This window comes from Phycodurus eques, chromosome 13, assembly GCF_024500275.1.
Source record: "Phycodurus eques isolate BA_2022a chromosome 13, UOR_Pequ_1.1, whole genome shotgun sequence".
Classification (NCBI taxonomy): Eukaryota; Metazoa; Chordata; class Actinopteri; order Syngnathiformes; family Syngnathidae; genus Phycodurus; species Phycodurus eques.
This window is the reverse complement of record NC_084537.1, coordinates 10,551,806-10,695,984: the sequence shown is the minus strand read 5'-3', so window position 1 is coordinate 10,695,984 and position 144,179 is coordinate 10,551,806. Positions and strand designations below refer to the sequence as shown.

Here is a 144,179-nt window from a genome sequence, read left to right as displayed (position 1 = left end):
CAACACCTTTTCAAGACGATAGTATCCCTGAACATATTAACATGTAAATACACTTCACTGAAATGGATATAATCTACATGATAACTAGTCCTTTAAAGAGTTCTCACCGCTGAATGTGGCTGAGGAACACTTTCATGTCTGGGTTTTTAAAAATTAAATGCCAGATCTCTCTTTGACTCTGTAAAAAAAAAAACGTTTTTCAATTTGATGAGGGACAAGGAGATGACTAGGATCTGTTTTCAAAGAGTTCAATCAGACTCATTGCCACTACCTCCGAGTTGATGTAAATACTGGCCAGTTAGTTGACAGATGGCAGCTTGTTGTGCTGCAATGAGCAAAGAAATACAGTTGACTATTTTCTTCTCTTTCCTTGCCTCCCATTCCCTGTGAGTGGGGTGTACTGACTTGGAATAAGCTGACTTGAAATTGCTCAGGTTGATGTTGACAAACAGGAGCACAGATGAGTCTCCTAATCCTCGCCCTTCCTTTATGCTCTCTTTATTGCCGTATAAACAGGCCCGAATAACCCCCCCCCCCCCCCAAAAAAAAATAAACCTCATTCGTCTCTTATCTCACACATGGTTTACTCTAATGCCATCTATCCTTTATTTGTTTATTTATTTATTTATTTTTACATCGCTGCCCACCGCTAAATTCAACCATATTTTGGATTCAACCCGTTGCCATGACAGTCAGTTATTTCCCATTCCCTGAGCCCCCACTGACGGCTCCTCTTCTCTATTGATACGACTAACCTCCCCTACTCCATTTTTTTTGTCCGAATAAAACAAAGCGCAGAGTGAATGTGCTCTGAGGTAGGTAAATGTATTCAGTGACATCAGCCAGGATGATTCCATTCTGCCGGATTCCTGTACCACTTGTTTCCAGTCTTGTCTGGGGGCTGGACACTCTGTTGGGCCCATTGTCCCCTGTGTATTCCATACAGAACCGCAATTAATGGAAGCCTTGTCTAAGGCTTCTGGAGCAGAAACTGCTGTTGGGAGGGGGACAAAAGGCGGGTAGAGCCAGCTCTGGGAGCTGGTATGGGTGGGCCCCCCTTGTCTATTTAAAGGGAATTCAAAGGGAGAAGAAGCGAGTGGAGCGCTGGGTAAGATGTTTAAGTGAGCCCCCTGTCCGTTCTCTCTCCTCCTGACCAGCGATGTTTCCATGCCAGTAGTTGAAAGGCGTCCCTCGCTGTATTTGATGATGAGGATGGTCATTTGCCTGCCAACATGCTTGTGACCGGGCAGAGGTGATAGTGGAGGCTGCAGTTTACAGCCCAGGTGAACAGGGATCGGACATACATAACGGCCAAGAGACGCGTCCGTGTGGACAATTTCGTTGACTTTACCTGTCGATGACACTGTGCAATTAAAGGATATTTGATCAAGTCCATTTGGACTGGAAAGCCTCTGATGGCGCGTGAATAGGTTGAAACCATCTAATGTCTGGGTAAACAAAACAAGATTTCATGTAATACCTCAAATTTTTAATTTATTTATTTATTTATTTTGTTAAGAATTTAATATACTGAAACGTGTCCCTCAAGGGGAAATTCAACTCCCTCCCTGATGTATACACACACACACACATAGTGAAAGAAGTGCACAAAGAGTGCAACACTACTTGAGCTGGGGTGATGGGAAAGATGCCTTGCTCAGGGGCACCTTGACAGTAGCCAGCAGGCAGACTCGCATCTCTCCAACAACTAGTTACCATTTTTACATTTCTGTAGTGGGACTCGAACCCATGTCCTCCAATTGCAAACAGACTGAGCTACTGCCGTCCCTAACTAACTTTTATTTTGAAGTTGAAGCATTGGCGGCGTATTACCGTGACGCGTAGTCTGAACACTCGTTATGGCGGCTGGTGTAACTTCAACAGGAGGCGGGCCTGAGCCCAGTTTATATTGCCATTATATACTGTTGCCACCGACATCAACACAACGCCATCCCAAAATCATTGTTCATTCGCTCATTCAAGAGGCTAAAAAAAAATTGCCCATTGTTTAAAATTGTATATATTACGGTGCCAGTCGCCGGCTAGCGCCACTGTGGTTCTGACGTCACTTTATCCTGTCGCCAAAAATGACACCCCCCTGAGATTGACGAATATCAGCTATTATTATTTTTTATTTCTTATTCCACTAACACAGTATTAATCAGAGTAAGCCTACCGAGTTGACAAGTGCTGACACATACAGCTCACCCCCCCCCCCCCAAAAAAAAAATAAATAAATAAAGGGTTTAATTCTCCTTTCAGCCCAGGTATGACTTGATTTCATGTGACTTGAAAAGAGATGTGGAGAAGCTGATGGTGCTTGACGGTGTCTTTATCTCACTGAGTCAATGCAAACACTGGCCTGGCTTTTGGGGTCAATTCACCTCTGAGGGCTTCACTGAGTGTTTCAAGTCTAGGACAGAAGGCACAACTAAACAAACAGAATGACTATCGATGAAAAGTGCATTGATTCCAAGATTTGAATAGAACTGGCACTAGGTAGGAGAGAACTAGATGGGTCATCACGTTAATCACGTGGACTTTATTTTTGCAGGGGAAGTCGGGATAGATCAAGCAAAAGCAGGAAATAATTAGGACTTGGCCTACTATTTGAGGAATATTCTCTATGCCAAAATCATTGTATTTCCACTGCTGTTTCGGGCTCACTTGGAAATGTCCTTCTTTTTAAAAGAAACGTTCCGTTCATTTATTTTCAAAGAAAATAACATTAAACTAATCAAAAATACAGTCTAGATCACAGGTGTCAAACTCAAGGTCCGGGGGCCAGATCCGGCCCGCCACATCATTTTATGTGGCCCGCAAAAGCAAACCATGTGCGTCAACTTCCATGATACTTGCTCAAATCTGTACCAAAATTTCAATTGTCTAACATAAAAAATAAATAAATTGTATCGACATATTTTAAGTATTTTTTGTAACCAAAACCCTCTTTACAGTAACGTGAACAATAGCTGAACAAACTACTATTCTTGACATCTGATTTCAAAACGAGTTTTTCATCAATTTGTTGTCTATATTTAATACTATGATCGGGCGATGAAACATTTATATGGTTTCATAACGGCCCTCGGAGGGAAACCGAAACTACAATGTGGCCCGTGACAAAAATGAGTTTGACACCCCTGGTCTAGATGCTCGATCCATAGAAACTTCTAAGGACGTCCACTTTTATGCCTTTCTGTGACTCTTATAGTCTCTGTATCTCTGATCATGCCCGAGGCTTCAGACAGCGTGTTGTAAGAGGCAAGTGGCCACTGAGCTTATTGAAACACTGAAAAGTTGGATATGTTCATTCAAAAGTTTAGAGAAGGTCAAATTGAGTTCATCTTTAAAGGTCGTAGTGCATTTTAGGGTCATCCTGAAATGTACAACATCCCTAACTTTGGCCGATATTCAGCATTTTGATGCATGTCGGTATCAGCCTTCTTTCTTTTTCTTTTTTTATTATCATCATTTGTTATTGTATCCGACAGCCGATAAGTGATCATTTTAAAACTGTTTCAACTTTTCTTTTAACTTTATTACATTATCAGTTAACTTTATAAGAGATGTTGCTGCTGAGCCTGGCAACTCCGCGCACCAGCAGTTTTTTGTTTTGGTTTGAACTTACAACAAAGTTAAGTGAACAAATTATTTGGGAAAACTTTATTTACTGTAGAAAACTTGAGAGCTATTTATTTGTTTTCATTTAACTTTATGAAACATGGTGCTGAACCTGAGAGCTCCTTGCACTTTTGTTAGAATTTTAAAACCAAGGTATATATTGTCTAAGATTAGGAAAAACTTTAACATGTTACTGAAGAGCTGTTTAATAATAATGCTGAAAGACATTTAAATTAAGTAAAGCGGAGTTTGTATTATTCAACATTTTGACACCAATATTTTCGCTTTGACAGCAAATGAATATCGGCTGCAGATATCAGTTATTGGCCTCCTTGATTACTAATAATCGGTATTGGCCCTGGAAAAAAAAATCATAGCGCTCTATCTCAACTTCGTTATTTCTCATTCTAGCAACTTTCACTTTTACTACACGTCATTTGCTAAATAAAATGTGTATCCTCAGCCTACTTTTATGCCAATAAATTTCTCCTAACTATCATCGTTACACTAAATCACACTAAATTGTTCATTCATGCACTGGAGTAAGCCAAATAAATCAAAGTAACATTTGATGTCGTAAAAAAATATAGTACTATAGTACTACTACTAATTAGTTTTATACACGGCAGAGCTTTTCTAGAAACCCAAAGATTCCAATGAACAATTTACAACTGAAACAGAAACGAAATTCTGCAATTCATTTTTAAGAAGCAAGAATGTTTTCCTCCATTTTCTGCTCACCGTTGAGTTCCGATTTGGGAACATATCAAATTAATGACCGTCAAGTAACTGCTTTAAAATATGGTTGGCTTGCTAAATATTGTGTGTGGATGCAAGTCAAAGAATTTCAAAGTGACCCTTGCACCCTTCCATTTTGTCTATATGTTGCCTTCAAAGACAAAAGTTTGGACACCTTTGCTTTACAAGTACGACTTTTACTCGAGTACCGCACAATAAAAGCCATCCATTATTTACCAAAGTTATTTTCTGTCAAGGTACTTGTACTATTACTGAAGTAGCGCTTTTAGGTACATTGTACGAGACTGTTAGTGTAGAGTGAATTAGAACTAAATCGAGTGCTAAATGAAGAGTTCTCATTGGTCCTCTTGAGTGAGCCGGCGCACGAGCCACTCGCGTGCGGCCCCTCCGCTTCTATAAATAGACCCGGAGGCTGTTGTTGACGTTGTGTCACTTTGGCCAGCGACGGACGTTTGTCATCGTCAAACCGCTCGGAGTTTTGCCAAGGGGAAGGCGGGACCCGATTTTCGCTTCTTTTTTTCCCCCTTCCTCCCTCGAGTGGAAGGAAGGAAGTACATGTGAAAATGCCGGCTGGTACTTTGGAACGAACAACTTCATCCGCGCCGAGTGGCAACTCCACTGTGGGAAATACCAGCAGAAAGGTAAGATATGCTCGCTTATTGTGTTGCTATGACTTTCAAAGACGAAACAAATTGATTTAATAATATTTTTTTTTAAAATAATAATAATAATAACGTGTTATGTGTTACTTCCAAGTCTTCCAAACCAATTATGGAAAAGCGGAGACGTGCGCGAATCAACGAGAGTTTGGGCCACCTGAAGACACTCATCTTGGATGCGCTCAAGAAAGATGTAAGAAAACACACTTATTGTATCATATTTGCGTTGTGTTCAGGTTGCATTTAGAAAATAATGACTCCGAGAAACGTGTTTAGAGCTCCAGACACTCCAAACTGGAGAAGGCAGATATCCTTGAGATGACTGTGAAGCACCTCAGGAACCTGCAACGACTTCAGATGGCAGGTAATGGATTTCATGCAAACATATTCAATATGTCTGCATGCACAGCCATCCATCCATCCATCCATCCATCCATCCATCCATGTCGGGCAGAATCCTCCTACATCCAAAATCAATATTTTTCAGGGAAAAAAACATCTTTGTATTATACTTAATATTGATATCATACAATGTTTTGCACTAACATCACTACCCCGGAATCATATTCAATCGCTCATTTAATTATGCTGTCATTGGTTCTAAATTAGGGCAGCTGTGACTCATTTGGTAGAGCGGGTCATCACTGACCAAAGAGTCACCAGTTCGATTCCCGACTCGGACTGTCCGCTGTCGAAGTGTCCTTGCGCAAGACACTGAACCCTAAATTGCTTCCGGGTTTGCGTCCTAAATGAGAAACTGTTCTCAATTGCCTTACCTGGTTAAACAAAAGAAATTCAATTACAAATTAAAACGGTACGAACACTGCGCCGGTGCCAGCTGTCCACATCAAAGTAAGCGCTCACGCCATCGCCTCGCTATTTTCATTCGTTATGAGCTAAGAAAAAGAAAAAGTCTTGAGGCAACAGAATGCCACACGGCTCCCGTGTTATAAGGAAGAGGTGGAGTTTTACAACAGTCAGTTACAGTGTCCAAAAGAGTTAATAGATTTAAATGTTCTCAAGCTATTTTCAACACTTCAAATGCTTTACTAATGCATCAAATAACAGATGAAGTGGGGACAGACAAATAGTATTGATTTGTGGAAAAATAAATTTGATATTGGACATACAGGTTTCCACCCAACAGCGATGATGCAGTACATACTTTTTTGTGCCCTGAGGTTTTTCTTAAGTCCAATTTGAGGTCGGAAAACGCCGATCTATCTAATCCACATGTTTTTCTCCACAGCTGCCGTGAGCACAGGTCCGTCCGTCCTGGGTAAATACCGGGCCGGTTTCAGTGAGTGCGTCGGCGAGGTCAACCGTTACCTGTCCACGTGTGACGAGGTCAACGCCGAGGCGAGGACCCGCCTGCTCAGCCACCTGGCGACGCGCGTCTCCCAGATGAACGCCGTCAATTTCTACACGCCTCACTCCGGCCCGTTCAGACAAACCGGCATTCCCGCTGCTCAGGTTCCTTGCAAAAGCGCCTCGCAGGTGCAACCCCCCGCAGACGCCATGAAGCTCCGCAGCAGCTACCAGGTGGTGCCAACCCCTGATGGACATTTTGCCTTTCTTGTTCCCAGTGCAGCTCTCACACCTCTGGGTGCACAGAGCAGCCATTACATGTCTCCCGGTGCACCGCCACTCACCTCAGACTCTGTGTGGAGACCCTGGTAGGGTCGGAACAGAAACCTGGACTATCACACAATTTCACTTGATTTTTATACTTTTTGTAAAGAGAATAATGTTTACATGTTTTTGGCTTCGTGAAGGAAAGTTTACAGACTTGATGTGATATGATCTATTTTAGTGTTTCCCAACATTTATTGAGCCAATTTTATTAGAAAAATCGATCAGCACCAATGAAAAATGTCACAAAAAGTATCCATATGCTTAAATGATGTTCTTGTCTCAATTTACAAACAAATGTACGTGTGAAATCGGAGCCTGTTTAATCGAACGCAAAGCTATTATTCTGTTGGTTGAATGGCAAGTGGTTGATTTTACAGGTTAGTTCCACCTTCTGCCATCTAGTGGAAGAGCATATAATGGTTCTGTCTGTCACTATACATTGCTGGCATTGATGCTATGGATGAGCAAAGATACATTATTTGTTGTAAATAATAATTTTCTGAGCAATTAAGTGCAACGTGCACAGTGGTTGGGAATCACCAATCTATATTGTATACGACACGATTTGTAAGCCTCGTGAGGTGAACCCATTTGTTGAAGCACTGTATTGTGTTAAGCTAAATAAAAATTTTCTATGTTGTTTATGCTACCGTGCTTGTCATACTGTTTGGTCGTCTGCCCTTTGGTGGTTGGTTACTAAGTTTAGTAATTGACGTGACGAAACGGCTGACCTTCTTCCTTATGTGTGCCTCAGCCAACATTCATATTTCAAAACAATGTTTCCCCGTAAAGAATAATGTCAATTGAAGGAACTGACTTACTGTGCAAGCAATGTTTTAAGTAAAAAGTTATCGTTCGTCACTGTCATGATCTTAAGAATGGTAAAAGGGAAGTTATTGCTGTATAATTAAACTTTATAATTGTGTAATCACCATTAATTGAAGGACACTAGGAGTCACAGCTGACTTCGTGGTATTCATTTAGCCGCTCATCTTTGATTATTGATGTCGACTTTAGAATCTGAATAGTTTTTAATGGCTAAGTAAGTACTGTACAGAAGGAAGCCGGTAGTTGGAGTCATTCTGTCTATAGCGAGAACACATAAAAAAGCCAAATACAATGTGGTGTATGTCTTCAACCTTCAACGTTGTCTGAATTTCAAGTTTCCTACTGAATTTTAACTAATCGATAACTGAAGTCCCAGCATGGATCCTGAGTGCGATGCTTCAGAACTCGGAGACTCGAGTGAGACTGAAATTGCCAATTTTAGGACTTGGGACTTACCGTACCAGGTTAAAGTTTATGAAAGACTCAACTGGACTTTGACTTGCCCTTTTACAATTGAAAGTCAGTGGGTTTTTTTTTAAGATAGTTTGCCAATTGATATTGTTGTATGTGCTACTGTGCTATGACGCGCAGTTCCAAGGCCACTTCATGAAGCACGTATCACGGCGGGAGATCTGAACCATTATTACATTTGGATTCAAGGATAATGCTTTTGATAAAAAGGGGAATGGCAACATGCAAGCTTTGAGACACATTTTGTCACTAACAAACCCACAAAGACTGCTAAGCTACGTTAACGTCACTGTTTAACTCGCCGATAGCTGGTCAAACTTGAATTAAGCATCATGTCAGTTATGCTGGCTAAGTTAGCCGTACCTAACCTATAGCTAGTCAAACATTAACTTAGCTTCATGTTTGTTAGGCGGTTAATTGAGAAGATAAAGTAATGGGCAATAGGGGACTGATTTGGGACAATTTAAAAGAGGAATGTGTCAGTGCGGCTAACGAACACGTAGAGATACTGAGTGCAAAGTGGCTAACGTGCGAATATATGTTGTGACTTGGCTCAACTTGCTTGATTTTTGTCACAGTAACTTAGGACTTGTCTGAAACTTGCTTAATGCTTGAGACTTACTTATGACTTGCACATATTGCTAGCCGAGTAGCATAATGACCTAAGTCATTTTTGACTTACTGTCACAGTATCGCTAAACAAATACTAATGTGCTTGCTTTTCCCCCCCTTCTTTATATATATTATCAGGTATCAATGTCATCGTAATTCCCAAAGGTTGAATCGAGGCAGCTGGACTCAAGTTTGTTGAATTTGTTGTGTTGTTTTTTTTTCTCTTGACTTTGCCAATTATGCTATTAGGCTAACAATGTGTGACTTACTCCGTCCTCTGTGATGCTCACACCGCAAGCTACTCGAAGAGTTCCTGCTTACTCGGCAACTCAAGAAGGTGCAGCTCCACCAGCATGTTGCCTAAAATTGGACAACCCGTCAACCAGGACACAAGACACCCGCACCGTCGCAATTACCCGTGTGTTTCTCATTTAATATTCATGGAATTTAAGGGTCTATGTCAGAAGATGTCATTCACAACCAACAAATGCACCTTCTTTTTCACATGATATTTCTACATTTGTGAATCATCACTGTCATTAGAACTTACATCTCTGGTTTGCCTGATAATAAAGCGCACTAAGTGACAAAATAAGCTCCCCCCAACATCCTTTGAGAAGACCCCCAAAGTACAAAAACAAAGATGGGCCCCTCAGAGGCTGAATGGCTCCTCCTTCTGTGACCCTCTCCATCTTCATAATGGGCCTTCCCCTTGTTTATCCAGGAAGAGATTCAATAGCTAGAAAGAAGAGGGGGTGAGCATGCTGTCACTTTCACCAAGGGGGGATATTGTCGGCAGCTCCCTAAGGTCCTGCTTTTAAATATTTTGTAGAACCCTACACGCAGGCGACGCTCTTCAGATAAGAGAAGCTGTGAGGTCGAGACAGGTTGCCTCCATCATTGGGGAGCCCGCAGTGGCGTTGCATGGGGTAGCATCAACAGATGATGGCTACTCTTGGGAATGTTCGCAGGGGTTGGACCCCTCCTTCCATCTTTTGTCTTATTGTGTCTTACCCTCTCCCCCACTCTTTGGGTGCACCGTTTTCCTGAAACATTGCAAAGAGAAAAGGAGTAAACATTTGCAGCCGGGCTGGTCTTGCCCCCTTTTGCCGTGCACAGTGATCGATGGCTCACAAACAAAGTGACAACGGTGACATACACCGGAAACTCCTCTGCCTTTGCCTCTGCGGATGAATTGGCGCAGTATTGTCTGAAGGGTTGTTATGGCGCTCGATGGGGGTCGACGTAGTGAGTCGTGCCTGAGGCTAATGAATGAATCGGGCTCCCGATATCAATGGTGAATGCTCTTTGTCCCGTTTTGATTTAGCAAGTTGTTTTGGAAAACACAACATTCCAGTGGAAGTGACGCTTCCACGTGCATGAATCATGGATCAGCATGACACCAGAGCATTGGGAGACACACATTTATCACTTTGGACCCACACGGAGGGCATAATGGCAAGGGCATTAAAAGTGAGTAACACTGGTGATACATCACAAGTCACCCATCACCCATCTTCAAAGGGGATGTCGGATGGCAGGAAACTCTTGCTTTCGCTGACGCCATGCGCTTCTTGGCCATATGCCCACGAACGCTTATAAAGATGTGTAAAGAGACTTCCCATGCAAATGGATACTCCAGTTTCAGTGTTGTTAACAACTTTGCCAAATTTAAATGATAAAAAAAAAAAATGGCCAAGTAATAAAATGAGGATATAGAGTATCAAAACCACGTTGCCACGCTGCAACAACGGGGCGCTCTAAAGCGGTCATGTGAGCCCAAAGCCCCGGTCCACATTATTATTTTTTTATTCCTCCCTCATCGCACTTAAGCCTTCTCTCCATGACGTGCGCACACTCACAGCCAACAAAAAGGCATTCTAAAGCGGCCACGGCAGCAGACTATACGAAGGAAAGATGGATTTGTGTGTTGTTAAGTGTAGTTAGCTAGCTAAATGCACGTCAAAATTGTGCCAGAAAAGCGGTCAAGTTCTTACATAGTTGAAGAGTTTAAGTTTAACGCTATACAGATAGTATATCAATTGAGCACTACGTACATAGTTCTCAGTCTTTGCATGTTTTCAGCAATTATCTTCAAACATATAATGCATTTAGAAACAAATCTGTACTAGAATGTAATGTACTTTAGAGGCTCTTTAAAATCAGTGTATTGTAATAGATTGTGAAAATCAACAATCACTGACATGATGGCGAGGCTTGTGAGTTCACCCCGTTAGGAGGGCATTTGAGTGTCATCGAGCCAATTGAGCACATCTTCCTTTTCTGTGACAAAGGCCTCTTGAGAAATCACTCCTAATTGGAGAACGACCACTAAAACGCAACGAAGGACTTGCATGAATAATAAAATCCATCTGGGAAGCTGGAAAACAACACAAGGACGGCCATGTAAGTGCGGTTCTTGGGAGGGGCGGTGGGGCATCGTCGTTCCTGATTCATCCTTGATAATCGTAAAGTGGAGATAAGGAGCTTATAGCCTCTTGTCATCCTCAAGACAAAGGCCGGTGCACCAGAATCCCATTGTGATGACATCTCTGCATCCACTTAACACCCGCATCAGGTCAGCTGTTGTTAATTTGGTCAGTAACACCAATACGGCCAAGACCCGGGGTCTGCATGAATTGAGGGGTTAATGTTGACCCTCGTTTGTAAGCAAGGCCCACATTTGGAGTACACAAAATGGCCCGTTTGTGTTCTTGACAAGTTCGGGTCACGGTATCATGGAGGCGGTGTGTTGCCTTCCAGACGATCTAATTGCCACCTGTCCACATAATAGCAAGTGCTGTTGGTTGTCTTTTTACGACTGGCTGGATTCATTTCAGCAAAAACAATGATTGTGATAGTTGGCGTAGTTGTTTATTGCCCTCAAGAATATGCCGATCGCCAAAGGTGGGAAGTAAGTACATATACTTTAGTCCTGTATGTCAGTGCTCTACTTGAGTTTAGTTCATACATTTGATATCCGTACTTTCCACTCCTTGCTTTGTCAAAATAGGCTCCTTAGTTTTTTTCAACATCCTCGAATGATGATTAATGTTTGACGGCATCAACAGATTTGGAGAAGCAAGATATTCACCATCCATTGCGTGATTTGAGTTCATTGATGTGCGCTACTAAAATTATTTGTAATGAATGCGTTGTGTCTTGTGCTATCTTAAAAAAAACACCAGCTTCCGGTGTTAAAAAATTCTCTGTCTAATCGGAAAAAGCACATACAAGAAAGGTGTTCAGCTGTTATGATTAGCTAATTTAGCATTTTTTTCTGAGTCATTTCATAACGTTAGCAAAGCTGTTGTCGTTTTGATAACATTAAAGTTGAGCTAGCGCTAGCTAGGCCTTAAACAACAACATGGGAAGTAACTTAATAGAAGTGAATAAAAAAAGACTAACAATAAAAATTCATTTTCATTTTTGAACTCAAGTACATTTCGGAGTCTGTACTTTTTTACTTTTACATATCATCGCTGTCGGGCAAAATCCTTGCGTCTCCAAAACCACAACTTTTTGTTGGAAAAAAAAAAAAAAAAGTGATCTTGCTTAAGTTACCAAACACAGCATCGTTAAAGTTGGTATTACACCTTACAGGTATGTTGCTATGATATACTGTTGTGCACAAACATCAACACAACACATCCCCCAAAATCATGTTTCATCACTTATTTAATTGACTAAATAAAGCTCACTGGTAAGAATGTTACAGACACGTCCGTTGCCACTGCCAGTCGTGCCCATGACCATCAAAGTCCACACTCAGAAAAGGCCTTCATACTTAATAAAACGCTAACGACTCTGGTTATGCCATCTTCCCTAACTATATTTCAAAGGTCTAAGGCTACATTCACACTAGAGGTCAATTACAATTTCTTTGCCCATTTTTGACATGTGTCTGATTCTTTCAGTTCAATGTGAAAAGTACAAGTCAGATCTTTCAGTCCGACGCAGGCATCTTTCGTATGTGGATTTAAATTGGATTGTTTCTGTGTTGTATACACTGTAAAGCATCTGACTGTAAAGCACAATTTAAATGCAATTTAAATGATGATTATTATGATTATTATTATTATTATGTATCCAGTGCGACTGCTGTCTGGATGCTCCGGTCGCGCTCATCTGACCGCTACATCATCAAAAGGCGACAAACATCACAATTGTTTGACAAAATAGGCGGGCGTGAAAAGCAATGGCGGACGAAGGAGCAGAAAACAGTCAGTGGCGAAAGGAAGATGCTCTAGAACTGATAAATACTGTTTAGGGTGGGCATCGGTCAGTTCACGCATAAAATCCCTGAAATGGCCACAAATGCATCAGAACGAGATTCCTTGTTTACTTCCGTAAACACACTGTGCGTTGTGCTTTGCGCACTTGCGGTTCATCTCACGGACACATTCCGTTCACGTCAGAAGTGGAATTTGTTTTTGTAATGTGAATGAATGGATAGGATTGAACAAAAAAATCCAAATTGGGCTTAATGGCCTGCAGCGTGAACGCTTTATTTATTGATTTTATGTCTTCTTTGTTTAACCAGATTAGGCAATTGAGAAAACTTTCTCAATTACAAAGCCAACCTGAAGGCAATCAAGGGTTCAACGTCTTGCCCAAGGATACTTCAAAAGCGGACAGTCACAGCCGAACCACCGACCTTTTGGTCAGTGGCTGACCTGTTCGAGCAACTGAGCCACTGACGCCCCAACGTAGCCAACATAGCCGTATCTTAATTCCGTATGAGCGATGCAATTTTAAAAAATCACGGGCTGACTAGACTGTAATTGGCAGAAATGAACCAGCACACAAACCTATCTTCATGGCTGACGGGTTCTTTCTGTGACAAAGCAGTACAGCTGTCGATTTTTAATAAAAAAAGGCTTACTCAAGTGCATCTAACCTATTTTCACTCGTTTTTGTCAAGAAAAAGATAGACTTTCAATCTTGAGGGGACATAATGCCGTGAGGCTCTTGCAGAGTTGAGAAGTTATACAACACTTCTTAGTCCGTTGAAATGTACAAGAGTTAATAGATTTGGTCTCAAGCTATTTTCAACACTTTAGATAATAATTTCATATCCATCCCTTTTCTGAGCCGCTTATCCTCACAAGGGTCGCGGGAGTGCTGGAGCCTACCCCAGCTATCTTTGGGCAGGAGGCGGGCTACACTCTGAACTGGTTGCCAGCCAATCGCAGGGCACACATAAACAAACAACCATTCGCACTCACATTCACGCCTCCGGGCAATTTAGAGTCTTCAATCAACCTACCATGCATGTTTTTGGGATGTGGGAGGAAACAGGAGTCCCCGGAGAAAACCCACACAGGCACGGGGAAAACGTGCAAACCCCACACAGGTGGGGCCGGGATTTGAACCCCAGTCCTCAGAATTGTGAGGCAGACGCTCTAACCATTCGTCCACCGTGCCACCCATAATTTAGTAATTTATTTAAAAAATAATAATAATAATAATAATGACAGACCAAGCTGGGGACTGACCACAAGTATCGATTTGTGGAAAAAAGATCTAATTGACCATACTGTATTTGGAGATACAAGGTTTCTGCTCGACGGCAACGTTAAGTACAAGAGTTGAATCAGTACTTTTACTTTTACCAGTCTTTTTCAGACAAGTATCTGTACTTATACTTACTATAAATACAGGCTGTGAGCACTTTTTCCACTTCTGCCATTACATTGCTTCATGACTTTTTTTTCCAGAATGCAATTTCATTCATCATTACGTTTGATATATAAAAAAAATGCAATATTGTTGTTAAAGTTACTCGTTATGGTTCCTTAACAGACAAAGTGCTTAGTTGTAAAGTTCGAACTCAACTAAGTTTCAGCTAACAACTATGATTATTATTAATATTATTGCCTCAGGCACTGGGGGCTCGTATGACCTCTTTGTGGCCATGTCACCTCACTCCACGCCGGACGCTCTAAACTCTGTGGGAACGTCCTCCTTCTACTCCTTCAGTGCTTTGTGTCCCTTTGGACATTGTTTGTCTCACCAGATAAAGTGTCCTCCCCTCTTTTGTACCCCGTCCCTTCTGAAGAGCGGTTGCGTCGAGCACTAACTGCCCACTGAGCAGGTTCTGACCAGGGGGTTAACGCTTGCTTTTCATCCGGCATCACAGGACACCTCTCGGAACCTGCTGCTGCAGGTCAACCCGTGACAACCGCTGGCACTGATGGGTGCTGACAGGTCATTTGGTGTTGACGATAACTCTATTGACCTCTGAAATCATCCACGGTTCTTCCGTAAATTCATATATTGTATTGAACAGGATTATTTTCAAATAAATGTACATGTTTAAGATACAATGCTCCTTACTGACATAAGCAAGTTGAGAAAACCATCATTTGTATTTAAATAGTCCAAACCTGGGGCACATTTGATTTTTCGATTGGACAGATGGGCCAAGTCATTTGTACATGAGGTTAACATTTTTTGAAGAAAACCAAAACAAAACAAATATTGTATATTTATACAAATATCTACTTTTCAATTTAATTTTCAATTCATTTAAATGTGGTTATAAAAACAATTATAGTTGAATATATTCTTGTATTTTAAATTTAAAAAAATATATTTTTCCTACAATGTGTATGTAAAATATTTTAATTAAAAATGTCATAAATCAATATGAATAAAAACAGAAATTTAAAATTAATTGAATTATCTTATTTTAACCAATTATATTATATTTTCTATACATATTTAACTTGAATATATTTTTATTTTATTTTAATAATATGTTTTATTTTATTTACAAAAATCAATTGTCCAATTATTTAATGATATGAGTGAATTAAAAAATGAATAAATACATTTAAATGAATCACTTTTTGGAAGAAACTGCTAAATGAATGCAACTAACATTCTTTGAATGTTGATAATATAAATGCTTGGTGGGCCAGATTAAAAACCATCATATATATTTGTCCCAAAGCCCAAACCTTTTACTAATATTAGTGTAAATACTCATGTAAAAAATATACTTTTATATATATATATATATATATATATATATATATATATATAAAACAAAACAAGAATAATAAAAATGGAGAAAGTAGTATTTTGAATGATGAGTGTCCTCTTCAGCTCCACAGATCCGGTCAAGTGAGGATTACCTCCTCTTGAGGTCAAGCCTTCACACTTTGGAAGTAAGACAGCCAAGCGCTTTTTGTCATGTGATGTCATTCCGCTGGACAGAGGACCCAATCAAGTCTCTGACCTTTGCCCCTTATTAACCGTGAGTTAGCATACCCTATTCGATCTGTAGCCATCTGGGTGCCTTGTTGCGTCCAGGCTTGTCTCCTCCCCGCGCCCATCTCGCGCCTTTATATCCCTCTTTGCATTCAGGACCACTGGGCTCATCCCGGGAGTCTCATGGGATGATAAGTTGCCCGTCGGATCATCTTTTCAAAGACGCTTCAATGACTTGACTAAAGTTAGTTTTTTTCCCTCCTCTACAGTAGACAAAACCACTCATTTTGGAACATAACTACTCATCGGAATTTTCTTTTCTGTCAGTTAAAGTTGTGTTCTCATTGCTTTTTAAATGTAATGCCCTTGACTCAGATTCCAAATCAGTTTGGCAGAATTTTGCTGAGAATTGCAGATTATGAGTGCATACTGGATATGCTTTATCCTCTGTCCTAAAACGAAGACATTAAAGAGTTTGAGCAATTCACCCACCGAAGCTACTTCTTTAGTATTGATTAATGCAAAGGGCTACCATTTTGATACACACTTTTGAAATAACACATTTGCTCAAATTACCTTTAATTTGATGTTGCTCTGAATAATTAATGATATTTATCTATGTGAAGACATGGATCACGTTAATTATCTCTCACAATGATTATCAAAAAGCTAGGAAAAATAAATGTGCAACGGTTTATTTCTATAATTCGGTAGAAATAAAGTGTTGACATTTTCCAAATGATCACTTCTACGTCATCCCTAGGAAATCACAATGTCCCATCGCTGGTGAGCTATTTTTAAACAGGCTCATGAGCTACTTGTGGTCCTTGGGGGCTACCTAGTGCCCACACGCATCATGTTGTTGACCCACAGTAAATAAGAGATATTTGTTTGGCAAGGACAGAAAATGTTAGATTTTCACAAAAAGAAAAGTTTCTTTGATTCAAACTTAAGAAGGTACTACCTTTCTTTTTCTTTTACATGTATGTAATTTGTTTTATTATGGAACTCCACACAGGACAAAGGTGTCAAACTTGGAGGAGACGGTGGTCTAGTGTTGTGATTCCCAACCATTGTGTTATTGGAAATTATCCAATTTCACTTGATTGGTCTGAAAATAATTTAGTGCATCTTTGTTCTTCTTCTCTTTTAAGTATCTTCATCTATCTATGGCAGTGACATAGATTGACAGGCAAACAATTAAATTCAATTATTTAAAATGGGTATTCACTTTTTGTGAGATTTTTGTTTGGTGGTGAGCAGAGAGATTTGTTTTTTCCTAATGTAAACAAATGTGCCTTGGCTCAATAAAGGTTGGGAAACACTGGTGATGGATGATTAACATGTTCCTTTTGGTGATGACAGCATCACAACAAGACAGGGACTGAACCTTTGAACCTTGCAAAAAACAAAAAAAAAGGTTCATCCACCCTCACATGCTGGTAATCAGCGGCTGCGTTTGTTTGCAGAATTGACTGACGGGCCGGACAAACACATCTGGCAACTGTTGACAAAGGCTTGTCTGAGACCAAATTGTAAAGAAATCAATACAAATCTATGGCATGGGCACCTTAGATATCGTCACATTGCTGCACTCAGAATCGTTATTTGTCCAAATGTGCTCCTGAATACTGCCACTGCGCTCCAGAAACTGGACTTTTACAGTGAGTGGAGAACATTTATCCACGTTGCACTTGATGACCAGTGAGTCGCTAGACTTGTGAAGGCTACAGCCGTTCAGGTCAGTAATATCATCTCTGGGAAAATGACACAGAAGCTCGTCCCTGTCGATGGATGCTACCGGTCGCCTCCTCAGGAAGTCGGGAGTCTCGCACAGCATCCTGTCCGGCATCTCGATGTCCTGGTTGTTATTCAGCACTAAATCATGCAAATACCACATGTGGCAGTCACATTTCCAAGGGTTTCCGTATAGTCGCAATATGTGCGGGAACGCAAAGTGGTCCAGAAGGCCCAGAGGGAGATTTTGCAGCTGGTTGTCAGACAGGTAGAGCTGCTGAATGAAATCCTGGTCCTTAAACAATGTGGCATCCACGCTGCTCAGCTGGTTTTTATGGAGGTGGATCATTTTGATGCTTTTGAGATCATTAAAGGTCGTGTCTGATAATGACGTGAGCTTGTTTTCAGAGAGATCCAGATTTTCTAGTGTGGTGACATTTCTAAATATGTCATCAGGAAGGCTTGAAAGCTGATTGGAGGACAAGAGAAGGTCAGTCATTGATGTCAGCAGGCTTAAAGAGGACACTTCTGTCAGTCTGTTCCCCCTCAGGTCCAATTGGGTTAAATTTGAACCCTGACGTCCAAACACTTTATCGCTGAAAGTTATGAGACGGTTTCTGCGGAGGTTCAGCACCTTCAGTTTGGTGAGCACAGCGAAGACCTCATCATCGAGTTCTGATATTCTATTCCCCTCCAAGTGAAGCTCCATCAGCTGACCAACATGATGGAAGGTGTCTGATGAAATATTGCTAATATGGTTATTGCTCATTTGAAGAATCTCCAGCCCAGTCAAGCCAGAAAAAGTCTCTCTTTCTATGTTCTGGATTCTGTTAAGAGAGAAATCCAACACATGTAGATTTTGAAGGTTCTGAAACAAAAATGTAGGTAAATCTGATATGATGTTGGCCTTCACCTGCAGGGTCTCTAAATGTTTAAGAGAGTTAAACATACCAGGAAGAACAGTCTGGAACCTGTTATAGTTGAGCTGCAGCTTGGTAAGGTTTTCTTGCTTGGAAAAAGTCCCCAGAAACAAATGCTCCAGCCAAGGGTTCCCACTGATCTCCAGTTCTTCAAGCTCAGATAGGTTTTGAAAGGCCTGCGAATGAATACTCCGCAGTGGATTGTTGAAGAAGATAAGCTTGTGGAGTTGGGGACTCTCCTCAAAGCCGGTGGGGAACAGGTAATGCAAAGCCGATGTCATTATGATGACCTCCTTGGCTTCTCGGGATATGTTTTTGGGCACAGATGTCATATGTTCATCAGCACACAGGACTTGGATTGGTGTAAAACACTGGCATCTGTATGGACAGTTGATGTGGGACAACATGGTGCCTTGGGGACACAGAAGCAACAGCAGGAACAAAGTCGGCCGCAATCCTCTGTCCATTTTTTCCTATGGCGACATAGAGAAGGTTCGTACAGAGGTGGCAGAAGTACTCAACAGTCTGTATTTACAGAAGGTAGCGCTAGATATACTAAAAAAATAAATTAAAAAAACTACTTTGGTTAATGTAGAAAGACTAATTTAAATCAGTTACTCAAGTAAACTTGAATACCCTCAAATGTGAATTCTGAGATTTGTTTCTATATATACATTAGACATGGTTCAAGACAATTATTGAAAACATGTGCCAAGACTGAGAACTATGTGCTACTTCATTGTGGAGATATAGCGTTGAACTCTTTTTCATCATTTCAGTTTTCCTGCTTTTTGGGCCACGGCTAAAACGGCATGTGACCCACTTTGGCTGTGGGAATGAATCTCCCTCCCCTACAATACAAGAAATTGCATGCCTTCGTTTGCATCAGCTGTTATCTGGCGCAAGTTTCTTGGGGTCATGTTCTATGGTTCGTGCGTAAGTTTTTTTTTTTTACGCGGCCGGCTTGCGCACATTTCAGCTTCACGCACGTGTGAAACCTAGAAATACGTGCACGGCCACCAAAGAGGCATGACTCATTGAAGTCTGAGGCTGGCTGTAAATCACGGTGCATAGAGTTTTCCTGAGACTTGTGAATGATATAAGATAGATAAACATAGATTTTAAAAAAATTATTCAAAATCTAATGCACAGTTGCATCATTACGATGACAATAGTTGTTGTAATAGTGGGAAACTTTTTAAAAGAAACTCCAAGCAGCCAGCAGAATGTTGGAAGCTGAAAGCTCTGCAATCTGGCGCCAATATTTTTGGCTATTAATATAATATAATTTGTTGGTGTTTGGCCGTCGGCATAATGTGGTAGGGACACATTATATCCGTTGGGAAGTCGATGGCCGTTTTGGACCAGGTTTGTCCTGCAACGTCAGCATGAGTCGGCTGTCACCGTGCAATCTGCGAAAATTAACTGAATGAAAATGTACAATATGATGTTTCACCTAGAATTCTCCACGGGAGAATGTGCGCGTGTCGCGTGCAGGGCCAGATTTGACAGGGAACGCACACAGAAGATAATGCTGTCAAGTACAAAACAGTGATCTATTACAGTGATTCTCAAAGTGTGGCAAAACTATCAAAAGTGATATGCAAGCTGCCTCTAGTGGTATGTGAAAGAATCACTAAATTAAATGTTCAAACTGTGCATAATAAAGTGACTTCAATTTTTTTTTTTTTTAATCCAGTTTAGTTGTTGAGTACAGTTCAATTGAATTAAACTTTTAAGTACAATGTTTAATCATTAAAAAAAACTTAGCTTGTTTTCATAGAGTAAGGAGTAGAAAGTACAGATGGAGTAACAGTAAAAAGTCGTCAGAAAAGCAGATAGCTGAAAAATCTACTTAAGTACAGTGACAAAGTATTTGTACTTCGTTACTTCTCACCACTGGGCTTGTAACACGTAAAAATGATGGCGGAGTTCAACTCACCTTAGCTGCAATTATCTTAGAGCAGAGAAATGAAACTCCCTCTGGATTTAGCAGCCAGATGAATGACAGGCAAATAGCACAACAAGCCGGAATTAGGCAAGAGCAAACCTTTGGTCGGTGGAACAGTTGGTCTGTCAGTTACATTTGCTCTCAACAAGGTATCACAAAGAATTATCCCCCCCCCCCCCCCCCCCTCCAATATATAAAACAAATGTCAAAACAAAAACTAATTCAACAAGTTGAGTTGTATGTTGTTTGTAGAAATAACAAGTACTCCTACTGTACAAGCATGTAACATCTGCTATGATGGAGCTGATGAATTGACTCATTTTAAATACATAACAAGGAAGTCTCTTGACAGTGTTGAGAAGGTTTATTTTCTACGCGAACTCGTTCAAAGTTCAGTTCACCGTTCCAAAAATGAACTACTTCAGTTAATAGATCATCATTCAAAATTTTGAACTAAGTTTACTTTCCAAAAATGAGGCAGTTTATAGTTGTTGTTGGTTTTTTTTCCCCCCCAATATGTTTCTGACAGGCCATTACCCTCAAAATACTGACATTTCATTTCCTTATTGTTGCTATCCATTCAGTCCACACTAGTAGCCAGCTGCAGCTTTCACCCTACAACCTAAAAACATGAGAACAAACTCGTTGCTTGAATAGTCTTCTTTTAAAAAAGGAATTAAAACAAAAACAGCACTTTTGTCCTTAATGTGCAAACAAAAACACGCAACACAGTATGACAGGAAGGATGGTCAAAGGACATTATAACTTTGCATTCCTTGCAGCGTCCTTGACTATATTGACAAAATATTTGATCTCATCTATTCTTATATTACAAAACAAAATCAATTCCATGTTATGACGGTGCGATCGCACCGTGTTTTAACTAAAGCATTCTGATACAAATAACAAGTTTCCTAGTTATCCATTTTTACAATGATGTACTGCATGACAAAACATCCAAAGAACACTCCCATTTACGCAGTGTCCCTGAACGCACCTCACGCACACGTTGCTGCTACTTGCCTGCGGAATGTAAACATGAATGGCGATTGCCAAATACGGCGTTCTTCCTCGACATATGACGGCTCGTATGTCGTGTGTCCGGACGGGTTTCGTCCCGGAAGTCCCAAGCAAAGCCTGCCACTCTTGAATGAAAATGAACCGTAGTTCGAAAACCGTCCTTTGACGCCAGAATGAACGCGTTCTCAATAACGTTCATCAGGCACAAATGGACTAAGTTCAGTTCAACCCAAATATGTGAACTTTCGTTGACTGAACTCGTTCAGGTACAACGCTGTCTCTCGACATACATAAAACTAAATGTAAAATTGTCATAAAGTCGCCAGCGGAGGAGGGCCGACATCATCTTGTGCAGAAATTGGCAGAGTAGCCAAAATTGTACCCGAGTGAGTGCACAGTTAGTTACATTAGAATAATATGACTCAAGTCAAGAGTATTCGTCCAAATAAAGTCATTACTTGAGTAAGTAAGCATTCAGCGAAAAACAAACAAGCAAACTACTCAACAACAGAGTAACTGGCGAGTAACCTCTGATTTATTATTTTAATCATGAATGTCAACTAGACAAAAATATAAAATAGGAATGTGCAAATTCAGATATTGCCAAGCAATATCATTTCAACCAAAACAATAACACATAAAGCTTGGAAAATGACACAACACAAATTCGGCCACTAGAAATGGCCTTAAATGAACTTTTTGGGTTATGTAAGAGCGAAAATACATGCGTATGTTTGGAGTTTGTCTGAAGGCTTCAAAATAAAATTCCTTATTGTGATTTGTCCATTTAGTGATGAAGCACTCTTGTGCATCATTGAAAAGGAAGCTTTTAATGTCAATACACAAATAATGGTGTTAGCAGAGGATGGTTTCGATCCATCGACCTCTGGGTTATGGGCCCAGCACGCTTCCGCTGCGCCACTCTGCTCTCCCGAAACCACATCCATGGTAATTCCATCTATTGTTTCGACAATGCCCACTAGGGGGCGCACAAGTAACCTGTACTTTTAGGTATTTGTAAGTCGATCCTCCCTTTTCTCCAGGTTACTCCTCAAGGATGCGCAGCTAGAAGAATTAATGTGTGGGTGACAGAGAAAGAATCACCAAAAATATCTGGCTCATCGGTTTAGTTTCTGTTGTCTTTGTTTTTTGTAATAACTGGATTTTTCATTATTATTATTAGATTCCCCCCCCCCCCCCCCCAACATACACCCCTTTATTGTTACTATTTTTGTTCTTGAAACATGGCCAATGCTGGAATACAACTTCTTGGCTTCTCGCTGGGCTTCCTGGGCTTCATTGGCTCCATCGCCTCCACGGTCATGGTGGAGTGGAAGGCTTCATCCTATGCAGGAGACAACATCATCACAGCTCAGGCACTTTACGAAGGGCTGTGGAAGTCGTGCGCGTCGCAGAGCACGGGCCAAGTTCAGTGTAAAGTGTATGATTCACTGCTCCAACTACCAGGTAACATACTGTTGGATTTTTATTTGTATTTTTATTACATTTTCCCATCACAAATATGATCCAATTACACCATCTCTAAAAGAATGCCAATATACCAAAATAAGTGCTACAAAAGGGTTAGAACAGTATTAGAAATTGTGTAATGGTGAATGTATTAAAATGAAATTGGTTTTCAATGACCCTTTCTGTTTGGGGGTTAATTCATGTTCTATGTTCTAAGGCTCTATGCTCATTCAAACCTTCCTTGAGGCGTTAAAAAAAAAAAAAAACTCATGCATGCAAGGACATGTCAGTCAAATACCAAGAGATGCCTCATCAAGCAACATGTGAGGTGGGTGGAGAAGAGGAACACAGTGAATAATAGGGGCTTGAAGATGGAATAAACCTCCCTATGACATCATATTCCAGACCCACCCAAGAAAATCTGCAATAGAGACTGCATTTAAAATATATATATATATATATATATATAGTTTTACCACTCCCACACGCTTGAAACACTTCATAAAACACTTTGTAAAGTATTCTGTCATGCCTATTCTCACTCTCAAGAAATGGGAGACCATCGTATGACATCACTTTGAGGAAATAAAAAGAAGACACTCTCGCGCTCCAATAAGGGACAAAGCATGCCTGCTTTCAAGCTTTCTCACTCCCAGGTGAAGTTTACTGTAGAAGTGACAAATAATAATAAAAAAAAAACAATTAAGAGACATATGACAATATAAATATAATTTCATTCTGATAAGAACCCACTAGTTTAATGCTAAAATCAAATGTGTAAAGCCATTGACGGGCTACAAGAAATTAGCATACATGTTGTGGTAATCATCAACCTGCAAACAACTGCTACCTTAACACATATAAACACGGCATACGACAAAAGATCATTACACACTGTACTAATATTTTAAACACTTAAATGTTCACCTGAACCATATCATTTCATCTGAAGAAAGTCCACTAGCTGAATAATAACATATACTGTAATGCGAAATGCCATAGACAGGCTAATGGAAATTACTGTTGATATTCAAACAACTGCTACTTTCACACACTGAGCAGCAACGTATACAAAGTGCATGCAACAAAAGAGAATTCAACTTTGATTGTATTGGATATTTAAACACCAAAATGTTCAGCCAAACCAAGTCATTTAATCTAACAAACGTCGGCTATCTTAATGTTAACATATAATGTGGAATACCACAGACGGGCTGACCGAAACTAGCATATATGTTGCGCTTATCATAAACTTTCAAATAGCTGCTACTTTAGCAGGCATGGAGCAGCAACACATACAAACAGAGCATACGACAGTACTCAGAGGCATATATTCTTAATCCTTGATGCCCCGCGATATAACTGTAACACGTAATAACCGAATGAAATTTTTTGAATGGATTTCATCCCTCTTACTGTGTCTAGCATAAATGGGAACTTTACTCTAAACTGCTTTATAATGTTGAAAAAAAAAAACATTCAGTGTAACATGAATGTACGTGAAAATTCATGTGTGGGTATTTAATATATTGGTTTCACTGGAAGTTAAAGTTAACCATAAAAAAAGGATTATTAGCAATACAATAGTGACAGTATTTAGGCGAACAAAGAGTAAATACTGTAAGTGTGAATGAGTCATCCCGCTGGTTCTCCAGGAAATAAAGCACAAGTCCCAAACGATCCATGGTGTCGCAGAAACATGCTAATTCGTACTTGTACTGTACGTTTGTCTCCCCAGCCATCGTCTTGGGCACACGAGGACTGATGTTGTCGGCCATCTTGCTCTCCTTGATTGCCATCTTGTTGGCAACGGTGGGCATGAAGTGCACCACGTGTTTGGCAGACCAGCCGGAGCAGAAAGACAAAGTGGCTTTAACTGGCGGAATCATCTTGATTATAGCTGGTGATTTGCTTTAAACACATACCCGTGCTGTGTTTTCTTACACTTAAGGGTGACTTTTTATTAATTACATTGTATTTTAGTTGTGAGTGGGTTTTTTTTCCAAGTTTTGATGACATGGTTTTAGTGTTACCTAAATGTGTAAATACATGACATGGATATGATACCCTAGACATGAATATACTGTAAATCAGTGGTTCTTCAACTCTTCATACCAAGTACCACCTAAAAAATTCTTAGCCCTCCCAGTACCCCCATAATGACCAACACTAAAAAACTAGAGTCGTAGGCCAAAGTGTTTGTCAAAAATTAGGCAGAGGTTATATTCCTAAAAGTAAGCCCCAACATTGGAACCTCTGGTTCCGAATTTAATTGGTTCCGTGACCCCGTTTGGAACCCAAAACGTTCTTCCCATTGAAATGAACGGAAATGCAATTAATCCGCTCCAGCCCCAAAATTAAATTATATTTACTTTTTTTTAATAACCTAAATAAATGTGATAACGTAGGTTAATTGAAGATTCTAAATTGCCCTTAGGTGTGAATGGTTGTTTGTTTCTATGTGCCCTGCAATTGGCCGGTAACCAGTTCAGGGTGTACCTCGCCTTTCGCCCGAAGATAACTGGGATAGGCTCCAGCATGCCCGCGACCCTAATGAGGAGAAGCAGAAGAGAAGATGAATGAATGAATGATTAAATGTGATAACAGTTTATTGCTCATTAACTTTACTAAGGAGGAGGATTATAGCTCCTCATTGAAGAAGAGCCTTCTTCCATAACACAGGGAAATTCTGATTCAGGTGTTTTTTTTTCTTTTGTAATTCATTGGTTGATTGTAGCAGATTGTTCAGAAGAAGACAAAAAATCACAAAGTGGGACATCACATTGTCATTTTAAAACATGAACTGCTCTCGTGACCAATTGGCTGCACGTTTCTCTTGATTATCTTTTTATTGCCTCGCTCATGCTATCACAAGCGAGCTCTTTCACATTTTGGTCAATGTAATAAAGAGGGGGGAAAAAAATACCGAAGTTGCATTGCGTGATGCGCAGTCAATGACGGTTGTACAACGCACTGATCTTTCTGCTTATCGCTGAAAAGTGCTTCCAAACATTATCTTTAGCAGTTTCCTTTTCATCTTGGGTGCCAATTCTGACAGTTTAGCCCTTTGATTACTGTTTTTCGAAAAAGTTCCACACGACGATAGTCCACCTCTTTCAGTCTTCATTCATAATGTGGCGGCTGCTGGTCGCTTCCGATTGGCTGAATGTGTGTTTTGGTGAAACTTCCGCCTCGCGAACCCCTCCGTAGAAACCTACTTTAACATGATTACGCTAACATTAACCGTTGGTTGTTTTCATTAAATAGATGCTACAATTCAATAAACAGCATATATACTGTGCATACTGTACATACATACTTAAATAATGATTCATTAAAATTGAATAAATGTTTGAAAACAAAAAAGTTCTAAAATGTTTTTAAAAAAAAGTTAAATACAACTGAACTGTACTTAACAAATGTACTTCCGTGATTAAAAACAAACAAAAAAAGGTTTATGCCACTGTAATATTACGGAGAGTTAAACAAATGTATTCAGATTTTTTTTTTTTTTTACGTACCACTACAGAGAGTAGGAAAGTATCACTGCTGTAAGTCCAAAGCTAGACTGTTTTGGAGCATACTGACAGTGGTGGGATGTCATGAAGTGCAAATACTTCATTATTGTACTTAATTAGATTACTCAGATAGCTGTACTTTACTTGAGAATTTATTTTTCTGAGAACTTTTTACTTGTACATTTTGAAACGAATATCTGTACTTTCTACTCTTTACTTTATCAAAGTAGGCTCATTGCTTTTTTTTTTCAACCTCCGCAGTTGACGCCACAATGTAAATAAAGACATGGTTAAGAGTTAGATTGTTTTAAATTGAAATGTTTGGGGGTTTATTAGGCAAAAAAACAAAAACCAGAGCATTCATGATTTTTCCGTGGAAACTCAGCTTCGTCTTCTTGACTTGGCGAAGCTCGTTTTCCTGCTTCCTCCACTTGCGAACCATGGATTCGTTGATCTTGAATTCTCTCGCGGCTGCTCGATTCCCATGTTCCTCCGCGTAACTGATAGCTTGCAGTTTAAACTGTGCTTCGTAAGCGTGTCTCTTCGTAGGTGCAGTTTTCGACTGCGATCAAGCCAGCCTCCACTCATAAAGTAGCAGTCAAGCTAGCCGGTCCTAATTTTGTTCGTACTGGGCATTACGGTAGTAGGTCGCCAACTCGCGGCGAAAGCCACCTTCAAAATAAAAGCTTCCCAATAATGCGGACGTCAGTGCTCTTCGGTTAAGGAATGCAACAAAGAAAGTTAATTTGAATCTTGAGAGACATTAAAAAATGTAGTTTATTTGATATCTCAGGAAAAATAAGTGGTAAATGGACTGGACTTATGTAGCACTTTAACTACATCATCACAGTGTCCAAAGCGCTTTACAAAGCCTCTCATTCATAACCCAATGGGTGACTGCTACCATGCGAGGCGCTGCCAGGCCCACTGGGAGCAAATTAGGGTTCAGTGTCTTGCCCAAGGACACTTCGACATACAAACAGTCGTAGCAGGGATTCAAACTTGTTCTACCTACTGAGCCAAAGTCACCCCAACATGATCCCATTGGTATCGCAAGACAAGTCCAGATCTGTGTGACAGACCACCAAGGACTCCACTAAACGAGGTTTGATGAAGATCTGATATTGTATTTCAAAATAAAAGTCTCTGAAAACTAATAAACTACATTTTTTAATGCATCTCAAGATTCAAATTAACCTTGGTGGTTGCATTCCTTAACCGAAGAGCATTGACGTCCGTATTATTGGGAAGCTTTTATTTTGAAGGTGGCTTTCGTCGCGAGTTGGCGACTTATTACCGTAATGCCTAGTATGAACAAAATTAGGGGTGGCTGGCTTGATTGCTACTTAACGAGTGGAGGCTGGCTTGACCGGCGCTATATACCTACTGGGGGTGTGCCTTTAGCGTCCTCCTTCACGCGCACCCTTCCCCCTTTACGTCCGCATGCTGTCCTCAGTCACGTCTGCTTTTCCTCTGTATAAGCAGCGTGTCGTCAGGAAATGTTCCCAGACAGTCAAGCGGAGCGCTCGTCACACGACGTCATTTATAGATTTTGGAGCTCGGAGCACACATAAAGCGCGCCGCATTATAAGGCGCCCCGTCCATTTTGGAGAAAATTTACGACTTTTAAGTGCGCCTTATGTTTGGGAAAATACGGTACTTTTGGCACTCCTCATGGAGAAACATGTATGGTATAAATTGTTTTCACTTAACGTTTTGATTGAGCATGTTATTTTATTTTCCCCCCCTTCCTCTTCCAGGCCTGTTTGGTCTGGTGGGAACATCTTGGTACGCTCACAGAATAGCACAAGACTTCTACAACCCGTTCACACCAACCAATTCAAAGTGAGGCCACTGGAATTTACAGTGCTGCGTACTTTATGCTAATCTGAACTCTTTTTATCGACGACATTTGTGATGCTGCTATGAGTGAATATGACATCATGTGCAGATATGAATTTGGGAGCGCCCTCTTCGTGGGATGGGGAGCTGCGATACTCATCATGATCGGAGGAGGCTTCATGTGCTGTAACTGCCCCAAGAAGGGTTCGGGGAAAGCGCCACGCTACCCACGATCCAACCCGGCGAGCAACTCGGGAAAAGACTACGTGTAGACCAACTTAACAACGACACAAAACACGCCTTTGTAGCTTGTTATGTATGATTTGCTGTGCAGGATGTACATGATTTTGGCTTTGCAATATGTTGTCCGATGACCCAACTCCCAGTCCCCTGTGCACAGTCCCTTGTACCAATTAATGCCACAATTGTTTATATACTGAAGTGTTTTTTTTTGTTTTGTGTGTGTGTGTGTATATATATATATATATATATACATATATATATAGGGGATCCCGAACATTAGAATCATTTTTATATTATCATACACTGACTATAACTAACTGAATGTGTTCAAATCAATAAAGCCAGACACTGTTTCACATTTGGATTATTATTATTTTGTATTTTTTTTACTTGCTATCGACCAGTGGCTACAAATCATATATCTTTGCTCCTCGGTCTATGCCAGCGACCTATAATGACAGGCAGAACAATTGAATGCTCTTCCACTCGATGGCAGAGGTTACAATTCAACTGTAACCACCCGTTGCCGAGATTTGCGCCCTGAACCTGAATCAGAAGTGTGAAACAAACATACTAACTACTTGGTCAGCATGACGCCTTTTGGTTAATTTTGAAGGAAAAAAAAAAAAAAAAGAAGAGGGGCAGGATATTACAAAATTGTATTGGATGTATGGGACTGCAAAATAATACTACCGTAATTAACAGGCATCAAAAATAGACATGACTATTATTCATATTTATATAATTATATTGTTGTTTTTCATTGGATTCATGTATTATACCTCCCCCCCCCCCCCCCCCCCCCCCAACCATCCATGCATTTTCTAGACCACTTATCCTCACTGGGGTTGCAAGTGAGCTGGAGCCAATATGCTACTGGTATTGAGGTACTTTATGCAGGTATACTATCGAAATCAGAATGTTGATATCGTAACAATAAGAATTATACAGATTTCTCCATTATTTACTTTCTTTAAGATGTTTTCCCCCTTTATTTTTCTTCATTTATTTTGACCACCACGATCACCAATCATCACCCCAATGGATTTCTAACACAGGGGTGCTGTCGAAAATAAAGTACATGAAAGAAAACGAGCATGACGACAAACTGACCTCTGTTGTCAAAGTGTGCTTTAGTGTAGAAACTCGTCGAGAGGAATTGTGTCCATTTTTAGAAGCCATCAATTTGAGCACACGAGATGGTCATAGCTATGTTATTCTAATTGTGACTTAATAAATCGGTTGTTGTTCTCATAATAAAAAATGTAAAACCACTTCTGACCCCCCCCTCCTGTATACTGTATAGTGGTGCCTCTGGGGGAGGAAAAGTCATGTGAGAGGGGAGGGGCGCCTGACAGGCATACCTCAGTCCACTCATTCCTGTCCAAGCACGCCTGCACTTCTCAGCAAGACCGAACTATCTGCGACAGAGGGCATAAACACCTGACCCCACCCCTAAAACCACACCACATGTTGCTGAAAAAAAAAAAAAAAAAAAAATACAAATTAAAAAAAATAAAACTGCTTCTTCATTTTCCGTCACGGAAAAGACAACACGAGCACAAAACCTTGAACAGCTGAGTGGGGTAAAGTCCAAAATGTTGCATTTCCAGGCGTTTCGATGATTGATTGCAGAGAGCGCCCCCATCTGTTTAGACTTCGACGGACTGAATACTGCTAGCAGCATATATTTTTTTGACATCCCCTCATAAAATGTTGGCTCACGTCCCATCCCATCAATATTTTCTCCTTTTTGTAAGATGTAGTATCAAACTGTTGTTCATGGATATTTGAAACTATCCATGCATTTGTTATTCACGATTTATAAATGCAGGTGATAGTATTTTCTAATGTGTTTAATGACTCTGTATTATATATGACATTTACTTTTGGATTGAAGCACTGAAATAACTCAAGACATTAGAATATGACACAAGAAAAACGTCAAAAATGATTTTTTAATACACACACCGGTCAGAAAAAGTATTTTCCAATGTGTTTAATGGATCTTATAATATAGCACAGAAGTTTCACTTTTGTAATTTAACTGCTGAAATAAATGAACCTTCGCAATAAATTACAATATTGTGGAAAACTCGTTTTATTTCAGTAGTTCAATCCCAAAAGTGAAACATATATTGCATAGATTCACTACACACGATGATGTATTCAATTATTTTTTCTGTAAAAAAAAAATTACTGTAAGAAACCATCTTAAATTAGTTTTCATATAGAAATTGTGAAAATATTTTTAAATGTGTTTCATGAAAAATATGAGTTTCACTTTTTAAATTGAATTCACTTTTCTACAATGTTTATATTTATTGAGATGCACCTATAATATGTATAATATACATCAATAATAATATAATATAATAATAATAATATGACTTTTTGCACATTTTGATACTCGACAGAATCAGTTGGGATTTAACCAACAAGGCGGACAGAACACAGTTGAATATTTCAACAATTACCCCATTTTGAACATAAATAAATGTTAGTCAATTTATAGTGCAACCCCCTAACTTGTAATGACACAGGACTACCACGAGAGGGTAATATAGAACACATTTGGAAAGATTGGAGATCAGGGACCCCTTTCAGGGGAGAAATTTCCGGGGACCCCCTCATAATCCTAATGCCAATTAACATAACTACCCTGTGTACCCCTAAATTTATAATATCATCGTTTTATGAGAATAAAGTCGTATTTTTCCAACTAAGTCGTAATATTATGATATTAAAGCCAAGTTTAACGAGGGAAGAATGTAAGTATTATCTTAACCAGTGAATTTCCAAAGCATAAATTTATTCTCGTAATATTGCATTTATTTTTTGGGGTGGGTGGGGTGGGGGGTTATAGTCTAAATACACCTATTTAAAAAAGGGGCTTTATTCTTGCAATAATACCCTTTTGTTATGTAAAAAATAAAAGAATAGAAGGGGGAAAAAAACTTCATGCCTTGATGTCAGATTTATGTGATGATGCTTCACAATCATATTACAGCTTTCAATAAGACTAAAGCTGAGGTAGGAATTAGTCATTGGTTTATTGTTTGCTTTATTGGTGCACCAGTCCTATATGTTGTTATGCACTTTTTAAAAATGCTATGACGTAATCATTTATTGCAAATTATTATGTCATTATTCTGGAAGAAAATATTCTTTACATCAGAGTGTAGCTATAGCTACACATCAGAGTGTAGCTAGTGAGATATTTCCATCTAGAGTCTTTCGTACACGTACCCTAAATTTCAGGAAAACAGACAGCACATGACACAGTACAATGAACAATACATAATTATATGCATATCTATGTCATGTAAAAAAAAAAAAAAAAAAACGAAGCTGCCACACCCCAGCACCCCTTCCCATTACAAACAGTCCTATGACCCAACTCCCAGTCCCCTGTGCACAGTCCCTTGTGCCAATTAATGCCACAATTGTTTATATACTGAAGTGTTTTTGGTTTTTGTTTTGTTTTTTTGTTTTTTGCAAACTGTTCAGCCATAGACCTCAGAGGAACCGATGAGCATGTAAAGAGGTCAACTCTCCATTGGAGATGGGTGTGAACTGTGAACACTGAAATTCACACTTTAGCAGAATGTTTATGACGCATTCACTAAAAATGTCTCTTTAAGCTATAGTATATATAGAGATTGTACTGTAGCTATAAACAAGTTGTCTAACTGGATTATTCCTCAAGCGAAAGGTCACATAACATTTTTAGAGGGAGAAGCAATTAAGGTCTTTGACTGGATTATTGAGACACATCTCTACACTGCGACATAACAGTCTATGTCACAGTGGATATACTACTGGAGCATCTCGATGAATTAGAATATCATCGCAAGGTACATTTATTCCAGTACTTACATTCAAAAAGTAGCGTAGTAGGCCCAAATATTCATCAAAAACCAGGCAAGGGTTTAATTCCTAAAAAATAAATTCAATATTACTCGAAGTCGCTACATTATGCAGTTTGGACATTAGCAGTGCGCCTAAATATAGGAAAATATATATATTTTAAACTGTACTTAAATAATGATTCAACTGAAAGGCATTTCACATAGTAGTTAAATTAAACAAATACATTGATAAATGTGTAAAAACAAACCATTTGCACATTAAATGCAAATGTATTTAACATAAACGTTAAATACAACTGAATTGAAATCACGCAGTGATTCTTTCGTGTACCACTGCAGGGAGCCCACGCACCACCCTTTGAGAATCACAGTGGGTTGGTTCAATTTGGAATCCCGGCCCCGCCTGTGTGGAGTTTGCATGTTCTCCCCCGCGCCTGCATGGTTTTCTCCGGCCACTCCGGTTTCCTTCCACATCCCAAAAACATGCATGGTAGATTGATTGAGGACTCTAAATTGCCCTTAGGTGTGAATGTGTGCGCGAATGGTTGTTTTGTTTCTATGTGCCCTGCGATTGGCTGGCGAGCAGTTCAGGGTGGAGCCCGCCCGCCTCTTGCCCATAGAGAGCTGGGATGGGCTCCAGCACGCCCACGACCCTTGTGAGGATAAAGCGGGACAGAAAATGGATGGACGGATGCTTTCTTATGCAATATTTCAATTAATTGAAATGGTGAATGATGAGCTTTTGTTCGCTTTAAGCTATAAGCACTTAAAACACCATTTAACAAAATTCAGAAATATTTCCCTCTGTGTGTAGAGAATTTATATAATACGAGGTGCACTTTTTTAACTGAACTACTGACAAGTAAGTTTTCCACAATATTCCACAATTTTTTTTTTTAGATGCACCTGTTGCAGTGTTTCTAGATCTTTTTTTATCTTTTTAAGCACTTTCATTTGACTTCATTATTCCCCTTGAAATCAGCTATTTTTATTGATTCATGGCAAAAGGAAGTTACATAACATTTTCTAAAGGATGACCCTTTGATTAAAATACCTAGTCTACATCGAGTAATTGACTCAGTTTCCTCCCTAATTCAATTGGGATCCTTGCATAACCAGGTCCACATGCCACAAAAATATCTGCAGCCTCACACTGCTACTGAGGCGATTGGCCTGTGTCAGTTCCGACACGGATCCAAACAAAGGATAATCTCTGAGGTCAAATTCACCTGATCTGTTAATCCCTTCTGATGGAACTGTATGACCACACACTCAGAAGTGCATTGCTGGTCATAAAAATTCTTATTTCTTTACTATAAATATATATATTTTTTCATCAATCTATGCCAGAGAAGTCGAGTGACAAGTCGAACAGTTAACTGCTCTTCCACGAGAGAGCACAAGGTACTATTAACCTGTATTAACCCTTTGCCATTTCATAAACAGAGTAATAGCTTTGTGTTCAACTAAACAGACACAGATTTCACTCTAAGTACATTTGTGAGTACATTAAAACAATACGACAGGAGGCGGGGTACACCCTGAACTGGTTGCCAGCCAATCGCAGGGCACATACAAACAGACAACCATTCGCACTCACAGTCATGCCTACGGGCAATTTAGAGTCTTCAATTAACCTACCACGCATGTTTTTGGGATGTGGGAGGAAACCGGAGTGCCCGGAGAAAACCCACGCAGGCACGGGGAGAACATGCAAACTCCACACAGTCGGGGACGGGGATTGAACGCCAAGTCCTCAGAACTGTGAGGCTGACGCTCTAACCAGTCGGCCACCGTGCAGCCCCTTCTGCAACATAAAAACTTAAAATCACACATGTAAGATCACAAGGCCGGACCGTTTTTTAAAATTATTTTGGGATGGGTGAAGACACAAAAACAGCAAAAATAAATAAATATGGCCAAAGTGAAGAAGTGCCATACTATATTATGTTTTTTTTCTTTCTTTCCCAAATGTTACTTAGCAGGCTACTGTCTAATTCATGAAGAAAAAACGTTTTGATGTTTGGGATTCAGTTGTACGGAGCCCCAGACATGACATGAGGGGGGAAAAAACTATTTAGTGCGGACGAACTGTTACATTGTGCGCATGAACAACTACTTTGTGTGCACAAGGTGACAATAAAGAACCCTCGCATACTCGCTTCGGCATTCATAAATCCGCAATATTCACAGATTTCTGGGGGAACCTACCCTACATGATCATATGATTTAACGATGTCACGATGGTTTATTGTGTGGCATTTGGTTGTACAAATGGTTCAGGCAGTGGAAAGAGTTTTTTTTTTTTTTTTTTTGGCTTTCCAAGTGAAAAAGGAATACGTGACCAGTGGATAGGGACAGTCAGTTGACAGGGGAAGAAACGTGGTCAGCTATGGGTGCCTAGCAAGCAATCCAAACTCTGTGCTGATCACTTCGAACCAGCGTGTTTTGAGAAAGACTTAGCAGAAAGCATTGAATACAGAGGTAGAGGCTGAAATCAGCTGCACTTCCAACTATTTTTCCGACGGCCATCGGGACCTCAACCGGCAGCAAGAGAACTAAATCTCGCAGCCGCCAACACGTTGCTCGCCATTGCGTATGGAGTGTAGCGCGCTGTGTTTGACAATTGCAACGTCACGTCTGGTAGCCCTTGCGGTGGATAGAGTAACCACACCCCGGTGTCTTGAGCTTTGGGTATCTTAAAAAAGATACCCAAAGCTCAGAAATAAAAACCTAATTTTTAGCCACACTATAGTTGAAAACGTGCTGGAAGTTATGTGCATGTATTACAAATTGCAAATATGAATTTTAACTGAACCATAACATCTTTGTTCACTGACCTTTAAGTATTCATATTTTTTTTCTCATAGGAAATCGGACATCTGGCAAGACAAATGTCTCGTTTCCATTTTTGTTAAGTGCATAATCTGACACTGATTCTGTCACATTGTCACCAAGTGACAGGCACAAGACTCCTTGAGATATATGATTTACCAACAAGTTATTTTCTGCTTCATGGTTATTTTGCATATCTGTGACAAACTGAGTTTTGTACTTTGCAAGGATGAAAGTGTCTCTTTGTGTTTTCTTGTGTGCATCTTCTCCATGTGAAAAGAAACAGCCTTGTATGATAATTAACTAAGTAGTTTAACATCACAGGTGTGCCACATGACTTGACCTCGATGATGACTCTAGACTCGAATTGGATTTGAACAGCAAAGATTCGTGACTTCACTTGGACTTAAACCCATTGACTTGAAAAGACTTGACCAAAGCACTGAGGAACCAAAATTGATAGCTTCTCTTTCTACAACTATATGGGCCACTTATTGTTATACTATAGAAAAACATGAAAAGTGACAAACTATTGATTCGGTCAAAATATACCACACTATTATTAGAATAGTAGAATACTTGATTACTAATTGCAGCAATACCGGATGCAAATTCTTATTTGTGACAAATTCTTATTTTTTAATGTCACTTCAGAAATAAAGTGGAAAGAAAGTAAGTCATAGCATTGCATTTTCATAGAATAACTGAAATGCACTATTGATCGTTTGTGAGGGGGCAATAAACTCAGCACCCCCCCTTGTTGATTGGCTTTGAAGGTGCAAAAATTTTGATCAGCCTTCAAGTTTTCTTACTAAGGTTCAATGCACTTGTTTATCAAACTTGGTTTGATAAATAAATGTGGATTTTAAAATATATTAAATATATAAATGCAATTTATGTGTAATATATACATGTTAATATATAAATATTAGATCTATTTAAATATATTTTTATTTGGTTGTTAAAATGACTCGAAAGCACTCGAAATTCAAAGACTTGACTCGGGACTTGAGCGCAAAGACTTGAGACGTACTTGTGACTTGGTCCCACCTCTGTTCAATATCAAGAAAAAACATGGATGAATATGAACTTTTAACAGGGCTGTGATTGGCTGGTGACCAGACTTGGGTGTCGTCAGCCTTCTGCCCAAAGTCAGATGGCTCCAAACTCGAAACAGGATATGCAATATTGAAAATTGATGGATGAATGGATGATTTTTATAACTGTCCCTTGGCTTGAATGACCAAGCACAGATGTTTTCAGATGAGAGTGTTTACATACTGTATATCTTACATTTTCAATGCGCTTGACCAAAAGGACAAAATGGTGAGCTATAAACACAGAATTGGCAATTGAACATTCGCTGACTACGTACTGAGATCTTTAGCCAGATGGTTTCAAATTGCAGTCTTTCAGTAAGAATTCACACGCTTAACACAGCTTCTTCATTCTTTTCAGATTTCTCGCTGGAAAAAAAAGCATTCTCTATTGTGTTAAGGTCAGTTTACCAGCTTGGCCATCTAAGAACACTTCATCAATTTGCCTGAGACAATGTTTATTAAGAAGAGGGCTAAATCTGAGGTAGGGTAACAGACAGCGGGGGTCTTGTTTTGTTCCAACAGAGCGAGTGTGAGGGAGCTGTTTCGGCAATCGTTGGTTGAGTATAGGCTTGTGCGCTATGAAAATAAAAGTAATTCCCCTGAGGAAACCACTGTGAAAGTATTAGCTCATATTGTTTCAGCATTTAAGGGAAGTGGGCATGAACCCACAGGCCAAAGCCTTTTGTTTATCCAGAGATTCAGACAGTTTTTTAGACAGAGCTCCTGCGCTTCCGTCTGGAGCATGAATCCATCCATCCATCCATCCATCCATTTTCTGAGCCGCTTATCCTCACAAGGGTTGCGGGAGTGCAGGAGCTCAGACAGCCCCCCATATTAACAGAAAAAAAACAGAAATAGACATTTTTGCAGATTTATTAAAAAAGAAAAACTGAAATATCACACAGCCATAAGTATTCAGACACTTTGCTCAGTATTTAGTAGAAGCGGCCTTATGACCTAATACAGCCATGAGTCTTTTTGGGAATGAGGGAACAAGTTTTTCACACCTGAATTTGGGGATCATCTGCCATTCGTCCTTGCAGATCCTCTCTAGTTCTGTCAGGACGGATGGTGAACGTTGGTGGGCAGCCATTTTCAGGTCTCTCCAGAGATGCTCAATTGGGTTTAAGTCATGGCTCTGGCTGGGCCATTCAAGAACAGGGACAGAGTTGTTCTGAAGCCACTCCTTCATTATTTTACCTGTGTGCTTAAGGTCATTGTCTTGTTGAAAGGTGAACCTTCGGCCCAGTCTGATGTCCTGAGCACTCTGGGGAAGGTTTTCGTTCAGGATATCCCTGTACTTGGCCGCATTTATCTTTCCTTCGATTGGACCCAGTCGTCCTGTCCCTCCAGCTGAAAAACACCCCCACAGCATGATGCTGCCACCAACATGCTTCACTGTTGGGACTGTATTGGACAGGTGATGAGCAGTGCCTGGTTTTCACCACACATGCCACTTAGAATTAAGGCCAACAATTTCTATCTTGGTCTCATCAGAACAGAAAATTGTATTTCTCACCATCTTGAGTCCTTCAGGTGTTTTTTTTTTTTTTTTAGCAAACTCCATTGGGGGCTTCCATGTGTCTTGCACTGAGGAGTGGCTTCTGTCGAGCTACTCTACCATAAAGCCCCACCTGGTGGAGGGCCGCAGTGATGGTTGACTTTCTAGAAATTTCTCCCATCTCCTAACTGCATCTCTGGAGCTCCGCCACAGTGATCTTTGGGTTCTTCTTTTCCTCTCTCACCAAGGCTCTTTCTGCCGATTGGTCAGTTTGGCTGGACGGCCAGCTCTAGGAAGGGCTCTGGTCGTCCCAAATGTCTTCCATTTAAGTATTATGGAGGCCACTGTGCTGTTAGGAACCTTAAGTGCAACAGAATTTTACTACAATGAATGAAGGTGTGGAACTATCTCAAGGATGATCAGAAGAAATGGACAGCACCTGAGTTAAATATAAGTGTCACAGCAAAGGGTCTGAATACTTATGGATGTGTGATATTTCAGTTTTTCTTTTTTAATAAATCTGCAAAAATTTCAACAATTCTGTTTTTTTCTATCAATATGGGGTGCTGTCTGTACATTATCCATTTCATCCATCCATTTTCTACCGCTTATCCGAGGTCGGGTCGCGGGGGCAGTAGCTTTGGCAGGGATGCCCCAGACTTCCCTCTCCCCAGCCACTTCATCCAGCTCTTCCGGGGGGATCCCGAGGCGTTCCCAAGCCAGCTGAAGGACGTAGTCTCTCCAGCGTGACCTGGAGAGACCCGGGAGGACGGTCTCCTCCCAGTGGGACGTGCCCGGAACACCTCACCATGGAGGCGTCCGGGAGGCATCCGAATCAGATGCCCCAGCCACCTCATCTGGCTCCTCTCGATGTGAAGGAGCAGCGGCTCTACTCTGAGATCCTCCCGGATGACCGAGCTTCTCACCCTATCTCTAAGGGAGAGCCCGGACACCCTGCGGAGGAAACTCATTTCGGCCGCTTGTATCCGGGATCTTGTTCTTTCGGTCACGACCCACAGCTTGTAACCATAGGTGCATTAATGACGGGAAAAAAATTACTTAAATGATTTTAGCAAATGGCTGGAATATTACAAAGAGTGAAACATTTAAGGGGGTGTGAATACTTTCTGTACCCACTGTAACACACTTGACACCTTCCTCCACCCGTTCCAACCTGTTTGGACCCGTTTCTTCACTTCCTGACCACACTCACCATTGCTCTGGACTGACGACTCCAACTATTTAAAGTCCTCCACCTTCGCTATCTCTTCTCGCGGGAGCCTCATTGTTCCCCCTGCGCCCCTCTCATTCATGCACATATATTCTGTCTTACTTCGAATAATGTTCATTCCTATCCTTTCCAGTGAATGCCTCCACCTTTCTAACTGTTCCTCCACCTGCTCCCTGCTTTCACTGCAGATCACAATGTCTTCCGCAAACATCAAGGTCCCCGGGTATTCCAGTCTAACCTCATCTATCAGCCTATCCATCACCACTGCAAACAGGAAGGGGCTCAGGGCTGATCCCTGATGCAGTCCCACCTTCACCTTAAATTCATCTGTCACACCTACAGCACACCTCACCGCTGTTCTGCTGCTCTCGTACATGTCCTGTATTATTCTAACATACTTCTCTGCCACTCCAGACTTACGCATACAGTGCCACAGTTCCTCTCTGGGTACTCTGTCATAGGCTTTCTCTAAATCTACAAAGATCTAGAGAATCTTCTGACCTTCTCTTTACTTCTACGTCAACACCCTCAAGGCAAATAATGCATTTCTGTGCTACTCTTTGTAGGCATTAAATCATACTGTTGCTCCTAAATACTCACTTCTGTCCTGAGTCTAGCCTCCACTACTCTTTCCCATAACTTTATTGTGTGGCTCATCAACTTTATTCCTCTATAGTTCCCACAGCTCTGCACATCACCCTTGTTCTTAAAAATGGGCACCCGCACACTTTTTCTCCATTCCTCAGGCATCTTCACCCGCTAGAATTCTGTTGTACAAGCTGGTCAAAAACTCCACAGCCACCTCTTCTATATGCTTCCATACCAGGAATGTCATCAGGACCAACTGCCTTTCCATTTTTCATCCTCTTTAATGCCTTTCTAACTTCCCCCTTACTAATCATTGCCATTTCCTGGTACACCACACTTACCTCTTCTACTCTCCCTTCTCTCTCATTTTCCTCATTCATCAACTCCTCGAAGTATTCTTTCCATCTAACTAGCACACTACTGGCACCAGTCAACATGTTTCCATCTCTATCCTTAATCACCCTAACCTGCTGCACACCCTTCCCATCTATATCCCTCTGTCTGGCCAACCTGTATAGATCCTTTTCTCCTTCTTTAGTGTTCAACCTGGCATACATGTCATCATATGCCTCTTGTTTGGCCTTTGCCACCTCTACTTTTGCCCTCTGTCGCATCTCAATGCATTCCTTTCTCTTTTCTTCTGTCCTCTTAGTGTCCCACTTCTTCTTAGCTGACCTCTTTCCTTGTATGATTTCCTGAACTTTGAGGTTCCACCAACAAGTCGCCTTCTCCCCTTTCCTACCAGAAGATACTCCAAGTATTCTCCTGCTTGCCTCTCTGATCACCTTGGCTGTAGTGGTCCAGTATTCTGGAAGCTCCTCCTGTCCACTGAAAGTCTGTCTCACCTCTTCCCGAAAAGCTGCACAACACTCGTCCTGTCTCAGCTTCCACCACATGGTTCTCTTCTCTGCTTTTGTCCTCCTAATCTTCCTCCCCACCACCAGAGTCATCTTACACACCAACATCCTATGCTGTCTAGCCATACTCTCCCCTACCACTACCTTACAGTTGGTAACCTCCTTCAGATTACATCGCATGCACAAGATGTAATCCATCTGCGTGCTTCTACCTCCGCTCTTGTAGGTCACCCTATGTTCCTGCCTCTTCTGGAAAAAAGTGTTCACTACAGCCATTTCCATCCTTTTGGTAAAGTCCACCACCATCTGTCCTTCCAAGTTCCTTTCCTGGATGCCAAACTTACCCATCACTTCTTCATCACCCCTGTTTCCTTTACCAACATGTCCATTACTAAAATGTACTTTCACTGGCTGTGGATGTGTTATGGTTGTTTTGCTTAGTCCCAGTTTGTTGTGGTTGTGTGGTTATTCTTGGTTCACTGCAAAAAAATATGTCAACTGTTGAATGTTGTTATTAGAGTATCTTTTACCCACTGTGTCTTGAAAGAAACATGAAAATGTTACACCTCAAGCAGTGAACAAGTACAGCAAAACCGCCACGTGGCTGACACATGGTTGTCATCATGAGACGCACAGGCCGCCAGAAATAATTTTAGGATCCAAGGACGTGCTGTCTTCACTGCTCTCACTGTTGTGTTTCATCCATGAAGCTGTCGACTGAAGTGATGGAGTAATTTAATTCTGTCTTACTGTTTTAAAAGAAAGGCGGTTTTATGGTTAGGGTTAGGGTAACCCCCAAAAAAAACATTACAAAGTAGACTGACTTGTGGCTTTACATGGTTCGTAATCTCAGGAATACATCTTTCCAAGTTTATGTTTGTGGATGGGCAGGAAGTATTTACCATCACTGGCTGGAGGGTTGTAAAAGAAATGACAACCCATGGGTCATACGGCACACACAATTATAGGAACTATCAAAACGATACAAAAATGTAGTATTATGGCATGCGATTGTGTCACTTACCTCATCTGTAGCAGTTGAGAATCAATATTTATCTCATAGCTAAGAAACAAACTATTACTGAAACTACAAAATAAATATTACAAAATTAATAAAACACATCATACTCACCAGAAATGCTGATTATTAAAACGTCTTAGGGTGTGGAGACTGGTACAGATGTGTTTTGCTAGGTCAAAGTAGCCCTTTTAAAATAAATGGACTTGTTGAACAAACATTTTTTTTTTTGCTGGCTTCTGATTTCAAAATTAGTTACTTATCCATTAATGTGTTGTACATGTAATAATATGAGGCGATCATACATTTATATGGCCTTACAGTCATTAATGGCCTGCCGAGTGAAACAATAACTACAATGTGGCTCACCACAAAAATGAGTTTGACACCCCTCCAATAGAGGCTGAAATCTGACTGGACGAAAAAAATCTAACATCCACATGCACATACTGAAAGGAGTCTTAATAGACTAATAAATCAAGAACAGATTAAACTGTTTTATCAGAACTGGATAGCCTGTCTGCATTAAAAGAAGCAAAAATAAATAAAAAATAAAAATGAACACGGGCGTTTTTCTTAACTGAAAAAAAATGTGTCACTCGTCTTTACTTTTGTCCGTGTTCTGATTGGATCGCAATGATGAGTCAGAGAATGTATTTTGAGTCCATATAGTTAAGTGCTTTGCCCTTTTCCATCGAGCCATACGGTAATTTCACGCGTGATTTCTCAAATGTGGCGATACCGTTGGTAGTTGCAGGAGTCTGAGGCTTCTGAAATGACAACGTTAATAATCTAATTCATATAATCTGTTTAGATGAAAAAATCAAAACTTGATTTTTTTTTTTCTCAAATTGAAAACCGATATATATTTTATTGGTGCACAAAATGAACTACCCATCAGTAGCCCACAAAATCACTGTGTTCAAAGAACAAAACAAGCAAAACATGTATTTTAAACAAAAATATCAACAAGTCCTTAATGAAAATTAAGTTCAGATATATGACTTGCTGTTGCCTTTCCCCTTGGCAAGTGCCACTCTGATATTATTTTCACAACAGTCTCTGTTCCTTTTCTTTGTTTTGATGTCTACCACCCTCGAAAAGGATTGTTCGCTAAAATACATCCAGTGCAAGCTTGCCCATATTTGTAAGTAGTCGCTTAGCGGCCGACCAGAAAGTAGCATGGATGCTTTTCCTGCTTGTTGGCTTATTAATGTTAGCACTATATGAACTGCACTATATGAACAATAGGTACGCAGATACGACACACCCCTTTGAATTGCATGTCTACGGCGACACTGAGCCAGTAACGGCAAAGTGTCAGCGCATTCTGTGTTTGTGGACAGCACGAAAACCGAAATAACAAGGATGCCTGCACATTGTGCTGCATACGGTTGCACACAATGCCATACAATCACGACAAGGAAACTAGAAATAACCTTCTAAAGACAAGAATATTTTTGGGGATCTGTTTTCAAACGTTCTGCATTGATAGCACAAGCTTCGACGGTGACAACAACAAAAAAGTAAAGCCCTGAAAATTGGTTGAGAAATGAGCAAGTTATGATTTATTTTCAATGTCTATGCATTGCATTTGTTGGGAAGGTTGCCTACGACAAAGTTAAACCTCTGATTCATAACATCTGTTTAGATGAACTACTTAACCAATGATGCCACACGCCGTCATACCTGATATGTAGGAATAAGATGAAAAGTGAAAACTGTGGTGCAATCTACTCTGCACTTTTACTTCAATGCACATTTCAAGGGCAGCATCAATAGGCTGTTGCTGGAAATTGCTACTGGGTTCCCATTCCCTGCAATTTATTAAATGTTAATGCGTGCTTTTGTTGCCATGGTGACTTCAGTGGTCTGTAATGGCGGCGGACCACCTTGAAAACCTCTGACGTCGTCTGAGTTTTGTGGAGTGGTTACGCAAACTTTCTGCACACTGAAATAAACAGACAAATGAATCGGTTTCTTTAACTTCGGACAAATTGAAATTTAATGCTGTGCAAAAATAAAAAAAAAAACAGAAAAACTTGCTTTGTGTGAAGAACAATGAGATCATAGTGTCCTATGTGCACACTGTCCTCCCATCTGATTCACTTTAGAAGAATCATGTGGGCTTCACTCCTGGGACACACAGTAACTACAGGAAGGTTTTATCAATCCTTAAAGATTGCATTTGGGGCCTGTGAACACACTGCTGCTTTTTTTCTGCCCTTATCTGAAATTGGCGTTAATGAGGAGCAGCTGACATTACTTTACACTTAATTCCACTGCCCTTTGGCAGCTCATGTGCCGATGCCTGGAGGACACCACAACAAAATAATACAAAGAAGGAAATATTTGAAGCCTTGGAAGACATCTTGATTTGTATTTTTTATTTATTTATTTTGCCCAAAGCAAGATGAGAGATGCATAAAACTCACTAGAGCAAATATGGAGGCAGCTGCCAACTGACTCTGTCACAATTTTGTGGTGATGATTTAAAAAAAAAAATAAAAAAAAAAAATGAGGACCCCAGGGCAGGGAAGCAAGGCAGGATGAACCCCAACAAAATTATTATTTTTTTAAAATCAATCATGAAGGTGGAAAAATCAAAATGACTAAATTAACAAACTCCCCAAATTCTCAATACAACGAAACACAAAGAAACAAAACACGATGGGGAACATGGCAAAACGAGAAACATGACTTGCAGAAACAACAACAATCCAACACTGACTCAACAACCCCAGGGAACTCAATAAAAACAAATTGATGAGACAACGAGGCACACCTGGACAAGACACGGGAGGGAGCTGATTGGTTGACACAAGGTAAAGGGCTGACGAGAACAGGTGCAGGCGAAAACTAAATGAGCAGACAAGACATGAACATGTGACAGGAAAACTTGACAAAACATGAAACAAACTAAATTCAATCAAAACCAAGTCAACAAAAACAGATCATGACAGATTCATCTTTGAAAACAAGAAAAAAAAAGATTGTGTGGTTAACGCAAGTACAGGAGAATACTATTGCTGATTGTTACGTGCCTGATTGTGTATAAAATGAGCTAAAATAAGTATGTAATGTGGCCACCAGTCTGGAGTGAGAGGCACTTAATTTGTGAAGCCATTTATTGTTGACTTGAGGCCAGAATAAGCTAGCGCCTCTGGACTTTTTATACACCTGGCCTAGAGTCTTCTGTCATGATAATGTGATACTGTTAACTGGCAAAAATGTCACAAAAAGTATGGCATCACCCTAATTATGATCGTGTCGCCACTGACTCACAAATGTACTTACTCAGTGTGAAATCTGCGCCAGTTTAATTGAACACAAAGCTTCTATACTCGCAGGAAGCCATGACTTATTCTGTGGTATGAATGGCAACATGTGGATACGCAGGTTATTTGTACCTTTTGCAATTGAGTGGAGGAGCATTTAATTGTTCTGCCTGTCCCTATACATCGCTGGCATAGATAGAGGAACAAAAAAGATTTGTAATCAATAAATAATAATTTTCTGAGAAATTAAATTAAATTGGATCATTTCCGGCGGCGCCCCGATGATGTCTTACGCCACACTCGTGTGCCACGCCACCCTGGTTGGGAAGCACGGTTGTAAAGGATGCTGCGCACTTCTAGCAGTCTGTTAATCAACGATAAATTTAGGATGTGTCTACTTTGAGAGAGAGTAACATCTTGGACATGGAAATATTCTGAAGATTAAAGAAAAAAGTAACTTTTCAATGTTTTGTCGTTTCCAAGTAAAAGATTCACCAAATAAAAAATCAGATTCGAACTGAAAATTTGCCCAAGCTATGAATTCTTCTCGGCTTTACGGTACAAGTATGTTCCAAAACTGTAAAAGTCAAATTCCAACAGGGGAACAAGAAGGTTAGCTACTCTGCGATTGACAAACCACTTTTCTTTTGAATTTACCATCTTGGTTTGAGCACAATTCTGTGACATTTGAGAAAACACAACAACAACAAATGAATCAGATTGGCTCACCCTGTTGTAAATGGCCCATGTTGAAATAGTGCAAAAATGTCACTGGACCGATAATTACTTGCAGAAACACGTTTTGGAATCAAACAAGAAGACAGGAAGTGAAACATCACCAAAGTGATTAATGGCCAGCCTGTTCTCCAACTGCTTCTCACATGTACCAAGGTCTTTTTTTTTTTTTTTTTTTTTTTTTTTAAATTACTGTCACAGTTTTAACAAAGGTTTGTGTTATAAAGATGGAAATGATTGATTCATGTCATGTTATCATTTGCAGACAAAAAGGGTGGCAAGAATGGGAGATGAGGAGACGGTTGTGGCTGTCCTTACTGTTGGTCTAATAAAGGACCCTGTTTTAGTTAAAGTAGTTAGTTAGTTTAGTTAACAACAAACACAAAATGATCTACTGTACATGGTTTTGAACCAAAACATCAATGCCATTGGTTAAAGTAAATAAAGTAAAAAGGACAAATTCTGACGTGCATTCAACCCAAAGGTCACACAAACCACAGGAACCTCAGGGCAAGACTAAGTTCAATTAAGAAAAATGTGGCCTTGGCTTTAAGAAGATTGGCAAAATCAGTATCAAACATGAGAAAGAAGAAGCCTATGATGAAAGCTGCATTGAGAAGGTCCGCAAGACACTTCTTTCTAGTTATACAACTATCGTTGGGACGGGATGGGCATAATCACATTGTTCAGAGCTACTTTGGGACAAGGAATGTAGTGTTGCACATACAAAAGGGAGGAGCAGTTGGTGGGAAAAAAAACCTCATGATTGCACTTCACAGATCATAATTTGTGAAGTGTGAAATTCCAGATGTGATGACCTCAGACAATCGTCACGTGTTTATTTTAGCTGTGCTTTAGGAATCCTCCAAAGAACGGAGATTTGGATGCATTACATCAAGCCCACTAACAGCCAGATGCATCCATCCATCCAGCCATTGTCTACGGTGCTTGTCATCATTTGGGTTGCGGGTGTGCTGGAGCCTTTCTCAGCTGCCCCAAGATAAACCAATAGTGAGAATTTAAAAGACAGCAAGAAAAAAAAATGCACTCAATCTTAGCCTTCTGCACCTCAGGAAGAAGAAGTAGCGTCTAAAGCAGTCCACATTTTGCATGCAGTGAAGCAAAAATATATACTCTACTCACAAAACGATAGTGATTTTGGGCTTTCAGGTGAAATTTATTTCAACTTTTGAATGTCAAACTGTTCAATGTTTCAGTACATTTGTTGCACAACCTGCTGTTCTCGAACCAGGAGCTGAAAAAAAAAAAAAAAATCAAAAATGATGTTTGATCCATGTAAATTTCCAAGGATACCCACTGTGTGTTTTTCTTTGACTCTTCCTGTCTCTCTGTTACAACCTGCTGATGATATTGTTTGCCACTCTAAGGTCAGTGGCCACTTCCGTCTGAGAACATCTAGTCTGAAGCCTCGCAGTGGCGAGATGTTCTCAGACGTAAGTGGCCACTGAGCTCAAGTGTCATCAGCAGGCTGCAACAGAGAGACTGGAAGAGTCACAGAAAGGCATAGAAGTGGACGTCCCTAGATTTTCATGGATCAAACCTCTTTTGTTCAGTTTGTCATTCAGCTCCGTGTGTTTGAGAACAGCAATTTACGCAAAAAGTACTGAAACATTGAACAGTTGGACATGTGCAGGCCAAATTTGGTTTACCTGTAAAGCATTTAAGGTTTCATCCTGGAATTTCATCTGAAAGCTCAAATATCCCTAACTTTTTTGTGATTAGTGTACCTCTATAGAAACTAGTCCAGTAAAGAAATAAAAATACAGCAACAATGAAGTGCTGGATCAAAAATATTCATTATTCTGCAGGGTTACACAGAGCACAACAGCTCGAAAGACAAACTTTCGGATTAAAAAGACATTCCCATTGATGTCAGATCTGTCCAATTTAGATCATTTTTGCAGCTCGCTTCATCTGTTTTTGTTAATTCCTCTTCATGGCCCTCATGGTTCCACCAGTGTGAACCTATGCGCAGGACTCTCTGGTTTATATCCTGGTGTGCTCTAGGAGAGGAATGTGATCTTTCTAACCCACCCTGATCTCCTGTGTGCAAACTGTGAACTATTTGTGAGCTCTCTGACCGCGATGAGGATCGCCAGCCTCAACAGGTCAGATAGATGGACAAGCAGACGCAAGGAAAAATATAACGGTTCATTTTGCTGTCAAAAGTTGAGAGATACCACAAGCCATCACCGCTGCCAAAGACATTTTTGTTGCCGTTTGTTTGTTTGTGAGTCGGGTTTCACAAAAAACAGTGGTGGGCGCTCTGACCTACATTTAGCCCCTAAATTCTAATATTTGTTCCATGAAATTGCATCGATTTATTCCCAACAGTCTTTTCTCTTAATTTCGTCGTGTTTCTTTTGGCTGCACTGCTCCCAGAATGTGTATGTGCGTGTTAGATGTTTTTGTCCCATCAGATTTCAGCCTCTCTGCGTTTCCCTGTCAATTTAATCTGCAGAGGGCCTTCAGAATCAGTAGTGCTGGCTCCATGTTACTTAAACTACATTAGCTGGACTGTTTCTTTAAGAGTCACTGCAGGCAGTGTGGGTTCAATTCCCACTCAGTGACAGTGTGAATGTGAGTGCGAATGGTTGTGCGGGTCTGTATGTGCCCTGCGTCTGGTGAGTGAGTGGTGATGTCCAGTGACGCCTAGAGATACGATTGACCCAACCTACACGTTTTTCGAGACACGAGCCATTCGGACATCTTTTTGCTTCGACTTGTGGGCAAAAATTTAAGATAGGAGCACTGTATGGTGGCAGTGAACTCAACTCACTTCACAATAAGCAACAGTTTGGCAGATAGTGAACATTTACTCAAAAAATGGGCTTCAAGCTGCTTATTGCCACTCCCAGCTGACGTTTACGGTCAAACTGAACATAGAACAAAGAGAGTTACATCTTGCGCATTTAAAACAACCACATGCTTTGCCTTAGGAAAGTCTGTTTACCTTACTGCTAACACATAATGGGAAACGGCACAGACGGGCTAACGAAGAGCATCTATGTGGCGGCGTTATAGAATATAGTGACTGGATAGTTGAACGCAAACGATGCAGCAACACCTGTAGACAGGCAATATAACAATACTCACAGCCGTATATTATTTATTCTTTGCAAAAAACGACCATTATTTCTGCAGATTGCTAAGGTACTTACAGTAGTTGAGTGAAACTTAATGGCAAGATTATAGAGTGGTATTTTCATTATTTTAAAACAATATATATATCTTTTTTTGTTCCATGAAATTTCCACAAAGATTTGAGATACAAGAGTTTTGTGTTATGACTGTGGCCACGGAACGAATTAAACTCGTCTTCAGGCACCATTGTATTTGATTTTATTTTGGTCATGTTTTTCGATAAATATTGCTATTTTTAGATTTCACACATGCATTTATCAGATCAATTAAGGACAAGTGATGACTAAAGTCTTATATTACAAATAGGAAAGTCTGTCTTTAGTCTGTGTTTCCGCCGCTCAGGGACAACTGATCCACTTGCTAGCCCTGGAAGTCTGTCACCTGCAGGTGTCAAATGCAAGGCCAGGCAGTGGCCCTGCCAGCTTGTGACCAAAGAACTGATGATCACACCTCCCCACCGCTACTGTGTAAGGGATTTATTTACCACATGCTCAGATTTCACATGTGGGCCTTGACAAGTCTTGTGAAACCAAAGAGATGGCCTGGATTTCTATCCCAGACATGAATGGTATTCCGCGGCAGGGTGTTTGGTGCGCTTTTTAAAATTCTGATTTCTTTTCTAGCAGGTGTTGTTTAACATAACACATGTAACTGGCAGTGTCTGACTATGCGTTGTGTAAGGGGACATACGGCAGGATATCTTTGGAGCTGGACTCTGTTTAATCTCAACAGCATCATCTGACGTAGTCGGCATAAAAACAGAAATCCTCTGGTCAAATGAGGTCATATAATGTTCCTCTAGTCTACGCTGATTAAATGACTCACCTGTAACCCTAATGAAGACAAAGAGTGTAGAAAATACATGCTAGTATTTGTAAAGATCCAGAACAAATTCTGACACACATTCAATCCAAAGTGCCCCCTAAACCACAGGAATCTGGGGCAAAAACACCAAACTGGAAAAATATTGTGTTTGTTTCTTAAGCATCACGAGGAAAACAACAATAAAATCAACATGAAAAGTAAAAAAAACAAAACTTGTTACCAGGCAGAGTTCACAAGGTTTATTCATAGCTGCCCTATGGGCCAATGAAAAAAAGCGAAACATGTCAGCGAGAAAAGAAGTCAGACACACTGAGTAAATTAAAAAAACAAAAGAATAAAAAGTTACATTAAGGAGAAAGAAGTTTGCATGTGCACATTCATTAATTGAATCACTCACTATGTTCCTGTAGCTACAGTATCCTTTTGCACCATAATAAATTAACTAGCGTAATGAGGCGTAACACCACACATGGTATCTTATTTCAAATCCCAATTTCCCGACTAGATTTGCCGCAATTTATAGCCTGACCTTGAAAAGTCTCGAATGTGATCAGGCAATTGACCCAGGACAAAGTGACAGAGTGCGCAAATATCGATTGGCCACCCAGGAAAGCTTGGCGGCAGCTACTTCTGAAGCTTGTCTACGAGAGTGTAATAAACAGCTTGTTGCACAGAACAGTCGGATTGTGACTTTCATAACATCTTCCAGTTATTTCATGCTCACATACCATACTCTGTTTATGTGTTTCGCTAAGCTGGATCCTTTGAACAAAGAGAATGAGGAATGAAGTGATATAACAAAGTTCAAATGCCTACAAATCGAGCACTTGGTTATTTAACATACAGTACGTGTGCTTGTGTCAATTCTCTCAAACGCAACAGTTTGACTCAAATGGATGCAATTTTTTAAAATTATGCTTAGCCAGGCAATATCTTTATGAGATGCCCGTATTGGGTCAATGTGCTCACTGAGGTTTTCCCCTTCTGGAATCCTTTTCCGCAAAGCGTTTTGTTTCTAACCGTAGCTGCACTCTGTCCTCACATTTTCCTGGCTCGTCAGGGCCTTTCGAGGTAAAATATAAAAACGCCAAGCTTTCAGAAAAAAAAAATGCAACTCAAAGGGTAGTGTGGAAATACTTGCCAAACTGGAAGAACGGGAAATCTTTTCCACCTGGTACTCCGGCATCCTCTCACATTCTAAAAACATACATTTCAGGTTAATTGAACACTGAAATGTTCCTAGGTGTGAACGTGAGTATGTATTGTTGTTTGCCTATACAAGGTGTGTCAGAAAGTTCCCAAGACTAGTGTCACAATAGATATATTTCAAACCCAAACTACGAGTTTTCCTCTTCAATGTGGGTCAGATGATTAACCAGCATATCTACAAAAAGATCCTTCAAGGCAGGACAAATCATGGCTGCTTCACCATGACAACGCAGCGGCTCATAATGCCCTAAACTCTTAACACTTCCTGTCCGATGTGAATGTCGCCGTACTGGAGCAACCATTCTAACGTCCCATGATTTTTTTTTCCTCTTTCCAGTGCTCATGAGGGGCATCAAGGGGACCTGTTTTGAAGACTTAACCCTAACCTAACACGTCGTATGTGCGAAGCAATTGGCAGGTGACCAGTCAAGGGTGTAAGGCTCCAGCTCACCAAGGGCAAGCGGTAAAGAAAATGGATGGCGGTAGTATTTTTACTGAGCCAGAGCAAATTATGACAGCCGGTTGCAAAGCTCCACATAAGTAAGGACAGGGAGAACACGCAAAAACACATACAAGACAGCTACAGGCAAAAGCCAATCCTCGAACCTCAATAACGTGCCTTCTATTTCCATTTTAGTTCTGTATCTGAGGTTCGATTTTTAGATTTGCAGCACTTGACGTGTGCAGTTATCTTGGAGAGCTGCTAAAAGGTTTGCTGAGAGAGTTGCTAAACTGCATTTCACTGATGAATGTTGTTTGACGACATTTACACAGTGATAAGAAACAATTTTAACTTTTGTCTATTATTATGTAAGCACAAGGTCACTGTGGTGCCCGGTTTTAGCTTCAGTTATACAATCGTCCAACCAACGTTCTTAAAAACTGGATTCGAGGATATGAACTTTAGTTTGGATGTTTCTGACCGAATCCAAATAGTATAATTCTTTCATTTACAGTAAATTGAAAAGGGTGAAACTAGTTTTAAACCGCAGCATATTTCTTCAGAGAACAGAATCATGAAAAGCAAAATTAATGTAATTAATCAGATTGTACTGTCAGACTCTTATGATTTTCTTACAATTGACACATTTTAAGATAGACCCTTGAATAAAACCTTCATTAAGTGACCAACAGTATAATTTGTTATGCACAAATGACTATGCTGACCATGTTAGTGTGACAGTTAAAATACTAATTGTATTAACAATTACCACCCACCATTTCATCTGACACCAATCATTTCAATTGTAAAGACTGTTTTATAAGGCAAGTCATGGTCCCTTCCAATTATAATCACCCCTGCTAATAACTCACTCACTTATTACAGGTTCAACCTCACACAATGGAGCACTTCTGCAAACACTTGTAGAACAGGCTCATGGGCTATTCATATGGTCTTTGCGGGCTACCTGGTGCCACTATACACTTCCATCCATCCATCCATTTTCTGAGCCCCTTCTCCTCACTAGGGTCGCTGGAGTGCTGGAGCCTATCCCAGCTATCATCGGGCAGGAGGCGGGGTACACCCTAAACTGGTCGCCAGCCAATCGCAGGGCACATAGAAACAAACAACCATTTGCACTCACATTCACACCTACGGGGAATTTAGAGTAGTCAATTAACCTGCAATGCATGTTTTGGGATGTGGGAGGAAACCGGAGTTCCCGGAGAAAACCCACGCAGGCACAGGGAGAACATGCAAACGCCACACAGGCAGGGCCGGGGATTGAACCCTGGTCCTCAGAACTGTGAGGCAGACACTCTAACCAGTCGTTCACCGTGCCACCCACTATACACTTTATTTTCTCCATTTCATCCCTCAATCCATCTATCCATTTTCTGAGCCGCTTCTCCTAACTAGGGTCGCGGGCGTGCTGGAGCCTATCCCAGCTATCATCGGGCAGGAGGCGGGGTACACCCTGAACTGGGTGCCAGCCAATCGCAGGGCACATATAAACAAATAACCATTCACACTCACATTCACACCTACGGGCAATTTAGAGTCTCCAATTCGGGCATGTTTTTGGGATGTGGGAGGAAACCGGAGTCCCCGGAGAAAACCCACGCAGGCACAGGGAGAACATGCAAACTCCACACAGGCAGGGCCGGGGATTGAACCCCGGTCCTCAGAACTGTGAGGCTGACGCTCTAACCAGTCGCCCACCGTGCCGCCTCTCTATTTCATTTCAGGTATCATTCAGAGAGACATGAGGCCCTCAGCATTTGGCAGCTTAGGCAGTTTCCGTAAGCATATCATTGCCTTGCCCATGGCTCGACAATTGACATTGGAAAATAATTTCCCCCTCTGAAGATGTTTTTTTTGTTGTTTTTTTGTCCCCAAGTGTAGTTCAGCACCAATTTGGCAAGTTTCTTGAAACAGGATCCGCTGCTGATGAAAACACAGAACCTCTTTAGCAGGCGTTTGCTAGTCTATCTGGAGGACAGCATTGGAACTCAGCGTCGACAAATGCTCAATTCAGAGGATGCTTAGGAGAGTGGGAAAGCTTTACCCATACCGACTTTAGGTTGTTCAAAGGTTTCAAGTTGAAGATTATGATGCTTACCAACCTGAAGTCAAACTAAAACATCATTCTTACGTGAATGATTAAGGGCAAACCCATGTGCTTGGCGGTCTACGCTCCCGCTTTTCCATTTTTCATGTTGTGCCAGCATACCTGGGACTAGTGGTGAGTATATTTTAGCTGTCAAGAAAGCAACGTGAATCTTCCACACCATCTTGCAGAGGGTGGCACACATCCAGTAGTGGAGGACGCCACATTTGATGAGCAACACACATTCACACACACACACACACGTAAATCTACATGGATTACACATTAACCTGATTTTCTGATACTCTTGCGTTATAAGCACACTGTTCACGCAATGATGTTTCTTCTTCGCAGTGTGAGGACAAGCAGATTAAAACTTGTTTTGTTGAAATAACTGAAAACTCATAATTATTTATAATGAAAAATCATGTTTCTCAACTCACAATGAATGATGACCTACAGAAAACAGAGGGAAGTTGCTGGAGTTGACCACTCTTTTCAAATACCAAGCTCAGGCTGCATGGTGATATATAATATTTGGCAGAAGTACGAGGTAGCTCGCACCCTGGTAGTACACTGTTATATTTACCTCACGCTGGCCTGCCTATGTTGTACCCCTTGCTCAACGTCAAGGGTGAAACTGTAGTATGAACGTGCGAGGAATGTTCCACAGAAGGCAGCTGAACCTGACTGTGATTTACGCACACAAAACAAGACTAGAATACATTTCAATATTATCAGGTCAACTAAATGCACCCTTCTTAATCAAGGCCTGCTATAATTTTAGGTTACAGTATATTTTGACTCTGATGAATGAAGGCAACTAAACTTTGCATCAGCATCTGATAGCTGCTATATACACAGCCGTTAAATTTTTATAAATAAGTTTACACAACAGTTAGCAATTTGAATGGACAAGAGTCCCTGAGTGATGATATACAGTACAACAGCACAGGGACTTTTAACTTTACATTTCACACAGCCACACAGGTGTCAGAGGTCAACCGTCAGAGGTTATTTAACATTACTCTGCATTCTTAAAAAGACATACATATTTCCAGTATTAACATTTTATTGGGCATGTCACTTTTCATGTGATGGAATGGCACATACAAACAGGAACAATTGGCCAACATGCTAACGCGGCTAACAAGTGGATAGTCGTCCCGTCAGTTGGCTATTTTATATTTCTGTACTACTTTTGTAATATTTTCTTGTCGTGATTCCAATTAAATGAAAGCGGGACGCGACTTGACATGAAGTGGACTAATGGTCAAACTCACTTTGTGGTTATTTTTTGTCATACTTAACACTGATGCTTTGCTAGTTAGCATGTTGCGCTAACAGCTAACACCATTGTTTGCTGCTCTTTGTGTTGGCGGTGCCAAATGACTGATTAACAAAACACATCATTATTTGTTCTCGCTTATTACTGTCAACCAACAAATGGCGCTTGTAGAATTGTTGTATAAGAGCAATATTCCACTCAAAGTCGTGATATTGTATTGTATATCATTACAGCTGTGATTTAGAGGCTTACACAGGAGTGGATGTTGACTCCCGCGCCCTCCCACTTTCACAGAAATTGGTCCCAATCCTGAGTTTTTGAAAAAAATCCCACCCAATCCCGATTAAAAAAAAATAATTCCACTCCCACAGAAAATGATCCTAATCTTTGGTCAATATTTTACCAAATCCCACTCCCATTCCTTCCCTCCCACACCTCCACTTTTTTTTTTTTTTTTTTTTTTACACCCAGTCAATCCGATTTCCTCCCTCTGTATAAAATATGTCTGCCTGAGTCACCGTAATAAATCCATTAAATTACTGGAATGCTCAAGAAACAAAACAAGTTTATTAACAAAGGTCGTATTAGTCCCTTAGTTTAGCAATGTTTATCCTTTTCCTGGGTGTAAATATTCAAATATTGATTTGATTAAACATAAAATAAAGTGTAATTTACCATGGTTTCACTCCCCTCATGGTTTCCACTCCTTTCCATTCCCAGTAACTTTGATTTCTTAGTTCCCGCTCCTGCCCACTCCTGATGACCTCTTCTCTCACTCCTGCCCAATCCCGTGATCGATGGTGAAATTGAATCCCATCCCGTGGGAATCCTGCGGGACCTATGGGACCTGGTGGGAATCCTGAAAAATGTCAGCCTCTATTGTGATTATCTTCAGATGGTATAGGGTGCAGTACACTCACTCTTATGTGATATTGTTTACTTACAGTATCTTTTCATGGAACAACACAGAAGAAATGACACTTTGCTAGAATGTAAAGTAGTCCATGTAGCTTGAATAACAGTGTACATTTACTGTCCCTTCAAAATAACACAACACACACAAGGGAAAATGTCTATGAAAATTGTGCCCAACTAGCCGTTTTCCGTCCCCAGTGTCATGTCACTCCTTAGTGTTACAGGGTCTTAGGTGTGAATGGGGAGCAGGTGTGTTTAATTTAATGCTCTTACACTCTCTCACACTGGTAACTGGAAGTTGGCACATCACGGCAAAGAACTCTCTGAGGATTTGAAAAAAAATAATTATTGCTCTACCTAAAGTTTGCCCGGGCTAAAGACGCAGACTGGCCGAGCATGTCTCCAGACCTAAACCCTATTGCACATCCCGTGGGGCATTCTTAATTGGATGGTGGAGGAGCAAAAGCTCTCTAACATCCACCAGCTCTGTGATGTCACCATGGAGGAGTGGAAGAGGATGCTAGTGGCAACCTGTGAAGCTCTGGTGAATGTGATGCCGAGTGGTGAAAAATAATGATGGCTTCACAAAATACTGACACTTAGGGCACAATGTGGACATTTGCACTTAGGGTTGTACTCACTGTAGTGGTACACTCGCCTAACTTTGGTGCGGGCAGCGTGGGTTCAGTTCCCACTCAGTGACGGTGTGAATGTGGGTGCGAATGGTTGTCCGTGTCTATATGTGCCCTGCAACTGACTGGCGACCAGTTCAGGGTGTAGTCCGCCTTTCGCCCGAAGTCTGCTGGGATAAGCTCCAGCGCCCCGCGACCCTAACCAGGATAAAATGGATGGATGGATGGGTTGTACTCACTTTTGTTGCCAGCGGTTTAGACTAGAATTACGGTGTTTCTTATTTTAAACCAGGGTTGTATTTATGGTTTCCCTCAGAGGGCCGCTACGACTGTGAATGAAACCATATAGTCGCCTCATTTTATTACATACTGTGTATACACAACAAATTGATGGATACCTAGATTTGAAATCAGAAGTCAATGAAAATAACAACTGCTTTACAATATATTTTTAAAAGAAATTCTTGCAAAATCTCAATGTTATTAAAAGTGAAGACAAATTGCAATTTTGGTACAGATTTAAGCAAGAAACAGGAAGTAGACGTACGTGATTTGTTTTTGCGGGCCATTTAAAAATTATCTATTTTCTGTACCACTTATCCTCACTAGGGTCGCGGGCGTGCTGGAGCCTATCCAAGCCATCTTCGGCGAGAGGCGGTGTACACCCTGAACTGGTCGCCAGCCAATCGCCGGGCACACATAAAAAAACAATCATTCACACTCACATTCACACCTACGAACAATTTTTGAGTCTTCAATCAACCGACCACGCGTGTTTTTGGGATGTGGGAGGAAACCGGAGTACCCAGAGAAAACCCACGCTGGCACGGGGAGAACATGCAAACGCCACACAGGCGAGGCCGGGATTTGAACCCCAGTCCTCAGAACTGTGAGGCAGATGTGCTAACCAGCCACCATTTATTTAAAGTACTACATCAAAAGACACGGTGACAAGGATAAAAATAAACTAGCTTTGGGATTCAAATATACTGTGCACGATGGCGACACAGAGTAAATGTCTTTTGCGGAGCCGATCGGCGAATTATGACATTGAAGCCAATCAGCATAAAATGCTAATTATCGGCCGATACCAATCAGGCCGATAAAATCGGTGTAAAGTCTCGTTAAAAAAAACACTCTTGGCAGACAAAGAAGATTAGGCATATTTTTGCTTTGATTTTAAATATTGCTTAGATTCTATTTTTTTCCCCTTTGAGTTATTTGTGCTCATATCCAACGTGCAAGCGTCTTCATGCGCCCTCGTGCTGTCAATTAAATTTAGATTCTTTGCTATCGATTAAATCACCAGCGTGGAATGGAATGAACGTGGCTTCTTCGGAAATCAAACATCGCATGCTGCTCATATGACAAGGGCATTGATGGCAGAAGCAGGCAGTAGTACTGCAAGGCAACAGTGTCACTCCTGTTCTTGTTGATCTTGAGCGGCAAAGTGGCAATATAAAATCTACATCTTAGCTGACCTTGATCTGGAATGAGAGCCCTAGTTTTTACTAGCAATTAAACCTAGGCACGTACACGGATAGACCCCAAGTGGTGCTCAAGCAACAGCCCTGTTGTCCTGGACAAAAAAATGTGCCCTTTTTGGTGCAGCAACTACCCTTTTGGCCAGGATGAAGAAAGTTCCCTTCTTTGCTGCAGCCCATTTATTCTCGCAAGCTGAAGGAAAAATCCGTTGACAGTCTTCAAAGAACCTAAGATGCATATTTTTGAAAAGTGGGAGCAAGCCAGAGTACCCAGAAAAAAAAACATGCAAACACAGGGAGAACATGCAAACTCTAAACATCTCTGAAATGTGAGGCAGACATGCTCACCACAATTTCACCATGCTGCCTATAATCAATTCTTCCAATAGTAAATCATGAAAATTTCATCAAATTGTTCCAAAATCAAACTGTCACATTTTAATATGCATGTAATACAAGTGGAAAAAACAATTCATCCACTAATTTCCTGTATTTATCCTCACAAGCATCACGGGTGAGCTGGACCCTCATCGCAGTAGCTGACTTCAGAGAGGTCGAATCAGACAAACAACCATTTATTTACACTCACATTCACACCTATGGGCAATTTCAGAGCCTTCAATGAACCTATCACGTATGTTTTTGGAATGTGGGAGCATGCCGCAGTACCAAGAGAAAACCCACGCAAACTCCACACGGGAAGGCCAGAGGCTGAATTTGAAACCCTAATCTCAGAACTGCGAGGCGTGTGTTACTCACTTGTTCACTGTGCCACACTTAATAACAATCCAAAATGTAAAACAACAACAACACAGTATGATCCATGTGTACCCAATTAGCGGAATTATTACTTTGAAGGCACGTCAGCTCACATTACGATTTAAGACTATTTGCGCTACTTTTAAAGGGTATGGAATAACCCGCTTTGGAGAGTATTAAAGCCGGCACTAGTGACGCCTAAACCAGCGCAGACGTCCCGTTTTAAATGCGCTGGGGGTACGTTCATCTAAAGAATTCCATATCGGATCGCTATGCCCCACAGGTAGGATGCGACCTAGAGGTGAAAGAGAAATTCTGGAAGGAGCTAGGCGAAGTAGTTCTGAGCATCCCCGACAGAGAGGGAGTCATGGTTGGTGCAGATTGTAATGGACATGTTGGTGAAGGAAACAAGGGTGATGAAGAAGTAATGGGTAAGTACGGCATCCAGGAAAGGAACTTGGAGGCACAGATGGTGGTAGACTTTGCAAAAAGGATGGAAATGGCTGTAGTGACAACTTTTTTCCAGAAGAGGCAGGAACATAGGGTGACCTACAAGAGCGGAGGTAGAAGCACACATTACATCTTGTGCAGACGATGTAATCTGAAGGAGGTTACTGACTGTTAGGTAGTGGTAGGGGAGAGTGTGGCTAGACAGCACAGGATGATGGTGTGTAAGATGACTCTGGTGGTGGGGAGAAAGATTAAGAAGACATAGGCAAAGCAGAGTACCATGCGGTGGAAGCTGAGACAGGGAGAGTGTTGTGCAGCTTTTTGGGAAGAGCTGAGACAGGCTCTCTGTGGACAGAAGGAGCTACCAGAAGACTGGACCACTACAGCCAAGGTGATCGGAGAGACAGGCAGGAGAGTACTTGGTGTATCTTCTGGTCAGTAAGGGGAGAAGGAGACTTGGTGGTGGAACCTCAAATTACAGGAAATCATACAAGGAAAGAGGTTAGCTAAGAAGTGGGACACTGAGAGGACCGAGGAGAGGAGAAAGAAATACATTGAGATGCGACGTAGGGCAAAGGTAGAGGTGGCAAAGGCCAAACGAGGCATACGATGACATGTATGCCAGGTTGGACACTAATGAAGGAGACAATTATCTATTCAGGTTGGCCAGACAGAGGGATAGAGATGGGAAGGATGTGCAGCAGGTTAGGGTGATTAAGGATAGAGATGGAAATGTGTTGACTGGTGCCAGTACTGTGCTGGATAGAAGGAAAGAATACTTTGAGGAGTTGATGAATGAGAAAAATGAGAGAGAAGGAAGAGTAGAAGAGGCAAGTGTGGTGGACCAGGAAGTGGCAATGATTAGTAAGGGGGAAGTTAGAAAGGCATTAAAGAGGATGAAAAATGGAAAGGCAGTTGGTCGTGATGACATTCCTGTGGAGGTATGGAAATATCTAGGAGAGGTGGCTGTGAAGTTTTTGACCAGCTTCTTCAACATAATTCTAGCGGGTGAGAAGATGTCTGAGGAAAGGAGGAAAAGTGTGCTGGTGCATATTTTTAAGAACAAGGGTGATGTGCAGAGCTGTGGGAACTATAGAGGAATAAAGTTGATGAGCCACACAATGAAGTTATGGGAAAGAGTAGTGGAGGCTAGACTCAGGACAGAAGTGAGTATTAGCGAGCAACAGTATGGTTTCATGCCTCGAAAGAGTAACACAGATGCATTATTTGCCTTGAGGATGTTGATGGAAAAGTACAGAGAAGGTCAGAAGGAGCTCCATTGTGTTTTTGTGGATCTAGAGAAAGCGTATGACAGCGTACCCAGAGATGAACTGTTGTTCTGCATGACGAACTGTTGTTCTGCATGCGGAAGTCTGGAATGACAGAGAAGTATGTTAGAATAGTACATGACATGTATGAGGGCAGCAGAACAGTGGTGAGGTGTGCTGTAGGTATGACAGAGGAGTTTAAGGTGGAGGTAGGACTGCATCAGGGATCAGCACTGAGCCCCTTCCTGTTTGCAGTGGTGATGGATAGGCTGACAGATGAGGTTAGACTGGAATCCCCATGGACCATGATGTTTGCAGATGACATTGTGATATGCAGTGAAAGCAGGGACCAGGTGGAGGAACAGTTAGAACGATGGAGGTGTGCACTGGAAATGAGGAGGAGTAGAGGAATGAAGATTAGCCGAAGTAAAACAGAATATATGCGCATGAATGAGAGGGGTGGAGGGGGGAGAGTGAGGCTACAGGGAGAAGAGATAGCGAGGGTGGAGGACTTTAAATACTTGGGGTCAACGGTCCAGAGCAATGGGGAGTGTGGTAAGGAAGTGAAGAAATGGGTCCAAGCAGGTTGGGATGGGTGGAGGACGATGTCAGGTGTGTTATGTGACAGAAGAGTCTCTGCGAGGATGAAGGGCAAAGTTTATAAGACAGTGATGAGGCCAGCCATGATGTACGGATTAGAGACAGTGGCACTGAAGAGACAACAGGAAGCAGAGGAGGTGGCAGAAATGAAGATGATGAGGTTCGCTCTATGAGTGACCAGGTTGGATAAATAAGAAATGAGCTCATCAGAGGGACAGCCAAGGTTAGATGTTTTGGAGACAACGTTAGAGAGAGCAGACTTCAATGGTTTGGACACATCCAGAGGAGAAATAGTGAGTATATTGGTAGATGGATAATGAGGTTGGAGCTGCCAGGCAATAGAGCGAGAGGAAGACCAAAGAGAAGGTTGATGAATGTCGTGAGGGAAGACACGAGGGCAGGTGGTGTTAGTGAGGAGGATGCAGGAGATAGGCTTCCTTGGAAAAGGAAGACACACTGTGGCGACCCCTAACGGGACAAGCCGAAAGGAAAAGAAGAAGATTCATAAATATGTGAACAGAGGACATCGAACCCTCTGAATCATTGTAGAAAGCAGTTCATTGAACACGTCATCATTATTATCATCATTATTAGCACATATAATCTTTAAATCACCGCAGTGGCCAGCATGCCGCTATTGGAAACCAGTTCTTTTTGAGAGTCGGTTCCCTGTAATTTAATTCTTTTGGAATCGCTTGTTTGCTTGCCTGAAGATTCTGCTTATCAATCCTGTTTAGACGTAATTGAGCAATGACATCACATGCAACAAGTATATTGTATGGGGTAGGCTATTGGGTTAGCTTGTGTTAGTCTTCAGGTTCAAGGTTGGATTTGTGAATAAATCACATCAATGATCCTCAAGTAAACACAGCTTTAAAAGTTGTCATCTTAGCTTCTGAATGTGGAGATCTTCTCAGAATAGGCGGATCTATTCTAGTGGGATGCAGGGCTGCAGGCCATCCTAAAATCCTGAAGAAAAATCTCAAGTATTTGCCGTATCACCTTTAACGGAAAGCTGTGACACAGCACTTTTTCAAAATAACTATAATATTTGAACAATATATCATTTATGGATTGGTTTTTACGTTAAAAGTCGCTGGAGAGTGAAAATACATTTCTTATGAATTTGACTCATCACAGTGTTGTCAGCAAACCTGTCTTATTTGAATGATAAAAAAAAGTCATCACATATAAAGAATTAATCTTCAAAATTGTGAAAAATCAACCGTTCTCTCTGCTTTCAACCACTGTGAGCATGTCCTCTGAAACCTCCCCGTGCTCAACTGTCAGTTGTCAGTGAAATACCACCACCAGTCCCAGAAAAATGGATGCTACTTCGTCGAGCAGCTTACTTATGCCTACACATTGCTACGTTTGAGCTGCAACATTTCCCACTTTGTAGATCAAATATGTCCCAACCGAGTCGTCAAGGGTTTTTTTCCACGCCGCGACAACTAGGCGCTCTCAAACGGCCATGCACCTGCACAAAGCCCCAAGCCACACGCTGACTGTCAAGTCGGACTTTTATAAAAAATTTAAAAAAAATTCAAATTTAAAAACTTCTTTCTCGCTCTTCTGCCTTGTGCACACTAACAGCCAACAACAAGGTGCTCTAAAGTGCAAACGCCAGCTTGATGCCCCGGTCCACACGCTGGCTGTCAAGTTGGACTTTTGGAAAAAAAATGTCCCTCTCCATGATCTTCTATCTTTCTCTGCAAGATGTTCATGTACTCATGGCGCGACAATGAGGCGCTCTAAAGCGGCCATGCTAGCGGACTATCTGAGGGAAAGATGTATTTTCAGTGTGTAGGCATAGCTAGCTAGCTAACTGCATGCTGCAATTGCGCCGGATAACCGCTGATGCGAGGCAGACATGATAACCACTAGGCTGCCCTTAACACTCAGGCATGTCTATTTTCATATACAAACCATGTTAATATTGAAACGATAATGGTTTCATTTTCAAGAACTTCACTTCCAAATGTTTGTTTTATCTCTGAAACGGAGATAAATGGCCACAGCATTTCTTCCTCCACCCGCAGTCCCACGATGGCATTTCTCCTGCATCAGTGAATAAGCATGCAACAAACAACAGCCAGCTACCTTCTATCACCTTCAAGAGCCACTGTTTACATTTCAGTGACATTAAACAAGAGCCCATCTCACTTTGTGTGGAGTTTCTACACAGTGTGTGGGACCAGAGGGGCAAACCAAACAGCTTTGCTCCGTGGCAATGACTGAAGAAACCTCAGCAAAAATGACAGAGGTGGGTCAATATGACCATGAAGTGACTTTGGTGTCTTCATCAGAATCACTCAGCCATCATGAACATGAAGCAGAATAATTAACCTCTGAGGTCTTATTATAAGTGGCCAAACATCTGCACACATACCAGTGTGATGATCCATCCATCCATCCATTTTCTTTACCGGTAATCCTCACGCGGGTCGCAGGCGCGCTGGAACCTATCCCAGCTATCTTCGGGCGGGAGGCGGTGTACATCCTGAACCAGTCACCAGCCAATCGCAGGGCACATAGAAACAAACAACCATTCGCACTCACATTCACACCTACGGGCAATTTAGAGTCTTCAATCAACCTACCACGCATGTTTTTGGGATGTGGGAGGAAACCGGCGTGCCCGGAGAAAACCCACCCTGGCACGGGGAGAACATGCAAACGCCACACAGGCGGGGCCGGGATTTGAACCCCAGTCCCCAGAACTGTGAGGCAGATCTGCTAACCAGTCGTCCACCAAAATGTGTTCCCTCCATTTTATTTGATTATATTTCATTGGATGTATGTGATTTTGGCAATATCACACACATTCTCTGCTAACTACAGTGTGCGCAATAAATGGTTAAATTATACTAAATAAAACCAGTATTGTACAGAAGTTATTTCACAAAATGAGTCATTTTGATCATGTACATTCCATTTTCATAATCATATTGAACATTTGGCTGTCCACCTTGTCATTATGAGGTTACCACCCCTTAACAAACTCGCTGATGTTTCCAGTGACATTACAACCAGGATTTTGTCTTTCTTCAATGGAGGCTGAAATGGTGGCTGATTGCAGAAAAACTACACTTATGTTTCCCATTTCCATCATACTGTGAGTGTAGTTGGATGTTGTCAAACTTAACATGTCCACTCCGTCATAGAGAAATTTGAATTATATTTATCAAACAGTACACAGTCAGTTTGCTAGATGCATCCTTTTGCTAAGTGAAGGTCCACTATGTGCTCATAAAATGTTAACATTAACCAAAAATGTCCACCCTTTCAGCAAGCTCACATATTTTGCTGTTTGCATGTACATTATCTGTTTGAAGTTAATATATATATATATTTTTTTTTTTAAAGTATGGGAGCTTGACCAGTACGCTTTTTTAAGAGCATAACATTTAATTATCCATCCATCCATTTTCTGTATCGCTTATCCTCACTAGGGTCACGGGCGTGCTGGACCCTATCTCAGCTATCTTCAGGCGAGAGGCGGGGTACGCCCTGAACTGGTCACCAGCCAATCGCAGGGCACATACAACCATTCACACTCACATTCAGACCTACGGGCAATTTCGAGTCTTCAATCAACCTACCGCGCATGTTTTTGGGATGTAGGAGGAAACCGGAGTACCCGGAAAAAACCCACACAATCACGGGGAGAACATGCAAACTCCACACAGGTGGGGCCGGGATTTAAATCGCGGTCCTCAGAACTGTGAGGCAGATGTGCTAACCAGTCGTCCATTGTGCTGCCAACATTTAATGAATACAATAAATATAAGGTTTAATGGAAAGTTTAAGCTTTTTCAGGGGTGAAATGTAAAGGTCTCAACTGCACCTTATAATACTGACTGGCAAAAGTACTCATACGCTGTACTCAAGTAGAAGTACAGATAATTTTATAAAAAGATTGTTGAAAATAAAAGTACTGATTCAACTCTAAAAAAGTACACTGTAGTATAAAAGTAAAACTTTTTGAATTGTTAATTATACACAATACCTATTTTGAAAACAGTGTGATAGAGGGAAAAAAAACACTTCTCTGGACATAAAATAGTTTCTCGTTTTTATTAACATACAGATTGCTCGTAATGAGAAGGGGAAAAAAGTCACTCAACATGTCGCATGTCGTTTAAAAGCTAGCTAGCGTTTCCTCGACTTTTGCGCAACTATTATGTAGACTATGTGTTTCCATAGATTCGCTAATGTGAAATGACCAATAAAAATTGCTAAATTAGCTACTCCAAATAACTGAAAAAATACACCTTACTTGTATGTGGTTTTTGAGATTAGACGGAGAATGTTCGAATGCCAGAGACTGGTCTTGCTTCTACGAATTTGTTGCCCTCGTTCTTAATGTTCCCTGGTTCAATTTCCTCCATGTCGCTGCTGTCCCTGTCTTTTTCCACCATATAAAACCCCAACATCTCAATCAATGAATGAAGAACCTAAAAGTGGTTGACTTTACCATTCTTCAGTTTTGTCTTTTTTTTATGCCATGTCATCTTCATCTGCGGAGGTTGAAAAAAGTGACCATCCTAATTTGGCAAAGTAAGGAGTACAAAGTACACATATCAATTGACAAATTTAGTGAATAAAAGTAAAAAAGGACAGATACCTGAAAAATCTACATAAGTACAGGAACAAAATATTTGTACTTTGTTACTTCCCACCACTGAAAAACGAAGACAATTCAAAAGACGAATTCAGAATTTTTCCTCATGTGGCCGAAAGAGCTTGTTGAGGCAAAATAAGCCCCACCAATTATTTAACCTCCCTCCAAAAATGTTCCCAGCTCTTCTATTACGGCGCTACACGTCCAAACCTCAGCTAACTGGAGAGGTGCCCAGAAAAACATCAATAACATTCCTCTGCCTCTCACATGCATGAACACATACACATGCGCACACAAATGCATATACACACCACGCCCCCTGTTTATGCACAAGCCCACCCCCTGACAATTCACTGGCTTTGCTGTAAAACAACAGGGGAATCTGCCATGTTGACATGGTGTACCCTGGTACTTTTCCACAGTGAAACGAGGAGGTGGGGTGGGGGTGTCGTAATGTGTTTGTGTTTGTTTTGTGCATTTATTGCTTAACATTCCATATAGTCAAGGTTCACTGTGATCAATTCCTCGCAGTGAAAATGCTCTTTTATCAAGCGTGCACTGGCTGGGGCTCAATATCCGATATGTTTTACACTTTAACAGCTGCACTGCAAATAATAAAAGGATTGCATATGCATAATATGCATTATAAAATGCCAAAGAAATAAAACATTTCAGATGAAGGTTAGCTAAGATAAAGTTTGAACTTCTTACTGTTGTTACTAATTGTGTGGATGAGATGCAGCCTATGGCTAAATCTTTTCCACTTCAAACTTAATCCATTTAGACTGCAAAGATTGATCATGCATTCTTTGGTTTAGGACAACAAGGCCACCATTATTGTGAGTACCCTGTGGACACTAATATACTTAGGACATGGCTGACTTTAAACAGATGATCAAAAGTGACACATGTTCAATCACAGTTTTGTAAGGGGAGCATGTTACACACATGATGATTTCTTGACAATTAATATGCTATTAAAACAGTCAATACTTGACCGATAGTAATTTGAAATCAGGAGAAGAGAATAGTCACGGTCAACTACTTTGGTCTGGAATACTGGTGGACCAGCCAGGGCACCTCTCCAGTTGTGTGAGCAAGTATGAAAAGCCGTGGCCCAATGGCTAAGATCATGCATGTTCATGAGAATAAAAGGTGATTCTTCTTCTTCTTCTTAAAAAGTGATGAGAATATGTGTAATACAATAGATTGATTGATATATAATCGTTTTATGACTAGCTTGTGACTGGAGGAACAGCAACATTAACATACAAAACACACAATTGTTCCATAACTTAGCCTTGAGGCAAGGTTTCCCCAAATTATTGCTCTAATGAGATTTAAATTAAATTTTAAATTAAAATGTTGATTTAATTTGTGTGTCCCAATGATCCTAGGAGCTAAGTTGTCTGGGGCTTTATGACCCTGGCAGGGTCACCCATGTCAAACAGGTCCTAGGTGAGGGACCAGACAAAGCACGGCTCAAAGACCCCTTATGATGACGACAAACAATGGACTCAGTTTTCCCTTGCCGGGACGCGGGTCACCGGGGTCCACCTCTGGAGCCAGGCATGGAGGTGGGGCTCGAAAGCGAGTGCCTGGTGGCTGGGCCTGCACCCATGGGGCCCTGCCGGGCACAGCCTGAAAGGGTAACGTGGGTCCGCCTTCCCATGGGCTCAACACCTATGGGCGGGACTATAGGGGTCGGGTGCAGTGCGAGCTGGGCGGTGGCCGAAGGTGGGGACCTTGGTGATCCGATCCCTGGCTACAGAAGCTGGCTATAGGGACGTGGTATGTCACCTCTCTGGCAGGGAAGGAGCTCGAGCTGGTGTGCGAGGTCGAGAATTTCCGACTAGAAAAAGTCGGACTCGCCATTTTGGTACCAGTCCTCTTGAGAGGGGTTGGACTCTCTTCCACTCTGGAGTTGTTCACGGTGAGAGGCGCCGAGCAGGTGTGGGTATACTTATTGCCCCCTGGCTTGGGGCCTGTATGTTGAGGACCTTGCAGGCCCAAACGTATTGTGAGGGTCTGCTGGGAACGTTTTGCAGAATCCCCTCTCAGAAGGAGTTTCAACTCCCACCTCCCACAGAACTTTGCTCACGTTCAGGGGAGGCGGGGGACATCGAGTCAGAGTGGACCATGTTCAGGAGGAGCAGTGTGGTTTTCGTCCTGGCCATGGAACAATGGACCAGCTCTCGGCAAGGTCCTCGAGGGTGCATGGGAGTTCGCCCAACCAGTCTACATGTGTTTTGTGGACTTGGAGAAGGCGTTCCACCGTGTCCCTCGTGGAGACCTGTGGGGGGTGCTTCGGGAGTATGGGAGTATGGGGAACCTGATATGGGCTGTTCGGTCCCTGTACGACCGGAGTAAGAGTTTGGTCCGTATATCCGGCAGTAAGTCGGACTCGTTCCCGGTGAGGGTTGGACTCCGCCAAGGCTGCCCTTTGTCACCGATTCTGTTCATAACTTTTATGGAGAGAATTTCTAGGCGCAGCCGAGGCATAAAGGGGGTCCGGTTTGGTGTCCTCAGAATTGCATCTCTGCTTTTTGCAGATGATGTGGTTCTGTTGGCTTCATCAAGCCGTGATCTCCAACTTTCACAGGAGCGGTTCGCAGCCGACTGTGAAGCGGCTGGGATGAAAATCAGCACCTCCAAATCTTAGACCGTGGTCCTCAGTCGGATAAGGGTGGAGTGCCCTCTCCGTGTCGGGGATGAGATCCTGCCCCAAGTGGAGGAGTTCAAGTATCTTGGGGTCTTGTTCACGGGTGAGGGAAGAATGGAACGGGAGACAGGCGGATCGGTGCAGCATCTGCAGTGATGCGGACTTTGTATCAGCCCGTGGTAAAGAAGGAGCTAAGCCGAAAGGCGAAGCTCTCGATTTACCGGTTGATCTACGTTCCTACCCTCACCTATGGTCACAAGCTGTGGGTCGTGACCGAAAGAACAAGATCCCCGATACAAGCGGCCGGAATGAGTTTCCTCCGCAGGGTGTCCGTGATCTCCCTTAGAGATAGGGTGAGAAGCTCGGTCATCCGGGAGCCGCTGCTCCTCCACATCGAGAGGAGCCAGATTAGGTGACAGGGGAATCTGATTCGGATGCCTCACGGACGCCTCCCCGGTGATGTGTTCCGGGCACGTCCCACCGGATGACCCAGGACACGCTGGAGAGACTACGTCTTTCGGTTGGCCTGAGAACGCCTCGGGATCCCCCCGGAAGAGCTGGATGAAGTGGCTGGGGTGAGGGAAGTCTGGGCGTCCCTGCTAAAGCTACTGCCCCCGCGACCTGACCTCGGATAAGCGGTAGAAAATGGATGGATTTAATTTTTAAGTTATTTTAATGTAATTTTAAACGTAATTTAAATATAAATAGATGTATATATATATGTATATATATATATATTATTTTTTTTCTTCTGTTTTTTCCATTTGATCTAAAAATACAGTAAAGAATTACGTAAATTGTATTTCATTTTTTGGTGTTCATTTATTTTATTTTATAATGTCATTTATATTGATGTTCTATGTATTTTTTTATTTTCAATTAAATCATCGTTTGTTTTAATTAATTTTAGATTAAAATGTTAATTTGATTTTAAATTAAAGGTGTAATTTTCAATGTATTATAATAACTGTGTGTTTGTTCATTGTTTTTTCTTATCAGATGTTCTTTTATTTTTAATGTATTTTGTTAATTTGTTTCGTGTATTAATTGCATTTAAGTGTTATTTTCTAAATGGTTTTAATTTATTTAAAAGATTATTTTTACACAGTTTTCACAGAATGTAAATAGCAATTTCATTTCAATAAAATTTTTAATTTATCATTTAAAAATGTTTTCATTTAATTTTTATTTTATTAAAATGTTAATTTTAACATATTTTCATATAATTAGTCATTTTTTATTTGCTTTTACATTTATTTTTTTCATTAATTTTCATTGAACTTTAATTTTTTCATGTAATTTTTATGTATCTAGTAATTTCATTTTTAATTTAACTTACCTATACTTTTAATTGTAATTAATACTTTGCTGTATATAATATATATATATATATATATATATATATATATATATATAATACCTTGAGGAATTCTAATTAGACTTGTGCATATAAATGGATGTTAAAAGACAACGGATGGAGATTTATTACAACAAACATGAATCATTCGAATTTTGAAATTAAAAAAATCTGTATCTATTATTTTCATTTTTAAACACTGTTTGTAAACAACAGTAGCACTTACTTGATGCATGCGGGTCATGTGAATCATGATGCAAAGGCAGCATACCACCAGCAAGTCAACTCCGTGTAAGCCTCAGGCACACGTAATTAAAGCGGCTCAAAGTTCAAAACGTACAGCTCGCATGGACTTTCCATATTCACCGGAGTGTTTCAACAACAGGCACCTCAGCAACAGCTGCTGAAAAAGACACTGTGGCAGTATGCTATAAATATATTAGGCAGGTATTTGTAGGTCTTGTTTATTTAGATCACGGCACATTGTTTTGTTCCCACTTATGTGCAGTTTTGCGGTAAGGCAAAGGTAAAGTAGATAAAGTCATGTTGCAGGATTTTTGTGTTGTTACTGTTGCTGTAATTTTGTTGTCAAGTGCAAGGTTGCTGGCTCAGGAGGAATGAATACGTGGCCCCTTCCCCCCTCTGGCTATATATGTGTGAAGACCAAACTAGTTTCAGAGTCATATTTTACTGACGTGACCTTTGATCCCTGTCAGGCAACCATGTGCCTGGGTCATGTTTTGGTACAGGCACGTTGATATGCGTCTGTGTCGAGGCTCCAGGTCAACTGAGTTCATTCGAGGCAAGTGGGTGCGCTTGTTAACATTGACAAATCACCCATCCATCCATCCATCCATTTTGTACCGCTTATCCGAGGTCGGGTCGCGGGGGCAGTAGCTTTAGCAGGGACGCCCAAACTTCCCTCTCCCCAGCCACTTCATCCAGCTCTTCCGGGGGGATCCTGAGGCGTTCCCAGGCCAGCCGAAAGACGTAGTCTCTCCAGCGTGTCCTGGGTCATCAACAACAACAAATCACCCTTCTTTTTTAAAAAAACATATACATATATATATATATATATATATATATATATATATATATATATATATATATATATATACACACACACACACACACACACAGTATATCGGTTTGTGTGTGTATTCATAGAACGTATTTAAGATCCTGTTAATTAAATTCAGAATTTAGTTTTTTTTTTTTTAAATACATTTTACATATTTGAAGATAATTGTGGAAAATATGGTCAAAGACTGACAACTATGGAGTACTGAATTATGGATTCTTTTTCGGCATTTCAGTTGTCCTGCATCCGATGACCAGGGGCGGAGCCAGTGGGTGGCCAGGAGTGGCCGCGGCCACCCTAGACTGAAACTCGGCCACCTTGATGGCCAACCCCCTCATGTGTGTTTTTCTCAAAAAAAATCATTTGTTTCTAAACAGCCACAAGGAAGAACGGGAAAACATTTTCACTTTAAGGGTACTTTAAGTGGCGGCACGGTGGCCGACTGGTTAGAGCGTCAGCCTCACAGTTCTGAGGACCCGGGTTCAATCCCCGGCCCCGCCTGTGTGGAGTTTGCAGGTTCTCCCCGTGTCTGTGTGGGTTTTCTCCAGGCACTCCGGTTTCCTCCCACATCCCAAAAACATGCATTAATTGGAGACTCTAAAATTACCCGTAGGCATGACTGTGAGTGCAAATGGTTGTTTGTTTCTATGTGCCCTGCGATTGGCTGGCAACCAGTTCAGGGTGTACCCCGCCTCCTGCCCGATGACAGCTGGGATAGGCTCCAGCACGCCCGCGACCCTAGTGAGGAAAAGCGGCTCAGAAAATGGATGGATGGATGGGACTTTAAGTGTAAAAAGATATGCAATATTCATTTATGTGATTCTGCACTGTAACTTGTAGGGGGGAAAAAAACTGTTTTGGTGATTGATTTTCACCAAATACTGTATGTCGCGTTGTTCTTCTGTACATTTCAAATGGAGAAAAATATGTTTTCATTGAAAGGAAGAGGGGGGGGAAAGAATTAAGGGTAACTGCAGGGAAAAAGAATCTAAACTGAAAACATTAGAAAGCAATCTATAGACTTTTAGACTTATAGTTGCCATAGTGACGTGAAGAGCAGTAGTTTAAACAAGTTCATATGCAGAGAACATTTTTGTGACGAAGACAGTTGTTTATTTGAATTTAGTATGTTTGCTTCGGAATTGTTTGAAATTCATAGATTTTCACATCAATAAATCGGAGACTTTCTATTGAGCTTCAGCCTGTTAAAAATGCATATTGGTCAAGCTTCACTTATATTATTAATATATCAACTGCAAACAACAAAATATATGGGCTTGCCAACAGGATGGACAATGACAGCGTGGAAATGTTTGGCTAATGTTAGCATTTTATGAGCACATGGTGGACCTTTGCCTAGGAAGCTGATTGTTTACTGTTTAACAAATATATGTGTAATTTCTGTAAAAGTCTCATATCAATTCATATTTGAATATGATATAGTGGACATTTTAAGCTTGACAACATCCAATTACAGTTGTGCCTTGAGATACGACTTAAATTTGTTCCATGACCACCTTTGCAACTCAAAACACAGATCATTTTCCCCCATTGAAATCAATGGAAATGCAAGTAAGTTCCAATGTGGTTCTGATAAGCCAAATCGTAGCCTCAAATATTGAACGTTACAAAAATACAAAGTAATAGCATACCTAAATGTAAAGACTGCTAAACAGTTTAACAGTTTGTGAATTACGATCCTTCCAGGATGTGCTACTTGCCACTGGTGGGCAGTATAATACAGTCATGCAGAAACAAACGAAGAAGAGTTTCACAACTACTGTAAGTGATTCAATAAGCTGCTGTAATAATTTTTTTTTTTTTTTTGTAGAGGATAAAGAATATACGCCTGTGCGTATTGTCAGATTGTCTGTCTAGGTCTGCTGGCCGAAAAATTGGCCATAAACGTAAGTGTAAATATGTACTCTGCAAGTAGCCACTGTTTCAGTCTTCTTTGAAACACATTTTAAGAGACATTGCACTGGTATGTATGCAAATGTTTGGCCACTTATAATAAGACCTCGTAGTATCATTCGGCTCCATTTTCATGATGACTGACTGATTCTGATGAGGACAAAGTCAAAACACTTCATAGTAATAGCTACTAATAGATCTCTGACCATGTCAATCAAATGTGCTGCATTATAGTGGCTGGTGAGGGAATATGAAAAGTTGCGTGCATCACGATGAGGCTTATATGACAAACAGAGGAAGTGGTATTTCCCTTACGCACTTGTTTATGAGTATAGAGCTCCCAGTTCCAAATCCTCTCACTGTCATTGTTTATTTTATTTTATTTTGATGTGACATGAATAGTAGTTTATTCCCCATTAAAGGTCATTAAGGTCCACACTCGACTAACACATGTGTTGTGCAAGTGGCTCTTGCACCTTGTAATACTTAGATATGCGGCTGTGTGGTGGTGAGACAGGAAGCGGTGGGAACAGATAAGCAAAGGCAAGCGCAGGTGGAAAGTTGAGCCCTTGGTGTACGCATTAGCACGTGCTTTCAACATTCGACAAATGTATTGCTGTAAAACATAGACAATGAAAAACATGTAAAAAATAAATTCTAACTTGCATGCGCGGCACGGTGGGCGACTGGTTAGAGCGTCTGCCTCACAGTTCTGAGGACTGGGGTTCAATCCCCGGCCCCGCCTGTGTGGAGTTTGCATGTTCTCTCCCGTGCCTGCGTGGGTTTTCTCCGGGCACTCCGGTTTCCTCCCACATCCCAAAAACATGCGTGGTAGCTTGATTGAAGACTCAAAAATTGTTAGTCGGTGTGAATGTGAGTGCGAATGGTTGTTTGTTTATGTGTGCCCTGCGATTGGCTGGCGACCAGTTCAGGGCGTACCCCGCCTCCTGCCCGAAGATAGCTGGGATAAGCTCCAGCACTCCCACGACCCTAGTGTGGATAAGCGGCTCAGAAAATGGATGGATGGATGGATGGATGATTTGCGTGCTTTCCTTCACAAGAATAGGAGACATAAATAATAATAAAAAAAATAAAAAGTGTGTTTTAGATTTTTTTTTTACATTCACTATTCATTTATGGGACACTGTACAATAATGTTATGGATATTAAACATGTCCAATGAGTATTATTGATATTAACATAGATACTATACTATACTGTTCATATTATTCATATTTATACCTCTCGATTTGCTGCCATTGTTCAAAAATGACTGTAGAATGTGACAGTATGATTAATATGTTTACATTTTAATACTTCAATTACCGTACTGTAATGTCTTTTAATGTGCTATAGAACTAGTGTATTACAGTATATGCATATATTGAGTATTATGCATTTCAACAGTTTCATACATCGTATGTATTGGATTTATCATAATCCATTATTGCATCGCTCAGATACAATAATGTTATACTTTGCACCAATTGTACAAAAATTACTGTAGCAATATGAGACTATATTTCTTACACACTGCATATGAACATGCCACAGCCTTTAATTAATCTGGTTTTTTTTTTGCATTTTTTGTTTAGATTATGTTTACATTTTTATTTTTACTCAATGGTGCTCTTTGTTTTTTTACGTTGTTGATTCTTTCTCTATTATTAGTATGAGTGTATGTGTGAATATTGTTGCTGTGAAAATCTATCTATCCAGCTAACAATCCATCCATTTATCTACTGTATCTACCTATCAGAGCTCAGCGGTTCATCGAATTTTAACGTGTTTTCAATTTTGGCTTCTCACCATCACAAAAACATTACAATCGAAGAAAAATGCTGTAACTTGCTGTTTTGAAATCAACAATTAATTGTGTTTATTAATCGTAATCGTCCCTTCCTACTATCTGTTTTTGAGGGCTGGACTTTTAGACTTCGTAGACTTTCAGACTTTTACTGTGTTCTCGATTTGGCTTTCTACGATCATATAAGCATTATAATAGAAGACAAACGATTCTTGCGCTCGCCTGTATGCAAGTTCCTGCGCTGGCAACATGACTGTTTTAGACAAGTTTAGTTTTTGGATGTGTTACAATTGATTTCTGCATGATGCAAATTTTTACAGGAGTGCATGTAGGTTGGGTTTGTATTTGTATGTATTCTATTGCGATACTTTTTAATATATTATTAATATTATTGTTTACTTTTCACAAATTTATTTCTGATTGTTCTATTTAAACTTGACTTTTGGTAGTGAAATAAGCACTTAAGTTTTTAAATCAAGGAATTATTGTGTTTATTAATCGTGACCAAAGGTTGATTCATTGTACTCAAAATATTTTTACTACTATAATATCTATAATATCATATCTATCTGGCCATCAAAATAAAGACATTGTGAACGTGAGTTAGTGTATGAAGTGTACAGTGCATCGGTTTATCAAGTTTATCGGGTAAAATAACACCCTCAAGCCTTATAAAGAATCCATAACATAGCAAAGAAATCAGGTTTTGATCAATTATTAGGACGTGGGGCAGCGTAATACGTGTGGCGCATGATGAAACTTGTAAAGTGAGACTTGACGTGTGATTCTGGGCGAGTGTGCGGCCACAAGTTCAACATGTTCTCATTTTGCTCTCAGTATTTATAACTTGGTCAGCTGACCGCTCACTCGGAATGTTCCACTGCTCGGGGAGCTCGACGCAGCACTCCAAAACACGACGTTAACGATAACGAATGCAGCACAAATGGGGAAAAAGAAGTCAATGGAGTCCTTACATACGACGTTTGTGTTACACTGTGTAATTTTATGAACAGAGTGTTGGAATTAGGCCGATGTTTTTTTTTTTTCGCGACCACCCCGCCGTCCAGGAAATGGTACGGTCCTATGTTGAAATTCCGAGAATTGAGCAGCTCAGTTTCTTAGAACTGGATTCACAGAAGTGGAGTGGCTCGGATTTTCGAGGAAACTTTGACAAGGTTAGTTTTTTTTTTCTTCTCCCCTCACCACCCTTCCTCGCGTTCCCTTTTCCCCGCACAGAAGCACAACTTTAGGGTTGTCGTTTTCGGCCAGCTTGCTATTTTCACATTTCCCATGTTAAATAAAATTGAGAGAGTCCGTTTTTACAACCTTATTGATAGTTTGTGACTTTTTAGTGGTAGAAGTGTTGAATGCGTATTTTACTTGTTGACTTTGTGAACGGGCTTTTGCGCGGTTGAAAAAGTTGGGCGTTTGACTATGAATCGTAGCCACATTCTTTTTATGGACGCACTTACGCTTGCAAACTTTTTTACTACCCCGCTGTCACTAACTGTGGCGCAATCGGACCGGTCTGTCTGGTTCGAGCGTCTTTTTTACAGTCTGTACATTGTCGACTGAACTTAACACATGCGAGGAGACTTGTTTTCGTCCTCCGAACAGAATTTCAAGACAAACTACGAATGGCGCAGGCTGAACTTGAACGCACCGCTGTTGTGTTCAGTTCAGGGCCTAAGTTGCTTGGTGTGGCCCCCAAGTAACTACGCAGAAAAAGCAAAGCGTCCTTGAATGCAGCATCAACATGATCATTTTTTTTCTCTTAAAAAAATGGGGTTTGGTTGATTTATTCTCAGGTTGGGGTAGGGAGGAAAACATGTAGAGTTTAGGATTTAGTTAGAAAATTAGAAATGTGGGGTTCCTTTTTTTTACCCACTCCATCTATTATTTTTTTTATTCTATTTTTTATTTTGCAGTTAATATTCGAAATATTAAGGCAGTGGACTCATTGAGCATATGCAATAGCCTTTATCAGTACAGTAATAATCCTGTAATTAACTGTATTAAAAAAGATCAAGGCAAAGAGGTTGACAGTACTTTTTTCTACAATTTTACAATTGCGCCGCCTCCTGGTGAGAGAGTGCCAAGTGTCAACGCAATAGCTTCTTTATTACCACAAGATGCACAGATCCATCCATTGTCTTCCGCTTATCTGAGGTCGGGTCGCGGGGGCAGCAGCCTCAGCAGGGGAAGCCCAGACTTCCCTCTCCCCAGCCACTTCCTCTAGCTCTTCCGAGGTGATCCGGAGGCGTTCCCAGGCAAGCCGAGAGACGTAGCGGCTCTACTCTGAGCCCCTCCCGGATGACCGAGCTTCTCACCCTATCTCTAAGGGAGAGCCCGGACACCCTGCGGAGGAAACACATTTCGGCCGCTTCTATCCGGGATCTTGTTCTTTCGGTCACGACCCACAGCTTGTGACCATAGGTGAGGATAGGAACGTAGATCAACCGGTAAATCGAGAGCTTCGCCTTTCGGCTTAGCTCCTTCTTTACCACGGGCCGATACAAAGTCCGCATCACTGCAGATGCTGCACCGATCCGGCTGTCTCCCGTTCCATTCTTCCCTCACCGGTGAACAAGACCCCAAGATACTTGAGCTCCTCCACTTGGGGCAGGATCTCATCCCCGACACGGAGAGGGCACTCCACCCTTATCCGACTGAGGACCATGGTCTAAGATTTGGAGGTGCTGATTTTCATCCCAGCCGCTTCACAGTCGGCTGCGAACCGCTCCAGTGAAAGTTGGAGATCACGGCTTGATGAAGCCAACAGAACCACATCATCTGCAAAAAGCAGAGATGCAATTCTGAGGACACCAAACCGGACCCCCTTTATGCCTCGGCTGCGCCTAGAAATTCTCTCCATAAAAGTTATGAACAGAATCGGTGACAAAGGGCAGCCTCGGCGGAGTCCAACCCTCACCGGGAACGAGTCCGACTTACTGCTGGATATGCGGACCAAACTCTTACTCCGGTCGTACAGGGACCGAACAGCCCATATCAGGTTCCCCATACTCCCATACTCCCGAAGCACTCCCCACAGGACTCCACGAGGGACACGGTGGAACGCCTTCTCCAAGTCCACAAAACACATGTAGACTGGTTGGGCGAACTCCCATGCACCCTCGAGGACCTTGCCGAGACCTGGTCCATTGTTCCATGGCCAGGACGAAAACCACACTGCTCCTCCTGAATCTGAGATTTGACTTCCCGACGGACCCTCCTCTCCAGCACCCATGAATAGACCTTACCAGGGAGGCTGCGGAGTGTGATCCCCCTGTAGTTGGAACACACCCTCCTTTTGAAAAAGGGGGACCACCACCCCAGTCTGCCAATCCAGAGGCACTGTCCCCGATGTCTACGCGATGTTGCAGAGGCGTGTCAACCAGGACAGACCCACAACATCCAGAGCCTTTAGGAACTCCGAGCGAATCTCATCCACCCCCGGGGCCTTGCCACCGAGGAGATTTTTAACCACCTTGGTGACCTCAACCCCAGAGATAGGAGAGCCCGCCTCAGAGAACCCAGACTCTGCTTCCTCAAGGGAAACCGTGTCGGTGGAATTGAGGTCTTCGAAGAATTCTCCCCACCGATTCACAACGTCCCGAGTCGAGGTCAGCAGCGCCCCATCCCCAGTATACACAGTGTTGATGGTGCACGGCTTTCCCCTCCTGAGACGCCGGATGGTGGACCAGAATTTCCTCGAAGCCGCCCGGAAGTCATGCGCTATGGCCTCACCGAACTCCTCCCACGCCCGGGCTTTTGCCTCAGCGACAGCCAAAACCGCATTCCACTTGGCCAGCCGGTACCCATCAGCTGCCTCAGCTGTCCCACAGGCCAAAAAGGCCCGATAGGACTCCTTCTTTAGCTTGACAGCATCCCTCACCACTGGTGTCCACCAACGGGTTCGGGGATTGACGCCATGACAGGCACAGACTACCTTACGGCCACAGCTCCGGTCGGCCGCCTCGGCAATAGAGCCGCGGAACATGGTCACTCGGACTCAATGTCCCCCGCCTCTCCCAGGACCTGGGTGAAGTTCTGCCGGAGGTAGGAGTTGAAACTCCTTCTGGCGGGGGATTCTGCCAGACGTTCCCAGCAGACCCTCACAATACGTTTGGGCCTGCCACGTCGGACTGGCATCTTCCCCCACCATCGGAGCCAACTCACCACTAGGTGGTGATCAGTTGACAGGTCCGCCCCTCTCTTTACCCGAGTGTCCAAGACATGCGGCCGCAAGTCCGATGACACGACCACAAAGTCGATCATCGAACGGCGACCTAGGGTGTCCTGGTGCCAAGTGCACGTGTGGACACCCTTATGCTTGAACATGGTGTTCGTTATGGACAATCCGTGGTGGGCACAGAAGTCCAATAACAGAACACCACTCGGGTTCTGATCGGGGGGCGCCGTTTCTCCCAATCACGCCCTTCCAGGTCTCACTGTCATTGCCCACGTGAGCATTGAAGTCCCCCAGCAGAACGATGGAGTCCCCAGCGGGAGCGCTCTCCAGCACCCCCTCTAAGGACTCCAAAAAGGGCGGGTACTCTGAACTGCTATTTGGTGCATAGGCACAAACAACAGTCAGAAGCCATCCCCCCACCCGAAGGCGGAGAGGGGCTACCCTCTCGTCCACCGGGGTGAACCCCAATGTACAGGGGCCAAGCCGGGGGGCAATAAGTATACCCACACCTGCTCGGCGCCTCTCACCGTGGGCAACTCCAGAGTGGAAAAGAGTCCAACACCTCTCGAGAGGACTGGTACCAGAGCCCAAGCTGTGTGTGGAGGCAAGCCCGACTATATCTAGTCGGAACTTCTCAACCTCACACACCAGCTCGGGCTCCTTCCCTGCCAGAGAGGTGACATTCCACGTCCCTCGAGCCAGCTTCTGTAGCCGGGGATCGGATCGCCAAGGTCCCTGCCTTCGGCCACCGCCCAGCTCACACTGCACTGCGCTGTGCCCGGCCGGGCCACATGGGTGCAGGCACGGCCACCAGGCGCTCGCCTTCGAGCCCCACCTTCAGGCCTGGTTCCAGAGGGAGGCCCCGGTGACCCGTGTCCAGGCAAGGGAAACCTAGATCCATATATTTTGTTTTTGTCTTCATGGGTATGCACACAGTGAGGAAATTTATCGCAGCATAACATAGCAATCGGAAGTTACTATGGAAATATGCCTCCTAATCGCTGTCTGTTGTAATCAAAGTGTATCGTGGTCTTATTAGCTTTGCCTTGTCATCGCTCTTCTTGTCTGAGAAAAATAAGAAAAGTTCAGTATTGCAGAATTTGTCCTAACATCAAATTGTTTTGAGTTCAAATCTTTAAGGAAAAAAAAACTGCTTTAAAACAAGAAAAACACACAAAACAGTCTATAATGTGACAGAAAAATATTTGGTTATTTATTACTAATGCTCTTTTTTAGACCCTCAATCCTGTCTTAATGTCTTCAAGGAGTAAAGTACATGAGCATAAAAAACTTCAAACCTAAAAACAAAATAAAGGTTGTTATTATAACTTTAATGTTGTTTTCTTAGGAGGTTGGAGGATTTTTTTATGCATATGTACTTGGTTGGATGTATTTTATTGTTTGAATAAATACAATGGAGACCAGCCAAGGATGTACCCTGCCTTGACTCAGCTGGGATTAGCTTCAGCTCACCTGTGCTTCTAGTTAGGATAAACAGTATAGAAAATGGATGGAAAATAGAACAATGAATATGAAGTAAATTAGCATATACGTAGACACACTGCTGCTCAAAATTTGGAGTCACTAGAAAATGTTGCTACTTTTGAAAGAAAATTATTTTTTCAGTTATGATATCATTAAATAAATCAGAAATACAGCCTAGAAATTATGACGTGTTAAAAAAAAACAAGACATTTCTAAGACATTTATGACCCCCAAACCTTTGGAGGATAGCATATGTATTAGTGCTGCGGCTATCGAATATTTTTAGAATCGATTATGCTACCGATTAGACCATCAAATAATCGAATAATCAAAACGGTGCAGGCGTTATTATTTTCCACTTGGGGTCAGCATTTTAACATTCTATTATCTGTGACTTTGAGTGTGTATGGCTTTAAAATGTCAACCAGGCGAGTGACATGGGTGTCAGCCTACGAGAGTGTGGAGTCGGCTGTTGTGAACTTAGGTTCGCGGCTGGCTGTTAAGTGGCTAACCGTTAGCCAGTTAGTGCGTCAAACTATTCAAGTTAACTCGATTAATCGTTCCAGTCATATCGACAGCGTATTGTATGGAAAACAGGGAATTGTCTGGCTGACCCAAAATTTAACAGAACAAGAACAACATTTGTGTTGAACCTTTTGTTCCTTTTGCTCAGTTTTCACAGTACGGCCATGACTGCAAATGGGTGTGTTCAATTTACGCGCCATGCAGGTGATGTCCTGCTCAACTTCAACCGCCTCCGCAGCAGGAATCTCCTGACTGATGTCACCATTCAAGTGGACGGACAGCATTTTTATGCTCACAAGGCCATCTTGGTGGCCTGCAGGTAATGCAGAATCGCAACCGGGCCGCAGGGAGCAATGTGAATAATGTTAACAATGACCCTGACTCCTGTGCTTTCTTTCTAGTGGTTTCTTTTATTCGGTCTTCATGAACCCAGGGAACACAAACCTCAGTGTCATCAGCTTAGACTCCAAAATAGACCCCAAGAGTTTCTCAAACCTCCTGGACTTCATGTACACGTCCTTTCTGAACCTGACGGACAGCATGCTGGTGGGCACCATGAACACTGCCCTGTACCTCCAGATGGAGCATGTGGCTGACACCTGCCAGAGGTTCATCAAGTCCAGGTAACCATAGCAGCACACATGGTATACACGCAGGGGTGTCAAACCCATTGTTGTCGTGGGCCACATTGTAGTTAGTTTCCTTCAGAGGGCAGTTGTGACTGAGAAACTATATACAGTAAATGTTTAATTGTGTCATCCTATTATTTTCATGTAATGTATGAAATACAATTATTATATATTTTTTTCATGCTGCTTTGATTATGGTTGCTTTGTAAATGTCTCCATGCTGAAACAGCCACACTTAGTACTATTTAAAGAATAAACAAATAAAAATAAAAACATTACAAAATATTACTTTAGAATATATTTTTTAAATTAGAAACAATTATGACCTTTTGATAGATAACTGCTAATAATTCAAATACTCATCAGTAAAATTAATTGATTTTCAAAAGGAAATTCAGTGGACCATGTCTCTACTGTTATTGATCAAATTATATGAAAATGACACAATATACACAGCAAAGTGATGGGCAGCTAGTTTTGAAATCCGAAGTCTGGGATAATTATTTGTTCAGCTATTGTTAAAGTTCCTGTTAAAGGGGTTTTGGTCACAAAAATGCTAATTGGAAATTTTGGTAAAAATTTTACACGACTGGCTAGCACATCTGCCTCACAGTTCTGAGGACCAGGATTCAAATCCCGGCCCCGCCTGTGTGGAGTTTGCATGTTCTCCCCGTGCCTGCGTGGGTTTTCTTTGTGTACTGCGGTTTCCTCCCACGTCCCAAAAAACATGCATGGTAGGTTAATTGAAGACTCTAAATTGCCCATAGGTGTGAATGTGAGTATGAATGGTTGTTTGTTTCTATGTGCCCTGCGATTGGCTAGCAACCAGTTCAGACTGTAGAAGATGGCTGGGATAGGCTCCAGCATGCCTGCGACCCTAGTGAGGATAAGCGGTATGGAAAATGGATGGATTTGAGCAAGAATCATGGAAGTTGAGACATGTGATTTGCTTTCGTCGGCCACATAAAATGATGTGAAATTAGATCTAGCCCCCGGGGCCTTGAGTTTGACACACGTTGTATAAAGTAATTCCTCGCATATTCGCAGTTCACTATTCACAAATTCGCCTATTGGCATTTTTTGTCCCCTGTGGAATCTCTGCTATTCCCTGAAAAACTCAACTGGCCCTGTCTAAATAGGAATTGATCTCAAGGAAGTGCAATGGTGCATTGAGAAGTTTAATTCGTTCTGTGACCCTCTTTACTCAAAGCACTCATATCTCAAATCATCTTTCCTTATTCCACCCCCCACCAAAAAATAATGTCCTTTGTTTCAAATAATCTCTATCCTATTATGTTATAAAAATATACGGTAATGGCATAATTACATTTAAAGAATGTAAAGCAGTAAATGTTTTTGCTGCATTTTTTTGCTTCAATTCAGTGGACATCGTGCTGCTCCTTGTGGTGTGTGAAACCTGGCCACGAGGGGGCAGTATAATACAGACACCATTTGTGTTCAAATGTCTGTTGCTAAATAGTTATAACATTGTGACACTGAGGCTATTCTTTAGCCCGTCTACGACATTTTGCATTGTTTGTTAGCATTAAGCTAAGCAGACTTAAAGCCATGTGGCTGTTTTAAATACACCACGTGTAATGATCTTCAAGTGGAAGTGCCAATAACCAGCTTGAAACCTGCCAAACCTGCGCTTGTTGTGAAGTGAATTGAGTTCACTGCAACCGTACACCACTCATATCTCAAGTTTTTGCTCGCAAGTCAAAGCAAAAAAAAAAATTGTCCTAACAACGGCTCGTATCACGTATAGACATTGACTAACGTATTTAATGGAAATTCCTGAATTAATGGAAACACAAATCTTCTGAAGTGGAATCAGTGACATGTGCTGGATTATGTTTCCCCAGGCCGTCTTTAAATGTGGATGTTGAAGAAGTGCAGACCGGCATGTTACCCATGGCTGACCAACTCTCCACATTGAGGCCCATTCATGTGACAGAGTTAGATCTAAAAAACAGATACACAGCTACTTTGCCCCCTCTTCAGGAGGGCAGGGGTTACAGTGTTTTCCGGGGTATCAACACCTCCGGCTCCTATCACGTGTATGGTGATCGTCACATCCCTGCTGGCAAGCCCGAAAGTTCCCAACGAATCGGGACCCCTCCCAGAGTATCTTCATTGTCGCAGAAACCATTTTTGCAAGTCCCCAGCACCAACGTGCCTCTCAAGGAGTCCTCGGCCATAATCAATCACCCTGGTTTCCACCCCACTATTATTCGACCGGGACCCGCCACCCACATGGAGGAAGACAGTGTCCAGCACCCTGTTACTAACTGCCGAAGATCATCTCAAAGTTTCGGGAAAGGTGTAATATGCAGCCCTCAGAGCCCCCTCAGATCCGACTGCCAGCCCAACTCGCCCACCGAGTCGAGCAGCAGTAGAAATGCGACCTTGTGCCTCAAACAGCCCCCTGATTGCCCCAAAGAAGCCAAGGTGCGAAACTGGAAGAAGTACAAATTCATTGTAATGAACCAAACCCAAGTGAACAAGGAAACTGAGGCTCCCAGTGGAAGCCCCGAAAGCGGATCCCCTTCGCTTAGTCCCTGCAGGGGCAGCGAGAGGGAACCCCAAATGGTAGAAGCAGCCAGTGAACACAGAGAAGAAAATCCCCTGACTGTTGACAGGTAAGATTACATATATCCACTGTCAGCTACACAGAGTTCATTTTAGTTGAAGAGATCCAAAAACACTGGAAGGTTTTGGAAACAAATTGCTATCTACTATATCAGTGGTCAAAAATGAGACAGAGGTTTTATTGTACCACCCGCAAAAAAAAGGACAATTTAATATTATTGAAAGCCACTGTATTATTACGTCACAGTTTGAACATTAACACTGTGCTTAAATACAGGATTTTTTTTTAATGTACTTCAATGATTGATGGTTAAATTATTCAATTAACAATCAAAAGTTAAATAAAAAAATACAGTTTATAAAAGGAACAGTTCTTAAAGATTGAATACAAATGTAATGGACTTAAAAGGTAAATACATCTCAACTGTACTTAAATGTAAAATATAAAGCTAGTTTAACATTATTCGCAGCTGAAACAAAGGGTTGTACATCAATAAAAAATTAACATAAGACAATTGAACATAATATAATTTAAATAGTAAAGCATAACTCCAGTAAGACACTAAAATGAGGGCTCAAGTCTTGTGCTGTGTTGAATGCCAATGAATAAAAATGGGGAGCAGGGAATGGGTGAATGATTCCCACCACAGCTTGAGGAACTTTCAAATCATGAATGGCCTTCCTTCTCCTCTTCCAGCCACCGCAAATGTTCCTCCTGTGGTTGCGATAGCCCTCAACAAGTGGAGACCACTCACCTCTTTCCCGACGACTCTTACTGCAGGGAATCGAAGTTCTCTCCATCAAGCTCTGGTAAGTACAACCTGGCCCCCCTCCATATTCTAAAGTATTTACACGCTGTCTAAAAAAAAAAAAAAAAAAGCCCTAATGACGACATATCTTTTGCTCACAGAGGGCTTCCCGGAAGAAGATTCCCCTAAAGATCACACGGGCCAGGTCCACAGAAAGAAGCCGTACAAGTGCGACTGTTGCCAGGCTGCCTTCCGATACAAGGGCAACCTAGCCAGCCACAAGACTGTTCATACAGGTAAGCAGTTATGAAGTGTAAAAACAGAACACGATATACAGCAAATATGAAAGGTCTACATACCCCTCTTCAAATGCCAGGTTTTTGTAATAGAAAAAAATAGAGACCAATATAAATCTTTTCAAAACCTTTTCTACTGTTAATGTGACCGATAACCTGTACAACTAAATTTACTGTAGTTAGATTTAAAACTCTTTTTGAGAGAAATAAAAATAAACAACTGAAATCTCTTGGGCTGTTGCTCTGTTCAGAATTAACCACACAGATTCAAACTCACGTTAAATGAGTCAGCACACACCTGCCACCATTTAAACCCTAAATAACCCTAAATGAATTTCAGATGTTCTAGTAAAATGTAAGGAAAAGCCTACTAGAAAATGTGAAACATATACAGTATGAGGTTATTTCGAGGCACTTTAAATGGTGGCAAGTGCCATTAAACATGAGTTTTAATGTAATTGGTTAATTCTGACTGCAGCTCATTCCAGTTAGGAGTCTTGTGCACACTTGTGCAACCACATTATTTCAGTCATTTATTTTACTTCCGCTCTCAAAAAGATTTTAAAAATGATTTATTATTATTATTTATTTTATTATTACTATTATTAATTACATTTAATTCAAAGCAAAAATCTGGCATTTGAACAGGGATGTGAAGACTTTTTATATCCGTTGAATACAGGTGAGAGAGATTTCTGCTTAGATTCATTCATTGCTTGTATAAAAATCATCTATTTTATACATACAAACTATAAACCAAAGTTGTTGTTACTGTAGGTGCAAAGCCATACTGCTGCAACATCTGTGGCGCTCAGTTTAACCGGCCAGCTAATCTGAAGACACACACTCGCATCCACTCTGGGGAGAAGCCATACAAGTGCGACACATGTGGTTCCAGATTTGTCCAGGTGAGAAACTCTTCCAGACCTTTCCCAATGTATTCTTATATTCCAGAGAAGTAACACTTCTCTGCCGACGACTTAACAGAGTGTGTTTAGCTTCATCCTAGACTGGCATACTTTACCATACTACTGTCAAATTCATAAATAATGATTTAGAATTCTACACCAAAATGTTCAACCAAACCATATAATTTCGTCAAGCAAAAGTCCCCACACTTAATGCGAAGATATAATGCGAAACACCATAGACTGGCTAACAGAAATTAGGATAGTTGTGATGGGCCTTATAAACCTTTTCCACAACTGTTACTAATAAATGAACTTACTCAGTATGAAATCAGGACCTGAAGGTCCAGGGATTGAAGAAGGGATCCAACAAACACGCCGGGTTCCCTCTCGTCATTGTCAGAGTCAATCCCGTTGCCGGGGGGCTGTTCAGCAATGATGCCGGCTTTCGCGAAAGCTCGGACAACAGTCAAAGCAGATACCTTAGCCCAAGCATCCACAATCCATTCACATATGGTGGCGTAACTCGCCCGGCGTTGCCTCCCAGTCTTAGTTGCACTTGGTTTTTCACAGCGGCTGTGAGATGGGCGCGCATGGAGTCACAGATCAACAGGGACGGTGACGCATGGAAAAAAAACATGTGCCCCGTTGTGCATATCGCTACCGTGGTGGTCCCCTTCTTCTCTACAGTGTGGTTCACCGGGATGTCGAAAGTGAGCGGCACATCGTCCATGTTGGTAATGTGGTTGGGCTGGATGTGTTTGTTGGCAATCTTTTTAGTGCAGTAGGAGCGGAAGATGGCCACCGTTTCCTTGTAATCCGCCGGAAATTGCTGCAACCACGGTAGTCCTTGGCCGGATGGATAGATGGCGCCGTTTCATAAAACGAAAGCACCAAGACAGACCGCCTTGAAAATGTTAGATTTAATTTCTTCTGCAAGCGTCGAATGGTGACTGTAGAGACGCTTCTTCCGGCTGGTCTTTGCTCATTAATCCATTGCTCCAGTTGGTCTTCCAACTCTGGCCACCTCGCCTTGTTTCCGCGGAAACTCAGCTTCGTCTTCTTGACTTGGCGAAGCTCGTTTTACTGCTCCTCGACTTGCGAACCACGGATTCGTTGATCTTGAATTCTCTCGCGGCTGTGCTTCGTAAGCGTGTCTCTTCGTAGGTGCCATTTTCGGGGGTCATTAGCCAAACCGATGCACACACCGGAACTATATACCTACTGGGGGCGTGTCTTTAGCGTCCTCTGTCACGCGCACCCTTCCCCCTTTACGCCCGCATCCTGTCCTCAGTCACGTCCGCCTTCCTCTATATAAGCAGCGTGTCGGCAGGAAATGCTCCCAGTCAGTCAAGCGGAGCGCTCATCGAAGTCACACATTTACAGATTTTGGAACTCTGTGCACACATAAGGCGTGCCGCATTATAAGGCGCCCGTCCATTTTGGAGAAAATTTAAGACTTTTAAGTGCAATTTATGGTCGTGAAAATACGGTAATAAAGTGAAATTGGAGAATTATCACATTAAGTGGTTGGGAATGACTGTTCGACATTACTACACTGTTGAAATTATGATTATTTTGTTGTTTTTTGGCAGGTGGCCCACCTTCGCGCCCATGTGTTAATTCACACAGGAGAAAAGCCATACCCTTGTGAAATCTGTGGGACTCACTTTCGCCACTTACAGACCCTGAAGAGTCACATGCGCATTCATACTGGAGAGAAGCCTTATCATGTAAGTTTGCCAGTCAAATCTCCATTCCTTATCCACTGTGTACCGCTGAGAAGAAACGAGTCATACCATTTCTGACAAGTGGTAATCCAAATAGATAATGGAAAGGATCTGAGCAGGCATGGAATTTATGCACAACTAAGGGTTGCAAAGGGGTGGAAAATATCCGATAAACTTCCAGAAGGTATCCTATCCAAGCATAAATATGAACACCTTTAACAGTACAGTATCAAAACCAACTAAAATATGCCTAGATTAAAAATAAATTTCATGAGCAAGATTCTACCAACTGCATGTGATATGACTACTTTTCCGGTGATGGTCATCTGACCGGAGTGAGCAAAACTGTGGTTACCGCTAACGCTAATGCTGGTTCAACTGCGTGAGAAAAGGTCAGCAGTATGTGAGCATTTCAGCCACCCAGTTGAGATGGAAATTGCATAGTCGACAGACATTTTGCTGTAAGCGCTTTAAAAAAAAAATAAAAACATTGAACATCTTATCTTAATGCACTTTCAAAGATACCATCCCGAATATAAGTAATACATAACATATAAACATTTTTCAACAAATTTGTTTGTAGGAACTTATTGAAGTGTTAAATATTATCTTTGTTCTTTCTAATCAACCGGACTTGCTTGAAATCTGCTTGTTGTAGTCAGGATTTATCCAACGTTCAATTTGATAGGTTTCCAATGGAAAGTTTTCTGCTTTGGAAATTTTCGGGAATTTCACAACCCTCTCCAACAATGCCAGTCTAAATTGTGCCTTTTGTTCCTCAGTGTGAAAAGTGTGACCTCCACTTCAGACACAAGAGTCAGCTGAGGCTTCATCTCCGACAGAAGCACGGCGCCATCACTAACACCAAGGCGCAGTACCGCCCCACATCCGGCAGCCTGCCCTGCTGACTGCACAGCCTCCTTTGTTTGTTCTTTTCCCCCCTCTCCATCGGCCAATGTATTGTAAAAACAAAACAAACAAAAAAAACAAAACAAAAAACTATTTTTGTAATCCAAAGAACCATATTTTGTCAATGTTTGACAATTTCAACTATTTCAGAGTTTATATTTGACCACCTCAAACAACAATGTACATTTTGGACTGTGAATTTGAACACATGGTTTTCTCGGTAGCCCAATTTTACCATTGAATGGCAGGATTCTTTTCAACACAAAATTACTGTTAGTTTGCTCCAGTATTGGTACGAGTTTGCCCACAAACGTCGTCATTTATATTTTGTAAATGAGATTGCCATCTGCTGGCAGAGCATGGATATCTTGCCCATGAGTTTTACTGAAGGACAGTGACGCAAGATGCTTGTTATTGTCACTTCTGGTACATATTTTTGTGTGTACAGATTGACATCCCTTTGTATTTTTTTTTGTATGTACAGTATAATCTTTTCATAAGCCATCAATGGTATTTTGCACACACATTGCTGTTATTCAGAATGTCTTCATACTATTCAGATGTTTTTTTCTAATGTTACTAATATGTTAAAATGTTTTGTTAACGCATGTCCCCTGTCCTTGATGCAGTTAAAAAAAATATTTATTTATATTCAACCTTGCCATATGGTCCCAATTCTGGTGCTGTACAATGTGTATTATTGTGCCTTATATTCAAACGTTTTATTGGCTACTGTCTCTGACTTTTAATGTAAATGCTATGTACATTAATGCTTTTTGTTAGTTGTGCACTGTATGCCGCTCTTAAAAATGCAGACAAGCTAAAACATGCTCAGGAATATTGCCTATATGTAATCACATCTTTGTAACTGCAGAATACATAATATATATTTATATTTATGAAATAGAAATAAATATGCATACCGCAACATCTGGAACACCTTCTTATTACACAGCCTACTTAAGACTACTGTTTTGGTGGTAATAAGGCCAATTAACTATTCTTGATCCAAAGTTTATAAAATTATGCAATTTACTGTTTAACTTACTTATAGTTAAGTAAGATAAGTAGTTGCCATTGTAATTATTTTACATTTACATTTCACAATTTTTTTTCATGAGAAACTTGCTACTGTGGCAGAAAAAAAAAGGTTGGGGAAACTTTTACTTGGTTAAAAAAATGATCGTTGAAAACAAAACAAAAAAGTCTTTGGCCCCATCTCATGCCTCTAAAATTATATTCAGAAAACCACTGCACCTGAGGAAAAACAAACAGTCAGAAGCAGAAGGCCTGACTTAGGAGGCAAAACTATAGAGGAGTCTGGACAGTGACATGCGCTAGTGCTACATTGTCACCCAGCTCGACATAACGTCACTATGAAATGCAACGACTATTTCCTAAATTTACCATATGTAAGGGTTATTTTCCACAGAACCCCCCCCCCCCTCTCTCTTATATATATTTATTTCACGCTAACCTTAATAATCATGGCCAGTTTGTGAACTGTAAAAGAAATAGGCTGATTAGTAAGATAACGTGCACGTTTTTTGACCAAGTTTTGAAGTGAAAAAAAAAAAAAATATCATTTTTGCAAGCACCAATGCACACAAAAATATAATTTTTGATGCAAAAATAAATTCCTTCGTTTTAAGTAATGATGCTAGATTTTGCTTAATTAATATTTGATTAATAGCGTTTACCTCGCACAGGCTTCATATTTCTGTATTTTTTTTTTTAGAAAAAAACATGACGAAAGGAACAGCTGAGAGCCACGCAACAAACCATTTTGCCAAAAAAAAAAAAAAGGGCAAAGATTTCCCATGGCTAACGCAAGAAAGTGTCAAGAATTCAGACCCTTGTTGACAACATGGCATCCATAAACCATGTGACGCAGACTGAACCTATGAGAGCAGTGCGGTGAGTGCAGAGTGCCAAGACGTTTTCTGCGGCTTTGCATCGCAGGCACACCACTACGCCCTCACAATTTTCTTTGTTTTAACTTCAAACTGATATTTAGTTGTACAGTAACACTCCATTACAAATAAGGTGCTTTTCTATAGAATCAGATTTGTGCCAAAAAGATTCAAACAAAACTTTGTGAATTGCAAACAAAAAATAAGACTATGAAGAGATATAAAGTAATTTAAGCACCAAAAAAAATCATCTTAAAAGTAAATTTTATTACTTGAAATGACAATATTTTTTTGCTCGCAGTGACAACTTTTGCATTTGCGTTGCCTGTTTTGTGCTTGTAATCCCATTTCCGTGTCTGTGCGTGTGCTGCCTGACTTTCTGCGTTTGACTTTTGGCACAAACCTCTCGGACGGGTGGGCTTTATGAGGGTTGCGTCCTAATTGGCTAATTCGTTTTTAGTGACAGCTCCATGCCCCCAGATGTTGTTCTGTCTTTGGCGCCGTGGGGTGGGAATTTTCTCTACTACAAATCCTAAGTAACTTGTAGGATTTCCTGCAAGAGCTTGATTATATACAATATCTACTTTTAAAGTTAGCCATTCTTTCTTACTAGGTGTTGACAAAAAGAGGAAAATTACAGATAAAGACAGTTTTCCTTTCGATAATCTTAGGGTTTATTTCAATAAGTTTGTATTCATATAAAATATTTTCCCCTCTGAAATAATTTAGTTTTGAAGGAAAGCAAGCATTAGGATATACAGCAGCTGAAATAAGTACTTAACATGTTACCATTTTTGTCATTAAATATACTTCCAAAGGTGCTATTGACCTGAAAATGTGACCAGATGTTGGGAACACCCCAAGTAATCTATATATGCAAATAAATTAAGTTGTGTAAAAATGTGAAATGACACAGGGGAAAGCTACTGAACACATGAAGAAAGGGGGGTCCAAAGGCATCGAAAGCCAAGACAACACCTAAAATCTATCAATAATCAAACAGCAATCCAGCCCCTCGTCAGTGCTGGTTCAGTCCTAATTGATGGCCTACAAAAAGGTCTGATTGCCAAGGTGTGAGTCAAGACACATCTCATGATGGGTAAGAGCAGAGAGCTGTCTCTAGACCATCGCAAGCTAGTTGTTGCAAACCATAACTATACGGCCACCGCGCAAGACCCAATTGCTGAAAAAAAGCATGTCAAAGCTGGTTTAAAGTGTGCTGAACAACATTTGGACAAGCCAGTTAAATACTGGGAGAATATAGTCTGGTCGGATGAGAGCAAAACTTAACTGTTGGGATGCCATAATGCACACCACGTTTGGAGGATTAATGGCACCGCATATCACCAAAAGAAAAAAAAACACCATACCAACAGTGAAGTTCGGAGGTGGGAACATGATGGTGTGGGGCTGCTTTTCAGCAAATGGCACTGCTAAACTTCACATTGTTAAAGGAAGGATGAATGGGCAAATGTACCAAGACATCTACGAGGATGATGAACATGAAACAAGGGTGGACATTTCATCAGAATAATAATGATCCAAAACATACTGCCAAGGAAACTCTCAACTGGTTTCAAATAAAAAAATAAAGCTCCTAGAATGGCCCAGCCAATCACCTGACTTGAATCCAATCGAAAATCTGTGGAAAGAACTGAAACTCAAGGTCCATAAAAGAAGCCCACGGAACCTTCAAGATTTGAAGACTGCTTGTGTGGGGGAATGGGTCAAAATCATACCAGAGCAATGCATGCGACTAGTTTCTCCATACGGGAGGCATCATTGCAATCAAAGGCTTTTGTACAAAGTATTAAATAAATACCATATTCCCTTTCTTCATGTGTTGAATACTTTTTCCCTGTGTCATTTCACATTATTACACACAACTTAATTTCTGATCTTATTTCTTCTACTCTCTTTGTAAATTGGGATTACTTGGGTTGTTCCCAACATCTGGTGAAACCATGTCAATAGCACCTTTGGAAATATATTTAATGAGAAAAATGGCGATGTGTTAAATACTTATTTCAGTCCCGGTATGTATGGAAATGTATACTGTATGTGTATTTATTTTTGTAAATGATCACTTAAACTATTAGAAACAAGAGTAGTATGCCGTGGTAAAATGGCAAACAGATAAGAAGGTATTAAAAACACATAATTCCGAAGCCTACACTGTAGTCTTATTCAACTTCCATCTTAGACTATCTTCGGGTGCAGTCTTCCCCAGTCGGCTTCTTCTGGTGTGAGAATTAGCAAACAGTACACAATGTGTCCAAAAAAATTCACAGCGAATGTTCCTGGCTTCAAGCCTTGGTTTGTTTGAACAGTTTTCATTGCTCTAATCTAATTAACCTTAATGTCTTTCAGCCAATTGAGCAACTTCTCCAGGATCACAGCACTGATGCTGACCCAGACGATAGGCCGGTGTTGTCAGACTTGCCCCTTGCCCCGTCCCACCATAACTTTCATGTCCTTCATGGATTCATAAATCCAATCACGTGGACCTTGTTTGAATAGGAACTCTACATTGAGACACTCAGTCTTATGCAAACAGGGCCCAACGCAGGAGCCAGCAGCCATCCAAAACCCCCCACCCGACCTTAACGTGCTGGCTCAGCAACTCTGTACAGCAGTTGACTAACATGCATGCGATGTGGTGTTCATTCATTAATAACTTCGATAGTCACACTATAGGCTTCAATTACTTGTGTTGGGATCATCAAGAACAACACAGGTTATACTAGCAGATCAACTCACAGGTACTTACAGGTGTTTAGACACTCAAAAAGAATCCCACCGCACCACTCGTCAGTAGCACTGCCTTGCTCATTTTCCCACATTATGTCCTGCCCTTTTCTGTCCTCCCTTGTTCGCTTGGTTAGTTATTGCATGTCCTCACCGGGTGTCCCGCATGCATCTTCATCCTCAGCTGTTCCATCTGGAGAAATTCAAAATTAAGACTGTGGTACACAAAAAGAAAGAGATGTGATATTTCTTGACGATAGCTTGATGGAGGGCTTCGTTGACCAAGACTTGTCCATACGTTAGAGTTGTTTGCTGCAAACACAAAATTATTTCAGAGGGTAAACATTTATGAATACAAACAATATTGATATCAACCCCAAGATTATAGAAAGGAAACTGTCTTTATCTGTAATTATTTTCTTTTTGTCAACACCTAGTAAGAAATACTGGCTGACTTTAAATGTGGATATTGTATATAATCAAGCTCTTGCAGGAAATCCTACAAGTGATTTGGGATTTGTTCTTTCCTTTTATGCTAATTCAGTCTTTAAGCCGTTCTGGTTATAAATGTTTACTTTTATTCAGTAATGTAATTCTAAAGTGATGAAGATGATGAAGAAATGTGGCCAATGGCCATATAGTAGACAGTACGGACGAGTCAGTATGGTAGCTAACGTTAGCAATACAGCGAGCTGTTATTAGCGGCTAAATTGTTGATAAACTGTGACTGCGCGCTTCTAACATGTTACTAGCATAATGTTACAACATCACTTCTTCCTAGCACAGCATTGACAACATATATGATAGATACATTACTTATATTTAATTGAAGTGATTCAAAATAGTTGAACTGTTGTCCACGTGCATGCGCCCACACAAGACGCATGCGCAGTAGAGAAAATTGCAGCCCTACGGCGCCAAAGACAGAATGGAAACGCACGGCAAAAAACAAAACAACAACAACAAAAAACGGAACCACACACGTGGAAACAGAATTACAAGCAAAAAACAGGCAACGCAAATGCAAAACTCGTTATGGCCAGCAGAATATATATATATATATATATATATATATTTACATTTAAGATTTTTTTTTTTTTTGGTTTAAATTAATTTATCTCTCTTCTATCCATCATCTGTGCATCTTATCCTCACTAGGGTCGTGGGTGTGCCAGAGCCAATCCCAGCTATCTTTGGGCGAGAGGCGGGGTACACCTTATACTGGTCGCCAACCAATCGCAGGGCACACATAAACAAACAAGCATTCACACCTACGGCAATTTAGAGTCTTCTATCAACATACTACGCATGTTTTGGGGATCTGGGAGAAAACCCACGCTGTCACAGAGAGAACAGGAAAACTCCACACAGGCGAGGCCGGGATTTGAATCCCTGTCCTCAGAACTGTGAGGCAGTCGTCCACCGTGCCGCCTATATCTCTTCAAAGTCTTATTTTTTGTTTGCAATTCAAGAAGTTTTGTTTGATAGTCTTGTTTTTTGTTTGTGATTGAAAAAGGTTTGCATGGATCTTTTTGGCATGTTTGCGTTTGAAAAAGTTTTGTGTGAATCTTTTTGGCACAAATCTGATTCCATACTTTTCTGGGGTAACACGGGTCAGCGTGAGGCCAAAGGGGTGTGCCCATAATGAGTGTGGCTCCACCTTGTAAGTCACACCTTGCCAGGTGTCTCTGAATGGTTGTTTTACCTCGGGTGTGGTGTTTTCTTGTGTATCAAATTAGAGGCAAAAAATAAGGATGATATTTTTCACATATTCATCATGTACAACTGACAAATGTCATGACAACTGTTTCAACAAATATGAAATTTCTTTTGTTTGCTTTTTTTTTTCAAATGGCAAACTCCCCTTTTGGATGGAAAAGTCAAAACATGGATATTTCAGTTACCAATATGTTTATTATTGCAGCAATTGGTTTCAGTGGTGTAGAACTAGTGCTCAACAAACATAATAAATTCACTAAAAATGTGGCCAAAAGTGTGATTTTGGGGGTGTGGGGGGCTTAACTGGAAGTGATTTATGGATCCAGTATAATCTATTTTGTGTACTACTTTTTAAGATATGCCAATGTAAATAAATACAAGTAAATAATTCATCACATAATCAAAAAGAAAACTCGGAACAATTTTATAGTTGTTTTTACAGATACAGACACACTTGTATGATCTCAGGAGGTATGGGTATGAAGTACATTGAGTGGTTCTGATCATTTTCACAGAACATCTACTAAGTACTCAGCGTGAAAAGCCCTACTTCATCAGAGCCGTCCGGTCGTGGTCATGATACATAATGTAAGGCAGGATAATTCTGCATTTCACTTGGAAACAATTCCAGCTTCTCTCGTCACAACTTTTGACGTTTTGGTCGGAAATACATGGCAGGTGCTTCCAACAAGTATAAGATAATTATTGTAAAGACATCAGTGATACCATTTCTGACTTAACGAAGCATGTCTCCTCATTAATAACAGTACAATTTGTTCCTATAGACAGCGCTCCAAACTATGATGGAAGACAACACAGATGAGTCAATGTCATTCCCTATGAGCTTTTCATTATTCATTGCCACCCTACACATTGTGCACAACAACAAAAACAGCTCAGATTTTACAAGAGAAAGAAAAACACAAAGTAACCGAAAGTATAAAGTCATATGAATGCACATATAAATATTACGGTTATCAAGATGCATTGTCAGGTGATAAAAAGAAAAACTAAAAAGAGTAAAAATAAGTGCCGCTGACAGCAGGACAGACGTCAACCCTCTTTGTCAAAGATGCATTTCACGTCAGCAAAGACCTGGAAGAGACAGACATGCAAACACCAAAGGCATAAAAAAGGTGACCAAAAAAAAAAAAAAAAAACATTGTAGCAGAGAATGTTTTTTTTATTTTAACATAAATTAAGTGATAAAGGTAGATGGGAAAGAACTGCAAGTTTGGGAAAAAGGAAGGAAAGTTACCCTTAAATCTGTACTACAAAATTATCCAACCATCCATTTTCTATACCGCTGATCAGGGTTGCTGGTGAGCTGGAGCCTATCCCACCTGACTTTGGTCGAAAGGCAGACTACACCCTGGAATGGTCAATCACATGGCACCTATCTTCTTATAATTAACCATGATTAGCAAGGGATGAGACCAAGCCTTGCTGCAAATACCGAAAATCCATGAGTAATTGACGCCCACAATAAACTTTATAATTTCCTATAGATGTCACAAAATGGCAGCAAAGTATTTTTCCTGTGAGACAAACAATAAATGCAGTGCCCTGTTAATAGCTCTTTCTCTACACCATCCGGTGCACAAAATGCTTTATATTGTAAAGCCTCACCATTCACACAGACACATTCATACACTAATGGGAGGCTGCTGCTATGCCCCACTGGGAGCAAATTAGGGTTCTTGCCCAAGGACACTTCAACAGCGGACAGTGGTGAGCCGGCATTCGAACGCGACCCTTTGGTCAATGGACGACCCGCTCTATCAACTGAACCACAGCCGCCCGAAGCTATGGGCCTGACTAAATGGTACGGTAGCTTTTCATTGTCTGTCGTCAAGATTTGTAGAACATACTCAGAGGCGAAATTACTTTTCAATTAGGTCACTGTCACAAAAACAATTACAAGAAAACCCCGTCAACCATAAAACAAAGACATAAAACATCTATTCGTAAATGCTCTTTGTCGTACACTGTGAAGCAAATTCAACAGTCGATCACAGATGTTGCGATCATAGTGCATGACGTCACTCCCGTTCACCACATGCAAATGTAGTATCCGTTGTCAGGTAATACACGCACACGCACACACACACACACACACACAAACACACACACACACTAAGAACAGTTCCTCCCCTCAGTTCAACTTGGGTCCTTCGCACAGAGATGCGACTAGATGACGTCAAAGCACTATTTTTATGAAACATGGCTTTGGCCTGAGCACAAAACTGCAGAAAGGCGAGTTTTTGTGCCAATATCAGAGTATAGGTTCTTGCAGAAAAACCTGCAAATAATAGTCAAATGCCGAACCATGAATATGCAGTGCGGAGTAGACCACTGCCAAGTAAAAATGTTTCTACAGTACAGTGATATGTTGACTTAAGAATTAAATTCGTTCCATGATTCGTCTTGTAACTTAATTCTGTAGATGTGCAATAGGGCTGTCAGTATCAAATCTTTTTAGAATAGATTCCCCTATTGATTATTGGTCCAATAATAGAATAATTGCCCCGGCCCCCCGCTATTATTATTATTTATTTTTTAACCACTAAATATGCATTTTACTCTTATTTATCAGAGATGGAGTTTGATCCTTAAACTGCATATGTTTGTACTGAGTGTATGGTATAAATTTGGTGTACAGAATTTGAGACGGCAAAATGCTAACTGCTAAACTGTTCCGGGTGGAACTTTTTTCTTCATCCCGCCGGAGCTTGGAGGCAGAGATTTTCCATCAACCTATTTTTTTAAGTTGACTTCACTGAGTTATTCTTTTTTTCCCAGCCCTAATGCACAACCTGTCGTACTTCCCCATCGGGCAAAATGGATAAAAGCACTTCCTCCTCGCTCGAGTGAATGGGGAAGTGGACCATTTCAAAGCACCCGTACATTTTTTTCAAAACAAGATGATAAAAAAAAATGATAATGATAATAGACAGTGTTTAGGCTTTGTTCGTGTTTACATGTAGCGTATCATAACATATTTGTATAAATAAATTATGTACATGTAACTGAACTTTTGTCCAAAGACACTAGTCAAAGACAAAAAAAGTTTGCAAGTTCGGCTTCAAACAATCATGTCAGCAATCTCAGTTATGTATATTAGCATAGCATAAACAGGAAGTCAGTTATCCAGTGTTCCGTGTTGGGTCAGGTGACGTTCCGCATTTGAGGATTTACTTATATCTTAAATTGTGAGGGAGAGGCAGGATGCCGGCAGGTGTTGTGGTACTCTCTGCTGCCATCTAGGGGCGGCATATTAAACCCTTGCTCACGCCTCAAATTTTGGCTTGCGCCACATAGTAGAAAATAAATAAATAAATAAAATAAACATTTTTAAAAATTAAGAAAACAAATGCGACTGAGCGCCGGCTCATAACTTGGAAAACTCGTAAGTTGGTGCACTTTTAAGTCAAGGTTTACTACTTTACTCTCTGAAATCATTGGGCTATGATTGGTGGACTAAAACACGAGGACTGAGAATTGATAATCAATTGATTTCTGAAACATTAGACAGTCTTAGTTTTTCTGTTTTTTAAGGCAGTTTCTTAAAATATTTGAATTTAACATATCCGCCGGTGCCAGCACGGTGTACTAAGTGGTTAGCATGTCGTACTAAGTGGATAGCACGTCTGCCTCACAGTTTTAATTTTTGGGGTTCAAATCTCAGCTTCCTTTGTGGAGTTTGCATGTTCTTCCCTGTGCATGTGTAGTTTTTCTATGGGTACATCAGCTTCCTCCCACATTCCAGAAAGATACATTGATTGAACTTGAAATTGTCCATAGGTGACTGTGCCCTGCGATTGGCTGTGTACCCCACCTCTCGTCCAAAGTCAGCTGGGAGTAGGTTGGCATTTCGGAGAAAGCTGTAGCACCCGCAGAAAACTCATCCAAGAAATTCCACACAGAAAGGTCAGAGCGATGAGTCAGTCGTATGAACCACATGAACACCCTGCCGCTTTCTCTGGGGTATTTGAATCCCATTTATCATATGTTTTTTAATGGCCTTTTCTGAGTGCAATTTTGGAACTGAGAAGTTCTTGCCTCTGCTTTAACAAGCTGTGGTTGTGCTATTCATACCATTACCTACAGTTCATGAGTAGGCTCACCTCATTCACAGAGTGAGAGGCATCCACACAGCGAACCTTGCCTTGCTTCTCGTACAGCTCAATAATCGGTCGTGTGGACTGCAGGTACGTTTGGATTCTGTATCAGAGGGGAAAAACGTTATTGGGGTCAAACAACACAGGGGGACCAGAGTACTTGTACATTAGATCAAAAACACTCGTGCAGGTAGCAAAAAGCAAGAAAAATGGGCCACAAAAATATTTACTGATATTGTTAATGTTCAGGCTACAGGTATACAAAATATGTTTATTATAAATATACAAAATGTTCAACTGAAGTAGTGATTCCCAACCACTGCACCAGGGGAGATCACCTGTGCCAGAAATTATCCAATGATTTCCCCAAAATATGATTTATTCACTACAAATTATGTATTTCTTTGTGCATCTATGCCAGCAACATATAGTTACCAACAGAACAATTTAAAGGGCCTTCCACTAAATGGTAGGAGGTATATAATTAACCTGTGAATCCACTTTTTTATTTTTTTTACATTTTTGTTTGGCAGTGTGCCGTAATATAAAATAAAACTACTCACAAAGTTGGGATATTGGGTGAAATTTCACAATGAACCCGAAATGCACTATAACCTTTACAGGTGAACTCAATTTGATATTCTCTAAACGTTTGAACGCACATGTCCAAATGTCAGCCGTGTGTGTGTGTGGAGATATTTTAAGGACACGGATGGCAACACGTTTTTTCCTGTTCAGTATTGTAAAACAGATTACTAGGGGGATTAACATTTGTCTTGGAATGTTTTATTCAACATATTATATGATCACAGTTGTAATGATTAATTTTGTTTATTTGTTGTTTTGTAATATTGCATTTATTCTAATGTTGTCATGTTGTAATGAGAAGTTCTAAAAAGTGTATTTGAGTGAATCCTATGAATTTCAGAAAAACTCTTTTTTTTTTTTTTAAACATTTGATTTTAAAAAATAAACATTTACTCACAATTGCAAAATGTAGTGGCCTCATCAAGTATCGGGACTTGGTATCGGTCAGTACTTAAATGCACTCAAAAGAACTAAAATTTAAAAGTACTTGTACTCCGTCTGATAAAAGTGGTATTGGTGCATCAATTTTAGTTTCATCCAGTAATTTCCCACAATTTCACCTCCCCAACTTTGTGTAAATAGTTTATGTTCCTTAGCTCAATAAAGTTTGGGAAACGCTGATCTAAAATTAGTGGAAAAGCACACCGTTTCTCCAAGCTTTCTCTGTTGTCATCTGTGCGCCTGCTATTCTTCCCTCGTTCTAAACATCTGTTGATGCAAACCTGTGCATGCGTCAGACGAGAAATTTTGTCAGTGTCATGAAACTCAATCGTAGATCTACTTCACTGCAACATTTCCATGACGTACCTCATTGCTGCAGTCAAAGAAAAGCACAAACTTGACATCTGCTTTTCCATCCATGACATTGTTCCAACCCTGAAGGTTGTCCTCATTGCGGGGGAAGCCATCTATGAGGAAGCTGAACTTTTGTTCATCTTTATTCATGGTCTCTTCCATTGCCTTAAGGGGAATGAAAAAAAAAACATTTGTTTAAACATGACATACTTGTTGATGGAAAAACACAACATAAAATGTTGTGTTGTACTTGCGAAATCCATCTGGCTTGTCACAGTGACATAAAAGCTATGACCAAAAAAAAAAAAGGAATAACACTGGCTGGCGGCCTTTAGGCAGATGTTTTTTTCCCCCTTGACAAAAAGCAAAAGAAGAGTCTCTTATAACCATTTTTAATTCAAATAAGGTGGCTGTCACTGTTTAATACACTGCTGCCCCCTTGTGGAATTGACGGCTCCATGTACAACAATATAACTTGATGGCAGGATTTATTTTTATTTTTTTTAAAATGACTGTTCCTTTTAGGTTTTACACGATCAGGATTTTTGGGGCCGATCACCGAGCAGCAAGTTAAAAAAAAAATTATAACTGATCACCAATCTGATCACAAGATGGAGCAATGTGTCTATTTACATGACTTGTTCATTTATTGTATATACTTGTGTACTGTATACTGTATCCATTCAAGGATTGGCCACTGACATAAATTTAGGTCAAATCAACATTACAACATGACAGAAACAATGGGTGCTAACTTACTGTAATTAATTTATTTTGTTGCAATTAAATTACTTTAAGAAATACTGTTAATGACATGCTTACTCTAACTTTCTCACTGTTCCAGCTATATGGACGGGTGTTGTCGAGAGTTTGAGTCCGTTTGATTGTTTTTGTTTCCCCCCCCCCCCCCTCACGCTGCGTTCCTTGAACGCGGCTCACTTCTCCTTCAATGCTCAATCAAATTAGTTGTGTTGAAACATTTAGATGACGTTCCCCACAACGTACTTCAGTTGTGCACAGAATGCAAATAACGTGTTGTTTGTCTGAGACACCGCAAAATAGTCCAAACACCGACGATGTGTTTTTTCACCAGCAAGATTGAAAAAACTTTATTGGCCGTCAGATAGTTACAGTACTGTGCGTGACAAGGCTAAAAATAAAGTGGCTTTTCATACGCGACGAAGACGCGGAGTTAAATGTCTTGTGCGGAGCCGATCGATGAAGTCATTGATCGGATCAGCGACTTATGACATGAAATCCGATCAGCATAAAATGCTAATTATCGGCCGATACCGATAAGACCGATCAGATCGGTGTAAAGTCTAGTTCCTTTCTAGAGCGGGGACACTGTAGTAAAATGTGTCATAGATTAAATTAAATTTGATTAGATTAGATACAGTAAAACACTCTTTAAATTTGGCAAGCGAAATATTTTCCCTTGACAATTTAAAAGTAAAATTGTGATAAGGAGTACTGAAAAAAACATGCCCTCATAATACAGATGGTAATATAGATTTCACTTTAATCAATTTGTGCCAGTTTCTTCCTTTAGCATTGGTCAATAACCTTTGAAAGTTCACCACAAAACACTATTACATAGAGTGGATATGAAAAGTCTACAAAACCCTGTTCAAATGCCAGGTTTTTGTGATATATTAAAAACAAAAATTACCAAGATAAGTCATTTCAAAGCTTTTTTTCACCATCGTGACCAGTCACCTGTCCAACTCAACTGAAAAATAATCTTTTTGAGAGTGTAAGTAATACTTAAAAACTACAATAAAGCGGTTGAACAAATGTGCACACCCTCTTATAACTGGTATGGTACGTGTTCAGAATTATCCAATTAACATTCAAACTCATGTTAAGTGGGAGTCAGCACACACCTGACAGCATTGAAAGTGCCTCTGATTAACCCCAAATAAAGTTCAGCTGGTATAGTAGGCTTCTGTTGACATTTTTGTCATCACATCTTACAGCACAAGCTATGTTTCGCAGACGGATCTCATTGTTCAAAGGTATCAGTCAGTAGAAGGGTAAAAAAGAATTTCGAATACATTAAACATACCATAGAACACTGTGAAGACTGTCATAATCAAGTGGAGAAAATATGGCACAGCATTAAGATTAACAAGGTTTCAGCGTCCTACCAAAACCAATGAAAAGACGAGAAGAAAACTAGTCAGGAAGACTGAGGCTGCCAAGAGACCGACAGCAACATTGAAGCAGCTACAGGAATTTCTTGCAAATACTGGCTTGTTCAGTACATGTGATAATAATCAGTTTTCTTCATATGTCTGTGATACGGGATACTAGGATAAGACAGAAGTCTTATCTTTCAAAGAACTGTAAACACAATACCTTCAGGCTTCTACTCGGAAGCAAAATGTCATGAAAAGCCTACTAGAACAGCAAAACTATTTGGAGTTCATCCAAGGTTGTATAAACGGTGGCAGGTGTGCTTACTCCCATTTAACATGAGTTTGAATGTGATTAGTTCATTCTGAAAACAGCCAAATGCCCAGTTATGAGGATGTGCACCCTACTGCAACCACATTTTTGCGGTTGTTTATGAAAATGTATTAAATCTCTCAAAGATTTTCGAAAAGAAAATAAACTGAGTTGTACAGGTATTTATGGTGGAAAAGGTTTTGGAGTAATTCAACTTGGTCTCATTTGGTATACCACAAAAACCTGGCATTTGAACAGGGGTGTGTAGACTATTTTTATCCACTGTACTTTAGGCATTACTGCCATCTTGGGGACGATAAATGTCAGCTCACTGTACTCCTCAATCGTTTAAAACTGGACAACAAAAGCACACCGAAAAAAAACCATACTATTCTGAGCCAAACTAGTACTGCTTGGTAAAAAGATCTTTTCTACTGTAGCCAAGAAAGTTGAAGAATTAAAATGATGTCAGATAACATATTTCAAATGTGAGTTGATTTCAATCAAATCAATACAGACTTGCAAAAAGATCTTGAGGAACTTGCCTGACGTGTGGTGCGTCAATTATGTTCCTCACCATTCTAAGTAAGTTGATGGTGATCTCCACAGGGACAATTTTGCCTTCCTTGATGAAGTTGGCGATGAGAACTCCAAACTCCGATCCCTCTCTGGCCCGCTCTGCCCTCAGTAGGTCTCCAGCTGACAGATGAGTGTAGTTGTAGTTCTGAGGTACAAAGCGACACAGACATTTCAATACAGCCTATCTTGGGTACACCCTGGACTGGTCGCCAGTCAATCACAGGACACATAGAGAACCAATCATTGACACTCAAATAATGGGCAATTTAACCAAATGAATTGAACCCAGAACCTCTTGACTGGCAGTCATGCTGACCACTAATTCACCGCCCTGCCTTGTGTTTCCCAATGACACATTTTAATACACTTGTAAAGGAGAGAAGTCTGAGTCATAAAGCATTTTTTTAAAGCGACTTAATCCCTTGCACACCCTGAACTGGGAGTTACATCCGGGAACGTGCACTTCGCACTGAATGAATAGAGCCTCTGTGTAGAACTGTCATTCAGGCTTGAAAACCATATATGAAGACCAACAGGCAACACCCAGCAATACAGAGATACACATACAGCCTCACACAGGGACACGCAACCACACGAGTATAGCAAAGTCAGATTCGAGAACTAAAACTGAGTTTGTGTGCTTGACTTCACCAGACAGGATGTGTTTGTTTAAAAGCAGGATTCATAAATTGAAAAACCTAACTGTGTATAAGGCAGCACTGTGACTGAGTGGTTAGCGCATTCGCCTTCTTGTGAGGAGCTTATGTGTTCTCCCTGCGCTTGCATGGGTTTTCTCAAGGTGCATTAGCTTCTGCCAAAACTCAAAATACGTGCATGTTAGTTAGGTTCACTGAAGACTGTAAATTGTCCTTAGAGGTGAATGTGAATGCGAAGGGTTGTGCACACTGCATAGTTGGGGGTTATCGGGAAACGTTTTGAGGTGCCTTATATACAACTTTAATTTTTATTGCACCACAAATAGGGGTGTCCCGATCCATCCATCCATCCATCCATTTTTCTACCGATCCGATCCGATCTTTGATATCAGAAATTGGTCCGATGTCAGCAGACAGGATCTAAAACGTCAGATTTCACCACTCTTATACAGGAAGTCCATTCCATACTCCACTACAGCACTTCTATCCAGCAGCGCCCGGAAGGTATGCAGAGCCCATGAGATCACAACAGCTTGCTAAGGTGGTAACATGTTCCAAACAGGTGTTTGATGAGCATTCCTCAACTTTCTGTCTTTTTTGCCACCTGTCACAGCTTTTTTGGAACGTGTTGCAGCCATAAAATTCTAAGTTAATGATTATTTGCTAAAAACAATAAAGTTGATCAGTTTGAACATTAAATATCTTGTCTTTGTAGTGTATTCAATTAAATATATGTTGAACATGATTTGCAAATCATTGTATTCTGTTTTTATTTATGTTTAACACAACGTCCCAACGGCGGCACGGTGACCGACTGGTTAGAGCGTCAGCCTCACAGTTCTGAGGACCCGGGTTCAATCCCCGTCCCCGCCTGTGTGGAGTTTGCATGTTCTCCCCGTGCCTGCGTGGGTTTTCTCCGGGCACTCCGGTTTCCTCCCACATCCCAAAAACATGCACGAATTGGAGACTCTAAATTGCCCGTAGGCATGACTGTGAGTGCGAATGGTTGTTTGTTCCTATGTGCCCTGCGATTGGCTGGCAACCAGTTCAGGGAGTACCCCGCCTCCTGCCCGATGACAGCTGGGATAGGCTCCAGCACGCCCACGACCCTTGTGAGGAGAAGCGGCTCAGAAAATGGATGGATGGATGGACAACGTCCCAACTTCACTGGAATCGGGGTAGTACTTTCTTTGTTACTGCAAGTGTGTATCTCATTGCATGCACAACACTGCCCGTCAGAGGTCAAGACGTGCATAGCAGTTACTTTATGGAACCCATTGGTTAATAAAAAAAAATGGGTCAGTTTTTCTCAATACCTACTGTTCCTGATTATTATTGTTCTCTGTTTGAGTAATATCACTTGATCAAGTCTTTTCTAACATTCCATAGTACAAAATAGGTAATCTATGTATGATAATTGCTGAAATCGGATCAGACCAATATCGGTATCGGCCAAAACTCAAGGCTGCAATATTCGTATCAGATCAGAAGTGAAAAAAATTGCACCGGGACATCCCTAACCACAAACAACATGGCATGATTGACAAGTAAGAAATGGATCACCCTGGCTGCAGTAGCTTGATTATAAATATACAAAGAGTAAATGGGCAAAAAAATAAAGGAGAGAGTCTGGCTATTTGAAACTTGGCTACATTCATTGACTACACTAGTGCATTTCGACAACAAAGACTTTCCATGCATCACATTTTTAGCCACAGGCACAAATGAATTTACAAATATAGTAACGTATTCTTGTAAAACACAATATAAACTGGATTGGCAGTCCGCTGTATGTCGCTTTGTACCAATAAACGTAATTTTTGGAAACGCTATCGTTCATTTTGGCAACAAGACTGCCCATAATTTCGCTTTTTAGCCACAGGCACATAAGAAATTATAAATATTGTTAAGTGTAATAGTAAAAGAATAAGTATTATAGAAAATGGATGGATGGAACTATGTACTAGTGGGACTTCACCAGTCATGGATGTGCAACTGGGTATGCAACTGAACAAGTTGGGAAAAATACAGGTCGCATGCTAGACAAGTTCAACCAGTTTGGCGAATTGCATCTGTGTGTTCGTCCTGCTGACCCTTTGTCTTCATCATATGTGTGGGTGATTTAAGAAAGCAGTGCCCTGGCAAGTGGCAACAAGTCCAGGGTGTGCCGTTCAACTTCAGTCATATGTGTTAAGCTCCAGCTCACACGTGACCCTAAAGAGGACAAGTACTATTGAAAATGGATGGATGGATGGATGGATGGGTTAAGATAACCCGTTAAGGCATGGTATACATGTTTTTTTTTTCAAATCTCAAAACATTATCTGTTACAGACCTCGCACATGAAGATGAAAAAAGTAAACAGGCATTTATTAACAGTTTTGATTGTACTATGTGTGGTGTGCTCTGATCATCTCAACACAAATATTCTGTTCCACCACTTATCTCAAATCTAGTCTACCAAAAAATCTCTCTCTCATGATGAAATGTGCTCTCACAAAAATGAACAGGAAGCACTACTGTAAATATTGCGGCAATGTTTCCCCAGGTGCATCCGAAGTAATCGGAAGCGGGAGTATTAAAGAATGGTGGTCATTAATAAAGACTTGCTTGGGAAAATAAGCCGTGCCGTCTGGCGAAGCCACTTTTATACAAAAAAACAACATTAGATACGACATGTTTGTTTTTATTTACAGTAATTTCCTTGTTCCTCAGTCATGTCAGTTGGCTACATTTCCCATCACAATTGACAGAGTCGTGAGTAGGAGGAGTAAGATTGTTGGCCCCAACCTGTTTCAGACCCTATTATCAGACAAATACACTTTTAACACACCTCAGATCACACAATAGTCTTATAGGATAATCGTACAAGACATAAAATAGTCTGGCATTTGTTGTCCTTGCTCAGAAGGCGCAGAATGGGGCTGGCACAAAGCAGGCTGATTATATTTGTGTGCACCACGCCTAACAAACAAATGCCATCCTCTGTTCACTTTGGTTTAAAGGTTACATGGACAAGTGTATCCCACACATTCACCCTGACCTTTACAAACCACCTAGTCACTGATAATATTACAAATATGGTATCTACAGCTGGTTTTATTTTGACCATATATGGATACCAATTCAACAAAAGTGACTTCAGCGAGTTTTAGCTATTCAGAACGATTTGGTTATTCTAATAACCATCACTAAACGTATGCTGTGGAAGCAAAGTATGTCACATACACTCTACTTAAGTACAGGGTGTGAATACGTTTTCCCCCACCTCTGATAACTGGCTAACTAGCTAGCTAGCTAGCTAGCACAGGTTCATTTTAGAGGGCAACCGGATGTCAAAGAAGAGGCGATAATAGTGCCCTAAGGGGCTTAGCATACTGGCTATGACATCCAGAGGCAAGTCTTTGGTCGTGAATTTTCACTGTCCATGATAAGACGTCACATAAAAGGTGTTCGAATCCCTCTCGCCATCTCTTGTAGCTTACCTCGACGATTTTGGCGCATTGGGTCCCTTTGCCGGCGCCAGGCCCGCCCAGCACGAACACAACCTGCGGCTTCTTCATCATACACACCTGGTACAAAAGGCTCGGCACCCTCTGCGCGACGTTATTCACCAAACGGCCGATCATAAACCAGACACGCTGGCCCTGAAAATGTGAACCAGCACGTCTTGGGGGAAGAGAAGGCGAATAGAAGCCTCGCTGGTCGTTGAATGCGTGTCAGTGCGAGTGAAAGGAGCCGAAGGACACCACTTCCGCATTCGAGCTCAGCGTCCAATGAGGTGCTGCGCTTCTTGTGACGTATAACGGGTGTTTTTTTTTTCCGAGGAAGAGGTCGAGTGACGCCACTCCCCTGGCTTTCCAGCATCAGCACCTCCAAAACCAAAAAACCGAGCGAGGCGATCCGCACCGAGAAGAAAAAAAGGATGCTCTCCCTTACCAGCATCGAGAGACGGCGGTTGTTTTTCCCACATTTCTCTCGCCTCATTCATGATTCGCCATTCATGCATTTGTAAGAGTGGAAGCACCGCACAGAGAGCCGGGCTTTCAAATAGCGGCTGTCTCTCCTTTCCAAGCCCCTTCGCCGGCCTTCGTTTTGACGGAGCTTCTTTTCATTTAGTGATGCAGAGCAGGGGTTTTATCTTGAATGTAGGCAAACAAAAGGAATCCAACCTCCCCACCCTGTTTCCTTTTGACGCACCTGTCAGCCCGGTCGCCGCTTGACATGACAGCAGCTCCGAGCAGCAGCAGCAGCAGCAGGATCGAGCGGCACCGGGTAGCCGGACGTGTGGACTCATTAAGGAAGAAAGGAGCCCCCGGACGCACGGCGGAGAATCATCATCAGCAGCAGCAGCATCAGCAGCAGCCTCGGCGAGGCCGGATTGCAGTTTGTGGGGACGAGCGCCAAGGGCAGTGCGGCAGTCAGCAGGCACACCAGGGGGAGGAGGCTGCAGAGGTCTGTGATACTTCCTCCCCAGTCCCTACTGCACTCTCACCTCCACATCACCCCCAATATTTGCCCATGCAGGCCGCTTTTACATTTGATGAATGGTGACTGGTTCTCCAGGCAAGGGTGGAACCTGGATGGGACTGATGTGCATGCTGGTCAGGTGTCAATTGCTCCCTTGTTTATTGCTCAATCTGCTGGTCACCTGCAGTATGGGATGTATTCAAAGCATCGCGTGCAAGCCCCGCATCAGACGGGAAAATATTGTGGTGTATGAGGTGTCAGCCTCAATTGACCAGTGTCCCACCATCATCGAGGAGAACTCGCCCATCGTACTTCGCTACAAGACGCCTTACTTCAGGGCCTCGGCGGGAGTTGTCATGCCACCAGTGCCCCGGAATGAAACTTGGGTTGTGGGCTGGATCCAAGCTTGCACCCAGATGGAGTTCTACAACACGTATGGGGATATTGGCATGTAAGTATACAATAATCCCCCACAAATTCGCCATTCAATTCACATATTCGCATTTTTATTTTCTTATGGAACCTATCCCCATGCAGCTATTTGCTGAAAAATGCAACTATTTGAGTTTTTTTCCCCACTTCTTTTCAGAAATGGCACAAGATGACACCAAAGCCCTGGTAAATAGGAAAGTAGAACTGTGGTATCTTAACTTATGAGTGCCCCTGTTGCAGAAAAATCTGTGACCGAGAAAAATTTGTGATGAGGAGGTGATCCAGGGGTCGATGTCGGCCATGGCCTGCATTTGAAAGTTTGAGAGCAAAACAGAAGAAGAATACTTACAGTGGTGTGAAAAAGCCTTTGCCTCCCTTGCCGATTTTATTATTTTTGGGGGGATTTTTGTCATAGTTAAATGTTTCCCATCATCAAACAAATTTAAATATTAGCCAAAGACAACACAAGTACACACAAAATGCAGTTTTTAAATGGTTTTTATTATTAAGGGAGGAAAAAAAACATCCAAACCTACATGGCCCTGTGTACTTAAAAGTAACACTGTGGCAAGATTTCCCAAAAGTGGCAGTGTGTCAAAATGCTAAACCTGGTGAGAATGGTTATATTAACCTGAGTACAACCCAGCAAGAATTTTCAAAATTGGCGATGGGTTCCAGGAAAATTGAGTTTTTTTTGTGTTGGGGAAAAAAAAAGGCAATTTTTGTATGATATCATGTATTGTCAAAAATGCCTTAAAATTAGAGTAACACAGTTTAACTCCATGATTTCTCAAAATCTCTTCAAACCTTTTTTCGTCTGCTACTCGGGGAACCCCAGCTTTTCCGATTGGCTCACAAGTTTCAGTTAAAAATATCCGCCAATAAGCTCGTACAAACCGAAATTTCAAGGGGTTGTCCAAGTCAACGTCAAAATTACAGTGACTTTTCAACCAGCGTCACTTACCCTAAAAACTCAACTTCAGTAGCGCAAATAAAACATTTGTGACAAGAGCAGTGTGGGCAGTATAATAGGTCATGGAGTAACCAAGTGTTTTTTCCTGAATTTATTTGTTATGAAGAATTTTAGAGGCATTTGAATTGCTCATTCATTCATTCATTCATTTTCCATACCGCTTATCCTCACTAGGGTCGTGGGCGTCCTGGACCCGTGCTGGAACAAACAGTCAAACACACAAATACAAAATGAGAACACTTGCAAGGACCTGCTGTAAGCCACAACTCACATGCAGACGCTCACAAGCAGACAAACCCAAACTACTAAGCCAACTCTACTTCAGGTCCCGACGTCACTCACGAGACCATGCCCCTTAAAGGCACACATCCAACACACGAATACTACAGTACATACAGGAATTACACTTTATCCAATGTTTCATACAATACAGTGCATTTTTCTTTTATGAAAACATGTTAGGGCTGGAAACCTTCGATTCTTGGCATTACAATTCTAGAGAGAAAAAATACATGATATACAGTATGGGTAAATTGAGTAAAGAGCTTTGCCATAGAACAAATTCATTTTGTATGTCACTGTATTGCTGTGGTTGGTGTCAAGGAAGAATGTTGAAGTGATACATCTCGACTGAGAGACAAGCTTTGCATGTCCAGGAGGAGCTATTGTTTAGCAAGGGTTGTCAGGGGAAGTTACAGAGAGTTTTCGCCACATGTGCATGTACTTGTGCACTTCCGATGTATTTTTTTCACAAAATAAAATCAAATTGTTTGGGGAACATTGTTTGTGGTATATTAAAGTTTAAACATTTAATATAGGGAATTATATTTTTTTTTTAGTGGAGCTGTAAATTACTGAAGTCTTTTTCCCTATTCATGGCAAGGCTCAGTCCTTATCACTGATTACAGTATTGCGAGAAGGGTTTGTTTTGATATACAGAGCACACAATTTCTATCCTCTCCTGCTTTTTCCTGTCACAAGGTCCAGCTGGGAGTTACCAGAGCTGCGGGAGGGCCGGGTCAAGGCTATCAGCGACTCCGATGGCGTCAGCTATCCGTGGTATGGCAACACCACCGAAACGGTCACCCTCACCGGTCCTACCTCCAAACCGTCACGCCTGACGGTCAGCATGAATGACAACTTCTACCCGAGTGTGACCTGGGCCGTTCCCATCAGCAACAGCAACACACCCATGCTAACCCACATCACCAGGGATCAGAGCTTCATCACCTGGCTGGTAGCCATGAACTCCATCACCAAGGTGGGACAAAAACGTATGAAAATGGCTTGTCTTCAACTCCATCCATCCATCCATTCATCTTCTATAGCGCTTCTCCTAATTTGGGTCGTGGGTGAGCTGGAGTCCATCCTAGCTGACTTCGGGTGAGAGGTAGTGTACACTCAGGACTGGTATATGTTATAGATAATAGGGGTCAACTGATAAGTCAACTAGTGGACAAAATGACTTTACCACTCCGCATCGACGTTCAATGCTTGAAGATGACTAATCGCTAATTATGTGGTTTTGAAATCTCGTCTTCCAATACGCCAATTTATAGTGAACCTATGACTCGCCCTTCTGCTGCCATATATATATATATACACACACACACAAAATGCTCTGTGGCGCGGCGAAATGCCTGGCCAACAAGGGTTCAAGAGTACGAAAATAAGATAATTGCGCATGAGCACAGCGGTTAGCCTGACTAGCTTCAGCTATTCCAATCGCCACTAGTCTTAAAAGATTGATACCAGCGGGATCTTGAGACTTGTGGCGAGAAACGAGGGCAGCGTCGTGAAGTGAAACTCCATCTTGGTTGCCAAAATGTTATGTCGAATAATGCACAGACAACAACAGTGCGCTAACGAGAACCTGTTCGTCATAGAAGTTTTACGATACAACACTGAGACACTGATGTCAGTGTATACAGCTGAATGGATGCTACAAGCATGTGGAAATATTTTACCAAAAATGAGACCGTTAGCATGGTCACTTGTAAAATATGCAAATCTATCATCCAATACAATAAAAGCACAAGTGAAATGATCGACAGACAGAGTACAGATTCACACATTCAGACTCATGGTTAACATGGCAAACATTTATTTCTGATCAGTTTGAAATAAGGAAAATTCCATCCCTGTAAAACCAAGTGAAATTTAATTCAAATTTGGCCTGTTTATTCCGATTGAGGTGTTTATATGGAGCGTTTTCATAAGGGGAAATTGTGTAGTTAGTTCCGAGTGTGTCCGGGTTGCCTGGCAACAGGCATTATCGTGCGGCGTGAACGTAAGACCCGCAAGAAACTGGTGAGAGAGCCGCATGCGGCTCCCGAGCCCCAGGTTGGCCAGGCTTGCTCTAGGTGTTCTCCTGCAAAACATCATTACCTTCCTCTTCTCTTCCAGGAACGAATTGTACTGCAGACAGTGCGGTGGCGTATGCGGGTTGACATCGCCGTCGACCCGGACATGCCCCTGGGCTCGAGGGCCTCCCTGGTGGGTCGGCCTTATCAGGAGCAGCCGCACATCCTCAACTACCAGGAGCCAATCCCTCCCAACGCCCTGGGGAGGCCGAACGCCAATGACGCCCAAGTGCTAATGTGGAGGCCACGGCGAGGAGTCCCACTCGTCGTCATACCGCCAAAATGAGGGACTCCCAAACAAAAGCTATTGTCTATTCTTGCCAAAACAGAAGATGAGGGTGATGAAGCCAACAAAGGAACTGATCCATGAGGCGTCAGAGTCCAGATGGACAGCTAAAGAGGACTGGTGTTGCATCAAGTGTTGTTTGGCCAAGAACTGCAATTAGAGTGCTTTGCCAGCATTTTTAAAAGTGAACTCTTTTTAGATGCACCGCCATGGTATTTCACCCTTGACGAGAACTGTATCATGCATCCTTGCGTAGATCTTATTGCATGCGATGAGTGAGGAAAACTGTCATTGGAAAGATTTAAGAATCATATTTGTTTTGTATTCCTTAAAGCGTTTGTGATCGAGACGTCACATCAGCCAAAACAAAACCGCAGGCTGATGATACCTCCTTAGTGCCATTGAAGGCCTTCAGCACACTCATTACCAGAGTTAAAGAATGTATTCAGATGATTTAAGACACTTAAGTATTATATTAATCTTTTTAGTTAAGGTCATACTATTCTTCTAACAAGTCAGTATGAAAATTGCAAAGGATAAGACATCTGCTGGAGTTTATAGCACAATGAATTCATAGAGAAAACATTTCATTTCCGATCGTAACTGTACCTGCTATTTAGGATATTTTTCATTACGCGTCCAACAAGAGCAGTGGGAATTACACAGAAGAGTGCCAGATTACAATTTTAAAACAAAAATGTAATTGTAAACGTCAGGTTTATCACATCTGAAATAAGCCTAAACTGTACTGAAATAGTCAAGTGAATGTGGGTCTGATCTCATCATACCAAGACATTGTTACATACGTTGTAAATATATTTCCAGACAATCAGGGAATCTGAATATCCTCCTGGTACTTCAAAATGGGAGTGCTGTAAACCAGATTATATTTTCACAATGTTAAATCATTGTCATCATATGGTATAGTGGCTGTGTAGCAGTGTTTTTTCTGTGGATAATCACCAACGAGAGCCTTCCCATGTCACGGTTCTGGTCCGGTTCATGCTGAGCACCGTCCACGGCTCCGCCTGCCACTCCACTCACATGGCTTATTTTCCATCTGTGCTTCTCTCCAGGTTCATGTCTCATCCTCCCATCTGCCTCCTTTCCCGCTTGTCTGTCCACCTCAGACACACACACATACATACACACACACACATACATACACACACACACACACACACTACCTCCATTCCAAACTGCTCATTTGCTCTGAAGGCCACAACTATGCAACGGTTGTCTGAGTGTATAAACAAAAGAACAAATCTGAGAAGTATCAGTTTCACTTCTGTTGTCATCTTTGGTTATTTGTAAGGGTGTTTTGTTGAATAAAATGGCCATTACAACCATGTAAATTCTCCAAAGATGCTCTGGCATGTTTTATTGATTCACCATGTACAGTGTTTTGCTGCACCACAGCTCATTAGGCAACATTTGTCCGTTGCTATAGAGACTGCATTTGGTTTCTCAGAGCGCAGTGGAACTACAGAAACATTTTCAAAGTATTCATCGAAGTGTGTGCATTCGTGCATGCGTGTGTGTTTGTGAAACAGAGAGAGAGTGAGAGAGTGCATTGGTCTCACATCCATTTCTATTTGTAGTATCAAGGCAAAGCTCTGTACAGATCTTCAAGTCGCTGTAAAGTGAAAATAAAATGACACATCATAGACAATAGTGCTATTTCCAATTTTGCCTAATTTGAATAAATCAAATCGCCAAGTCAAGGTCCGACCTTAAGGCTTTTTGATTGTGGCCCTATCGGGCCAGCATGAACCAAGTTGTGGTGGCCCTGTCAGAAGCTGTAATGGCCCCGTATATTCATGATATAGTACGCTAAGTTTTAATGATTATTTCGTACATAACATCTTCATACGGTATTATTTAAGCCCGTTTAAGAAATTATTAGTACAATTGCATTCATGGCAATGACTCTGTACTAACCTCACTAAAATCAAGTCTGTCACGATACGAAGTTATCCGTTTTAACTGGACCCAGAAGCAAGCGTAGGCTGAGAAGTTTGTGGTGAATAGTTTATTGAAAAGGAAGTGGCAATTGGACCTCTGAGGCGTAATGCCGGGTCGCCAAGACGGGGAATGAGCGGCAGGTGGTGGCCAGTGCAAACTGTAGGCCGGTCCCAAGCCCAGATAAATGCAGAGGGTTGCGTGAGGAAGGGCATCAGGCTTAAAACTTTGCCAAACAAATATGAGCGTTCATCCAAAGAATTCCATACCGCATTGGTCACGGCCCGGGTTAACAAGGTCCGCCATCGGCGCCGTCAACCTGCAGGGCGCCGGTGGAAATTCAGCTACTGTGGGTCGAAGTCGAAGAGGTGGAAAGGTGGTGGGATAGGATGGTGGTGTGTACAGGTGGTGGGATAGGATGGTGGTGTGTAAGATGACGTTGATGGTGGGGAGGAAGATTAGGAAGACAAAGGCAGAGCAGAGAACCATGTGGTGGAAGCTGAGACAGGACGAGTGTTGAGCAGCTTTTTGGGAAGAGGTGAGACAGGCTCTCGGTGGACAGGAGTAGCTTCCAGAAGACTGGACCACTGCAGCCAAGGTGATCAGAGAGGCAGGCAGGAGAGTACTTGGTGCATCTTCTGGCAGGAAAGGAGAGAAGGAGACTTGGTGGTGGAGCCTCACAGTACAGGAAATCACACAAGGAAAAAGGTTAAGTGGGACACTGAGAGGACCGAGGAGAGGTGAAAGGAATACATTTAGATGCGACGTAGGGTAAAGGTAGAGGTGGCAAAGGCCAAACAAGAGACATATGCCAGGTTGGACACTAAAGAAGGCGAAAATGATCTAATGATCTGGTGCCAGTAGTGTGCTGGATATAAGGAAAGAATACTTTGAGGAGTTGATAAATGAGGAAATTGAGAGAGAAGGAAGAGTAGAGAAGCCAAGTGCGGTGGACCAGGAAGTGGCAATGATTAATAGAGGGGAAGTTAGAAAGGCATTAAAGAGGATGAAAAATGTAAAGGCAGTTGGTCCTGATGACATGACATGAGGTTAGACTGGAATCCCCGTGGACCATGATGTTTGCAGATGACGTGATCTGCAGTGAAAGCAGGGAGCAGGTGGAGGAACAGTTAGAAAGATGGAGGCGTGCACTGCAAAGGAGAGGAATGAAGATTAGCTGAAGTAAAACAGAATATATGTGCATAAATGAGAGGGGTGGTGGGGGAAGAGATAGCAAGGGTGGAGGACTTTAAATACTTGGGGTCAACCGTCCAGAGCAATGGTGAGTGTGATCCGGAAGTGAGGAAACGGGTCGAAGCAGGTTGGAACGGGTGGAGGTAGGTGTCAGGTGTGTTATGTGACAGAAGAGTCTCTGCTAGGATGAAGGGCAAAGTTTATAAAACAGTGGTGAGGCCAGCCATGATGTACGGATTAGAGACAGTGGCACTGAAGAGACAACAGGAAGCAGAGCTGGAGGTGGCAGAAATGAAGATGTTGAGGTTCACTCTCGGAGTGACCAGGTTGGATAAAATTAGAAATGAGCTCATCAGAGGGACAGCCAAGGTTCGATGTTTTGGAGACAAAGTTAGAGAGAGCAGACTTCGATGGTTTGGACACGTCCAGAGGAGAAATAGTGAGTATATTGGTAGAAGGATGGTGAGGATGGAGCTGCCAGGCTAAGAGAGCTAGAGGAAGACCAAAGAGAAGGATGTCGTGAGGGAAGACATGATGGCAGTTGGTGTTTGAGAGGAGGGTGCAGGAAATAGGCTTCCATGGAAAAAGATGACGCACTGTGGCGACCCCTAAAGGGACAAGCCGAAAGGAAAAGACGTTGTCTAAAAAATTCCTCTCATTAGTCTGTAATTTAGAAAATGGAAATAATTTTGTAATCCTAATTGACCAAAAATAGGAAACATTTCATCTGATTCTCTGAATTGACTTTACTGCGTCTTTAATTCATTTTTTTACAACATAAAAACTTCATTTGGAAGTCAAGTAACAGCAGAACATGCAGTCTCTTCATCTCACATTTCTTCATTATCTTTAGCATCGTTAAACAGAGTATTTTTGCTTGTTATTCCACCACTAGATGGAAGCTCAGTCAATATTTATTCTCTTTGAAGTTGCCACACACACCACTGTAAACATCAGCTTTGCATTCAGTAATCAACCCTTTAACAAAATTAAAATCATGTCCTGCCCCTCTAATAAGCTATCACAGTACTTTATTGGCATGTTGTCTTTTCTTTAACACAGCATCGTGTCTAATAACTGTTTGTTTTCTCATTCTTTGTCAAAGTTGCAGTGATGCAGGGGCATATCTGTTCAGAGTCCTTGCAGATTATCTGTAAGTTTTTTTTTCTCCTCCCACACATATCCATCTTGTTCCCACACGTCACAGAGTCCTGCTCTGTTTATGTTTTGCCGGCAGGAGGACTTCTCTCCTTTATACTTTTACAGCACTGCCACTAGCAGGTTTGCGCTCACAGCTGTACAGAAATGTGGCTGCAATAACCAGTGCTGCCCCTGAGAAAAACATACTGACAGGTGCCAGGAGATAGCAGAGGAAATAAAAAGGTGTTAGATGTGAGATACATAAAACCACATATATACAGATGGATTTATATAAAAAAAAAAAAAAAAAACATCCTCAGTAGTCATTTGCAATTCTAATCACTTGAATGAGTGTGTCATTAGCATGCATGTATTTACCCAGTAGGGCTAAAGTCTTCCAACAGGAAATATGAGATCAGCGTAGACACGATGATGGACAGAGAAGTAGCAAACCCTTTGAGGATGTTGTCGGCATATTTAATGACCACAGCTATGACCAAGCCTCCTAAAGCCTGCAGGCGCACAAGACAGTGTTTCAAACAACCTGTGGGAGGAACACAGCCAATCTGCACAGCAAAATTTGCAAATGAACACAGCAAAGTACCGGAAGTCGAAGAGCCAAGTAACGTTTGAGGTGGTACTTAGTGGAAAAAGTTTGAGAACCACTGCTTTAGATGCGCACTGAGATGAAGTCTCCTGAGATTTACACATGATTATGTTGCTCCGCAGTTGTTTCATGTACTTTTTAATTTACTGTTACCTTATTACATCCTTAGTTCCACATTACAATTAGGGGACACTTACTAAGAAATTTAGCTCGATATAATAAACCTTTAAGCAACAGATATTTGAACACAAATTGTGGAGCAACACATAGACAGATAATGTAAAAATACTCAGGAATCTATTCTTTATTCTCTACAAAGAATGACTATCCATCCATCCATTTTCTGAGCCGCTTCTCCTCACTAGGGTCGCGGGCCTGCTGGAGCCTATCCCAGCTATCATCGGGCAGGAGGTGGGGTACACCCTGAACAGGTTGCAAGCCAATCGCAGGGCACATACAAACAAACAACCTTTCACACTCATAGTCACACCTACGGGCAATTTAGAATCTCCAATTCATGCATGTTTTTGGGATGTGGGAGGAAACCGGAGTGCCCGGAGAAAACCCACGCAGGCACGGGGGGAACATGCAAACTCCACACAGGCGGGGCCGGGGATTGAACCACAGTCCTCAGAACTGTGAGGCTGACGCTCTAACCAATCGGCCACCGTGCCGCCCAAAGAATGACTAATTAAACTAATTAAATTAAATCAATTAAAAATAAACTAATGAATGCAGCAAAAGAAAATCTAATGACCATACCTGTAAGACAATAACTATACTGGTGGTCTTGTTGTAGCCTTGAAACATTCCAGAATGTGTCACTCTCTCACCGTCATACACCATCATTCCTAATGTACCAAAGACAAACCCGAACAAACCTGCAGGAAACAAACAATATATATATTTTTTGTCTGTCCCTCTTTATTTGAGTGACATCCCCTATGCTTCCAGAGTCCTTACAGCTAATTAATGGCAGTAGCCTTTAACCCCTGTAGAAATCATATAGTATTACATAGCACTTGGCCAATGAAGAACACACAGTGACTTAGTCTGATGAATGTTTTACAATACATAATGGTGGTGTCACGGTACCAAAATATTGACTTTGATACTATAATTGCATGAAGTACCTCGATACCATGGCAAAAATCTAAAGCAGTGGACTGAAAACTGACCAAAAAAACTTTGCACCTTCATATTTATTTCAATAATTCAAAACAAAACATTACAATAAAAAAAATTATGTAATAATGGAATTAGCCCATTGCTAACCTTAGTATTTTTTTTTTAATTATTAGATCAATGCCTGCATTCGCATATATATATATATATATATATATATATATATATATATATATATATATATATATATATATATATATATATATATATATATATATATATATATATTAAATGACGAATGTGTGTTTATATGTACATAAAATTGTACATCTACTGTATATACAATTTATGTATGATATATAAAGGCATTAAAAAAATATTAGCCCATCCTTGTTTCTTCAATTTCTTGTTCCTTATAATCCCTGGTACCACTAAAGGCATTTTACCTGAAGAATAAAAAACAGAATAATTTTACCTGAAGAATAAAACACTTAACCAAAATTATATTTAATAATACAATTATTATCAAGAAAACCATGGAAAATGGCTTGAGCTAGATATCAGCTCTCATATCAAAATCTTATGAGCTATGTTCGTTGTCGTCATTATATTTGTCCAAACAAATTTACCTTTAGTTGCACCTGGCATTAAGACATGAATGAATTGAACGCTATTACAAACCTTTTTGGATGGGCATCAATTCACGGATTTTTGCTATTCACGCCAGCCTTCTTCGAAAAGCAGGGGTTCACCATCACACTATTAATAACAATATTGTAATGTTCACTATTTCATCTGCAGTTGATAACCATTAGGCTACTTAATATTACTTGAAGATGAACCCAAGTCATTTACGTGTTTTGTTTCTAAATACCTGTACAATAAATACTGTTTGTTTGACGGTAAGTGCTGAAAATGTGTGCAAAGACAGAGAGTAATTGAGTGCTGAATTGCTGAGACATAGTGTAAAACTCTTTCACCTTCTAAATTTTCAGGATTTTGTTTTGGGCGGCGATAAAACGGGGTCATGCCGACGTCACCAAGGAACAGCATGAGTCGGCCTCCCCCACTATATACTGTAAGTAATGAGGTCCTTTTATGGTTATCTGCCAGAATTTCAAGTTACTCAGTAATTATATCTTGGCCTTTTTCAACGCCACTAGATTGTGCAGAGAGCCATCAAGTTATGCCAACCCGAAAAATGCATCTTCCCTTAAATGTTTTGTGTTATTTGAACTAGTGTCTCGCGTGGTGCTCAACCAGCGAGCCAAGTGTTGATTACGTCCGCTAGCCCGCAAGCTAACGAGCTAAGGAGCTCGCTTGACCGCGGCGGGGTCGTTTAATGTGTCAGTGCCTCAACTCAGAGTTGCTGTGTGTGGGTCTCCCTACATAACAGGGACACAGGAAAGTTAACTGTTCATTAACCATAACCACAGCAGCACATGTTATTTAGCCAGTACCCGACTACAGACACTTAAGCACATAGCTACGAGCAAACGTATTAGATTGACAAGTGAAGGTCCGTCTCCAGCGTCTTCAGTGGACACGTCCACACAGTCCTGCAGCTCGAGGGAGAGCCTTATTTTTTCATGATTTCAGAACCTTACTTTACATGCATGGAGACTATTTTATTCATTCAAATTTGGCAGGTGTTTTAATAACATTTCTCTCTTTTCTGGCCTTTTTCATGCATCATAACTTTTTTGATGGACAATTCATTTACATCCTTGAATGAGAAAATGGTCTATGGTTCATCACAGAAAAGCCATTGACACATGAAAAAAAATCGTACTCACCCAGCTGTATGTTACGAATCCACACACTCTGTTTAGTCTCCTTGAGGATTTTCTCAAAGTAAACCCCAGCAAAACCACTGGATATGCATGCTATCAGCACAGCCATCAGACCCACAAACTGGATGCTCGCAGACAGTACTTTCTGCTCTGAATCTCCTACAGATGCTGTGGGCCACTGCGGAGATTATAGCAAAAAAATTTAATCTGATTAATTTGTGACTACAATTAGGAGTGACTATGGAAAGCAACTTTAGTCAGAATGAAGCAGGCACACCTGAGTGTTTCTGCAGTTTTAGTGGCTACCTGCACTAAAGTGACTCCAGCCATGAGGAGGAGTAGGGACATCCATTGATAGAAACCCAGCCTTCTCCCCAACATGGAGATGGAAAACAGCGCTGTGGTCAGAATCTTCAGCTGGTATGTGACCTAAATAAAACAAAAATCACTCACTTGTTACACAATCTTGGATCTTATGATTTACTGTTGGACAAGCTTGGATTTATCTTTGGACTGGGTTTGGTCAGCGTATTTTATATTACAAACATGACCCATTTCATTAACTATTGTACAGTACACATCAGCAGCCTGGTTCACATGGAGCCTTGTATTCTGATAAGAATTGGATTGATAACCCAAAGCGAATAAAAATGCTCCATACTAACACCCCAATCAGAATAAGCAGGCCGTATCCAAATAGAATTTAATTCGGTTTCAAAGTGGTGGAATGTTCCTTATCCCAAACTGAAAGTACTAATGTATACGGTGCAATCGGAATAGTAAGGCTGTGTTCTGTCTGCGCATACTATGTCTTAATGTAAATGCGCAGCAACGTTGTCGTTTATGCACTTGCACATATGGCGGCTTCCTACCACAGCTCGTATGCGATGGAAATCATTTTAACTACTGTATGTGTAGCTGGTTTTTAACTACTCTGCTAAATAGACGTCTGACCTCTAGCTTGATCAATTACGTGAGGTTTACATAAATCTGTGCATGTCACACCTCTGTAAAATGGCTGTTCTGATTAAATGTAGTGCTCATGTATACACCAGATTGGAATAGATCACATCAGATGTAAACAGTTTACCAGCGATCTTCAAGCGGAATGATTTCAATCAGGATGACAAAAAAGTCTGCATGTAAACCTGACTAGTAATTTTCAAAGTGTAGCACAAGTACTATGAGTGGTTCGAGGGGTGCCTCTAATGGTACGAAAAAAGGTTCACTGCCCAAGTGCAGTTCAGCTGTATATAACCTTTGAGCTCAATACATTTGCATTTAGGTACAATTTGTATTTCACTTTTGTGCAATACATTTCACTTGAGTCATTTTTTACAGTAATTACAGTTAGTTCCCCCCCCCCCCTGTATTTAAGCTCAATGCTAATGTTCAAACTGTGCATAATGTTATAGAGGTTTACAGTAATATTGAATACACTTACTTTAGGAATAAAACCTCTGGCTCATTTTTGAGTAACACTAACTACTGTGCGACTATGTATTTTAATGCTGGTCATAATGGTGGCAGTTGGAGACCCAATTATTTTTGAGGTGGTACTTGGTGTAAAAAGTTGGAGAACCAGTCCTTTAGATTTTCACTGAGATGAAGTCTCCTGAGATTTACAGTGAGTACGGAAAGTATTCAGACCCGCTTAAATTTCCCACTCTTTGTTATATTGCAGCCATTTGCTAAAATCATTCAGTTATTTTTTTCCTCATTAATGCACACACAGCACCCCATATTGACAGAAAAAAAAACAGAATTGTTGAAATTTTTGCAGATTTATTAAAAAAGAAAAACTGAAATATCACACAACCATAAGTATTCAGGCCCTTTGCTCAGTATTTAGTAGAAGCACCCTTTTGAGCTAATACAGCTATGAGTCTTTTTGGGAAAAGTTTTTCACACCTGGATTTGGGGATCCTCTGCCATTCCTCATTGCAGATCCTCTCCAGTTCTGTCAGGTTGGAAGGTGAATGTTGGTGGACAGCCACTTTCACGTCTCTCCAGAGATTCTCAATTGGGTTTAAGTCAGGGCTCTGGCTGGGCCATTCAAGAATAGTCACAGAGTTGTTCTGAAGCCACTCCTTTGGTATTTTAGCTGTGTGCTTTGGGTCATTGTCTTGTTGGAAGGTGAACATTCGGCCCAGTCTGAGGTTCTGGGAACTCTGGAGAAGGTTTTCGTCCAAGATATCCCTGTACTTGGCCGCATTCATCTTTCCTTCGATTGCAACCAGTCATCCTGTCCCTGCAGCTGAAAAACACCCCCATAGCATGATGCTGCCACCACCATGCTTCACTGTTGGGACTGTATTGGACAGGTGATGAACAGTGCCTGGTTTTCTCCACACAACACTTAGAATTAAGGCCAAAACGTTCTCTCTAGGTCTCACCAGATCAAAAAAATCCTATTTCTCACCATCTTGGAGTCCTTCAGGTGTCTTTTGTGTGTGTTTTTTTTTAGCAAACTCCATGCGGGCTTTCATGTGTCGTGCACTGAGGAGAGGCTTCCGTCGGGCCACTCTGCCATAAAGCACCGACTGGTGGAGGGCTGCAGTGATGGTTGACTTTCTTGAACTTTCTCCCATCTCCCAACTGCATCTCTGGAGCTCAACCACATTGATCTTGGGGTTCTTCTTTACCTCTCTCACCAAGGCTCTTCTCCCCCAATTGCTCAGTTTGGCCGGACGGCCAGCTCTAGGAAGGGTTCTGGTCGTCCCAAACGTCTTCCATTCAAGGATTATGGAAGCCACTGTGCTCTTAGGAACCTTAAGTGCAGCAGAATTTTTTTTGTAACCTTGCCACAATTCCATCTCTGAGCTCTTCAGACAGTTCCTTTGACATCATGATTCTCATTTGCTCTGACATGCACTGTGAACTGCAAGGCTAAATCCAATCAGTATAGTCAAACACAGCTGGACTCCAGTGTAGAACCATCTCAAGGATGATCAGAAGAAATGGGCAGCAACCGATTTAAATATATGAGTGTCACAGCAAAGGGTCTGAACACTTATGGCTGTGTGATATTTCAGTTTTCCTTTTTTAATAAATCTGCAAAAACTTTACCAATTCAGTTTTTTTTCTGTCAATATGGGCTGCTGTGTGTATGTTAATGAGGAAAAAAATAACAAATGATTTGAGAGAATGGCTGCAATATAACATCCATCCATCCATTTTCATTACCGCTTGTCCTCACTAGGGTCACGGGCTGCTGGAGCCTATCCCAGCTATCTTCGGGCAGGAGGCGGGGTACACCCTGAACCGGTCGCCACCAAATCACAGGGCACATAGAAACAAACAACCATTCGCATTCACACCGACGGGCAATTTTAGAGTCAATCAACCTAAAACGCATGTTTTTGGGATGCGGGAGGAAACTGAAGCGCCCGGAGAAAACCCACCCAGGCAAAGGGAGAACATGCAAACTCTACACAGACGGGGCCGGGATTCGAACCCCGGTCCTCAGAACTGTGAGACAGATGTACTAACCAGTCGTCCACCGTGCCGCCTGCAATATAACAAAGAGTGAAAAATTTATTTCAACACAATGATGTTTGACTTTTGAGGTGTTGCACTGCAGTTGTATTAACTTTAATTCACTTACTGTTACCTTAGTTCCCCCTTACTTTGACTATTTTTTAAAATCATGCGCTTTCACAAAATTTTGTGAATAGTATGATAACCCCAAGCTTATCGCAAACAAATCAATGCCCATTTAATTCCAGCCATATTTAGAAGGGCCTTGAGGTGATGTTTTGAGTCTATTTCTATGAGAGCAGGTGTATGGCTGTGAAACATTTGGGTAGAGAGTCAATGTAGAAGGATTTAAAACAAAAACAATTGCTATAGGTGGCTTGAAATGAGTCTTCCTCACTTTGAATTTTAAATGAATTATATGCTTAAGCACTAAAAATGGCAAATTATTGCATTTCTTTGGCAAAATTTCCATCAACCACGATATCAGGCATTTTGAGAGCGAGTTGCTCATAAATAATCCAGTTGAGATCTTTTAAAATCATTTTTAAATCCAAGGTATAGTTTCAGACCAAATCCCTACGAGAACTTAGATACATTTTCACAACCAGGCATATAAGAAAATATTGACTTGGTTGTGTAATTTCCAACTCCACTCCGGAGACCCAATTATTTGTAAAATCAGTTTTCCATAACAAGCCCCCTTTAAAACATTAGCACCCCCACCCAGATTGTGCAGTACATGTTAGCCACACACAAACAACTGTTGCAGTGAACTGGCACGTGTATGCGTAACCTGATAGGTGGCTGCGTCCAGGTTGGACAAAGCAACATAGAGTAGATTGTTCTGCAGTGTGTAGATTCCCGCCGGTATGGCCAGTTTCATGGTCTCCAGAGGCTTGCTCACAATCTCCTCCTTCAGCTGCTGGTTCATGGCCTTCACATAAAAATCTTCCAGACACAGAGATAGCATTGTCATGGGACAATGACACAGTTCAATACTGAGATGATAGAAGAACAGAGCAAAATCATGTCCAGTACAATGTTCTCCTGCTATATCGTGGTTCACCTTCCGCAGCGTCACTACATCACAGATCTTTTTGTAGAGTGTATTGAAATCCATTCAAATCCCGGCCCCGCCTGTGTGGAGTTTGCATGTTCTCCCCGTACCTGCGTGGGTTTTCTCCGGGCACTCCGGTTTCCTCCCACATCCCAAAAACATGCATGGTAGATTAATTGAAGACTCTAAATTGCCCATAGGTGTGAGTGCAAATTGTTGTTTGTCTATATATGCCCTGCGATTGGCTGGCGACCAGTTCACGGTGTACCCCGCCTCTCGCCCAGAGTCAGCTGAGATAGGCTCCAGCACGCCTGCGACCCTAGTGAGGATAAGCGGTACAAAGATGAATTAATGAATTATTTTTTAAATCTGCCATACAGTGAGACCGCAAAAGGTGAACAGAGAAATGGCGAGTGATGGCAGTACTCACTGTTCTCCATGAAGACCAGGAGAGTGCAGACGAGGATCTTGATCACCTCGGCGGACACTACAGCAGACGAGGCCAGGTAGCGGGGGCCATCTTCCTTCAGAGTGCGAGAGTAGCGCATGGTGAGTACCAGTGAGGTGGTCTGCAACACGAGAACCCCCAGAGACAGGTACTTCAGCCTCCTGGAATGTAAGGAGGACACCATGGCGGAGAACGCTGCCTTGGGGGGATTCTAAGGAGAAAGTCAGAAAAAAACAACTCTGTAACATCATCCCAGTAAACTGGCAATCAACAAGGGAAGCCTCTGAATTCTCCAAATGTAAAACACGAATTTGCCCAAGCTTGTGTACCCGAGTCCGCATGTGTCCAATTTATGGAAACAATTCCGAGAGCAAGAGGATACAAGTGTGGACTGAAGCAGAATGTTTGTTAGTAATTAAATGGTAGTTAACACTTAAATACAGTTTGGGGTCAACTTTGACCCATTTTGACATTTGACTGCAATAAAAATAAATTGACCCAAAATACACACAAATGACAATATTTCAAAATGAAATTCTTCTGTACAGGTGCTACAAAGTTTGTATTAGAGCCCCGTCTAAAGAATTTTGGCTATATCAGTGTGTTTGTGGCGCAATCACGGTTACTATTGTGGGCAGAGGTTTAAGAGCCATTTTCTTCTAAATGCATTGGTTTCTATGATGGTATTGCATATCAGGGGCTAGAATGTGCTGCACGGCCGACTGGTTAGTAGATCTGCCTCACAGTTCTGAGGGTCCCGTGTTCAAATTCGGCCTCACCTGCATGGATTTACATGCGGGTACTCCGGTTTATTGAGAAACATGAACCTGTTCGTCTTTAACTTGCAGGAAGACACTGTAGGCATTTTAAGACCCGTGTGATGTGGTTTCCTGATACAAGTTAGAACTGGAGGAGCAGCATTCTAGACCAGTTGCTGATGTCAGATTGATTGTTAAATTTAGACCTGTAAAAACACAATTAAAAGAGTCTAGTCGACTGTAAATGAACCATCTTTTCTTGTTTGGACAGAAGATCTTTAATTCTAGAGATGGTCTTCTGTTGGTAATAAACAGACTTCATCACACACTTTTAGGTGGCTTCAAAATTCATGTCAGGGTTATTCACACCAAGATTTCTCACTTGATTTGTCAATAACATGCAGCCAAGAAGAGGGTTGACCTTTGACCCTTCGATTTTATGCCCTCTCTAGCTAACCCTTACATACAGTTCATTTTCCATGCAAACATAGTATGTTCCAGGTAAAGTTGTACGTGGGACTAGATCATCATCACAATAATTGTCTTTATGTATTCGTTTCGTGTGTATGTATGTATATATATATATATATATATAGAGAGAGAGAGAGAGAGAGAGAGAGAGAGAGAGAGCTTGAAGTACATCAATGATGAAATACATGCTATGGTTATTGTCATGAAAATCATTGTGAAATGTGACAGTATGTTGAGTAATGTATTTGTATTTGATAAACAGGAGGGAAATGGACAAATTGTATATATTATTGCATAAAAATACAGTGTTGTTGTAACTGCATGAAGATGACAGCACCCTTGTTCACTAGAAACGAGTAATTTGGAAAATTACTACAATGCACATTCCACAAGGCAATAAACCCCCACACCTCCATTCAGAGACCCCATCCTGAAAAGGTCATAATATGTGATACCACCTACTCAAGCTTAATAAAAAGGGCAGAGGGGAGGCAAATGATAGAAGAGTCCTGCTCACTGAGCGAGCGACTGCTTCTCCTCTTTCCGCAAGAGAAAAGTCTAGGCTCAGGTTGTGTTTTGTCTCTCTCATGCTAAATTGAGAATATCTGTAGATTTACAGATTAACTCTGACAGTGCGCGGCAAGCCCGCGACCCGAGTGAGGAGAAGCGGCTCAAAAAAAATGGATGGATGGAGTGCGCGGCAAGCTACGCAGACGTGCTGCGCGGGGCAATTCGTCAGTCACGTGATTCAATGCGGGCGTTGTCGGCCGCGCGAGTATAAAGAGGCCTTAACGGGACAAGCCGAAAGGAAAAGAAGAAGAAGAAGCTATGTATGCACTAGCTCCTTAAACAGAAATATGCCAGTTATTTCGCTGTCTCACCCATAAATATAGTATACGCCCCAAAACACATTTGCATTTAATCTTTAAGAACTGTTTTTTTAAAAGCATTTATTTAGGTACAATTGTGTTGTGCGTAATGTTGCAGTGGCTTACAATAATGTTGGTTAAAAAAAAAAAAAACAACAAAAAAACATTTAAAAGGCTAAAGTAGAATTTAGACAGAATAAGGTGTGGTGTGTATACACTGACCTTCCTATGTGGCAGTTCAATTCAGCAGCACACAAGCACACAATCCTTCTCAGTGTGTGTGTGCGTGTGTGTGTGTGTCCGATAACCCCACTGAACAAACTCCCCCCTCACTCCTTCTCTCTTTCCATGCATTGAAAACACTGTTCACTGTGACGGTGAAACAGAACACCCAGCTCAGTCTAACAGGGAGCCAGAGGCAGACTGCACAATATTTAAACTCTCCTGCTAGTTTGTCACACATTAACTCATGAAGAGTTACCAAATGTAAACAGCACTTTGAATTACAGAAGTGAGCGGATCTGCAAAGAAACAGCTCAAACATTTCCTGATGTTCCGACAAAAAATGCTGCAGTTCTGCAACGGTGCTATACAGTGCGCTTTGAGATATGAGTTTCATTTGTTCTGTGACCACGCTCAACTCTCAAAACACTCTCTTAAATCTTATTTCCCCATTGAAATGAATGGAAATGCCATTAATTTGTTCAAGCCTCCCTAAAAATACCAACAGAAAGTTTGGTGATGTGTTTTTGGATCAAGCAAATGGCGCTCTATAATATTGTACTTTATAAACACATATACTAATGGCATCATGAAATAGCATGAAACAGTTTGTGCATTATGGTTACTTCATTGCGGCACCTTATAGTGAGCGTGACTTAGCCCAAGAGACAAACAAGCTGAACAAGACACAAATGAAGAAGAGTTACACAACAATGAAGTCTTGTATGTAGTGACTTCATTGTTGTCAAATATTATGTGTCAAAGTTGTTATGTTCAACTCTAAGAATTTGTAGAAACATTGCCACTTGTCAATTGTCAAATAACTTCCACGATAAAATCCAGTTATTCTTCACCAATGCTTTACCTAAATTTGAGTTTGGCGGACAGATTAAGCTCCTCCATCCATCCATTTTCTGAGCCGCTTCCCCTCACTAGGATCGCGGGAGTGCTGGAGCCTATCCCAGCTGTCATCGGGCAGGAGGCGGGGTACACCCTGAACTGGTTGCCAGCCAATCGCAGGGCACATAGAAACTAACAACCATTCGCACTCACAGTCGTGCCTACGGGCAATTTAGAGTCTCCAATTCATGCATGTTTTTGGGATGTGGGAGGAAACCGGAGTGCCCGGAGAAAACCCACGCAGGCACGGGGAGAACATGCAAACTCCACACAGGCGTGGACGGGGAGATTAAGATCCTTTGAATTTGTATTCAAGGGAGTTGACTTAAACAAATATTGGACTTTGTGACATCAGCCGGATGGAAATCCTTGAGAGCAGTTATTCTCGACCCATGGAACGAACCTATTAGTGGTGTGATGCGGACAGGCAGTCAAATATTACAAGTGGTGCTCGATTTATGACGGTATAGTGAGTAGTTTACACACAAGAAGATACATTCATTTACAGATGTATTTAATGTTTTTCATAAGATTCTTTGATGTTTATGCCCTTGATGTGTTTTTCTTACAAATATTTACTGAAATTCAAACTTTAATACTGTATTTGTGGAGGTCAGTAACAAACTATGGACCAACTTGTAAGATGAAATATTTAATGTGCATTGCAGGTCGGATTTGCCTTTTATCGGGAAAATAATTTTATTTTGACAGGCACGCCCCAGAAACATTAATACTCGGCGTGTAACGGTACATGCACGGTGAACCTCCGCATGTTCGCAGGCTGCTATTCGCAAATTTGCGGATGTTTTTTTTTTTTTTTGGAACCTATCCTCTGTTATTTGCTGTTTTTGCGCTCAGGCCATCTGGTTGCATCTTGAAGCCAAGAAACTGTTGAAGTGCGTTGAGGAGCTTCATTAAGACAAAAGTAGTCCTTTGCCGCCACCTTGTGGCATCTATAGACAATTCAACTACAGTATCAACCTTTTCAGGGGGGTGTCAATAATTGACGGATTTTTGTGACAGGAAGTCTAAGTGCTTCCTGCTCTTGCGTCAATGCTACGTCGCAAACAAACACAGTGCAGCTCAGCCTTTGGCTACGGACTTCCTAGTTAGGGATAGGCTTGTGCAAGTTAAAAGAAATCTAGCATGGTGCAAAGACAACTTTCAGTGGCATTAAAACCGTCTCTCACATAACAAATACCATCGGTGCTTTAATGGCATGAAAATTCAGACTGTTAAAACTGTTACGCTTGGACATGTCTGCATCCTTCATTTCCTATTGATGTTGGACTTTCCTAAAAAGAAGAGATCAGTGGCAAGTTATGAGTGAGATTGTGCAATTGGTTCATTTAATTTGACAACATTCATTTTTGCACGTTCATCCTCAGTTTGGAAATAAGGTGCTCTGAAAGCGATTTCAATTATACGAGCATGTGTAGTTTAAAAAACAAAACAAAAAGGACATGCATGTTTCTAAGGCTATTTTTGAATAATACATTTTCGTTAATCTTATTAAATTCTACAAAAGTAGGTTGCAACAACAGGAAAATGCAGACTGAGAACCATTGCTTTAAATGATTCATAAACACTCCATTACAGTTCACAAACTTGAAAAGAGGTAAACGATGCTGCCACACATTTGATTCATTCAAATGTACGAAGCAGCATAAGTACGTCGTTGGGTATTTTAAATTAACGTTCAATAGGGAAATACAATCTTTTTTCAACATTTATATGTAAACTTCTACACTATGTCAAACTCAGCCACTTTACCTTAAGCAGGATGATGTGCAAAAAGTTATGGGGACACTCATTGACTGGATAGTGATGATTTGTTGTTGTTGTTGTTCTTCTTGCTCTTCTAACAAAATCTTGCTTAAAAAGTTAATGTTCCTTCCATCCTTGGTAGCCAAATTAAATACTCAATACACACTCGCTCTCTCCAATCTTTTTGGGCAGACGGATAGGGATGGAGGCTCCCCCTCTTGCTCTCACTCCGGTATGAATGAGGCCTTCTGTCAAACACACGTTGAGGAGAAGCGACCTCTACTGGACTAATGAAGACTACAGCCAAACATGATGTTTTATGATCCATCCATCCATCCATCCATTTTCTGTACCGCTTGTCCTCACTAGGGTCTCCGGCGTGCTGGAGCCTATCCCAGCTGAATCTGGGCGAGAGGCAGGTTACACCCTGAACTGATCGCCAGCCAATCGCAGGGCACATAGAAACAAACAACCATTCGCACTCACATTTACACCTACGGGTAATTTAGAGTCTTTAATCAACCTACCACGCATGTTTTTGGGATGCTTGATATATATCTTAAGATCCATGTACAGGGATCTTGTTTGCTTTTTGACGCATTTGAGACGCACTAAAATTAGCGCGTCTCAGATCTGCACTCACGTCACTACGTCAATCTACTTTTTAGGACGCAGAGCTATGGCTTAGTACTGTGTCGTTGTGCTGGAAATCTGCCATGATTTTTTGTTTTTTTTTTTTAAATGTATTTAAAAAAAAATTTTTTTTGACGAGACAGGACTAATTGTTCGCAAATGCGGCTTAATTTCTGAATGGTGCGACAAAAAGAAAGAGGGTGCGTCCAGGTGTCCAGTCATTTGAGGAAGAAAAAAAACATTTCCATGACTTGAAAGCACACACATGAAACCCATCAAAGTCTCTAAAGCAATCAGAGATAGTGATTGGCGGGGACCCTCCGTCTGATTGGTCTTGGTCTCTATGAGTGTGCGCGTGCATGCTTTTGAAATGTGGGCGCTCGCATACACGAAACAAAGTTTTTGACAGCGAGCCTGCAGCTGCACAGTTAATGGAATTAGTTCCAAACCCGGCGGGATGATGAACCGACTGGTTATCACGTCTGCCTCACATTTCTGAGGACCCTGTTTCAAATGTTCTCCTCTTGCCTGCGTGGGTTTTCTCCAGGTACTCCGCTTTCCTCCCACATCCCAAAAACATGCGTGGTAGCTTGATTGAAGACTCTAAATTGCCCTTAGGTGTGAATGTGAGTACAGATGGTCGTTTCTTTCTATGTGCCCTGCGATTGGCTGGAGACCAGTTCAGGGTGTACCCCGCCTCTCGCCCAAAGATAGCTAGGATCCAGCCCGCCCGCGACCCTGGTGCTGATAAGCGGTATGGAAAATGGATGGATAAGACCACCCTTGTCTCTTCAATTTCTTGTTCATTTTAATGCCTGGTACAACTCAAGCTAGATTACCTGAGGAACACAATGAACATGACAAAATACAACTTTACTTCCTATTTGACATGCATAAGCTTAATTGTATTCCGAGTGATTTGTATTTATTATCAAAAAAAACAATGGGGCGTGGCTAGAAAACAGCTCTTAAAATAAATTATTTTTAGCTATTTTTGGTGCCATCATTATATTTGGCCAAACAAATGTACCTTTAGTGGTAACAAACAAAAATGAACAAGAAACTAAAAGAGGGGGGTCTATTTTTTTTTGCCTCACTCCACAATCCACATGATCCCTTAACATTTACGTGACAAATACATTTTCTCATAAATTGTCTACCTTATCAACATGTAACAGTTTGACTCAACTCACAACTTGTTTGTTGAAGATTAGATCAACTCTGCAGCCACGCCCAGCCTCATCGTCTACATCAGTACCTGCTTGTGTGCGGGCCATCGGTGATGCGTTCAGAGCAGCTCAGTTAAATAGGGATTCAACCCATTTTTTTTTAAGAGTTAAAGAGTTAAAAAAAAAAAAAAAATTTTAGCGTTAAAAGACCACAGACATGCTTTCACACAAAACCACATACAATTAGTATGATCTTTGTATTCATTTTCTTTTTTGACAACAGGGCACTTTGGTCATCAAAACATATCACATATCAATAGCAAACGTATCTTCTGTGTATAGCACTTTCCATCCATTGATCATGGACCCACTCTTTTAAGTTAACTGACCTCATAGCCTTTTGAAAGGTCACATGGGAGTGAAATGCTTTTGAAACAGGGACATTGACTGTTAGTCGCTGGCAACTTTAAGGCAAATGGGTGATGAACAACAATAAAATTGTTGGTGCATGTCATATCTGGCACGCAATTGTCGCAACATCAAAGACGTGTTATTGCTACAGTGCATGAGTTCACAATTTCCCAAAACAATTTGAAATGCGGACTCGTCGGACCACAGAATACTTTTCCATTTTGCATCAGTCTATCTTAGATGAGCTCGGGCCCAGAGAAGCCAGCGGCGTTTCTGAGTGTTGTTGATAAATGGCTTTTGCTTTGCATAGTAGAGTTTTAAGTTGCACTTACGGATGTAGCGCCGAACTGTATTTACTGACGTTGGTTTTCTGAAGAGTTCTTGAGCCCATGTGGTGATATCCTTCACACATTGATGTCGGTTTTTGATGCAGTGCCGACTGAGGGATCGAAGGTCACGGGCATTCGATGTTGGTTTTCGGCCTTGCCGCTTACATGCAGTGATTTCTCTAGATTCTCGGAACCTTTTGATGATATTATGGACCGTAGATGATGAAATCCCCAAATTCCTTGTAACTGCACATTGCGGAACATTGTCCTTAAACTGTTCGACTATTTTCTCACGCACTTGTTCACAAAGAGATTAACCTCGCCCCATCTTTGCTTGTGACTGACAGCAATTCAGGGAAGTTCCTTTTTATACCCAATCATGGCACCCACCTGTTCCCAATTAGCCTGTTTACCTGTGGGATGTTCCAAACAGGTGTTTGATGAGCATTCCTCAACTTTCTCAAACAATAAGGTTCATCAGTTTGAACATTAAATATCTTGTCTTTGTAGTGTATTCAATTAAATATAGGTTGAACATGATTTGCAAATCATTGTATTCTGTTTGTATTTATGTTTAATTTCATTGGAATTGGGGTTGTAGGAGGAAACCGGAGTACCCGGAGAAAACCCACACAGGTACGGTGAGAACATGCAAACTCCACACAGACAATGCCGGATTTGAACCTGGGTTCTCAGAACTGTGAGGCAGATGTTCTAACCAGTCATCCACTGTGCCACCTCAATTATATATGTGAAATGTATATACCTTAATACAATATTTTATTGTCTTGTGTCAGTTACAATAAACTTCAACAGGGAGTGACAAACAGCTTGAAGCAAGCACGCTTTGCATCTTATTTAGAGAACCTCAAAGTGATGCTATAACATGACATGAAATCAAACTAAATTTTTTGGTTTGCTTAAAGTCAATTATGATTACCAATATTATTTCTGTTTGCTAAATGCCAGAATAATGAGAGGATTTTTGGGGGGCATTTTCCAATTTTTTCAAAGTCAGAAGTTAACGTACAGTAAGATTAATATGCCTGTAAACAATTTAGGAAAACCCTGACAGTGTAATTTCTTTGTAAGATTCTCATAGGGTTATTGACAATTAATTGTCAGTTAATTGGAGACACACCTGTGGGTATATTTGAACTAGGCACACCTGAAACACACTTCTGCTTTCTGTAACATCTTGGGAAAGTCGAAAGCCAAGATATAAGGAAGAGAATTGTGGACTTTCACAAGTCTGGTTCATCCTTGGGTGCGATTTCCAGATGCCTGAAGGTGTGTTCAAACATTTACAGTGGGGCAAAAAAGTATTTATTCAGCCACAAATTGTACAAGTTCTCCCACTTAAAAAGATGAGAGAGGCCTGTCATTTTCATCATAGGTATATCTCACCTAGGAGAGACCAAATGAGAAAAAGAAAAATCCAGAAAATCACATTGTCTGATTTTTAAAGAATTTATGAGCAAATCATGGTGGAAAACAAATATTTGGTCACCTACAAAAAAAGCAAGATTTCTGGCTCTCACAGACCTGTAACTTCTTTAAGGGGCTCCTCTGTCGTCCAGGAGGTGGGAGTTGAAACCTGCAAATCATCATTGTGTTCTGTTTTTATTTATGTTTAACACAACGTCCCAACTTCATTGGAATTGGGGGTTGTAGGAAGAGTTTGTGTGAAGCTCACTTGGCAGCAGCATTTCAGATCTCATCGCGAGGATATTTTCCTGTGCATTTTGACATCTCCTCTACACACCATCTCCACAGATGGTGGATGACTTAGAGAGAAGAAGACATGGTTTTGCTGGGCTGGAGGCTGAAGGGATCCTTGGAGAAAGTTTGGTGGAGAGAAAGGGACCCTTCACCGTTATAATTTTAATGTAGTTGTCACTCAGCTCCAATGAAAAGGTGAGACAGGTGCTTCACTTTAGGGGCAGATTGGTTCCAATAGACACCGTGTGCAGTCATCTAACACTGGGAAAACTACAAATGAAGAGTTCCAACTAGAACAGGATGAAAGACAGTGGAGCATAAAACTTGTCTTCTTATAAGCACAGAGAAAAATAGCTCATTTCGCTTGCCAAGACTTGGTTCAAGACTTCAGCTCTGTTTCTTGTTTCTGCAGCTTTGGGCTGGAATGGACCTTGTCTTGAGATTCACAGACTTATTGTATGTTTCTCCGGATTGTGTCCTGAAGCTCAAGTGAGCTAATCTAAAGATTCTAAATTTCATCTCTTTCTTCTTTTTGTAGCTTTGGACTGTAATGGACCTTTTCTTGAGATTGAAGATTTATGTTTCCCTGCTTTGTTTCCTGAAGTCTCAGGGTTAAACTAGTTTCTCCAGGACACCCTTAGATCACCGATTTTATGTCTATCTACGTTGTCTTGAAAAGTTTGCTAATAAAGCTTTGTAACATGGAGATTATTGCCTAGGAGTACATTTCATTTACAGTTAAAAAGTGCGGGTATTTATATGACAAACAGATGTCTGACAGTCTCTCTACCTAACCTACCATAAGCAAACATGGATGTCACATGGCATCTTGAAATGCTTACATAAGTTTGCAAACAAAAGTGCATACAGTAAAAAGCACGTAGAATGCCCTTTGTGCCACAGGTTTACAAGATCCTGGTGCTCGGGATTCAAGGTGACAGCTGGATAATCTTTAGAAGATATACAGACTTCTGCAGGCTCCAAGACAAGGCGATGACCTGTCATCACCTTTCACTCATGTAGGATTTTTAAAAAATCCAAATCAAGGTGGTACAGTTCGTGTGAAAAGACAAATTGTAACACAGTCACTGCCATTGACGGCTTTAGAAGTCAAATATCCATGTTAACTGGGAAGGCTGGCAGTGAATTAATATTAACCTTTTGATATGTTGATTTTGAAGCTTAAGGAATTGAGTTTGAATTATTTTTTTACCCGGATGTGGTATTTTGACATTGAATTTGTGACGCTTAAATTCAAATTGAAACTCAGATGACACAGACATTTGTACTGCCATAAAAGAATGAAAAAATGTCAGCAACAAATCTGATTCTGATGATAGATGGATGATATGATACAGTAACTCTTGACTTTTGTGTTTCCAGTGTTTCTGTCAGGCAGTTTCTGTGTATGACTGAACCACCGGGCCCATTCGACAGTCCGGAAGAAAGCAGGGTCGGTTATCGTTACATAATTCTTTCCATTCCATTGTCAATTGCTTACTCTTGTTTGCACATTTCTCAACCTGTAAAAGGACCAAAGAGAGGACTTGGAAGTGAGAGTGAAGCTTTTAAATGTGGCAAGTTAAGTCCATATTTAGTGATGAAATATTTTTGAGTTAAAGTCAAATTTTGAAAGAATGCGTTCAGAAAGAAAGTGGGGAAAGGATTTTCATTTTCCATTTTTTTTTAAATGGCCATTTTCATTTTAAAATGTAAAAAACAATAACAATAAAAGTAGCGAGTAGTTTTCATTTTTTATTACAGTATTTGGCACTTTGTTTAGTTAGTTCCATCCACAAGGCACAAATGAAAATTTATTAAACTTGAATTTGGCTAGGGAATAAATATAATATAGCCTATATTTATTCAAATTATTTCATGTCATTTAGGCTTTCTGTGTCACTCTGGAGGAGACTAAGGATCATCTACAGAGGGAACTGATGGAAAATCAGAGAGAAGTTGACAATTTGAGGAAGATCTTGAATGAGAGGAAGAACTACATTGACCTTCTGATGAGGAATGTCAAACATGTTTCCTTTTCACAAAATCTCAATAATCATCATAAAGTTATCACTTATTTCCGCATATTAAACTTACCCACCTTCAGTAAAAATGTTCACTTCCTTTACCACTGCTCTCAATACAATATACATTCCCCTGTATTATTGATTCCCCCCCCCCCCCCCCCCCCAATAATATATGTATAGATTCCCACCGCATCCTTCATACTTATTTCAATCATTTTATGTTGTCAACCTGTGTAAATAACTGTGCTGCTCTCTGCTCCCTGAATTGACCCACAGGGTTAAATGCTTTTCTGAATATGAATGTGAATATCTTTCACCATTTTTACCGCAACTTGCCACTGATGTCCTCTAGGGGGCGCCACAAGTCTCCACTACAATCCCATCTCGTGGCGCAATCCTTGTTATCAAACTTTTGGGTTCCCGGGAAATCCTCAAAGGGTAGAAATGTTTCCCCTGATTATGAGGATCCCCTCATAATCCTGACGCCAATTAACCAAAAATATCTTGTCTAAACCTAAATGTCATAGGATTTTTTTATATATATATATTTTTGGACCTGTGCGATTCACGGAAAGAAACTTAACCTTAACAAGGACATAAAGTAATATTTTAAGTGAATAAAAAAAAATCACAATTTTATTCTTGCAGTATTATGCCTTTTTTTTTTGCCTTGTAATAACACACTGTAAAAAAAAGACTACTCATGCAAGGATGTCAGATTTATGTGATGCCACAATCATATCAGCGTTTTTAATTAGCTTAGTCAGTTGAGTATGTTTGTTTTACTGGCAAACTACAAATGAAGGTATAAACTTTTTTTTCAAAGATATGTAATAACATATTTTTGGGGGAAAGTTATGCGGATCTCAAAGTCACGGCTTTATTCAGACGCTAGTTTGAAAAGGATTGCTTTACAATAAAAAGTTACCCTTCCATTAAGGAAAGCAATAAGAGCCCAGTGACAGTGAAACAGACAAAATTAATAATAAATCAGCAATTTCAAAAAATGAACTTGTAAACATTAGAAAACAGATTTTTTTTTCAAAAAACGATGGCACCTTTAACTTGCTATTTTATTGCACAACCTCTTGAGACAATCACTGCAATCCACAATTAGTTTTACTGTCGTCTACGAGGGGGTGTGTGGAGGTGGGGAGGCGGGGGGGGGGGGGGGGGGGGTTGGGGGCTTGCTGAGGTGCATATGTGGCGGCCATGTTGGCAGGGGCGACTTTCCCAATAAAGGCAAAACATGGACAAAACATAGACATTGAAATTAATTAATATTTTTCTCTTCAATCTTCTTGAGATTTTATTGCATCCTGCACAGATTCAAAACAATTTACCTCGATGTTTCACAGTAGGTTCTTCTTTGTGTGCTTTTTTTGGGATCCGTCAGCATAGCGCTGATTCGATTTGCCAAAAACGTTTTGTCTCATCTATCCAAAGGACATCCTCCTCGAAACTTTGTCACCAAGTATCTGGAAAATTCCAGTCTCATTTGTTTCATCTTATTCCAGTGTTTTGTTTTGTTTTCTAAGTTCGTCCATGTGTGTACATTCTAACTTAAAAGAACTCACATGTTGTTTGTTGTGTTAAATATTTTTTTAAATCAATCTGATGTTTTTGGATGGTCTGTCAACATCCATCCATCCATCCATTTTCTGAGCCGCTTCTCCTCACTAGGGTCGCGGGGGTCTGTCAACATTACTAGACAACATTTTGTGTCGGAAATGGTGCATGATGGAACAACTAATTATGTTCAACTTCTAATTACATTCTATTACATGCTTTTTGATCATGATCTGGAAATGGGTGCATTATTAATATTAGTGGTGGATATGTTTGGGGCAAATGCTTTTTTTTTTTGAGCACATGGCATACCCTCACTTAGCAACATGATTGAGTTAGCAAGAGGACTGTGTGCTGTTTAACACATATGTTTTGAATATCTGAAAAGTATTTTTATCAATTGATATTTCATGAAGACAGAGTGGACATGTTGCACATCCAACTACACAAAATAATACGATGAAAATTATGAAACGTGTAAATATTTACTCTGAAAATAGTCACTGTTTCAGCCTCCATTAAAGAAAGACAAAATGCTGCTAGTAATGTCATGGAAAACATCAGAGGGTTTCTTAATGAGCACAAACCACATAATGACTGGACAGCAATTTCACTGCATGCAAAATGTTCAGTATGTTTATGAAAATAGAATATACATGATTAAATAGCTAATTTTTATCAAATAACTTCTTGTGGACAGTAAAAACGTAAAATGTTTGTCAGGGATTTAGAATCATTAATCGCTTATGACACACACTGTAGTTACCAAAGCAGTATGTGGGGCATGTCACAATCATGTACATTCAATGACAAACAAATGTATAAAATGAAGGAAATACCCCGTACAGTACAAAATTATTGTAAATAAGTATTTAAAAACGGCACGGTGACGGAATGGTTAGCACATCTGCCTCACAGTTCTGAGGACCGGAGTTCAAATAGGATAGGCTCCAGCACGCCTGCGACCCTAGTGAGGATAAGCGGCTCAGACAATGGATGGAAGTATTTTTTTTAAAAAGCTTTAAAATGTTTGGAATGTGTTAAAAGTTTATCCAAACTTAACTCTCTGGAGAATAAAATGGAGGATTTTGAGTTCCAACTAGACACTATTTTCTGTCCGTTAAATCCGAGCTCCGTTAAATCGGGGTCTGTTAAATCGAGGTTGCACTGTACTGAAATTATTTTCCTTGGGTTGCAGGGCCATAGAAGGAAGGTTTCAACTGTGAGCTTGGTTTTTTTAATAAGCACAAAATAAGCCACTTTCTCATTTCACCTTGTGCATGTTGCCAGGGGCAACCAAGTGTCCTTTACCAGGCATCATCCCCTGATGTCTGTCAAGCAGGTGGGTGGAGCTTATAAGTCAAGTCGAGACTTAAGTTGAATCTCCTCAAAGGAACAAAAACTCATCAAGTGAGAAGGACGCACAGCTTGTCTGTTTTCATCCGGACTTGGACTTTTTTTGTGGAAAGAACCTTTTATCAATAGATCACGCCATCATGAGAAAAATGGGGCTGAAAGAGAAATACCTATGTTTGTTGCTGCTTGTTGTCCCACTGTGCTGCATTGTGGACGGCAAGAAAAATACGAGGAATCGGAACATTGATGCAGGTTAGAATATCACACATCTATCTATGTATCTAATCTACACAAAAATACCTATATTGTATACATTCACAACTTAAATACATACTTTTTTTAAAATTCATACACCCCCAACATACCCAATTGTTTTTCCCTATATACACAAGTAGATTTTTTTTATTACACTTACTGTTCTTCACTGATTGGCGGATCCCAAAATACAGAGAGAAATGTTAATTAGTCTGCTGATGATTGTTTTTCACAAGACACCAAATAAACAACTTCTTTGTGGACTTCTGCATCATAAAATGTCCTTTTTTCTAAAGCTCCTTACTTTCAAAACAAGAAGCAACGTGACTAAAACTGACAAAAAAATAAATAAATAAAATAACTTACGGTAATTGATAAGCGGAAATATTTTGCTTTGATGCAAAATTTTCATTCCGCCTGTGATATTTCAGTTTTTCTTTTTTAATAAATCTGCAACAATTTCACCGGCACGGTGGACGACTGGTTAGATCGTCTGCCTCACAGTTCTGAGGACTGGGGTTCAATTCCCGGCCCCGCCTGTGTGGAGTTTGCATGTTCTTCCCGTGTCTGCGTAGGTTTTCTCCGGACACTCCGGTTACCTCCCACATCCCAAAAACTTGCATTAATTGGAGACTCTAAATTGCCCCTCGGGGTGAATGTGAGCGCGAATGGTTGTTTGTTTATATGCGCCCTGCGATTGTACCCTGCCTTCTGCCTGATGCTAGGTGGGATAAGCTCCAGCACTCCGGCGACCTTTGTGAGGATAAGCAGCTCAGAGAATGGATGGATGGATGAAATATCACACAGCCATAAGTATTCAGACCCTTTACTCAGTACTTAGTAGAAGCACCCTTTTGAGCTAATACAGCTATGAGACTTTTTGGGAATGATGCATGTTTTCACACCAGGATTTGGGGATCCTCTCCATTCCTCCTTGCAGATCCTCTCCAGTTCTGGATGATGAACATTGGTGGACAGCCATTTTCAGAGCTCTCCAGAGATGCTCAATTGGGTTTGAGTCAGGGCTCTGGCTGGGCCATTCAAGAACAGTCATGGAGTTCTTCTGAAACCACTCCTTTGTTATTTTAGCTGTGTGCTTAGGGTCATTGTCTTGTTGGAAGGTCCTGAGGACTCTGGAGAAGGTTTTCGTCTAGGATATCCCTGTACTTGGCCGCATTCATCTTTCCTTCGATTGCAACTAGTTGTCTTGTCCCTGCAGCTGAAAAACACCCCCACAGCAAGATTCTGCCACCACCATGCTTCACTGTTGGGACTGCAATGGACAGGTGATGAGCAGTGCCTGGTTTTCTCCACACATGCCACTCAGAATTAAGGCCAACAATTTCTATCTTAGTCTCATCAGACAAGAGAATCTTATTTCTCACCATCTTGGAGTCATTCACGTATTTCTTAGCTAACTTCATGCAAGCTTTCATGTGTCATGTGCACTGAGGAGATGCTTCCATCGGGCCACTCTGCCATAAAGCCCCGACTGGTGGAGGGCTGCAGTTATGGTTGACTTTCTAGAACTTTCTCCCAACTCCCGACTGCATCTCTGGAGCTCAGCCACATTGATCTTGGGGTTCTTCTTTACCTCTCTCACCAAGGCTCTTCTCCCCCAATTGCTCAGTTTGGCCGACGGCCAGCTCTAGGAAGGGTTCTGGTCGTCCCAAATGTCTTCCATTTAAGGATTATGGAGGCCACTGTGCTCTTAGGAACCTTAAGTGCAGCAGAATTTCTTTTTGTAACATTGGCCAGATCTGTGCCTTGCCGCAATTTTGTCTCAGAGCTCTTCAGGCAGTTCCTTTGACCTCATGGTAGACAAGACGCCAAAAACATGGGATTAGCGATTAGTTGACTTCAAGTTGTAGTTAAAGTTGACTTATCGACGAGTCATCTAATAAGTTCAACTCCTAGGATCCACAGGTTAATTGTGTTCGTTTACAGTAATTGTTGTACTGTCGCTATTTGTCATGAGCATAGCTAGATGAAGAAAGATACATTATTTGTAGTAAATAAATAATCATTTTTGGACCATTTAAAGGAGAAGTTTGCAGTTTTAAAACCACAGCAAAATTTGAACGTCACCTAACTTCACGGATCCCTTTCCACCCTTGCGTCTGACCAAAGCCACGTCCCTCGTGGCACGAGTGCAATTCTCAGACGTCACCATTCATAATGGCATGCGGTTATGAAAGTGAGTTGTAGTCACAGAGAACGCTATCCAGCCTCAACAAAATAGCAGTTCTAGCAACACTAAGCTAGCATTAGCATTGTAAACAAGTCAACGTTAGCGAGCAACGGCTGACAAGAAAACAACAAAAACAGCAAGTAACAAGTAACAAGAAGAAAATGCTTGCAATATCTCAACGTTATTAAAAGTGAAGACAATTTGCAATATATTTGAGCAAGAAACATGAAGCACATGATTTGCTGACATGGGCCACATAAAATGATGTGGCGGGCTGGATCTTGAGTTTGGCACCTGTGCTGTACATTAAAAATATATAGAATACTACATCCATCCATCCATCCATTTTCAACACCACTTATCCTGGTTAGGGTCGCGGGGCACTGGAGCCTATCCCAGCTGACTTCGGGCGAAAGACGGACTACACCCTGAACTGGTCGCCAGTCAGTCACAGGGAACATATAGACACAGACAACCATTCACACTCACATTCACACCGTCACTGAGTGGGAACTGAACCCACACTGCCCACACCGAAGTCAGGCAAGTGTACCACTACACCATCAGTGACAGCTCTATAGAATACTACACAAGAAATATTCAATATCTAAATAAGATAGGAATTGGCCTTTTTTAAAGTGTTTTTCTAGTGTTTCATGAAATTGTATGAGTTTCACCTTTTTATTTCAACTACTGAAATAAGTGTTTTTTTTCTCCGGTATTCTGATGTGTTGAGATGCACCTGCACAGCTGAAAAATAAACTTTGATTCTTTGTTATTTCCCAAGTGATCCACGGGACCCAAGTGAAGACCAAACGACTATTTGCAAGACAAAAGACCTCAATGCCAATGGAGAGTCCCAGTCCTGTATGTTTTGCTCTTTTGAAATTGTCATGTTATGCTCACTCGCTCACTCACAGTTCAATGGTGAGTTTAATGGAACTACAATCACTTGAAGTGACCACTTACCTTGAGTTAAATTAACCTTTAATTAAATAAACACATTTTTATTTAAATTAATTGTTATTATTCATTTTATGTCAAGAAGGGATTTTGTGGCAAAAAATACTTGTAATAGCTGTGAAACGTGAAGGAAAATTGGAATTTTGGTAAAGATTTTCCGCTCAATGAAAAGAACGAATCAATTCAGTAAAAACTATCACATGAAACACTTATTTGCTTTATTGTGCCCCCCGTCAAAAAAAGGATAATATCTGGCCCCCAGGCCTTCAAGTTTGACACCCATGATCTAGTGCACAATAGTCTACTGTCATTCCAGCATTCCATCCAGTGAATTAAAATCAAGTCTTGTTTCAAAAGTGGAAAACCTAGCTTTCTTTCACAGCAGTCATTTATAAAGTGGACTTTGCGTGATTTTTCAGAAATGCAAGTCAGTGATCATAGCGCCAGTTCGTCGCTGCGGCCTCCCGAGAGAGAGCTGCTCCTCCTCCTGTGAGCCGTGCTGCGGCCCCTGCTCCTTCTGCCGTTGTCGATTCTTCAATGCCATCTGCCACTGCTGGAAGATGAAGCCTCCGTGCTTGATGAGGAGGAAGATTCCATGCAAGCACGGGCGTTAAGTAAACATCCCGGAATCATGCAGGGTGCGGCAAGAAGAAAGAGTATGACAAACTGAGACAAAGCTAATTGATGAAGTCTCTCATGCTGATATTATAGGGATGATGAAGTATGCGATTAGAATGGCCCATGAGCATTTTTCTGGTATATAAATAATATATGATAATATACAAGGAAAAAAAAAAAACATTACAAAAGAGAATAGCCAAATATTGACATATTATGTGAGGATGTCGCTGTAGCAATGGATAAGTGCTGTATTCCAATGTTTTGTTTAATAATGCTTTTCTGAAATGCATGACAGTTTAATTTGAATCCCATTAAAATAAAATTTAATGTGTTTCACCTAGCCCTTTATGTTTTCTTCCAAATATTTTTACCCATCTTACAAATTCTTCCCGGTTAATCAAACATATGAGCACAACTGTGTGTTTTCTTGTTTCGTAAATGAAAGTAGGGCTGTGAATTTCAAACTACAGATAATACTTAATGTTTTGATCATATGGATAGAAACAAAATCATGCATTGTAAAAATGCATTATACATAGGTAGAAGGGTTTTCCAGAATTTTGAGGTCAACTTTGGAGGTGCGTGTTATAGATGGGTGCGCATTATACACGATAAATTAGGGTATATATACAAAAAATGAAAATATGATAAGCCTATGCCATTTTATCTAATAATTTAGCTAAAGTCTGGATTCAAGATATTTCTTGTATTATTCCAGCATTTATTTGCTTTTGGCTACATTAAGGATTATCAGGGACTTAGAATGCTTTTGTGTCCGGAAAGCAGAAATAATGAAAACACAATCATAACAGTATCATTCTTGTTCTTGCTCATCAGGAAAACTCTCCTTCTGTTTATTTATTATTTTTATCAAATTCGTTTTTTTCCTCCGTGGAGTGAACCTACTACCTATT

General features: G+C 41.1%; 8 protein-coding genes across 11 annotated transcripts; 5 read left to right on the top strand and 3 right to left on the bottom strand.

The window, feature by feature from the left end:
* The first annotated feature begins 4,839 nt into the window (after positions 1-4,839).
* On the top strand, positions 4,840-7,234 carry LOC133411780 (transcription factor HES-1-A-like). The gene is made up of 4 exons (XM_061694466.1): positions 4,840-5,024; positions 5,140-5,235; positions 5,319-5,406; positions 6,292-7,234. The coding sequence occupies exons 1-4, from the start codon at positions 4,947-4,949 to the stop codon at positions 6,720-6,722; spliced, it is 693 nt and encodes a 230-aa protein (XP_061550450.1). The 5' UTR covers positions 4,840-4,946; the 3' UTR covers positions 6,723-7,234.
* A 10,127-nt stretch (positions 7,235-17,361) lies between these two features.
* On the bottom strand, positions 17,362-18,930 carry zgc:153913 (carboxypeptidase N subunit 2). The gene has a single exon (XM_061694934.1). It carries the CDS (start codon positions 18,928-18,930, stop codon positions 17,362-17,364), a length of 1,569 nt encoding a protein of 522 aa, XP_061550918.1.
* A 3,551-nt stretch (positions 18,931-22,481) lies between these two features.
* cldn1 (claudin 1) lies at positions 22,482-28,871 on the top strand. The gene is made up of 4 exons (XM_061694935.1): positions 22,482-22,901; positions 24,643-24,807; positions 28,183-28,267; positions 28,374-28,871. The coding sequence occupies exons 1-4, from the start codon at positions 22,679-22,681 to the stop codon at positions 28,534-28,536; spliced, it is 636 nt and encodes a 211-aa protein (XP_061550919.1). The 5' UTR covers positions 22,482-22,678; the 3' UTR covers positions 28,537-28,871.
* A 46,331-nt stretch (positions 28,872-75,202) lies between these two features.
* On the top strand, positions 75,203-89,064 carry bcl6ab (BCL6A transcription repressor b). Of its 2 annotated transcripts, XM_061694007.1 has the most exons (9): positions 75,203-75,292; positions 80,468-80,638; positions 80,721-80,942; positions 82,814-83,590; positions 84,238-84,350; positions 84,451-84,585; positions 85,363-85,493; positions 87,089-87,226; positions 88,006-89,064. In XM_061694007.1, exons 2-9 carry the CDS (start codon positions 80,484-80,486, stop codon positions 88,129-88,131), a joined length of 1,797 nt encoding a protein of 598 aa, XP_061549991.1. In that variant the 5' UTR covers positions 75,203-75,292; positions 80,468-80,483; the 3' UTR covers positions 88,132-89,064. The 2 variants fall into 2 exon arrangements, with proteins under 2 accessions (XP_061549991.1, XP_061549992.1); XM_061694008.1 differs by lacking the exons at positions 87,089-87,226; positions 88,006-89,064 and adding an exon at positions 86,067-86,159.
* Positions 89,065-90,449: 1,385 nt separating this feature from the next.
* On the bottom strand, positions 90,450-107,454 carry cmpk (cytidylate kinase). Of its 3 annotated transcripts, none has more exons than XM_061694501.1 (6): positions 107,188-107,454; positions 103,045-103,191; positions 100,029-100,181; positions 99,867-99,943; positions 98,640-98,736; positions 90,450-93,105 (listed from the first exon to the last, which is right to left on the bottom strand). In XM_061694501.1, exons 1-6 carry the CDS (start codon positions 107,329-107,331, stop codon positions 92,974-92,976), a joined length of 750 nt encoding a protein of 249 aa, XP_061550485.1. In that variant the 5' UTR covers positions 107,332-107,454; the 3' UTR covers positions 90,450-92,973. The 3 variants fall into 3 exon arrangements, with proteins under 3 accessions (XP_061550485.1, XP_061550486.1, XP_061550487.1); XM_061694502.1 differs by having other exon boundaries at positions 107,275-107,454; XM_061694503.1 differs by lacking the exon at positions 90,450-93,105 and adding an exon at positions 94,920-95,607.
* A 476-nt stretch (positions 107,455-107,930) lies between these two features.
* fam78ba (family with sequence similarity 78 member Ba) lies at positions 107,931-112,291 on the top strand. Its single transcript, XM_061694078.1, has 3 exons — positions 107,931-108,623; positions 110,559-110,838; positions 111,984-112,291. Exons 1-3 carry the CDS (start codon positions 108,250-108,252, stop codon positions 112,224-112,226), a joined length of 897 nt encoding a protein of 298 aa, XP_061550062.1. The 5' UTR covers positions 107,931-108,249; the 3' UTR covers positions 112,227-112,291.
* A 4,343-nt stretch (positions 112,292-116,634) lies between these two features.
* slc35a3b (solute carrier family 35 member A3b) lies at positions 116,635-125,216 on the bottom strand. The gene is made up of 7 exons (XM_061694077.1): positions 125,015-125,216; positions 124,321-124,475; positions 120,354-120,476; positions 120,051-120,225; positions 117,892-118,010; positions 116,901-117,034; positions 116,635-116,728 (listed from the first exon to the last, which is right to left on the bottom strand). The coding sequence occupies exons 1-7, from the start codon at positions 125,214-125,216 to the stop codon at positions 116,635-116,637; spliced, it is 1,002 nt and encodes a 333-aa protein (XP_061550061.1).
* Positions 125,217-139,375: 14,159 nt separating this feature from the next.
* Positions 139,376-143,258, top strand: LOC133411985 (agouti-signaling protein-like). Its single transcript, XM_061694914.1, has 3 exons — positions 139,376-139,487; positions 142,487-142,548; positions 143,064-143,258. Exons 1-3 carry the CDS (start codon positions 139,376-139,378, stop codon positions 143,256-143,258), a joined length of 369 nt encoding a protein of 122 aa, XP_061550898.1.
* Positions 143,259-144,179: the final 921 nt, after the last annotated feature.

What these genes read in the sequence shown, in the direction of transcription:
- slc35a3b (XM_061694077.1), bottom strand. Translation starts at nt 125,216, where the DNA reads ATGGTGTCCTCCTTACATTCCAGGAGGCTGAAGTACCTGTCTCTGGGG. An exon ending in TGGACGCAGCCACCTATCAG is followed by an intron (nt 120,477 to 124,320) that starts GTTACGCATACA and finishes TGTTTTATTTAG; the next exon opens with GTCACATACCAGCTGAAGAT. An exon ending in GTATAGTTATTGTCTTACAG is followed by an intron (nt 117,035 to 117,891) that starts GTATGGTCATTA and finishes GTGCGCCTGCAG; the next exon opens with GCTTTAGGAGGCTTGGTCAT.
- fam78ba (XM_061694078.1), top strand. Translation starts at nt 108,250, where the DNA reads ATGGTGACTGGTTCTCCAGGCAAGGGTGGAACCTGGATGGGACTGATG. An exon ending in ACGTATGGGGATATTGGCAT is followed by an intron (nt 108,624 to 110,558) that starts GTAAGTATACAA and finishes TCCTGTCACAAG; the next exon opens with GTCCAGCTGGGAGTTACCAG. An exon ending in CCATGAACTCCATCACCAAG is followed by an intron (nt 110,839 to 111,983) that starts GTGGGACAAAAA and finishes CTTCTCTTCCAG; the next exon opens with GAACGAATTGTACTGCAGAC.
- cmpk (XM_061694501.1), bottom strand. Translation starts at nt 107,331, where the DNA reads ATGATCGGCCGTTTGGTGAATAACGTCGCGCAGAGGGTGCCGAGCCTT. An exon ending in AATGCGCCAAAATCGTCGAG is followed by an intron (nt 103,192 to 107,187) that starts GTAAGCTACAAG and finishes TTTGTACCTCAG; the next exon opens with AACTACAACTACACTCATCT. An exon ending in CCATCAACTTACTTAGAATG is followed by an intron (nt 100,182 to 103,044) that starts GTGAGGAACATA and finishes ATTCCCCTTAAG; the next exon opens with GCAATGGAAGAGACCATGAA.
- zgc:153913 (XM_061694934.1), bottom strand. Translation starts at nt 18,930, where the DNA reads ATGGACAGAGGATTGCGGCCGACTTTGTTCCTGCTGTTGCTTCTGTGT.
- cldn1 (XM_061694935.1), top strand. Translation starts at nt 22,679, where the DNA reads ATGGCCAATGCTGGAATACAACTTCTTGGCTTCTCGCTGGGCTTCCTG. An exon ending in AATCATCTTGATTATAGCTG is followed by an intron (nt 24,808 to 28,182) that starts GTGATTTGCTTT and finishes TTCCTCTTCCAG; the next exon opens with GCCTGTTTGGTCTGGTGGGA. An exon ending in TTCACACCAACCAATTCAAA is followed by an intron (nt 28,268 to 28,373) that starts GTGAGGCCACTG and finishes CATCATGTGCAG; the next exon opens with ATATGAATTTGGGAGCGCCC.
- LOC133411985 (XM_061694914.1), top strand. Translation starts at nt 139,376, where the DNA reads ATGAGAAAAATGGGGCTGAAAGAGAAATACCTATGTTTGTTGCTGCTT. An exon ending in GAATCGGAACATTGATGCAG is followed by an intron (nt 139,488 to 142,486) that starts GTTAGAATATCA and finishes ACGGGACCCAAG; the next exon opens with TGAAGACCAAACGACTATTT. An exon ending in CAATGGAGAGTCCCAGTCCT is followed by an intron (nt 142,549 to 143,063) that starts GTATGTTTTGCT and finishes GTGATTTTTCAG; the next exon opens with AAATGCAAGTCAGTGATCAT.
- bcl6ab (XM_061694007.1), top strand. Translation starts at nt 80,484, where the DNA reads ATGACTGCAAATGGGTGTGTTCAATTTACGCGCCATGCAGGTGATGTC. An exon ending in CAGAGGTTCATCAAGTCCAG is followed by an intron (nt 80,943 to 82,813) that starts GTAACCATAGCA and finishes ATGTTTCCCCAG; the next exon opens with GCCGTCTTTAAATGTGGATG. An exon ending in AATCCCCTGACTGTTGACAG is followed by an intron (nt 83,591 to 84,237) that starts GTAAGATTACAT and finishes CTCCTCTTCCAG; the next exon opens with CCACCGCAAATGTTCCTCCT.
- LOC133411780 (XM_061694466.1), top strand. Translation starts at nt 4,947, where the DNA reads ATGCCGGCTGGTACTTTGGAACGAACAACTTCATCCGCGCCGAGTGGC. An exon ending in TGGGAAATACCAGCAGAAAG is followed by an intron (nt 5,025 to 5,139) that starts GTAAGATATGCT and finishes GTTACTTCCAAG; the next exon opens with TCTTCCAAACCAATTATGGA. An exon ending in TGGATGCGCTCAAGAAAGAT is followed by an intron (nt 5,236 to 5,318) that starts GTAAGAAAACAC and finishes AAACGTGTTTAG; the next exon opens with AGCTCCAGACACTCCAAACT.